This window comes from Mytilus galloprovincialis, chromosome 7, assembly GCF_965363235.1.
Source record: "Mytilus galloprovincialis chromosome 7, xbMytGall1.hap1.1, whole genome shotgun sequence".
Taxonomy (NCBI): domain Eukaryota; kingdom Metazoa; phylum Mollusca; class Bivalvia; order Mytilida; family Mytilidae; genus Mytilus; species Mytilus galloprovincialis.
Window position 1 is genome coordinate 60142648 of NC_134844.1, and position 144179 is coordinate 60286826.

The 144179-nt window shown below is 33.1% G+C and overlaps 4 protein-coding genes and 1 long non-coding RNA gene across 6 annotated transcripts; 2 read left to right on the top strand and 3 right to left on the bottom strand.

The window, feature by feature from the left end:
• The first annotated feature begins 7154 nt into the window (after positions 1 to 7154).
• On the top strand, positions 7155 to 10052 carry LOC143081837 (tyrosinase-like protein 2). The gene is made up of 3 exons (XM_076257517.1): positions 7155 to 7432; positions 7895 to 8007; positions 8767 to 10052. Exons 1-3 carry the CDS (start codon positions 7283 to 7285, stop codon positions 10019 to 10021), a joined length of 1518 nt encoding a protein of 505 aa, XP_076113632.1. The 5' UTR covers positions 7155 to 7282; the 3' UTR covers positions 10022 to 10052.
• Positions 10053 to 22615: 12563 nt separating this feature from the next.
• On the bottom strand, positions 22616 to 50759 carry LOC143083401 (uncharacterized). Its single transcript, XR_012980688.1, has 3 exons — positions 49928 to 50759; positions 24429 to 24575; positions 22616 to 23303 (listed from the first exon to the last, which is right to left on the bottom strand). It is a non-coding gene; the product is annotated as an uncharacterized LOC143083401 (long non-coding RNA).
• A 21627-nt stretch (positions 50760 to 72386) lies between these two features.
• Positions 72387 to 104760, bottom strand: LOC143083402 (DNA polymerase delta catalytic subunit-like). Of its 2 annotated transcripts, none has more exons than XM_076259654.1 (25): positions 104471 to 104491; positions 102876 to 102957; positions 100701 to 100795; positions 100083 to 100202; positions 99135 to 99307; positions 98577 to 98670; positions 97639 to 97807; positions 95658 to 95902; positions 94455 to 94621; positions 93042 to 93287; positions 91899 to 92009; positions 91220 to 91411; positions 90561 to 90649; positions 89499 to 89615; positions 88603 to 88716; positions 87718 to 87865; positions 86965 to 87060; positions 85821 to 85958; positions 84296 to 84468; positions 82811 to 82963; positions 81020 to 81122; positions 80400 to 80532; positions 79339 to 79452; positions 75687 to 75837; positions 72387 to 72601 (listed from the first exon to the last, which is right to left on the bottom strand). In XM_076259654.1, exons 2-25 carry the CDS (start codon positions 102926 to 102928, stop codon positions 72505 to 72507), a joined length of 3291 nt encoding a protein of 1096 aa, XP_076115769.1. In that variant the 5' UTR covers positions 102929 to 102957; positions 104471 to 104491; the 3' UTR covers positions 72387 to 72504. The 2 variants fall into 2 exon arrangements, with proteins under 2 accessions (XP_076115769.1, XP_076115768.1); XM_076259653.1 differs by lacking the exon at positions 104471 to 104491 and adding an exon at positions 104695 to 104760 and having other exon boundaries at positions 72388 to 72601.
• Positions 104761 to 116424: 11664 nt separating this feature from the next.
• LOC143083403 (ADP-ribosylation factor-like protein 1) lies at positions 116425 to 128251 on the bottom strand. The gene is made up of 6 exons (XM_076259655.1): positions 128174 to 128251; positions 125309 to 125443; positions 122676 to 122757; positions 122046 to 122157; positions 119863 to 120038; positions 116425 to 116704 (listed from the first exon to the last, which is right to left on the bottom strand). Exons 1-6 carry the CDS (start codon positions 128175 to 128177, stop codon positions 116674 to 116676), a joined length of 540 nt encoding a protein of 179 aa, XP_076115770.1. The 5' UTR covers positions 128178 to 128251; the 3' UTR covers positions 116425 to 116673.
• A 4452-nt stretch (positions 128252 to 132703) lies between these two features.
• On the top strand, positions 132704 to 134144 carry LOC143083404 (uncharacterized). The gene is made up of 2 exons (XM_076259656.1): positions 132704 to 133156; positions 133647 to 134144. The coding sequence occupies exons 1-2, from the start codon at positions 132748 to 132750 to the stop codon at positions 134099 to 134101; spliced, it is 864 nt and encodes a 287-aa protein (XP_076115771.1). The 5' UTR covers positions 132704 to 132747; the 3' UTR covers positions 134102 to 134144.
• Positions 134145 to 144179: the final 10035 nt, after the last annotated feature.

The window sequence follows — 144179 nt, forward strand, 5'->3', positions numbered from 1 at the left end:
TTAGGACAGGTGCAAACATTTGCAGCGGGATTAAACGTTTTAATGGATCCAAACCTTCTCCCTTTTTCTGAAACAATAGCATAACATCACAACAAAGAAAAACATACGATAAAATATCAATTGGCAGACTTAACTCAATCTCTTCTTCATATACACAGACACCTCAATGTTGATGTTGATGCGAGTATAACTGATTTTATTTAGCAGAAAAAAACGTCGACTTGACTTTGAGTAAATGTATCATTGTCTTTGTGTATGAAACTGGATCTGAAAGTTATCAGTCATAACAGTTCAGAAATATTAGAATTGTTTAACCAATTTTGCCCAAATTTGAGTTAAAAGATTCGTTAAAAAAAGTTGAAAATCTTTTCCTTTGACCCTCTGTGGGCCTTAATCTAAAACTAGTCTGATCTACACTGTATTGTTTTTTTCCCAGATTTTTGATTATACACTACTACGTTAATTCAGGTGTTAATGTAAAATTATTCATAATTCTTCGAACTTTTCTTCATGAATATTATCATGATAAAAACCAGTAAATATGATATTTTTGTACACAAAATTATGCAACTAAAATGCTGAAGACCCCCTGCCGATTTGTGCCTACAGTTGATTTGATACCTAGCTACGCCCCTGTAAGTGTTCTGTTTTCGACAGTACTTGGACTAAACCGCTGCTATAGACGTATTTACACTTGTATGCAAATTTGTCCGCCATTACGTAAAATCACACAGGTTCCCGTAAACTTTGACATCATAATTTAAATTATTTGACGTCACAATTTAAAAGTGATTGTTGCTTGACGTCAAAAGGTGATTCGGAGTAGATCTAAGGTCATTCGGAGGCAAGATTCAGCTAAATACCAAAAGTGTAAATACGTTTATTTGAATGTTATCCCCGAGGTTATCCTCAGCTTAGATAATCTAGTTGTCTTTAATCTTTTTTGTAATGGCATTGTCAGTTTGTTTTCGACTTCTGATCATGAGTTTGAATATTCATTTAAAATCATTCGCCTCACTTTAAATAATCACTCCTTAGGTACTGACATTATTTATAAAATATTTTCTCAAATCTTCGTTACAAATTAAGAATTGATTAACTAATGTCCCAACTTTCATTCATAGATAGAAAGAAACTATTTTTGGTCACATACCTAGCGCTCTTAAAGTGTTATAGTACTGTGACAAATCTGGACTGATAATTGTTATTATTTAACATATTATTTATTGTATATTACATATATTTATTTGACTATTGCCGGGTGGTCAACTTCTCGGGTGTGCTGAAATGCATTGACTTTCATACTTATGATTTAAACTATTTGTACTTTGCAAGCGATAAGGGTCAGTTTTATATGTATATCTTGGTAATGTTTACCTATGTAATACTTTGATTATCCCGTCATATAGTGATTTATTTTGACAAATATCGTCGTGAGATTCAACTTGTTTACATCTGCCATGACACCATTCTGTACTTTCACTTTGCGATCTCATATTATTATTTGTTTAGTTTATAACACTTTATCAATGCAGGTAAATTGCGTATTTATTATGTTTGTGCCTCCCTTTTCATTATCATTGTCTTTATCTATGATAGAATAGGGTTTTCATTGATCTCATTTAAGCATTATATCTAATGCGTAAGGTTTATATGTAAATTACACCCAAGGTCATACGCCGTATCGAGAAAGGAATTTACTGTCCGTTTAAAAATAGAATTATGTAGAAATGTCCTTTTAGTTTCATACGCTTTTAAACATAATTCGGACAAATAGGACAAAGTGAGGACAACTTAATGATGTTTCTTTATTTAAGAATAACGAAATATGTGTGTCTTTCTAAACGTTACTAGCCAAAAGACGTATGAGACGTTGCTTTTGATTGGACGATTAAATGTTTACTCTAACGTCATAGTAAGTGCCAAAAGACATAAATAGGAGCCTGTAGAACAACATGTCATTCTGAATCAATCTCTTGAACCGTCAACTACCTTTTATATTGACCACCCGATTTATTGTTTTATCTGTTGAATGATGAATGTGTATTTTGATGTTTATTATATTGAAAGAAGAAGTCAAAATACGACTGAAATAAATACTATTGTTATGTATTACAAATATGTTTCTTCATACTGCCGCCGAGTTAAATGATGATTCCACTCCTCCTGAATGAGTTATTAAACAGAATTATAGCAACCCTAGGTTTGTTACAGTTTGGTGTCAGAAGTGGGATGACAAATATAATTGTCATCCAGTGATCGAATACCTCGCCTGTGATTGTTAAGTTTGAATAGAAATCTTAATTTTTCAACGATATTTATAGTGAACTAGTAATAATTTTCAATATCTGACGAATTTGATTTAGAAATCGAGTTTAATATGGATAAACGTGAAACGTTCGAGAAAAATAATGAAGACTCTGCATTAAATACAAAAAAAACAGGGACAAGGTGATATTATTGACAGTGAATTTAATAACAACGTACGAGACAACATAGCTAGACAGAGAAATACAGCAGAGACGGAACGCAATTTTGAAGGTGAACCGGGTGTTTTGTATTTTGAAAATGAACGAAAATGGGGAAATGCACCACGATTTTGCCGTGAACAGTTACCAATTGCTGGACATCCTGCTACAATTCGCCCAGATGCTTATAGTGGATCAGATTGGGAAGAATATTTTTCGCATTTTCAAGATTGTGCAGAACTAGGCAGATGGAGCATGGAGGATAGAGTGTTGACACTTGCTGCAAGTTTAAAGGGCCCTGCGTGAACTTTTTATATGAGCCTTCCTTCCAATGAACGACGACCTTATGGTATACTTGTGCGACGCTTAGGAGAAAGATTCGGAAGTGCACGTCAACAAACCCGATGGTTATCACGGTTTGAAATGAGAACGCGAAATTCCGGTGAAACAGTTGCTGCTCTTGGTGATGACCTCCGCCAGATGGTACAAAAAGCTTATTGTAATTTAGATTCATTAGCACAAGAAGTGTTGGCGCTCAATCAGTTATATAAGTCGATTCCTATAGAATTGAAATGTCGTTGCGTAGATCGAGAATGTAAAACGGTCGCTGACGATATATATATAATTGAAAGATATGAGGCTCTTTTAGGGGAGTCAAGTCAAAAGAAAACTAGTGTCCGCTCAGTTTCTTATGAAAATTGTAGTGAAAATAAATTAGATATGGAATGGCAAAATAATGGTAACTCAAATGTCAGATTAATTTCCCAACAGCCAAATAATGACAGAACCATTCAAATGCTTTTAAGTAGAATGGATAAGTTAGAAAATCAGATTTGGAATACGAACAACCGATCCAACTTTAGATTTGGCCGCAACAATTACCAAAACGGGAGTCATACACAGAACCAAAGAACCTGCTTCATTTGTGACTCGCCTGATCATTTTTATAGACAATGTTCTATGTCTAATGGTCATGAATTTAGGGAGAATAAACCCCCGAATTCACAGAATTTTAGAAATTTCAGACCAAATACAACTATGGAAACGGTTCAGGGAGACAACCTTCCGTTTAATTAATAGGTCGGGAGCTGACGGTTACAGAAGTCGTATTTTATGTTAATTAAATGAATTTAAATATGTTGGAAATGAAATTCAGACTCAAATTATAAATAGCAGAATAAATCAAATAGGGGGTCAAGAAAAAATAACAGATAATGGATTTTATATGCATAGTTCCGTCTATGGACAAACATAAGAGAACTTTGGCAAAATATGTTTTATGAAAATAATGATATTATCCTGATAAAATTTTAGAACAATATTTATTATTTAAATTCGTGCAGTACCAGTAAATTATCGAATATTGAAGTGACAAAGAAACCAGGAAAAATATTTCACATATATAGACTCGCAGAATATAATGGAAACGATATCACAAAATGGTTTAAAGTGATAAAAGAAAGTGTCTCATAATATAGCAAGAAGTGAAGTTAAAACCAAAGAAGAGGACAAGACGCCATTCAAAATGTATTGTGCTTATGTGTTTAAATGTGTATCACTCGTTATTTTTATTTTTTTATGAATAAGATTATTCATGTGTTGAGATATAGTGTATATGAAGAAGTATTGGTGCAGTGTTGTGAATGCCTCCAGTTGTTATGTGATATTTCTAGAAACGTAGCCCAGATTTGCCTATAGGGACTGATCACCCCAGAGTTGGTTGAAAAGAGGGGGTTTTCTAGAAAATTTGGTGGAATATTGTGATATTTCCAAGGTAGTTAATAATTATAGTTGCAGCGTCAACAGAAATTATTATTTGATGTTAAAGTGATACTGTGTTTTTGTAGATAAGTGGAAGAAATTCGTGAATGGCTCTAGTGTTTCTCTATGGTTTTTAAATGTGTCCGATGTCATATCAGAAATTGCTGAGTTTAATAGTGAAAATTATCTGCAGATGACAGAAAGATGATTTCCCTGAAGACACAGAAGTGTGGATGATATAATTAAACAGTGTGAATATATTCCATTAAAGATTGAAGAGCACAGAACCTATCAGTAAAAAATAAAAGTACTGGTATACTGTTACTTCCAGAAAATACAGGAGTATTTTAAGACTTGGGTGGGGGAAATTGTGACAAATCTGAACTGATAATTGTTATTATTTAACCTATTATTTATTGTATATTACATATATTTATTTGAATATTGCCGGGTGGTCAACTTCTCGGGTGTGCTGAAATGCATTGACTTTCATACTTATGATTTAAACTATTTGTACTTTGCAAGCGATAAGGGTCAGTTTTATATGTATATCTTGGTAATGTTTACCTATGTAATACTTTGATTATCCCGTCATATAGTGATTTATTTTGACAAATATCGTCGTGAGATTCAACTTGTTTACATCTGCCATGACACCATTCTGTACTTTCACTTTGCGATCTCATATTATTATTTGTTTAGTTAACACTTTATCAATGCAGGTAAATTGCGTATTTATTATGTTTGTGCCTCCCTTTTCATTATCATTGTCTTTATCTATGATAGAATAGGGTTTTCATTGATCTCATTTAAGCATTATATCTAATGCGTAAGGTTTATATGTAAATTACACCCAAGGTCATACGCCGTATCGAGAAAGGAATTTACTGTCCGTTTAAAAATAGCATTATGTAGAAATGTCCTTTTAGTTTCATACGCTTTTAAACATAATTCGGACAAATAGGACAAAGTGAGGACAACTTAATGATGTTTCTTTATTTAAGAATAACGAAATCTGTGTGTCTTTCTAAACGTTACTAGCCAAAAGACGTATGAGACGTTGCTTTTGATTGGACGATTAAATGTTTACTCTAACGTCATAGTAAGTGCCAAAAGACATAAATAGGAGCCTGTAGAACAACATGTCATTCTGAATCAATCTCTTGAACCGTCAACTACCTTTTATATTGACCACCCGATTTATTGTTTTATCTGTTGAACGATGAATGTGTATTTTGATGTTTATTATATTTAAAGAAGAAGTCAAAATACGACTGAAATAAATACTATTGTTATGTATTACAAATCTGTTTCTTCATACTGCCGCTGAGTTAAATGATGATTCCCTCCTCCTGAATGAGTTATTAAACAGAATTATAGCAACCCTAGGTTTGTTACAATTCTATCAATCCCTTACTTTCGAATGTTTGGCTTTGGGTGTTCTTGCATGATGAGTTAAACTAAATAGACGCTCTGGATGCATGACATCTATAAAATGTATATTTTTCATACTTGGACGAATAAGTAAAGAACAGTAATTGAATATTCTGTATATTTTGCATTCAGAAATGTATCTTTTAGTAGTCAGCACTTCGGCGTTGACATGAATATCAATTATATGGTCACTTTTATAAATTTTCTGTTTGCCAAACTTTTGAATTTTTCGAAAAACTAAGGATTTTCTTACCCCAGGAGTAGATTACCTTAGCCGTATTTGGCACAACTTTTGGGAATTTTGGGTCCTCAATGCTCTTCAACTTTGCATTTGTTTGGCTTTTTAACTATTTTGATCTGAGCGTCACTGATGAGTCTTATGTAGACGAAACGCGCGTCTGGCGTATAAAATTATAATCCTGGTACTTTTGATAACTATTAGTGGTTCACTTCCATATATTTTCACAGTTTTATTTGCACCATCAAAGTCTAATTTAGATTGTATTACCATATAGAAACAACAGCTTGCCATGCTGAAACTGTGTTGGTGAAAAGGTGTTTTAACAGTGGAAAGTACATGTTTTGGTTGTCATTAAAACAAAATCCAAAATTTACTTTTTATTGTTCGCTTTGTCGAAGTGCTGCAATATAAGCCTTTCCAAAGTGTGGAGTGATTACGTGGATGTTGCGTGCTTCTGTATATCATGTTTGTTTGTCGTTTATTGTTTTGAACATAAATCAGACTGTTACTTTTCTTATTTAAACTTTTATAGCTTGCAATGGTGCATTGTTTTGCTTATTGTTGCAGGTCTAACAGTGGCCTATAGTTGATTAACTTCTATGTCACGCTTTTCACTCGAGGGGAGGTGTTTCATTGGCATTCATTGGAAATATTTTTGATTTTATATATTTTTAATTTAAAAAAAGAGATAATAATTTTTAGGTTTTTTTTTTAGCAGTAACAAATATTGATTAAATGTTCCCACCTTGTTTTCATTAATTGCATTTCAAGTTCTTGTCATCGGTAGTAATACGTGTGGCATCGAATTGTATTAACACATTTTATTGGGTTTTGAAGGAATCCTAAGTACCAAACCTTTTCATTCATTAACATAAGCTACAACACGTAACAATGAAAATGAACTACCATCTGAACTTTTTAAAAATTTGTTGGAACCAAAATGTCTGGATATTTGTTACCACATTGTCGATAATTATTTTTTTTGTTTGGTTGTTTGTTTATTTGTTACTTATATCCTAAGAATTTTAGTTGTAGTGTCCGCTCCACCATCTTTGAGTTAACAATTTTGACGTCGGATTTTGAAAAGGTCATTGATCAATCATAAGATTTTTTGATGAATAATTCATGACAGAAAGTGTACTTTACTATAGTATCAATCTCAGGACGTAAAAAAAGAGTAAGCTTATTTATAATTTTCTATTTTTAGAATATGCTGGTGTTTACTCTGATCACACTTCTTCTTTTCAACATTGGAGATCTTGTTTTGTCGAATATTATTAATGTGGATATACCATCGCAGTTTGCCGAATGTGCTAATAAGTCGTCTACGGCAAAACACAAATGCATTTTGGACGTGTTAGATAACAGTACAGACCGTATGCCTTTGGAGAAAGAAGATATGAAGCTGACAGTGCACCAAGATTGTTATTGGCATCCATTTAAACGAGTACGCCGTGAATGTAGGTCGCTGTCAAAAATGGAACGCAATGAGATTTGGGACGCTATAAATGCTCTTAAAAAAGACAAAGTAAGTTTTGATTAGTGATAAGATGACCGTTTAGAATTCAATGGTCGGGGTTGATGATATAAAACTCAGGCATTAATTCAATGTTTTGTAATTGGGACACCATTATTGGAGATATTTATCTAACTTGTATCGTAACGTTGTCAGTTTGTTTTCGACGTATGAGTTTTAATTACCCTTTTGGTATATTTTACTTCTTTTTGTGACGTACAATAAATATTGATAATGATAACTGTAAATTCAGAAATGTTTGTGACGTTTTAATTAATGCAACTAATCTGATTGGATGAGTTTCGCAATAATAATAACTCGTATTCTGATATCAGATACATGTAGATATAGCTGTATGCAGAATTGTTCTGACAACGGAATACTTAAAATCGCCTTTTTGTCCGTTATCAAAATATCCAAAAAATAAATGCACGAAATATTTTTTGAATTTACTTAACTTTTTTTCTTCCACAGAGTAAAGAACCGAATGTCTATGATTGGTTTGCCGACTTTCACACCAAACGAGCAGTTTACTCTGTTCACTATGGTCCAAATTTCTTTGGATGGCATAGATACTATACCTTAAGGTCAGTATTCATGTCTGTTTCCTTACATATATATGCTACATACCTGTTGTAAGTTTACTAATTATAGGATAGACAGCAGAAAAGAAAAGATATACCTTTTTAATCCATAACAATTACCAGAGATCGTGTCTAAATAGAGCAAATTGGCATATATGATGTATAGCTATTTCGACAAACAAACTGGCTTAAAGTAAGAAAATAATTTACTAAGGGTATTTATGTTGTACATAAAACGTAGCCTTGTCTGGTCGCATTGAAGACGTTAAATCCTATGTATAGTGTAGATTGATTCTCGCATTATTTGCTTTGAAAAAAAGAAGCCTTACAAAACTCTTTGATTAATCATACGTGAATTGTAACATTATGCAATTGTAGCATGTCATGTTTTATAGTGACGGTATAACTTTTTAATATTTTATCTCATTCGATCTTCTTTGCAAAATCTAAGAAAGTATTTATTATTGCTTTGTCCTTGTTATTACTTGTTTGAAACTTTTGCGGCTGGACGAGCAATCAGCAATCAATCAATAAAATTTCAGTACTCATCATATCACAGTGTCGTATAGCAAAGTTTCTTCAAATAAAATCTGAAAATGTATTTGTCTTTTATCTGCATTTCTTGTTATTTCTATTGTTAGTATTTCATAATTCAGAATAAATACAATGTTTTAAAAAATATTGTTTGGTAGGTTTATTTTCAAGTCCAATTGAAAAAAGAAAGATTGCATAGAAGTAATAAAAATTACGCTTTTTTTATAGATTTGAAGAGCTGTTAAGAAAAAAGAACCCTAATATAACCTTGTGTTACTGGGATTCTAGATTAGATGACGAAATGAAGTTACCTCCCCATACTGTAATGTTTTCCGACAAGTTTTTAGGAAATCCTTGGGGAATAGTCAAAAAGGGACCTTTTGCTTATTGGAAAACAATCCGGGGGGTACCGCTTGAAAGAGATCTTGGTGCTCAAGGAAGTTTTATCACGCATGATTGGATAAAGAAAATTCTTGCTCAAGAAAGTCACGAGGACATCAGTGAGCCGACTGCAGAAGAGGGTTTCATATTTGAAGCAATTCACAATTCTATACACGCAGCAATAGGTGGCCAAATGAACGATTTCAATACCAGTGCTCAAGAACCAGCATTTTGGATTCATCACTCGTTCATAGATTCAGTATGGGAGAAATTTTGTCATAAAATGAGAAGTAAAGGTAAAGACCCTCAAGATGATTACGTCACAAGATGGGTTAGCAGTATGCAAATGCCAGATAAGTATATGGATCGTTTGACTCCGATGAAAAATATTGATGGCTATAGTCATTACTTTACCAAGAATATTTACCGATATGAAGAGTATCCCACATGTGAGAATAATTGTTTAAATTCGGTATTTGCAAAGTGTCAAAAGAGTGTTTGCGTCAGTGTCACAAAGTTCGCAAACGTTAAGGAAAACGACGATCGCACACGGAAATACCCGAATCATCTAGCCGGACCACTAAGAGATTCTAAAATTTTGTCCAGAAAAGGAAATGTCGAAAAATGGGTATTTTCACCGATTAAAATAGTTTTCCATGACTCGATTAAAAGAAAATTGATAAATAATTCTATTAAAGGTTGCGAAACAAAATATGCAAATTCTAGTACATGTAAACAAGCTGTAGCGATTGTCAAGTCAAAGGGGGTAACATACAACGGCCTATATACGGACTATATCACGTGCGATATCACCATTCCTGTATGGACCTACGCCTTTGTTGCTATCAAAAATCCAGAGTTAGGGCCTAGCCAGACATACGTCAGCGTCACCAACAAACTTGGAAATGCATGTACTACATTATGCCTGAGCAAGGAGGGATATGTTTATGAAACTTGTACTGGTGTAATAGATGCCACCAAAACGGAGCCCAAAATATACGAAGATACGCTTGAGAAGGCAGAAAAGGGTGGTTACGCCTTTGATCCGTTAGCAGAAGATGTGATCGACAAACGTATTAAACTGAAGTTTGTTTGCTATTAAATATCTCATGGTTTATCCATGCTAATGTCAACGTTCTGTTAATATGCCACATTATAAATACTTTCTCATTTCTTAAGAAATTGATTTGCCAGTACTATCTTTGACACAATTTTTAAAAAGTTTGATGAAGGAAAACATTCGTTTCTTTTTTTATAGTTTTGACATGGAAACATTCGACTATCCCAGTTAGTTAATTTAACAAAAATTTGTTGACGAGTTGAAAAAAAACCTCATTCAAAACAATAAATGATTTATAAATGACTCATGTCGTTCAGTATCGGCTAAAATGCAAAGTACTAATATGTTTTAACGAACATTGCAATTAGTGAAGCAAAAAAATGATATATCCTTCTAACATAAAATAACGGAAACTAAGGACCTAAGAAAGTATGCTTCAATTTTTTTTATTTTTTTTCTTAAAACGGATGCCAATGAAAAATTTAATGCTGAGATCTATGAGGAATTCAATGATATTTCCGTGTTTAGGGTATCAGTTATAGCAGTCTACTTTTTGACTTTAAACTTCTCAAATGAGAAACGACGGCTAAAATTATATCTTCACAAGTAGTAGATCTTCTGTCGTCATCACTGATTTGGTAATCGTTACAATGTATGCGTTCTTACTTAAATAGACAACTTTCGAGTTCGATGCATTTCCGTCAAAAACTCTGGTTTTAGTGAACATCATTCGTGCGTTTAGGTGCGTCGTCACTTCCGTTCCAATGTTGAGCGAGTGGTTGAAAAACTATAGATCTAAATTGAACGAATTATGTGGCAAATTGAATTCTCATAATTGACAATCAGAACTGCTGTCATTAGGGAATTATGATTAAGTACCTACAAAACACCTATTATTTCTAGTTTATTCTGCACAGTGACGATCACTAAGACGCTTGATGAACGTTAATAGTGCAGGGATACAGGCGATCCTCTCTTTCCGCATAATTGAGTTTTTTCCGGTGACGGATGAACTCAAAAGGGGTCTATTATGACGTGTTGATTTTATGAATCTTATGCTGTTTCCAGTGTTGTACGTTTTTTTTATTGATATTCGATTTTATGACACAAACAAAACGTCACTCATATGCATGCACATAACGTCATTTATCAACAGTTAAGCTAAAGTCATTATCGAAACTCTCTCTTTCAATCGATCGATCTCGATATCGATTGCAAAATTAAAGTTTACCTCAAAAATATTCATAGGCAATCCTAGAAACGGGCATTTCTAAAATGTAACGGAAAGTTGTTTCATTCTTAATATATTTTGTTTAATTTAGGCGTTCTTTATTTAAAAATGGAAAACAACACGTTTCATCCGAAGCGCTTTTCTGGAAATACCTTCATCAGGAAAGCTCCAAGCCAAACATTTGAAATCCGAAGATGTATAAGTACCGAACCCGTTGAAGAGCTATATGACAAAAAAATACCTAAAATAAATATCCAAATTCATCTAAAGTTAACTTTGCCTGAGGGAGTTGAAACCTTAGTTTCTTAATAAATTCAAAATTTATATACGGGTAATTTTAGAAAAAGTTTATTAAATCAAGTCAGTACAGAACTATTGACTACTGAGTTGAAGGTACCCTCGGGGACTGATAGTCCACCAGCAGAGATATCGACCCAGTGATGTAAAAAATGGAAAACAACACGTTTAATGATTTCATTCATCCGAAGCGCTTTTAAAATATGAAAAGTTCAAAGTAAAAAAGAAACGATTCAAAGGAAATTTATTTGGTTAGCTTTATAACAAAAAATGAAAGCAAGTGTTTTAAATATTTATTGACAAAAACTAGTTTGAAATATTTTGTGTCCAATCCTTGAATGTCTGATACAAGTTGTATTTTTAAAGCGACCAATGCCTTTCAAACATGAATGATACTTTCACTTCATAGATTTAGTAATGAAAAGTTTCTTTAGAGCTATAAAGTAATTGGAACAAATAATTGAATAAATACAATATAAGCTTTTTATATCAAAGTTTTATTCATTACTATGATTTGTTCTCATTTTCTACTGAAAAAAAGCAATTTATATTCAAGTTCAAACTTAGTGTGATGTTTACCATTTCATTCCCGTCAGGAACAATATTTTAACAAGATATTGATTAATTTGCAAAATCATTATTTTCTAACAAATATATTATAAAGACTGAGATTATAACGTTAGAAAAGGTTTTGAATACAAAGTTTTACCTCCTCTAAGCAGTAACAGATTCATCTTTGAAAATTAGTTATCGTCTAGGGTTTAATCTGTAGAAAAATCTATGGTTCCCCGTTTTTTTTTTAATCATTTTCGAAAGCTAACAAAACATACATTGATAGCCCTTCATACCCGTCTTTGTATGGTGCTGCCAATTCAAATCATTCAGAATTTGGTGGTAATATATATGGAGATTTCATGACGTCATACATTATAGTCATGGATCACGATTGTGACCTACCGAATTACACTTGTTACCGGGTTTGCACTAGCTTGTGCAACACGACGGGTGCCACATATGCAGTAAGATCTGCATATCCATCCGGAGTACAAAATATCACCCCCAGTTTTTGTGAGGTTTGGTGTTGCTTAGTCTTTAGTTTTCTATGTTCATTGCAAAATAAAATTATTTGTATTTGTATTGTAGTGTATGTTGTGATTTGTGTACTTTCGTCTTTTGTTTTCTTTATAACCATGGCGTTGTCGGTTTATTATTGGTTTATGAGATTGATTGTCTCTATTTCGCCCCTCTTGTGTTACACATCCAATCTTTCCATCGAAATTCGTTTCGGAGAGATACTTAAATCAAATGGTTAAAGAAGAAACACATACACTACATCTTAGACAGGACAAATATATTTGTTCTGCCATTTGTAGAAAAATATATATACGAAAGGAACAGTAAGTAAGAGGATCCCACAAAAGATGATACAAATATCCGTCAGATAAAAATGTATGAGTTCTCAAGAATTCATTCTTTGCTTCTTATAAAGAACTCCGTTATCGCGGAATGCTGTTTTATTTGATTTCTTCGTTTTTGACGGGTTTTTGTGGGTATCTATTCCTATCCACAAGAACATGGCTTATTTATAAAAGTATCATTTACGAAAAAAACAAATATGACAGACAGGAACAAACGATAACCACTGAATTACAGGCTCATGGCTTGTTGCAGGCATATAAAGAAAATGCCCCCCCCCCCCCGCTCTACTTATCAAAGACAGGGGTTTGAAGGGGTTTGCAGTATATCAATATAGGGACAGCACAATGGCACATGAATGTACTTCGTAGTGTACAGCACTGCATATTATCTTACCACTTATACATCTCTAGGAATAGGATTGGTTTAAAGCACCGCGTAGAGACCGTGTATATATGCAATCGGCTGTAATCTTGACTTGTACTCAGGTCATATAGTTACTAGTTTCCATTCTGGCGAACTTCAATTCTCGGAGAATATCGATAACTTTGTACCCAGAACTTGTTAATACAGATACTGATTTATAGCATTTTTTCATTAATTTTTTTGGGGTGTTATTTTTTGTTTGCTGTCTCAGATGACTTGTAATAATATCTCCTTTTCTCTATGTCAATGTGTGGTTGTCGGTGATCTCAGAAGATGATTGGCTGAGTCAAAGGGTCATAACCTTTCTCAGCTCCCTGAAATGATCAAAATGTTCTAACAGGTGTAATGAAATTAACAACTTCGTGGAAAGTGGAAGGCACTCGAAGAGGATTTTGGTTTGGAAAAGAAGGAAATTTATCTTTTAATCATTAGAGAAACAGATTATTTAATGAATGGCTATTTTCTATTTTGAATTTATTGAACCATAAAACTAATTTTTGACTCTTTACATTGAATAATCCACGAAGCGGATTATGTTAAATGTGAAGAGTCAACAATTAGTTTTATGGTTCAATGAAATCAAAATAAATTATTGCCATTCATTATAAATAAATTTCTATAAAAGATAAGGCTCAAAAAACTTTTTATATTAACAACAACAACGTACACACATGTTGGCGTATGAATACACAACGTCAGAGTGGGCGTGTCGCCATCAAAATTGACAACATTGAAAATAAAACTAATAATTTTAACCAATCAGAAGACAGTAAAAACACCAAATTTATTTATTATATAGTAACGCGTGGATTATCAGATTTATCCAATCTCGATAGTTAAATTATAAATTTTAAAGTCCTCGCCGAGGCTCGGACTTTAAAACTGATAATTTAACTATCTCGATTGGTTAAATCCGATAATCCACTTGTATCAATGTAATAATCTATATTTATTTATATTAATCGATATAAAACAAATATTGGTTTATTAAGAAAAACACTATCGAAATCCCAAACACCTCCACAAAATTGTCATGGATAACTCGGTTAGTTTAGAAATTATCTGATTGCTCTTTTTTAATCATTTTTTTATATAAACAGTGCAAAAATTACAGTTTTTCATTTTTTCATATAAACACTCACTTTCTCCGAATTGATAAAAAAAATTGACTTTGACCTTAATCCCTGATCTGGTTTTGTCTTTTCTTATTTGTAAAAGAGGGACGAAAGATACCAAAGGGACAGTCAAACTCATAAATCTAAAACAAACTGATAACGCCATGGCTAAAAATGAAAAAGACAAACAGAAAAACGATAGTACACATGACACAACATAGAAAACTAAAGAATAAACAACACGAACCCCACCAAAAACTAGGGGTGATCTCAGGTGCTCCGGAAGGGTAAGCAGATCCTGCTCCACATGTGGCACCCGTCGTGTTGCTTATGTGATTACAAATCCAGTAAATAGTCTAATTCGGTAGGTCACATTCATGAAAGGGAAGGGGATTGTAGTTACGACGTAAGGAACATATCTGATATCATTTGTGAAACGGTTATTCCATAACGGTCAACCAACTCGTGATGGCGTCCGTAAAATTTACGAAGGGATGATTTCAACTTCACCATTTGGAACTCTTGGTTTAAAAGCTTCCTTGTGAGCAGTAACCCTCTATCAAGAAAATCATGATAGGAAATGCAAGCACGGGAATATCGTATCAATTGGGAGATATATACCCCGTATGCAGGTGCTGCTGGAATGTTGCTACTTAGAAATGGAAAGTTCACAATTGGAAAGCTGAAATCATCTCTTTTGTCGTAACAATCAAGAACACATTCCTTTTTTTCTTCAGTTCTTTATTCATTTACTATCTATTTGTAACAGGCTTTTCATCTTCATCTTATTGTTTTGAAACAGAGCAGCGAACATCCTAAAAACCAGTGGAAAGACGGATATACTAGTTCCTGTTTATAATTTCTCCAATGTTAATTGGGTTTAAGGCCGCCTACTAACTTTGTCATTCGATTGTAATGAAAAACAGTTAATTCTCTTTTAGGAACTCAATTGCATGATAACTTCTGTTAATTGGTTAAATTTCCTTTTTAGCTGGTACTAATTAATGTTCATAAATAACAGACACGCTTGTTAGTGCTTTTAAAATTATCTTAATTTTTATAAGGGCTTTTCAGGCTTCTTGCTACTTCCTGTCTTTTATATGCTTACTCCTTCAAAGTAAGCATAAATGGCTTTATTGACAAAAAAGAATTTAAAAAGAGGTAGAAGGTGTCTACGGAACATCAAAACTAATGAGTCGAGAGGAACTGACAGCGTGATATGGAAAGGTATGCAGATCCTGATCTACTAGTGGCACATGTCGTGTTAGTCATGCATGCATATAATATTCAGTAGTTGTAATTTGTATCGATGTGGTTCATACGTGTTTCTAGTTTCTTGTTTCTTGTTTTTTATTTAGATTATACCTAGCCGCATTTTTGCACCTGTTGCAAGCCAGAAGCCTCTGGCTTTTGTTAGTCCTTCGTGTTGTTCTTTTTTTTTTTATTCATTATATGTTTTGGAGTTTAGTATGACGTCCATTATCACTAAAATAGTACACATTTTTGTTTGAAGCACAACTCCGGGTTCTGCATTTTCTAGCCGTATTGAAGACCCAATGGTGGCCTTCGGCTGTTGTTTTCTCTTCGGCCGACTTGTTGTCTCTTTGATATATTCCCCATTTCTATTCTCAATTCATTTATGATAGATTTTGATTACGACCATTTAAGCATATTCGTGGTCATCTACATGTACGATATTTCATATCGGCCAACCACCCTATGGTGGCGCTCGTAATACTTGCAGGTATGGTTGACTTTACTACTAAGGAGGCCCCTCATGGGGGGTCCTAGTAATCACATAATCACCATTTTTTTGCCAATATAATCACATAATCATTAAATATTTGCTTATCTTTAGTAATCAAATAATCATAAACTAAAAATACAGTCCTAGGTAATCAAATAATCATGAAATATTTGGCTTAATAATCAAATAATCATTAAAAAAACGGCCAAGTAATCACATAATCAAAAACCCCATGAGGGCCCTCACTAAGAACCCTTGTATTCATTAGATATGTCATTGTGATTTTGCATATACATAAGAACATGATTGTGAACATATCTCATTTAGGTCGTAAATTAATGGAACGAACTGTCTAGGTTTTTTTTCACTCGGGGAATACATGTTAACAATACTGATTATATGTGAGCGTGTAGCTTAATTTTTGCTTTGAATACACAGATTTGATTAAGACTTGACCACGGTGGGTATGGTTGTCCTGCGAGAGAATGTTCTGTGCTGGTGATTCGGTCCTGACGGGTGCTGGTGATCAATGAAAAAATGTAAACAAAGACGAAAATGATGATTTTTGACGTTTTCACTCATAAAAAATAGAAGAAAACAGTTAGATTTTTCAATTTTGTTTCTTATGGGTTCATATGTAAACCATTAAAAAGTTGACCCTCTAAACTGTTTCAGTAAGCGTAACACAAAAATGCTCATTTTCAGAAAATCTCGAACTGAAAAAATAAAACAAAAATGCTCATAGAGTCCGCTTTCTATACCGCAATCCACACGACAAAACTATTTTGTGAAAAAACATTGCAATTTATTAAAATTTAGCATTTTTTCAATTTATTCATGTCCTGATACTGTGCTGGTGGGTCCTGTCATTGTGCTGGTGGGTCCTGATACGGTGCTGGTGATTTTGGATAAGAAGTTGCTCATATTTGAAACAAATGTTACAAAATCAATAAAATTGGGCAGATAATTATTGTCAATAGGATCTATGACTCCTATTTTAGCTCTTGTGCATCCATTTGACTGTTTAATATGTGTTTTCAAATGATCGTTACTTGTATTACACAATTACATAACAGGGCAACCTCTTTCCAGTGGCGGATCCAGAGGGGGGCGTAGAGGGCGTACGCCCCCCCCCCCCTTTTGCTCGGACTTTTTTTTTTTTTTTGTAAAATGATTAATCAGACTAGACTTCGTGAACTTTGCCATTTCCCGTGTACTAGTATTTAATTTTTATGCGACAATTCTTGACTTATAAAGATATTTTTCGCTGGAATTTACTGATTATCAAATTTATGTGATTCGCTATGGTGGAGTTGACCTGCAGTGCGTCGAATAAAACGTCTCTCAGTCATTTTGAAATTCAAATTACAGTAACACATTGCGTAGGACGAGGATGACAATGATGACACCTTCAAAGCAACACAGGATTTAGCAAGAACATAATGACTTCTATTTCACTCTTCCACCAAACAGAAAAAATGCTCTATAGACTATTACACTCTCATAAAAAAAAGTTCCACAGCAATATTATCTAACTACGGAAACATGTTTAACCCCAAACGCCCCAGTCTTTAAAAATAACATAGCTGAATAATGATCCCCAGTCAGTATAAGCTCTATATAGATTTAAAGTCGTAACTACGAACCATTTGATTTGAGGAGACAGTCTTAGATATTTGAGAGAAAAAAATTGACTCTGATTTTTGCCTTAAACAAAAATTCTGGACGCAAAAAAAAAACTTGTCCACTTTTTGCTATTAGAAAGGAAAATTCCCAACAGAATTATTTAGCATTAAATGAACATGATGAATAAAAGCGGGCATTTTTTTTGTGGCTGGGGTTTTCATGTTTGACCGGAATGTCTGTTGGTGAAACATATCAACCAAACATTGGAATAAAAATTGTTTGTTTGTCTTTTTTATCTCGTGTCGGTCGTATTTCAAATTCAATCGAATAGCCCAGCGTTTACTTGTTTACAACAAGAAATCTATGAGGTTATTCTAACTTAACTTACAACATACGTGCGAGAATTGTCCATGTCTATGTTTTACTGACAAATCCCACATTAAATGTATAAGTACATAGCTTTGGATCCATACTATCATTTTATGATAGACAATTATTAATAGCTATATAGGGAGAATACAGCATCGAAAATGTCCAGCCCTTACACCTTAACAGCAACTACAAAATATGCATGCCCCACGCCAGGAACCGTTTAAAAAGTCCATATTTCACTTATTTTATGTTTTTAGTCCTGAAAAGTGCCCAAAATTTTTATTCGCCTCGCTCCGCTCGGCGATCTTTTAAAACTACGCCCCCTCTTTCAAAAATCCTGGACCCGCCCCTGCTTTCGTCCAATATCAGATAACAATATATACTATCTGAAATAAAAATAGTTTTATTAAGATATTAAATGCCCCTTACATTGATGCTTCAACAATGATCAAAGCCCATGCTGCATAGACATGTTTGTTAGCGCTCCGCATACACCTCCCCACTTACTCAACCCCCCCCCCCCCCCCCCATTTCTCCTTCATTGTTACAGTGGTGTAGCAACACTACAATTTATCACAAAAATAATAACACAAAGACACACATTATTGAACAACAAATGCTCACAGGTACTGAAAGCTAGTTCAAAGCCGCATTTTCAACTAATAGATAAACCATGTTCTCATATGCAAAAATCCCAATCGTGTCGATTTAAAAAGTCTCAAAACTTAAGTTCACATTTTAATGTTTGATTAAGCAGAACTTTAATTAAAAGTGTGCAGTGAATCTTGTGCTCACAATAGTTATTGTCATAATTATGTTTACATAAGACTTATAAAGGAATTAAGAAGGTACCAAGAAATATTTTACAGTTCAATTTAATGATCATGAATGGAAGGAAATGGTACGGAAGTTTACATAGGACAAAAAGAAATTGATAGTATTTTTTGGCGAAAGACTTAAACGCTTCTTTGCATTATATAGTAAAACTCTTCTTTAAAAGCATGCAAAAAATATCTTTGATTGACTTGCTTGCTATGTTTGCTCCAAGGATATTTTCAAACAATAGGTAGGCGGAGATTCAATACATACTGGGATTTGATTGGACAAATACAAACTGACAGGAATTGAAGTTAATGTTTATTGTCCAAACAAATTCTAGTATATAGTAAACATACTACTTACCTGTCGTTTACAACCATCCAAACAATCATAGCAAGCGATATAATCAAGGTTTGCTTTGCATGTATTTATAGAAGAGCTGTAAATTCTAAAAAAAAATCTAGTTGTCGTAGATGGTTAAATCCTCAACAAAATATCATTAACTTTGTTGGAACGAATAGAGGTTTTAAATCAAATTTTCGTGGACTTTTTAGCTTCCACCCTGACAAGGCATGTTAGCTGTTCGTATGCTGTTGCACCTGACGCACTGAAACTTTCACATTTCCATCTTCTTTTCTGAAATATTTTACCCAGCTCATACTTGACAGGATTGTTATTCTAGTAAAAGGTGTAACCAATGAATTGAACACAAGTTAAAAATTCCACAATACAATATAATTCATTTTATGTGTCAATTTGTTCGAAAAAAATCGAAAAGAAGAGAGTTTTTTAATGTCATGGTTATCTGTCGCTATCTAGATATATGCTTAGCATTTATTTCAGATGACACGGACTCCTCACCCAGGTGACCCTGCTGCCTTTCATAACTTTATCCGTATACAATTATTTTAAAATAGATAACCAAAGGCTGCAACTCGTATTTTTGTATTTAAATGATTCGTTGTAACGAGAATATTTGTGGTGAATGGAAACTGTGAGGGTCAATCTTAAATTGCTTATAAATGTTGCTGGACCCAGTTTCGTTATCTGATCTGAATTTTCAAAAATGTGCAAGGTAGATAGACATTTTGATTTTTTTTACTCGGTAAGTTTGCCCCAATCGCTTGAACTTTTGCAATATTACAGCCAATTTCAATGAGTGTGTAGACAAAGGGAATACTTTCGTTATCTTGCTTGCTGAACAGAAAAGTCATTGTAAGTTATGTAAACTACCCTACTTTAAGAGTAGACTAGTCCGACAAATGACACATCTTTCTGTCTGTAGGACCAAGCTACTTCGAAAGGAGGGTACTTTACCTTACCTAACAATGACCTCACGGTTTAGCTAACAAGCTATTTTGGAATTTTGAAATGAAAAAGCTAAGAAATCTTAGTTTTGTTAGTGTGTACTAGGTTTTCGAAAAAAAATACCTGATAACCCTTCAGACAAAAAAAAATGTTGAAAATATCTTACAGATACAGCAAGTGATTCTTAAGGTAGATAGGGTGTCTTCCTCCATCTTGGATTTTGAAATACTAGAAAACAAGGTCTAGATCTTTGATGAAATGTGCAAATTTTTATAGTAGTAGGTAATTCATGTGTAAGAATTTTCATTATAATATAGAAAATGCCATGTTTGATCATATTTATAATTGTATTTTACAAAAATAAGAATCCTTTTGTTTGATTCATTTTTTTCCAACTTTGTCAAATAAGGGGAGGCAACTCAAATGCAAGGGCAGATAATCCTGATAGTGTTACTTTTACAATAGAAGGTCCGAGAACACAATTAATTCGTAGTGCATTTCTTTTAGAACATAAATGAAAATTAAAAAAATCCCACCTGCGCTTTCTCAATGAAATGTTTACAGTGTGTTGTACTACTTTTGGGACAAATTATATCAAAATTATAGAAAACTTCATCGCCTCAAACTCAAAATATGGACAATTTTGTGTTTAGGGTGTCTTGAAATCTTTTGACAGCTTCCGAAGTGCTAATTTTTAACCTTTTTCAGCTGGACCGAATCACTACTTTCCTGTAAAATTCTGGACCCAAATTTTTTTACAGTGTAATTTCACCCCCCTACTTACAATTTGAGGCATTAAACATGGAGAAATAAATTTGGAAGGGGTATAAAAATTATTGGCAAGTAACCCACTGTTAACACTAGGGACTATATTCGTGAACAACGAAAATCAAGGGACGACAATTGTGGTCTCGGACCAGAATGTGTTAGGAATTTACCCATTTTTACATGTAGCAAGAAAACGAGTCCGGTGACCCCATTTTTTCTTTTTCTTATCTGAAAGCATAATATTGAAGCTATCTTCTCATATTTTATCTCAAAATTCTATGGTGTGGTTTGCGTTTTATGGCGGAAAAATGGGTTTCCCATGCATAATCTATACAAAATCTTTACAATTTTGAACAACCTGTAGCGTGAAAATAAGTCCGGTGACCCATTCTTTTTATTAATGTTTTTAAACAAGCAGGATATGAACTACATTTTGGCAAATTATTAAAAGATTCTATGGATTATAATTTAGACACCCCATCTACCTTAATAGCTATAAGATACATTTTTCTTTTAAAATACAACTTTTAAATCTTACGGGAAACTATTCCAAGCTTAAAACTTTCACTGTAACCTCGCATTAACTTATCCCCCCCCCCCCCACCCCGAAAAAAAACCCAAAACAAGCAAACCCGCAATACTATTGTCATTCTTATAGTCAGCACTCAATTGTTCACAAACAAATGTGTTTAAAGCTGCTAAAGACATATGATTCAAACGCTCAGTAAGTCCTTTTTTCTATATTTTTGCTCTCCATTTTTATGCAAAACCTTTTACATTTTTATTTTATCGGTTATTGTTGAAGGTCGTACGATGACGTATGGTTGTTAACACATACTTTCTTTGGTTTCTTATGGAAATTTTTCCATTGACAACAAACATACCACATCATCTGCATTATATAAGTATTGTATAAATTACAACGTATTTTGGTAATCTTGCAAAATGATCGTAATCCCGAAAATCGTTAACATATTTTCTTATCTTAAAAGGGGCAAGAAGGGTTCCATCAACAGGCCAATAAATAAAATTACAGTTAATTTAAAAAAAAATAAATAAAAAAATAGGTGTATTTTTTCTCTCATAATAACAGTAAACAGATTCACAACAATGTCAATTTCAAGAAAGCAGACCACAGTTAATTAGTCAATAACAATGCAGCATCAATGATCTTGAATATATGCTTCTTTTAACTAAAATATAAAGGCACAGAACCAGGACATTGGAGCACAGTACCAGGACCGTTTTTCTTATCACCAGCACAGCGTCAGGACAATTCCGTTTAACGAACTTGTACGACTTTTGCAATATAATATTGTTGTAATATACTTTGCATAGTACTTATGACGCATCAGAGAAAAATTAAGCAACAAAACAGTCGTTTTATTGCCGTTCTGATACAATGTAAACAAACCCACCAGCACAGAATCAGGACCCACCAGCACCTGACAGGACCAAATCACCAGCACAGTACGTTCTCTCGCAGGACAACCATACCCACCGTGTTGACGGTGTTCTTTTATTCTCTTCACAATAAATCCTATAATTGTGTTAATGTGAAAATCCTGTTAACCAAAACTCTACAAAAATAATCTTATGAAGTAGATAAATAAACAAACTTGATGACCCATGTGTCACTTTAGCATACACGCGCATGTACATTGTAAATGTAGTACGTAACATATAATAGTCTATATCTATATGCTCAAGTTAATGCAGGTTTACTGTAACAATTTTGTTAAATATTGCATTCAAAGAAAAGCATACAGTACTTATTCAATATAAACTTTAATTTGTCTTTCTTATACACAGATGACGCCGTGATCTTCTCAAGTTGAGGTTGAACCTTATGATGCATTGTGGTCTATCAAATCCATTTTATTTGACCTTCATTTATCTAATAATTTTGACCTTCATTTATTTGTCTTATAACAGAGATGACGCCGTAATCTTCTTTGAGGTTGAACCTAATGATGAATTGTGGTCTATCAAATCTATTTTATTTGACCGTTTCGAGCACATGTTAGAAATTCTCCTTCTGACAGAATAAACTATAAAGGAACGATAGCGCTTATTACAAATAACGTAGACAACTGGATTCAATAATGGTGCTAGAAATAACAACGACATCGTGATCGAATGGTAAAAACCATCCTGCGTCTTTACATTTGTCACTATGACGTCATACAGCAATCGAGCCTTCAACAGAAAAATAATCATCTGAATAAAGTATTAGCAAAGATACACACTTATATCAAGACGGCGACTTCAAAAGAATGGGCGAAAGATACCAGAGGGACAGTCAAACTCATAAATCGTAAAACAAAACTGACAACGTCATGGCTAAAAAATGAAAAGAGCAACAGACAAATAATAGTACACATGACAAAACATAAAACACTAAAATGGGTTTGGATGGGGTTAAATAATTAAAGAATAATGCCCTTAAAAAAATGAAGATTAGAGAATAACGGGCAAAACAATTGAAAATTAGAGAAAAAAGTATTAGTTTTTTGAAGATTAGAGAAAAAAAGGGGTTAATTTTTTGAAGATTAGAGAAAAAAGGAGGTGAAAATTAAATGTTTACAGAATAGCAGAACCCCCCCCCCCCCCAATCCAGACCCTCACTAAAGAGTAAACAACACGGACCCTACCAAAAACTGGGGTGATCTCAGGTGCTCCGGAAGGGTAAGCAGATCTTTCTACACAAGGAAGTTGTACAATCGTTCATGTGTTTTGACAATCTTGAGTAGATACATTTACCAAGAAAGCCTTAAAAATCAGGAAAAAGTCTCGAAGACGGTGGCTTTTCGTGTGTGTTGTTTTTTTTTTTTTTTTTTTTTTTTTTGCAAAGGCTGTTAACTAATCTTGAAACCACTTACAGTTATTAGTTACCATTCAGGGACGTTAAAAGGGGAACACGGGTTGGTTTTCTCCCCCTACTTTATGGAAATTGTGTTCTCCTTTTTTTTTAAATTTTAGTACTCTTTTATGTATGCTCTTATTCCTCGTATTCTTGACATTTTTCGTAGCTGTGTTCATACACGCTACATGTTAACATACTTCCAATGAGATTCATATGTTCCTCTCTCCCTTTGGTTGCTTATTAAACGTGTTACCTTAAATCAGACACAACACTCAAAAGTTTTACGGTAATTTTATAAAAATAGCACATGAAGTTTGATTTTTCATACTTAATATTTAATCCGATTTACTGATACTGTATGAGTGCATGCCCTTTCCCTATCTATTTCCTGCTGTCTCGGACTTTTTCGACTGATGAATTTCCTTTCGAAACTCTTCTAGACTTTACTTAGTACTTACCAAAAAAGGAATATAGCAAATACAGAATACTGCAGATACAACCACTGTGACGTTGGCGAATGCAATTTTTGTTTCAGTAAGCGATCGTCCAGTCGAACTATCTGTATTTGTTGAATCGTTGTGTGAAATTGAATTTTTCTTTCTCATCTGTAAATACAATGAATAACAAATGAAATATAATTATGTTAGTATGTTTTGGGATATATCTGTAAATATATGGATATATACAATGTAATGGTGCTGTAATCGATATACACAGCGTGACATAGTAATGTTTTTCATAACAACAAATAAAAACCCAACAGTATTGCATCTTCCAGAGTGGTGGTATGTTAACCAAACAACTGGTCTAAACCCGTACTTTAAATAACAGTAAAACAAAACAACTAACATACATGTCGTAATTCTAACATGTAGTCGAATCATTATGCCTTAAGCTTTAAAAAAAGTTTTATCTGAGTTTATAATATTTATTACAAGATGATGCCTTTCACGAGAAGACACTTGATTCGTGTGACTTTATTTTATATTGACCATTGTTTCTTTTCTTTATGGTTGTTAACCTAATGTTGAGCAGTTAAAATACAGGTCTATGTATTTACAGACAAAAAACGCGATTCAAAAAATGCTTCAATTGAATATAAAAACAATGGGTAAAATGATGGTGTATGACATGTGTATAAATATAATGGAGACTTAAAAAACTAGAGATGTACACAACAGTTTTGTCGTGAAAAAAAGTCGCACTATTTATTTTATGAACTTAAAATAGAAACAGAATTAAATATTGGGTTAGAAAAACACTCTTGTTCGTGCATGTAATCTATTTTTTTTTTTTCAATGATACATGTTTGTAGTGTTTAATGTCTATCGTTTTGTAATTTTTGTAATTACTAAATGCCTGTCTGTCAGTTTGTTTGGTTTTGGTTTTTTTTTTTTTTTTTTTTTTTTTTTTTTTTTTGTATTTTAATAACAATTCTATTGTTTGGATTTTATTATTCTTATTCTTGTATCTAAACAATTAAAGTTTTTTTTTAAATTTAAGTCGACAAGGACACGAATGTTAATTGCATGAAAACAAATCAAATCAACCCCCCACCACCACCACCAAACCCTAAGATGCATGGCAATGCCTTACTAAAATTCGTGCACGTGACATAATTTCCGAGAGTGTTCTAGTCATGTGGTTGTTGTAGTAAAATGCTTTAAAAATCTTAATTACACAGGAAGTGTATTGTTCATCCGAAAATAAACCTAACAAAATCAAATGGCTTTAATGAATACGCAAATAAAAAATGATAATACTTGTAAATTACTGATACTTGAAACTATTTGTTATATTATTTTGAACATCAATTTTGTTTGTTTTTCCCACATTTGTCACATTTCCCTAGATGCAATCGCAAATAAATCACACTTCAGATCGTTTTGAAATAAATTCGATGCATTCTTTCAATTTCTAAATAAAAGCATCTGATAATTTACTAAGTACATATAACATGACCGATAAAAATAGTTAGACAGTGATGTGAAACAATATATTCATAGAAATAAAAATTGTGTTAATTCATTCTTAAAAGGTCATGTTCCCTTTTGAAATATAAAAAGGCAATTATAATGCTCTTAATAATTCAACAATTTAATGTAGGATTATCTTGGAATTTTAATGGAGTAATGCCATCAATGTTTTTTTCGTCGTTAAGTCTGTGTTAATAGATATAAGAATAGGTGGTATGAGTGCCAATGCATGAGACAACTCTCCGTCTAAGTCACAAAGGTCAAAGTGCGGTCTTCAACACGGAGCCTTGGCTCACACCGAACAGCAAGCTATAAAAGACCCAAAAATTAATAGTGAAAAAACATCCAAACTGGAAACCCAACGGTCTAATCTATATAAAAAAAACAATGACCAACAAATACTTATGAACCAAATCAACAAACGACAACTACCAAACATCAGATAAGTTCGACTTGTTCTTAAACATGTTAAAAAAAGTCCAGAATTTATCTTTGTTTTAAATAAGAATTACATGTACTTGACAAAAGTAAAGTTTTATCTTGTCCAATACTACCGTCAATATTTTACATAACATTTCATTGCATATAAGATCATAACAATCACTGGAAGTTACTCATACAAGATTCCCCCTTTTTTCCTGTCAACAAGTAAAGTAACCATGTCATTTCAAATTTAAGTTTCCGACGTATTTTAGATAAAACACAAAGTTGAAATAGGAATAATGCTTTAAATTACTCAAGATACTAGTTAATGTGCATGGATTTTTGTTCTACAATGAAATGCAGGATTTATTTCATTCAACTGTCCTATTGTATTTTCGTATGAAACCGGATGTGACGTACTATTTATGTGGTATTTCACATGAAAAGATTCGAAACTAGTATGATATACATAAAACTTAAAGTAATGATTAATATGTGTAGATTTAATCGACTTTTGATTTTTTTCTAAAGGAAAAATAACAATAATCATCTTTTCGGCCATTTAATTCTTCGGTACGCGTACGCAAATAATCCTTGTACAAAGATGATCAAATATATTTCCTACGCTAACCTCAAAATATTTGTTTATCTGGTCTAGTGGTATTTTGAGCTGTACACAGTACATGTGGTGTTGTCGGTTGAAATCTTAAGTTTGAATTCCCCTGTAGAGTCTTGACAAAAAGTGACATTGTTGATCTGAATTCAAGACAAAATGTATTTAAGCATATTGACTATATGTTTCAATAAATCAGTCACGACGAAACGCGCGTCTGGCGTACTAAATTATAATCCTGGTACTTTTGATAACTAATTAGAGTGTTTTTTCATGTAAAGCTTTCTGTGATCTAACAAACGAGATCATCAAAGTTATAATAAGGCAATCCAATTACATGTTGTAGTAGTCTTCAAAGCGATTTTCCTGATTAATGTTATAGAGTATCTTGTACATCAATGTCTTTTAGATTTTATTTGTTTAAGTTGAAAAAAAAACATCAGCGGTTTTTCATGAAAATGATCATATTGGATGAAAATATTCTGTTTCAATTAATCCAAAGTCTTTTTAGCGTTATCAGCAGTATAATAAATTTATATATCTTTAACATCATTTACAAGATATACAACGTATTCCTACGAGGTTTTCTTTCAGTATATTGAAGACACCAATCTTTTTTTTAATTTATCCTATGTGAAGGCATGCGATTTAATTTATTTAATACTAGATATAGGAAGATGTCGTATGAGTGCCAAGGAGACAAATCTCCATCCAAATACCAATTTATAAAAGTAAACCATTATAGGTCAATGTACGGCCTTCAACAAGGAGCATTGGCTCACATAGAACAAAAAGCTATAAAGGGCCCCAAAATTACTAGTGTGAAACCATAGAACATATTTTGATTTTAAATTTTGAGAAAGAAAAAAAACTTCAGAAAGGGAGTGAAAGGATGATTACAATAAAAATTTCGGGGGCATAAACACACGAGTTTCAGAAAAACCTACATTGTTTGATATTTTACTATATCTTACATACAAATTACCTTCTTTTAAGCTAACCCTCTTCCAATCATGATTTCGTCAAACATTAATTCACATTCTTATTTTACATCCTTCTTCTCCCGCTCATTCACAAGTCTGCTGTTCCTCACTCTCGCTCACGTTTCTCTCGCTCCCATATTCTCTCGCTCACTCTTGCTCTCTCGCTCTCACATTCTGTCGCTCACTCTTGCTCTCTCGCTCTCATATTCTATCGCTCACTCTTGCTCTCTCGCTCTCACATTCTCTCGCTCACTCTTGCTCTCTCGCTCTCACGTTATATCGCTCACTCTTGCTCTCTCGCTCTCACGTTCTATCGCTCACTCTTGCTCTCTCGCTCTCACATTCTATCGCTCACTCTTGCTCTCTCGCTCTCACATTCTATCGCTCACTCTTGCTCTCTCGCTCTCACATTCTATCGCTCACTCTTGCTCTCTCGCTCTCACATTCTATCGCTCACTGTTGCTCTCTCGCTCTCACATTCTCTCGCTCACTCTTGCTCTCTCGCTCTCACATTCTATCGCTCACTCTTGCTCTCTTGCTCTCACATTCTCTCGCCCACTCTTGCTCTCTCGCTCTCACATTCTATCGCTCACTCTTGCTCTCTCGCTCTCACATTCTATCGCTCACTCTTGCTCTCTCGCTCTCACATTCTATCGCTCACTCTTGCTCTCTCGCTCTCACATTCTATCGCTCACTCTTGCTCTCTCGCTCTCGCATTCTCTCGCTCACTCTTGCTCTCTCGCTCTCACATTCTCTCGCTCACTCTTGCTCTCTCGCTCTCACATTCTATCGCTCACTCTTGCTCTCTTTCTCTCACATTCTCTCGCCCATTCTTGCTCTCTCGCTCTCACATTCTCTCGCTCACTCTTGCTCTCTCGCTCTCACATTCTCTCGCTCACTCTTGCTCTCTCGCTCTCACATTCTCTCGCTCACTCTTGCTTTCTCGCTCTCACATTCTCTCGCTCACTCTTGCTCTCTCGCTCTCACATTCTATCGCTCACTCTTGCTCTCTTGCTCTCACATTCTCTCGCCCACTCTTGCTCTCTCGCTCTCACATTCTGTCGCTCACTCTTGCTCTCTCGCTCTCACATTCTCTCGCTCACTCTTGCTCTCTCGCTCTCACATTCTATCGCTCACTCTTGCTCTCTTGCTCTCACATTCTATCGCTCACTCTTGCTCTCTCGCTCTCACATTCTATCGCTCACTCTTGCTCTCTCGCTCTCACATTCTATCGCTCACTCTTGCTCTCTCGCTCTCACATTCTCTCGCTCACTCTTGCTCTCTCGCTCTCACATTCTATCGCTCACTCTTGCTCTCTCGCTCTCACATTCTCTCGCTCACTCTTGCTCTCTCGCTCTCACATTCTATCGCTCACTCTTGCTCTCTCGCTCTCACATTCTATCGCTCACTCTTGCTCTCTCGCTCTCACATTCTCTCGCTCACTCTTGCTCTCTCGCTCTCACATTCTCTCGCTCACTCTTGCTCTCTCGCTCTCACATTCTATCGCTCACTCTTGCTCTCTCGCTCTCACATTCTCTCGCTCACTCTTGCTCTCTCGCTCTCACATTCTATCGCACACTCTTGCTCTCTCGCTCTCACATTCTATCGCTCACTCTTGCTCTCTCGCTCTCACATTCTATCGCTCACTCTTGCTCTCTCGCACATTCATACTCTTACTCTCTCTTATGCCAATGTGAAATTTTAGAGTTTAAACATTGAACGACAAAAATAACACGATAATGACTACTGTACCTATATTTTGACTACTTTATTTATTATGTCTGTTTAGTTCACGCATCATTGTAAATATAACGGAATTTGAAGAGACTGTCGTACAAAGTGAGAGGTTTAAAACAAGGTTTTATCCAACATTTTCTACATTTGAAAATGCCTGTACCAAGTCAGGAATATGACAGTTGTTGTCCATTCGTTTATGATGTGTTTTGTCATTTGATTTTGCCATGTGATTAGGGACTTTTCGATTTGATTTTTCTTTTTCTCTTGCACACTCATACTCTTTCTCGCAAACTCACTCTTGCTCACTATCGCACACTTTTTGCTCTCTCTCTCTCTCTCTCTCTCTCTCTCTCTCTCACACACACACACTCTCGCACACTTTTGCTCTCTCTCTCTCTCTCTCTCTCTCTCTCTCTCTCTCTCTCTCTCTCTCTCTCTCTCTCTCTCTCTCTCTCTCTCTCTCTCTCTCTCTCACACACACTCTCGCACACTTTTGCTTTCTCTCTCTCTCACACTCTTGCTCTATAATACTAATAATAATATCTCTATTTAAAGAGAGTAACTCATTTGGATTAAACCAATTTTCAATAAGGCTCTCTACATACAATGTTAATTAACAATATGAATGAAACATAATTAATCTACTATTACACACATGTAAACTATATAAAGCAATATAACAACAACAAAAACACCTATGGTATACATTGTGGCTTAACTAATAAATTTAACACTTTTAAAAATATAATGACTTGTAAGGGTATTTGATTGCAAATATACATTTTGATTTTTTTAATTTCACTGGACAGTGAATTCCACACTTTTGGACCACTAAAAGAAAAACTTGGTGTATAATTCTGTTTTTGATTTAGGGACAATACAATTATCCGATGATGAAAGTCGAGTATTGTGCAATTGTTTACTATTTGTAGGCACTATAAGATTGGATAAATGTTTTGGTGCCAGTTTTGGTGTTTTATACATTAAAAACGATTTGTGGTAAAGTATTCTCTAAGTAAAATGAATAATTCCAGATTCCTCAAATAGTTCAATAGATGGTTCACGAATATCGCGTTCGTTTAGAATAAAAAATTTAAGTAAAATGTCAACTAAAAACTTGTTACAGTTTCTCCATATTGAACGAAGTAATCCAAATGTGGAAGAATATACGCATTGTAAAATAGAATTAGTGCATTGTGTTTCAAGTATTTCTTGATTCTTTTTAATAAAGCTAATGAATAATTAACTTTTTTGATTATATGATTAATTTGATCATACCAAGAAAGAGTGGTGTCAACAAAAATACCCAGGACTTTTCACAGTGACTTTCATTAACCTTTTGACCATTAATGGATACATTTAATGTGTCATTACACATGACAGACATTTTTTGTTTTGAACCTATACACATTGTCTTTGTTTTTGACACATTAACTTACATTGCCAGCAACCCAATGACAAATATTTTCTAATACAACATTGAGTGTCTGACTTATATACCTTTTGTCTTTTCCAATTACAGAAATAGTGCTATCATCAGCAAAAAGATCAAGATTAGGATTAGGATTACACAAAGGCAAATCATTAATAAATATTAAGAATAATATAGGACCTAAAACGGACCCTTGGGGTACACCTGCTTTTAATGTAGATACATCTGTCAAAGTATTTGAAATTGATACGACCTGATGTCTATCAGCTAAATACAAATCATTAATAAATATTAAGAATAATATAGGACCTAAAACGGACCCTAGAGGTACACTTGCTTTTAATGTAGATACACCTTTAAAAGTATTTGAAATTGATACGACCTGATGTCTATCAGCTAAATACGAAGTAAACCAATGAATTGAATTATAAGAACATTTATATTTTTGTAATTTTTGAAGGAGCAGTTTATGATTTAGAAGATCAAAAAGCTTTACACAGATATAAAAATACTGCCCCTACTAAATTTCCTTCATCAACGGCTTTTAATAATTTATCTAACAAAGAAGTCATAGCAGTTTGACAGGAATGGTTTGCACGAAAGCCTGATTGCATGCCATACAATAGATTATATTTGTTTAGATATTTCATCAAATGAGTTTTTACGTGTCGCTCAAGTAAATCTTCGATAGTAATGGTAAAATTGGAATAGGTCTGTAGTTAAAAATATATTCTTTTAACCTTTATTTTTAAATACTGGTAGAACTTTAGCCAGTTTGAATAACGATGGGTATACTGATTTTCTGATGCTTAAATTAAAAATGTGGAATAATGGAACTCAAATTAGGTGTGATGACATTTTTAAAAACTTTGCATTGATATTATCAAGACATGTTGCTTTTATCTCATCACGTGTGGTTAACTGATTGAGATCAAATTCATTATTTATTTGTGGTATGGTAAAAAAGACATTTTCTGGTATAGGACATGAAATATAATTATCAAGTTTTCAAGAACAACTGGTGATTGAGTCTGAATTAAGATTAACATTTTCGGTAATATTTGAAAAATGTTTTGATGTATAAACTAAAAGCTCATCCCTAGATTTATCAATTCTCTCTCTCTCGCACACTCTCATAATCTGAACTCTCACTCGCACACTCTCTCTCTCTCTCTCTCTCTCTCTCTCTCTCTCACACTCTGTATCTCGCTCGCTCACTCTATCTTTCTCGCTCGCTCACACAGTCTGTCTCTCTCTCTCACATTATCTCTTTCACATTCTCTCTCGCTCACACTATCTCTCTCACACTCGCGCAAACTCTCTCACACTCTCGCGCACTCTCTCTGGCGCACACTCTCTCACACTCTCGCACACTCTGTCTCTCTCGCGCACACTCTCTCTCTCGCACACTCGCACACTCTCGCACACTCGCACACTCTCTCTCTCTCGCACACTCTCTCTCTCTCGCATACTCTCACTCTCATTCTCCTTCTCCTTCTCACACCCTCGCTCGCTCTTGCACACTCTCTTTCTCGCAGTTGTGTATTACTCTACCAGAAAATCGTCTGTATAACATTTAATTTAGTAAAAACTGCATGTCATACCAACAATATGGCTATAGCAATAGATGGGTTCTACTCCTTCAGGGATTTGACAATCGCAATCCATCGGGGAGAACACTACAATCTATCGTACTCTTCCCTTCAGTTTACCTTCATTAGGTTGGAGTACAAATAATGTACAAAATTTAATACAGTAATTGTATTAGACAATTAATTACATAATTTGCGGTATTTTAACATCTTGTATGTGGCAATTATATTTATAAAAAAGACTCCGCTATGTTTTTTCTTTTCTTTTGCAGTTCATTTGTTTATTGCTCTACTGCTTTTCTTGTTTATTTAGTCTTTAATTTCTTTATTTGTGTATTATTGAAAAATATTAAAACGCGACGAAATCAAGGGTGCTAACTGTTATATTCATTAAGTTTTGTACTTCATTGTTAGTCAAAACAAATGATAATAAATAATATGGCTTTTACCACATCAATTTAGTTCACTTACAATCAGTGAAGTGGAAACATATCAACATTGATATACACTTTAATTGGTATACTAAAGAATTTTCAACGGGATTAAAAGATATAATTTCTAGAATAACATTCTTGCCTACAAGACATGATAAATAGATTAGTTAAAAAATAATGAAATGACTGCTTTCATAAAACACATATTTAAAAAAATTCTCATCAACCTACTTCTCCAAAAGAAAGCAACCATAATTGCAACAATGGATGTTTTAAAAGCAACAGCAAGACAAAAAAAAACATAACTGTCATTGTCGTATTGTAAAACATTTTCAGGGTTTATTAATAAAAGATTGCATTTCTACTTTGTCTAATGTTAGACATTCTCAAATTACTTGGTTTAATTTGGCGTCTTTTATAATTAACTATACTACATGTATAACACACCCGCCCATATGTCAACGAGAGGTAAATCACTACTACCGAATGTACAAGATCTGTTTCATATCCTGTTATTTTCCTGGATAATGACAGAAAGGGCGACTTCAATGGAGAATCTATGAAATAGTTATCAAAGGTACCAGGATTATAATTTAGTACGCCAGACGCGCGTTTCGTCTGCATAAGACTCATCAGTGACGCTCATATCAAAATATTTATAAAGCCAAACAGGTACAAAGTTGAAGAGCATTGAGGATCCAAATTTCCAAAAAGTTGTGCCAAATACGGCTAAGGACTACTAATCTATGCCTGGGATAATAAAATCCTTAGTTTTTCAAAAAAATCAAAGTTTTGTAAACAGAAAATTTATAAAAATGACCAAACGTGATAATTTCAACTTTGCAACTGTCAACTTCCTATTTCTAAGCAGTAACAAAGCACCTACCCTGTCAGATGATGTTTACATAATTATCTTAACTGATAACCTAAGCGTGTGCATGCTCACACTGTACGGATTACATTAGCTTACACAAAAAACTGCTCAAACAGAGTTATGAGAAGAACAACTAATTATGACACTGCATACGCTTTACGGTCACCATTATGAATAGGTTGACCAATACAATACGTCTCAAATTATTAGCGTCATTTTGTCACATTATTTTCCATCTCTATACACCAGCTACAATGGTCGTCTAAAGGAATGACCATTTAACTTCAAAGGGCGACTGGTTACGTTGCTGTTTTTAAAAAAAAACAGTATTCTGATCGCCATTTTAATGGGGGAAAATTCTGGTCAAGCAAATGACAAAAAAAAAATCTGAATGCAAATTTTCCCCATACCTTATTTAGTGTTATAAAATAAATTGATTGTAAGCGTGATATTTTTACTGACAGTGGATTCGTAGAGTCTGATAAACGGATGCTATAGAAAGGATTATCATCTCCATGGTAGGAGACGATAATCCTTTTAGATCAGATTTATGGAAAAATATAATTGCGTCATCGGGATTTAATTTTAGTGATTAAATATGTGTGACACATATAACGATTGAATTATCATACATTATCATATGTAAAGCCACTATCTCGTCATCTTTTCATCGATATCTATAGATTATCGTTGATCATCTCAACGAGATTAGTTTTCTCGCTTGAGTCGGTACGGCGAAAGCGAGAAAAGCAATCGAGTTGAGATGACCAATGATAATCTGTTTATCGCTATTTTACCTATGAACGACGTTGTCAATTTCATGTGAATTTCATTAGCAACGCCACGTGCCTCCTTAGTTTCTAGCGATAATTGTCCATCTCAAGCGAGTAACATGATACGGAAAATTATCACAAAAAAATATCAAAGGAAAAATGCATCAAATAGGGATAAATGTTATTCCTTAATACGAATTGGCCTTGCATGTTTGCCTATCATGAATCATACAAATTTTACAGGGTGGCACCCCATGACCCGGGTAACACTAACTATATACTCTTCCATTACACAGGTTAAATTCACTATTTCAAAAAATGCCTGTACCAAGTCATGAATATTACAGTTGCTATCCATTCGTTTGAAGTGTTTGAGCTTTTGATTTTGCTATTCGATTAGGGACTTTCCGTTTTAATTTTCCTCGAGATCAGTATTTTTGTTATTTCACTTTTTATACAACGGTTTTTCATTCAATTTGGGTTTAACTAGCGATTTTTGCTTAGAGTTAGTAGGTCTTTGGTCTTCGTCTTTAGTCTTTTATTTAACATTTCGATTTCGATAGCCTTTTTGGTATCATTACCTTTTTGAACCCTCATATACATATCTAAATTATCAATTCGATACCGTCTAACCAGAAAATGGATAGTAATTTGCCTAATTACTGTTTGTAAATAATATTTTAAAAACAAATTGAAAAGGCAGTTTGCATCTGAAAGGATCGTTAAAGGCAAACGGTTTGACGAACTATTATAAGATAAAACTGAGCCATGAAACCATTTATTTTAGTGTTTATTAACTATAGTAAAAATACCACTGTTATAGAAAAATATTTAAGAAGGAATACAACAAGCCTGGGAAATTTAATAACTGCAGCAGTTGTTAATAAAATGTATTGACTCTGCCCCTTAGAAGCATAAACGGAAGCAATTATATCATATTATAGATTTTTGTTTCGTATAAATAATTCTAGCCTCAAAACACTCGACTGTCTCTTATCCTAATAAAATTGGTTTATTGGTGTTCTATACTTTGCTTATAGAAGAAGCATGCTTCCTGTTTTAATTTGTACCGAATGTCTTTCGCAAAGACTAATAGTATCGCGTCATGCTATATTTACATCAAAATGACTTTAGCATTTTATTCTGGAAGTTGGCCAGTAGTCTGTCGTTTGTTGCTGTGTTACATATTTGTTTTTCGTACATTATTTTGTACATGAATTATGTAGTTAGCTTTTTCGTTTGAATTGTTTCACATTCGTCATTCCGGAGCATTTTGTGCCGTATGGGCTTTGCTCATTGTTGAAGTCCATACGGTGACCTATAGTTGTTCATTTCTGTGTCATTTTGGTCTCTTTTGAACAGTTGTCTCATTTCATTTCACCAGTCATACCACTTATTTTGTTTTATAATCATATATACAAATAAGAAGAATTGGTATGATTGCAAAGCCTATCCACAAAAGTTCAAAAGAAGTAGATGTAAGCAATTATGGGCAACCATGTTTTTATGGTGGAATAAATCAAAATGAAAACGATTATATGCATAAAGTATGTTATTGTGTTGCCAATTTCAGCATGATTTGAGATCAATTTAAGGTATTTATTTCTGTAATCGTCCATTGATTTTAACTTTACTTCAGCCATGATAGTTATATACCAGTAACATATTATAATTACATGGCCCGAGAACACATTTATTTCGTAGTGCATTTCTTTAAGACAATAAATTAAAATTAAAAAAATCGCACCGGCTCTATCTCAAAAAGATTTTTATAGTGTAGGGTGCTACTAGTGGGACAAATAATATCAAACTATAGAAACTTCTTCCAGCTCTAACTCAAAATATTGACAATTCTGTTAGACATGCAGCTTCAGACGTAATAAAATTGGACCTTTTTTAACTGGACCAAATTAGTGCTTAACATAAAGATTCAGCACCCAATTTTTTTTAACATCTAATTGCACCCCCTACTTAACATTTCATGCATTAGATAACAAGAAATAAATTGGGGAAGAGTATCATAACAAAAATGAAAGTTACACACTAGGGATTATATTCGTAGACAACGAAAACCAATTAAGGACGATAACTGTGTCCTTGGACCATATTTGTGAATAATTAAACCATTAATTGACAATTCCCAACCAGGTGTTAAATACTTACAACAAAACAAAATGTCTTCTAAAGTATTGTTGAAAAATTAACGCGATGAAAGAATATCATTTAAAATTTAACTTCAAAATAAACTTTAGGCACGGATAATACTAACAAAGCATTAAAGAAATAACACAACAGGAAGAATAATCAATAGATTGATTGTTGGTTGCTTAGTGTATAATGAAAAATATTTAACGCATGCCCAGGGCGAAGGATATCCAATTGAATAATTGTGCCTCCAAGGGCGTGGTTGTTCGATGCAGGGGGCTCCCTACCCAGAGTAAAGGGGGGTTCCAAGTATATGCTCCAATTCAAATGCTTGATCGTCCAAAAAAAGGGGGTTCCAACCCCCGGAACCCCCCCCCCCCCTTGGATCCGCCACTGCGGTGGTTGTCATCCAATATTCTCTAGTGAAAAACAGTTACTAGTACTCGGAATAAATACACGGTGAAATGAAACTGCACTTACACTTTGACTTATAATGGTTTACTTTTGCAAATTGTGACTTGCATGGATGGTGGGTTGTCTCATTAGCACGTATACCACATCTTCTTATATCTAATGATTTCATTCAATCAACAAATTCTTAGTCAATGATGTTATAGCAGTGAGTCAAGAAATATTACCAATTCGAATCCGTCCTCTTTTCCTCTAACTCCGAATTTGTATCTACATGCGCAACACGACAGATGCCACTTGTGTAACAGGGTCATCATCTACATACCATTAATATTTTAATATTATTGTATCTCCTCCGGGTTTGGTTTTTTTTTTTTTTTTTTTTTTTTTTTTTTGTGTTATAATGTAGTTTATGTTCTGTTTTGTTGTAGTGTTTTTTTTGCTTTTTTTTACTTTGTTTATGGGTAGGTGGGGGTTGGACTGTTGTTTTTCGTTTGGTTGTTTCGTGTTGTTTTTTTTTTTACCATGGTGTTATCACTTTGTCTGAGACTCATGAGTTTGAATATCTCCGACTCGTTCATATCCTCCATAAATGTGCTTAATTATAATACATAATCCCTTTGAGTAAATAATATTAAAAGACCTAGCAAAATTGAATGTTTATATTCAATTAACCCACAAAGATTAGTTTCACCGAGAATTAAAAAAGAAATACAATCATTACTTTTTTGCGAATGGTTTAAGAACGTAGAAACTATAGATCCGGATGTTTGAATAATCCACATCAAAGCCTTAATTACATACTGCTGATTCTAAAGCACGCAATTCTATAACACAGAAGCTTATTTTGAACCATTTAATTGCAAAAACGTTCTATAAGCTATGATTGCTTTAAAGGATTTAAAACTATTAACACATTAAAAATGTCATATTGAAACATCACCTCTAAATCAATTTTAACCATTCATGGATAAAGCATTCGTGTCATAATATTGATAATTCTTTTCATCAAATGTTTTAGTGTTTGTTCTTCAAACAAAATAGAAAAAATATCAAATTAAAAAAAAAGAAGTCAAGATAGTGCATGGGTGTCATTTCTTTATTCTGTAATAACACTTAATTATTTTTAGACATTTTCAATCTTAATTATTCTATATTCATTTTGCCCATTATTTTTAGACATTTTCAATCTTAATTATTCTATATTCATTTTGCCCATTATTCTTTATTCTATAAATTTGACACCTTATTATTCTTTATTCTATATATTTTGACACCTTATTTTTCTCTATTCTATATAGTTTACCACCTTTTAACTATATTTATCTATTTGTTTTTATTATTCTCCCTATTTATTTTATTCTGTATCCACCTGCCTAGCGTTTTAACCTTTTTTCCATTATTTCCTACAATTTAAAACCCATCCAGACTCGTATACATGAAATGAATTTGGAAGTTATAAGTCTATAAATAACTTAACAACTAGGGTTAATCAGTAACCTTCCGTTTCAATGAATGCTCTTTTAATCTTGATTTATTTCATTTTATTACAACTTGCACAAAAACGGCACTTCGATTTCTACAGATTTCGCGTTTTCCGATATTAAATTCATCATTTCCTATATGTCTGTATCTGTTAGATCAATTTAACTGATTTATAAATAATCGAAATGACCCCAGGCAATAAACCATATTAATAATTGCAATGTAACAATTGTCGTCATTTATCAGTTCAATATTAATAGATAATTCAAGTCAAATAAGGAAAGCCACTAACGAATAACAATTGAAGTAGAGAAGTGTTTCTGATGCTCTTGACAAAATTGACATTTCCTTAAATACATGATAATAGACATCACGGAATACCTGCATTAATTGTTATAAGGAATTTAATATAACTTTTCAGTGATAAACAGGCACTAAAATAGATTGGAACATGTAGTAAAGTCATGTTAATGTAAAAGTGCGTCCCAATTGAATCTAACCTAACATTATGGACAAAAAAACGGATTGTTCAAATATCAAGCATGAACAATTTGATAAAAATATTTGTTCTTGATGTTTGCTTAAAGTTCACTATCAAATATATCATGCATACTAGAAAGAATTTACAATAAATTCAATTACAGGTAGGTTTTACAAAGGTCGTCCGTATTGGTGCGGGAAATATAAGTGATATTACTGCAAAAACGGGCAAGACAGATAGGTTGACGACGTTTTGTCTTATATCTGGCAATCTCCATCTCAAGGAGTTGTTACAAGTGTTCCGTAACGTAGACAGATTTCCATTCACACTTCACAGAATATTAGATTCAACTTCCAAATTTCCACCGAAGCTGGTTGCGTATTATGCATACATTCTGCCCCGTCAAAGAGATGCCTCTCTTTAGCATGCTTTTTTTGGGGGGAGGGGGATGGGGGTTGATACCAGATTGCAGAAGATATGGTGACCCTATTTCTGTTCCATGGTAAAACCTGGGTTAGTATCACATGGAAATAAAGTAGTTTTATAATTGTGATTAACAAGCTGGATATAGATTACTCATACTATGTTTTCTATGTGATGTTATGCTATTGTTTCAGAAAAAGGGAGAAGGTTTGGATTCCCAACCCAGGATTAGGCGGGGGGGGGGGGGGGGGGTCAGCTATTTTCACGGAAACAATTCTGAAAGAGAAATAAAATGGAGCAGTAACAAAGTTTTCGACGAAGAAAAACGTTAAACATCATAATCTAAAGAAAACTTACCAATTGACAAAAAATTAACAATATAAAACAAAATTAAAAACTAACCAGTGAGCCACCAGCACCCAACCAAAATGTTTTTATTTTTTTACCAATTCATTTGTATTATATATATGTGCCATATCAAGATATACATAGGTTAAAATATATCCAAAGACAAGTGCCTTGTTTGTGTTCCGTTCCTGCTTAGCAAGCTTAGCTAGTGAACTTGATGGGTTTAAAAACTGAGAGAAAAATTTACGTGAAAAGGGTAACCATAGAAAACTTTCCTTTCATTTGCAGGGACATTCCAGCAGTAACGGCTTATGGAAAATACACATCTCTATGTAGTTAGGACATTTCAGAGTATGCATTTCATATGAAGGTTTCATTTCTACAGAAATATTGCTTAGAAGGAAGTTGATGAAGAAAAAGTTGTTATGTACATGTTGCAATCGTTAATTTGAAATTAAATGATGTTTTGGTCGTTATGAAAGTCGGTATTATTGCTGAGTTATCATGACAATAAACTGATTAAACAAGAAAGCTTCCTGATCCAGTTTGTCCGTGTTGTATATGGTTTCATTGCAGAAAAATACATCATTGTTATGATTTTAATCTCGATGAAATGTTTCATTATTTTGTTATATTTGTTTAATATAGATTAGGTTTAACTATTCATGTGATTATTCTTCGCATAGAAAAAAAAACGTGACAAAGTTGCGTGTGCGATAACAATTATACTAATAAGTATTTTAACACATTTTCTGGTCTTTTCATTTTTTAATTCAAAACTTCCACGGTTTAAGATCAAAACGAACTTCATTGATTCTGCTTTAATTTGTAAATAATTTTAATCGGCGTCCAATATGTTGCGCATATTCTTATTTTCAGCATACAACTGTTTGTCTATTTTTTTTAATTTTTATTTTTATTTTAAAGATATTTGATACTTTGTCCGTTGAAATGTATTATTCAATAGATTGCAATGAAAACTAATCACTAACTGTTGCTGAACCAAGAGTCTTTCATTATCACTTAATATATAGGTCTTTAGAATTTAATATGAATAAGATATAATTTAAAATTATGAGATTATTAAAAACTGATAAATCGCAGCATGTTTATTATTGAATAATCTTTGGCTTTACTTGCAAATGTAATAAAAGTCGAAAAAAATAATAATCTGTAACTGCAGCACAAATACAATGCTCTGATAATATTTGCTCTTAAATTCTGTTCAAACTCGACTTGTTCATTGTTTGAGTCTAAAAATCAGATCATTAAGATTGATGTATTTAATATAATATATCTACTATTTATCCTGCCATATTGTGGTCTACGCGATCATTCCGGATAGTGCAGGATTCTAAATTGACGAATTGTTATGTTTTATGACTTGCAGAATGCATAAATAGAATAGAAAATGGAAGTAAAAAGGCATAAAATAATAATAAAACACCATTTTGATCATTCAATACCAACTTTTGACATGTACTAGAAAAGGTCGTACCGGTACTAAATTTTAGTTATACACATGCATGTAATTCCTTTGTAAATCGAAATCTACAAAATATTACTATTTGTGAATTGATGTAAAAAGGTAAGATTAAAAATGTAAGCAGTAAAAAAAAAAATATGGAAGTACTTCATAAAGGGCCCATGTATTAATAAATGTAATCTACTTAATTTAAGATTTGTTCTGAACGGACGATTTTTTCTACATGCCCTACGGTATATCAGTAATACGATTTGATAACCAAACTTAAGTGGTTTTATGCATACCAGCCCAGTATTAATTTCTTGAGTTTTAGTGTTTCAATAAAATTGGGTAAAAGCTGTGTGTTACTTTTAAAGTAGATTCCAACACTTTTTTTTCAAATACTAATGTTCTAATTCTTTTCTAATACGGCATCTGTCTCCCAAACAATGAAGTTAGGTTAGCAACTAAATCTATTCACATTGAAGTACGAAGTTGGAAAGCATTGAGGATCCAATATTCCGAAAGTTTTCCCAAAAATTGGACCAGCTACGGTAATCTATTCCTTATGTATAATTGTACTCAGTTCATTCATTAATATGATCATGTCAATGATAATTCATGTCATTCAGCAGTGCTGACTCTTAGGTCGAAACCCTTTTAAAAGAAATAACAATGTTGAACAATCTAATTAAGATATAGACCTCTGATTTCGTTAACTTCACAAGATCTATATATATATATATATATATATATATATATATATATATATATATATATATATATATATATAAGTACGTCTGAGTCAGTGACAACTCTACAACAGATGTATCCATCGGATCGCCATCAATGATGGTGATACATGGCTGTGTACATAATGTATATACAACTCGTCTAAACATCAACCCAACAATGTTAGATCTGTAAATTTGCTTTCGCAAATTTTTGGTTCTTCCCTCGCCGGGATTCGAACCTATGCTACTGTGATATCGTGACACCAAATCGCCTGCACTGCAGCCGTCCCGCTAGACCACACGACCACCTGGGCATATATATACGAGCACGTGAGTTAAAATGGATCAGAATTTTAATCATATTGAACGAGGTCAAATGAGGTGAAAAAAATCCCAAGATGATTGATTGATTGATTTGTGATCACTTTGTGCCACCTCAGCTTAAAAAGGCTACATATCGGCGATATACCAAGTTGACACTTAATCTAATGACTGAGAAATTATAATCATACAGTTCTAATGGGATCCCAGAGATAAACAAACTTGTTTATGATAGATTGCTTTATACTCCCAGGAACAATAATACGTATACCTAGATTGAATATCGCCATTTATACTGAACTCGTTCTATTTGAGCAAACAAAATGCGTTGACTGTATATTTCTATGTCATATACAGTCACTAACCCGATATCATTTTTCCTCATGATTATTTAAATAGAAGTTGTCGAAATACTATTTTATTATTCATACGACCTCTTCAACCTGTTCTTGTTTCCAATGCATACAACGATGCGTGGAACGGCTCAACCTTGTTTCTTTTGCAATTATTAGAAAAACATATTTCATTTGTTAATATTTTTTGTTTACAACCTATAAATCATTATGTTTCATGCTTATGGTTGATATTTCAGTCCATTACTCGAACGATTTCGTTCACCATCGAGTGTGGGTTTCAACAGGTAAGTATTGTATATTTCTCTGCAAGCATGATATGAGGCCTTTTAAAGGGGATTTTCGCCAATATTTAAATCAAATAAATAACCTTAATGCATTAAACAACAATTGAAAATGTTTTTTAGAATGCAGTATAAAGACAATAATAGTGCATTGACTTGACATATCAACGATAAAAGGATTCGGCCCGAAACGGGGAAATAGCTCGACACAGCCTCGCATTTCCCAGTTTCTAAGCCTCATCCTTTTCTTGTTGATATGTCAAGTCAATGCACTATTATTGTCTATGTAGTATAAATGTACTGATTTGTCCTGTTTATTATTTATCATTATTAGAAAAACTGTCATTTCCCAGTATACTTGTGAATCGAGCGCAAGTAATAGGATAAATATTAGCCGGTAAAATCGTAAATCTTATAGAAAGATTTTCGTACAAACAAATATGTAATATATTGCACCGCTAATGCTGCAATGTATGATTTTAACCTCGGATATTCATTAAAAAAATATATCGTAGAGATGTTCGTAATATTAGTTTTATTTCTGTAATACTTTGGCAATTTAACCCTTTCTGGACCCATTATATACAAAATTTCAATCCACATTCAGTTTCCAATGATCTCAGAAGATGATTAGCTAAGTTAATGGACCATAACCATTATCAGTCCACTGGATGGGTCAAAATGTGCTAGCATGTGTTACAGAAATTGACAATGTTGAGGAATGTGGAAGGCAAATACGTAAGGACGCAAAAATGTTTTCAATAACAATGTAAATAACGTATGTTGTTTATGACAAAAAACATCAAAGTGCTTGACTTCATTCTGCAGACAACTTTTATGTCATTGAACACTGAACGATCATCGACCAATAGTACAGCCATAACAGCTATATATCCGAATCATCACTGTGCAATACTAACATTATGTAAATATACCCCTTTTTTCATATATAACTCATAAAATTGTAAGTGCATTTCATAACTGCTTACCCTTCTGGGGCATCTGAGATCACCCAAATTTTTTGGTGGGGTTCGTGTTGCTTAGTCTTTAGTTTTCTATGTTGTGTCTCCTGTACTATTGTTTGTCTGTTTGTCTTTTTATTTTTAGCCATGGCGTTGTCAGTAAATAACGTATGTTGTTTATGACAAAAAACATCAAAGTGCTTGACTTGATTCTGCAGACAATTTTTATGTCGTTGAACACTGAACGATCATCGACCAATAGTACAACCATAACAGCTATATATCCGAATCATCACTGTGCAAAACTAACATTATGTAAATATACCCCCTTTTTTCATAGCTATAGATAACTCGTAAAATTGTAAGTGCATTTCATAACTGCTTACCCAGTGGCGGATCCAGAGGGGGGCGTAGAGGGCGTACGCCACCCCCCCCCCCCTTTTGCTCGGACTTTTTTTTTTTTTGTAAAATGATTAATCAGACTAGACTTCGTGAACTTTGCCATTTCCCGTGTACTAGTATTGAATTTTTATGCGACAATTCTTGACTTATAAAGATATTTTTCGCTGGAATTTACTGATAATCAAAGTTATGTTATTCGTTATGGTGGAGTTGACCTGCAGTGCGTCGAATAAAACGTCTCTCAGTCATTTTGAAATTCAAATTACAGTAACACATTGCGTAGGATGAGGATGACAATGATGACACCTTCAAAGCAACACAGGATTTAGCAAGAACATAATGACTTCTATTTCACTCTTCCACCAAACAGAAAAAATGCTCTATAGACTATTACACTCTCATAAAAAAAAAGTTCCACAGCAATATTATCTAACTACGGAAACATGTTTAACCCCAAACGCCCCAGTCTTTAAAAATAACATAGCTGAATAATGATCCCCAGTCAGTATAAGCTCTATATAGATTTAAAGTCGTAAGTACGAACCATTTGATTTGAGGAGACAGTCTTAGATATTTGAGAGAAAAAAATTGACTCTGTTTTTTACCTTTAACAAAAATTCTGGACTCAAAAAAAAATCTTGTCCACTTTTTGCTATTAGAAAGGAAAATTCCCAACAGAATTATTTAGCATTAAATGAACATGATGAATAAAAGCGGGCATTTTTTTTTTTTTTTTTGTGGCTGGGGTTTTCATGTTTGACCGGAATGTCTGTTTTGCCGAAATGATATATATGGAATACTTTTTTCAAGACCAGACTGCAACCTGCCTGATGGGTGTGGCCTTTATGTCAGTCTCCATTTGTCGGCTGTCATTCATAAATTCGTTGTCATTTCAGACTCATTCTTAGCCTTTGATTCATTTGGAACCCTTTACTTCCCTTAATGTTGTTGGTGAAACATATCAACCAAACATTGGAATAAAAATTGTTTGTTTGTCTTTTTTATCTCGTGTCGGTCGTATTTCAAATTCAATCGAATAGCCCAGCGTTTACTTGTTTACAACAAGAAATCTATGAGGTTATTCTAACTTAACTTACAACATACGTGAGAGAATTGTCCATGTCTATGTTTTACTGACAAATCCCACATTAAATGTATAAGTACATAGCTTTGGATCCATACTATCATTTTATGATAGACAATTATTAATAGCTATATAGGGAGAATACAGCATCGAAAATGTCCAGCCCTTACACCTTAACAGCAACTACAAAATATGCATGCCCCACGCCAGGAACCGTTTAAAAAGTCCATATTTCACTTATTTTATGTTTTTAGTCCTGAAAAGGGCCCAAAATTTTTATTCGCCTCGCTCCGCTCGGCGATATTTTAAAACTACGCCCCCTCTTTCAAAAATCCTGGATCCGCCCCTGTTACCCTTCTGGGGCATCTGAGATCACCAAAAGTTTTTGGTGGGGTTCGTGTTGCTTAGTCTTTAGTTTTCTATGTTGTGTCTCCTGTACTATTGTTTGTCTGTTTGTCTTTTTATTTTTAGCCATGGCGTTGTCAGTTTATTTTCTGTCTATGAGTTTGACTCTCCCTCTTGTATCTTTCTTCCCTCTTTCATAAGTATGTCCTTCTTTTAAGCCAAATGTTAATCAACTGAACATAACCCGAAGGTCATGACCATTAGTTATATATTTTATAAGCCATTAACTATACTAGTCCATTTCAATTTTAAATTCCTTTTTAAACCGTAGAAAACCATGAAAAAACGTTGATGACGTCACGGTCACGTGACTAAATTATGTCTATGGGCTCATAACAAAATAACGTCGGCCAATCAGAAGACGCGTTACATCCAAAATTAAATTATTTCAATTTGATCAGAAAGACAGGTGCAGATAGAGTTAGCTGCAACCGTTTTGAGATAGATAAAAAGTTAACAGGAAACAATTGTAATATAACATACTTAGCCAAATTAGTCTAATCTTTCGCAATTATCTGATAAACTCCTAAGAAGTTTCCACGTGGTAAACTTATAGTACTTACTATTATTTATATAACATAGAAGAGGGACGGAAGATACAAGAGGGACAGTCAAACTCATAAATCAAAATTAAACTGACAACGCCATGGCTAAAAATGAAAAAGACAAACAGACAAACAATATAGTACAAATGACACAACATAGAAAACTAAAGAATAAGCAACACGAACCCCACCAAAAACTAGGGATGCTCTCAGGTGCTCCGGCAGGGCTAGCAGATCCTGATGGCAGGTGCACATTTTTTTGTTTCAAAAATAAAAATAATAAGATTTCAAAAATGGCTGAAATGTTATATATTTAAAATAATTATGAAAAGAAAAGTAAGGGCTAGCAGGTAAAAGTTATTTGACACAACATGGATAAAACCAGAGGATTACGAATATCTGTCAAAATTTCAAAAACAAAGCAGGGAACATACTTTTTTCACTAAGGGCTAGCAGGTAAAAGTTATTTGACACAACATGGATAAAACCAGAGGATTACGAATATCTGTCAAAATTTCAAAAACAAAGCAGGGAACATACTTTTTTCACTTAACTCTGGGAAACCTGTCGACATACCTGAATTATTTTATTTTTAAAATATGAGATCTTGTCATTACTGTAAATATAACCAACTTATCTGTATTCAAAATGTTCACAGGTCTTATATGACCGCTTACGTACAATATTTCATCTAGTATTATTAAATGGTTGTCACCCGAGACTGCGATTAAAGGCATGACTTTACAGTGTTATTAATAAATGATTCAGGAATCAAAAACTCTAATGTAATCGGTTAATGACCATTTGTGAGAGTTAAATGTTGAAAATAAAGTACCTGCAAAACAAACATTACATGCATCATTAGCCAAGAAACAAATACAAGTAAAATGACCAGAATACGGTAGTATCATGGCAAACATAAACCATCAACTATGATACGTACTTTATAATGATTTTGAATGTAATATACAGAGGCTGGGTTTTCAAATGTATCTTATGACTACGACATGTCTTGTGATACAGAGGCCTAGTTTTCGAATGTATCTTATGACTAAGACATGTCTTATGATGACTTAGGACTTGTCATAATCGTAAGATATGTTTTCGAAAGTGTTCCAAGTTACGATATATCATAGCTTCTGTCGCTCCCGACATGACTTATGATGGTCTTATGATTGTCAACTAAAATGTTTTAAAATTACTTTTCATGTAAAACTTTATGTTCATTAGAATTAAAATAATACTAGTAGTTGTGTTGCTCAGTCTGCTATGTATAGTAAATTGATTCTTCTCCATTTTGCAATTAAATTTGAATCTTCTGCTATGTAAGTTTTACCTCCTTTTCTCACTCATGATTTTATATGATAACTATACATATTGTTTCTTTCCTTATATCGTACGTTGTTAACGTTTTTGCAGGTGCATTTCAGGTACTCATTTTTAATCATTATATAAAATAAAAGAGAATATGTTAGAATGAAATTCAAAACAGTGTGGCTGTGGCCATTGATTGACACATTAAATTCATCCATTGACTGAGACAATTTACGTGAACGTTTGTCTGTAACGACCACTGTTCACGACGTACCTACGATAGACATTTAAACTGTGGGGTCACCAAGGTTTCTTAACTCCTTTAATTATAAAATAATTCGAAAAATTAATCAGAAATAACCTTTATGTTTTGATTTATATAATTGATATAAATCAAAACATCGTGTTATTTCTGATTAATTTTTTCGAATTACTTTATTAAGGTGTTGAGAACCTTTGGTGACCCCCATAGTTTAAGTGTCTTTAAAAAGTACACAGTGAGCAATGGTCGTTACATACAAACGTTCACCTAAATTGTCCCAGTCAATGTATGAATTTAATGTGTCAATCAATGGCCACAGCCACACTGTTTTGAATTTCATTCTAATTAATGACAGACATAAGAGCATCACATGTATGACTCTCTTCAGACAGCTTTGATATATATTCTATGACATATGCTATGATAGTCATAACATGGTCATAAGATTTGTCCTAAGATATTATATCTAAATATGACATGCCGTTAAAATACGATACAGCCGAAAACCAGGCGCCACCATAAGATAATTTTTGTTCATTTAAATATTCTTACATACAAAGTTATTATAAATCTACCAAATAATATTTTTTTAAAAGTCTAGCTGACGTGGTTAAGACTTGATAGATACCTTTTCATGTTGATTTTGTCTGGTTTTATACCTATCCACTACATGACTTCATTCTTTTGTTTTTAGTGATACGGAAATATGTCAAAATACCATTTTTAAACTTACAATAATATATAAACCACAGCTTTACGCAACGATTTTCTTTATAAGATGTCTTATCAATGCAAACTGTGCGACTGTTGCTAGAATAAAACGGAATTTGAGGACACTGTCGTACAAAGTGAGAGGTTTAGCGCTATAAAACCAGGTTAAATCCACCATTTCTACATTTGAAAATGCCTGTACCAAATCAGGAATATGACAGTTGTTGTCCATTCGTTTTTTATGTGTTTTGTCATTTGATTTTGCCATGTGATTAGGGACTATCCGATTTGATTTTCCCCCGAGTTCAGTATTTTTGTGATTTTACTTTTTTCATAATGGCATGAGGGTCTGAATAGGGTTTACTGAGAATAGAGATTATTGGGCCAAAAGGGCCAAAAGTAACATAATTGAGAAAAAAATGTAAAATAAAATAATAAAACCGTATAATTAGGAGCTGAAATATAAAGAATAGAGAAAGATGGTCTAGAAATTAAAAAAAATAAAGAAGTGACTATTTGTTATTTTCATAATATATCACCAACATAATTTTGAAAGGATTGAATATTTTTTATTCTATTGGTCATCCACTTTTTAAGTCAAAAATGCGTAAAACGCACGACGTTCACTGGCCTGATATCAGTAATACTTGATTATTTGTGGTGAGTTGGCTACATAGAAGGCTTTGATATACAGGAGCATTAGTGAGAGCTTAAATATAAAGAATAGATAACTTACTCAATGGCAGTTCCTCCTACATCTGTCGTTATTTTTGTGGAAACTGAGGTTCAAAGTAGTTCTGACTCAATTGATTTTGTCTTGACACAGTAACGTCAAATTGTTTGACCATGTTAAGACTGTTAAGTTTATGAATGTGTTTTATTTCATTTCTGTGTGTGCGTTTTTCGTCCTAATTGGGTTTTAAGGTTTATTGAAGATTAAAAAAAAAATCAAAACAAAGAAAAGAAAAAATAAACATGACCTTACCTCATATACAATGGAAATATTAAAATACATAGTGGCCAAAGATGCGAGTAATCCTTCCATACTGAGAATTCCAAGAAGAGCACGGTGACTGGCGCCATCTGAACCTGGCGAAAAGTCGTATGCACATATAAAATTGTCTTCGTAATATTTGTACGGTGCAGCAGCTGCTCCAAAAAACGGGAACATCAACTGGAGTAGCGTTAGCGCTAATGTTGCATATATTGCGGTTTGTACTTTGAATGTCGTAATATGAGATCTGTAGTATAACGGTTTTACGGTAGCTAAGTAGCGCGTGACGGACATGACGATCACAATCCATGCCGACCAAACGACAGCGGTTGTGCTAAGCCAGCCAAAAATAGAGCATAATGCTTGAGTCATCATGCATCCACATTTAATCCACCCTCCAATCCACATCACTGTAAAGACCAAAGTTGAAAACAAGTCATTGAGAGTTATCGTTGTTACTAAGTAATGGTTGATTTTCTCACTCTTTTTTCGTATTTTAAATAATACAAATATGGCTACACTATTAAAAAGTAAAGTAAGTATCAAAAGAACTGGAAGTTCTGCTTTTGTTAGATCGACATGACAGTAATCGCAAATCTCTGACACAGTTGAATTGTTCATTGCCGTATTCCGAAAAAAAAATCAAAACATTCTGGCTGAGTTTTACGATATCATCGAAATCGGTGAAAAGTTTTACATGAGGTTATTTTTGTATATCCTTCCAACTTTCTGATGGTCTTCTCCTTCTACTGCTTATTTCAAAATAATAAAACCAGTATTTAGTAAAAATTCTGCCAAGAATGAGCAGAGTGTCACGTATTGGCTTTTCTGACAATTAAGCAAATGTGTCCATATATATATATATAATGATAGATATATAGGTATGAAAGATCGATTTTTAGATTCGTGTAAAAAACATCTCTATTTTCAATAAATATATTTGCATCCTGATTGCCTGTTTCACTTCTTGATTATTCTACAAAGTATACTGATTGTCCAATATTATTTAGAACCTGTGAATTAATTGACAATAATAAATTATTGGCTTGACGTAATAACGATATAAGAATGGATATGGCTTGAAAACGGGGAAAGGCTTAGCTCTGGAAATGGTTTAATTGCGGATACAGATGAAAGGGTGTTTCTGGATCATTTACTTACAAACAACATAAAAAGAAAGGTCAGAGACAGTTTTTTTAACCAAAATTAGTGAACATTTATGTAGAGGAAAAAGACACAAGGGTAGCAAAATGAAGATATAAATACAATAAATAAAATTGAGAATGGAAATGGGGAATGTGTCAAAGAGACAACAACCCGACCAAATATAAAACAACAGCAGAGGGTCACCAACAGGTCTTCAATGTAGCGAGAAATTCCCGCACCCGGAGGTGTCCTTCAGCTGGCCCCTAAACAAATATATACTAGTCCAGTGATAATGAACGCCATACTAATTTCCAAATTGTACACAAGAAACTAAAATTAAAATAATACAAGACTAACAAAGGCCAGAGGCTCCTGACTTGGGACAGGCGCAAAAAAAGCATGTTTAAAAAAACAGAGATGAAGAAAACAGAATGTGAATATAAGAGGCAAATGAAAACTTTTATGAATAGACAAAGGAAAATTGACAAAAAAAGATGAATGTCTTAAAAAAGAGTAGTTCTAAAGAAATTTGGAAGATATTCAACTCGTATATTGAGAAAAAGGAAAATTTTCCACTTCAAATACTTTGTGAACTTTCCAAAAATTAAATTCGTCTGAATCCCGGTAGTTCTTTATTCTCTTGTCCGTATTTGTATATTATTTATTTGTTTTTCGCTATTCTGTAAATACCATCCACATCCTCATACAAGTAAGAACTCATAACAGTCTAGCTTGATTTCTTGAGGATCAAGATCGGGGGGGGGGGGGGGGGGTCCACTATTTTTTTTTTTTTAATTTTTGCTATTCTTTATATGTTTTTTATTGATCCCTATTAAATATATGATTTGACCATTATTATATCTATTACATACATTTTAGCACCCCTGTTACTCTTCATTTCGATTCTTTCTGGTTTCATCCATTAGTTTCTTTTCAGTAAACTCCCATCCAGATTCTAACACCTGAACAAGGAAATTTAAAAGACTGTTTCATTTGGAACAGCAGACGGTTCTCATAGTCGCAAAACAGATTATTAAATGACCGTGACAGTTTTTCAAATATTCAAATATTGAAATCTTTTGGTAAAAAGGGGAGAGTATGAACTACGACCCCAATAATTCAGTGCCTTGGTTAACAAAAGAAGTTAAACTGACAGTTGTCGTTGGTTCATGTCGATGACGTTTGTTTTTTGTAAATTGCTTTGTTATATCATGGAAGTATTATATTGACAATATAATACTTCCATGGTTATACATTAGGCCGTAATTTTTATCAAGTGGGTTTTTTTTTCAGATATTTCATGTCGGGGCCTTTATAGCCGACTTTACAGTATGGGGTTTTCTCATTGTTGAAGGACGTACAGTTGCATATAATTCCTTACATCCACACTGGCACTTCATTTGAACTTTGATGGATGATTATTTCGTTTGCCATCGTACCATATCTCCTTATTTTTGTATAGAACGGTCAATAAAATTGTAAATTAAAATTATAAAACCAATACCCCGCCCCTCCTCCCCAAACAAATAAAACAACAACAAAACACAAACACATAAATAAAAACATTAATAAGAACTGCAATATAGTGTTGATCCATATGTTTTATAAGTTCCAACTTGACTAACATTCAATCCTGGGCCGCAAAGGCCAAATTTCGTAACACTCTACAAAATATGACAATGAATTTGATTTCATTTTTTTTCAAATTATCTTATTTCCAGTTATTCTTTTTTATTAGTTGTTCGATGTAAACACATTTTATTCAGTATTTCAAAATTTCAGGTACCAAATTTTCGGCTCTCCCTTGACACCATTTGCGAGTATGTTCTTGAGGAAACGATGATAGTCCGTTGGAAGGGGACGATAAATGGCTGACCTGTGTTAAGAGAATGCAATACCTCTTGCACGTAAAAGACACCCTTGTAGATTTCAAGGCACCACAAGCACCCGAAAAGTGGACAGGGATTAATATAATTTACAATGATTTGTTTCCCAATCCACTATTGATAAAAAAAAAAATAGAATGTTGATGAAAAGACCAAAACGTTTTTAAGAATATGTTGCAGTTTTTTTCTACGGTTACACATTTTAACATTGTTTCATATCTCAATTTGTTTGGCTCGGTACTGATTATTTTAATACTACATAAAATGTTTAATCGTATTTTGCTCAAATTAGCTTCAATTTAGTAATAAATATTATTATTTTAACTGAAATCTGAAATATCATTTCAGGAATGGTTTTTTTTTTTCTCCATATTATCATAAATGAATTTAATGGTTGTAGGGCTTCATCACTTTAAGAACAAATATATAATTAACTTTCATTGAAAACAGAGTTGTTATTTCATGTATACATGTATAATAAACATTTACTTTGGTGAAACATTCTTCTTTTGTCTTTTCAGGTTGATTAATCATTAAATAATCAATGTTATGATTACTGTATACACACACGCGAATGTTGGGCTTCTTTGTTTACCTACGAATTTCTCAAACTTTTCGCTTTTTTAACATCAAACAAGAACAATCTATATATAACGAAACCTTAATAGAAACGCTAAATGCTTCAATTTTTTTCTACGACAAACCATAGTGAAATCGGAGTGTTAACGAAGATAATAAACCAAAGAACCTACAGAATACAAAAAGACAAGCAAAACTTAGGTATGTCTTCAGAATCAATTTAAGTACAACTGTATTTAAACATAATGTTAAAAGGAAATAAATCATGTCGAATGGATAGTTGATTAATTAATATGTCCCCCCCCCCCCCCGGTCCGTTGTGTTATGGATTTTTTTCCATATGGAATGCATGATTTTGTGAGCTATATATATATACTTAAGATATATAAAAAAAATACTGCATTGCAATAAAGATAAAGGTGTAACGTAAAGTACAGGTAAAAATACTAGTATAAAAATATTCACAGTCAGAATGATAAAATAATCACATATTGATAATTAAACTATAAACTGTGTATGGTTCTGTTCAGCTTCCTACAAGAAAGGATGATTTTTATTATATATAAAGTCTCATAAACAGTATATGTATAGTAAAAGAGAAGATAGTATGACAAGGATTAAAAAATAAATATCGGAGAAGGCGTGAAAAAAACAAATGAATAAAATACAATAACATAGTAAATATTGTACAAAAGTTTAATATATTAGGGATTTGTTTTTGTGCGTCCAATTTACAAATTCAAATTTGTAAATTTTGAAATTTTAAAATTGTCACGTAAGAATAAAATAGAAAACGGCTTATTCAATTTTAAAATGAAGGGAAAATATGCTACATCTCATCAATTAATAAGGGTATAAAAAACAATCCAATAAAGTACAGAATAAAAGCCGGGGAAAAATGAACGGGTGGTAAAATATAAACATAATACTTCCGATAAAGCTAAACCAAAGCCAAAATTCCTACGTCATAGTTCACAGCTCTAATCAGTTTACATTTAAGGGACATAAGTTGACAAATCATGATCACCGATTTGACTCAAATTCTCATACTTGATTAAAACATACTAAAACGTATGTCCAATTTAAAGAAAGTCTGAAATAAACAATTTACAATGCATGGGCTCGCTAATATGTGTCAGCATTTCGTGTGTATTTTAGCCTAGATTATCGACGGTCATATGTATATAACTTGAAAACATATAAAAACATAAATATATGGATAGCGAAGAAACCCTGCAATTAGATTTTTCTATGTCAGTTTGATTTTATGATATATGTTAAAAATACACGTAAATAATCGTTTTGTCCTGTATTAGAATGAAATTTTGTTGATCATTCGAATCAGTCAATCAAATACTTTTTATGTCTCGTAGCTAATGCCCCTTTAAATAAATGTACATAAATCTGTCATGTTTATACACTGTATTTTTAGCCGTTTTTCATGTATTTAACTATTTTGTTCCGAAGTGTAATTTTTAAATTCAAATTTGTATTTACATTACGGTCAGAATTTATAATTTCTAAAAAAAACATTTCCAATAGGTTTAAATAAGTTATTTTTAAAGTGATTAAAAACACATTTTTGATTTTATTATGTACCTGGATATATTGATTGTTTCGTCAAGCTCTTGTTTGAGTCACAGACTTTAATTCTGGACAAAAACGGACGAATATTCCAAATAACATTGCAGTTATTTCTGGTTATTCAAGTTTTATATCGATTACAAATGTTTAGTTTTTCATGGCTATTTTTTTTAAATCTTAACGAAAAGAATAAAATTGTAAAGGGCATCTTCAATTCAAAGACAAGACAAGACAAGACCATTTATTTCAACTTAGGCACATGTATGGTGCTACAAGAGGATACCAATTATACATTTACAATTAAATGTACATAATATACTTACACAACTACAAGCAAGACACACAATAAATAAATACATCATACAATAAAATTGAAATAAACCATATTTGGTTGATTTGTTTCCAAAATTCTTAATTGCAACGTGGATATGAAGTTATTGTAACATGCTTTGTATTTTGATTTTTTTTCAATATGTCTTAGAAACATTCACACTTTATTTAGCACCGGCACGTAACAGTGTGATAATAGACCAGTAAATTTCAATTGGAAAGGATTTTTTGTGTAACATGTAGGTATATACCTTTCTCGTAAAGATATAATTTGTTCATTGGAACAGACAAAAAATAATGATATTCGTCACCAATTGTATTTGAATCGAAATGACAGCATACAAGATTTTCTCTTGGTGTATTTTCCCACCGACCAACTTTGATATTTGAACATCTAAATTTACTGTAGATGTATCGATCTGCCACTTTAAGATTGAGTAAATATGGCTCTAAACATATTAACATTGTTTTGTATGAAGCATAAAATACACCTCTAGACGAGTTTGTCATATCAGCAGATAGACTCTGTCCGAACTGGTCAATCAATCTCTGTTTTATTTCTTTTTTAATATCCGAACTTTTGATAGCACCCTGTGCATTCCAGACAAAAGAAAATCCTGTATCATCTAAAATGTGTTTCAGCGAAGATAAGCATTCAAATGAGTATTGGCCTGAGTTATGTAAGTTATACATTAACTGATACAAAATCCCAGATAATTTGTTACTACTGCTTTGCACTAGCCTTGACAAAATATATAGTTTTGATATTATCTGCCAGTTTCCCCATAGACCATACAATTTGGTGTTGCTGATCTTACATTTTTAGGAAACTTAAGTGCACCTTTTCAATCATGTCAACATTTTCATGACCCCAACTTTCAAGCCCATAAAGTAAAATTGGAGCGACCATACATTCAAATAGTCGATCTGCAGGGATGTTTACATTTCTTAACTTATAGTATAATGCAAACATTGCGTTTAGTGATTGTTCAACAAGTTTTTTCTTTGATAAATTAAAATTACAATTGTATCTTATTAGTAATCCCAGGTAATTATAACTGTCGGTTAGCTGTAACTCCTCGCAGCTTATATGAATCTATACTAAAAGTATTTATTGTACGCTTCGCCTTCTCAAACACCATCAATGTTTACATTTAGTTTCCAATCAGCACAGTATTCATCAAACTTTAACATTAATTGTTCATTGTTAGCTGATTCGGCAAATTATATTGTATCATCAGCATATAATAACTAGAAAATTCGAATATAAATGCCTAGTTCATTTAAACAGTATTCATTTACCCTTTCTAAACATGTTATATCATGCTGAATAAAATAGCTTTCAAGATCATTAAGGAAAAGAGAAAAAAGAAAGGGTGATAAGAAGAATGAAATATATGCTCCAATCCAATAATAAATAAAGGTCTTGATGGGTTTTAAGAATATAGAAAACAATAGACAAAAAGTACAGAATAAATGACAAATATAAAGAAAGAAAAAAAAAGGGTGGTAAAATATAAAGAATAGAGGATTATGGGTGAACAGAGAAAATAGGCAAAAAATAATAATTATATAAAAATTGACTTTAAAAATTATCCCAAATATGCGTTTTGACTACATAAAATAATTAGTTTTACATGGTTATTTTTATATCATGAAAAGAATAAATATAATTATATGGCTTCTTCAATCAAAAAAAAAAAAACATTTGTTTTTACATTTAACACGCTACCATGCAAATTATTACTCCTTCGTTAATGTATTTCAATCTTAATAATAATTATGGGACTATTGTATTAACGTTAGTATGTAAGTACCAGAATATATAACCTCTTGTGAAAACTTCCTTCATTTGCCTTTTCGGTTCGATTAATCATTCAAATGATACATGTTTTGTTAACTATGTATACACAAGCGGAAATATGGCTTCCGTGTGTTCTAAACAATTTCTCAAACTTTTTTAACAACAAAAGCGAAAATTTTCGTTCTTCATTCAAACGCTGCTACGACAAACCAAAGAATTTACCCAATCCAGAAAGACCAGGTATGTTTATTAACGACTCATTCTGAGTACACTTCAAAATAAATTTTGAATAGAAATGATTTCAAACGGATTATTGTCGAATTACTGTCGAATTACCATGTTGCTTCATGATATATAAAATTAGAAAGAAATGAGGTGTTCATATATTAAAATAGATCGGTGACCGTATTTATACAAATTGTCATTGTACGACTTTGCCCCCCGCAGAGCTATAGAAAAACAGTACATTAACGGGTGTTACACGGACTCTTTTTAGACGATACACGGACTCTTTTTACTTGTTACACGGACACTTTTTATGAATAGAATCACTCGTGCATAATCAGTGAGTTCATGGGCACTTTAACTTTCAATTAAATTTGAACTTTTTGGTTCACCGACTTATTTCCTGTCTTTTTATTGAACAAAATATTTACGTTAGCATCAATATCTTTTTTCAAACATTTCCAGTTAAATACTATTCACATCAGTACACTTTAACTTCAATAGTGTGTGTGTGTGGGGGGGGGGGGGGGGGGGGGGTATGGTTTTCTCCTAAAATAGCTATTTTGATCCCAAATTTTATGAGAAAAAAATTATTATGGTCAAGCAGATGACAAATTAATGTTTTGAATGATTCCTGATTTTTCAAATACCGTTAATAGTGCTCATTGGCGGATCCAAGGGGGGGGGGGGGGGGGGGGGGGGGTTGGAACCCCACTTTTTGTTGGCCGATCATTGCATTTGAATGGGGACATATAGTTGGAACCTCCCTTTTTAAATGTGATGGCGTTGAAAAGTAAAAAGTTAATATACTAAAAAAAGAACATACCGCCCCCTTTATGAAGCAAAATATTCGGTCAATAAATGTTTTCTTCAATATATGGACATGAATAGTATTTTGGACAATGCTGAAAGTAAAGAAAGGATGATACTGACGTGAACATTTCAATAAAAATAAGACAGGAAATAAGTAAATAAAAATCAAATCTAATATCAAAAGATAAAATCCCTATCAACTCACCAATGCACGATTGATCCTATAAACAAAAAGTGTTCATGTAATACACGTCCAAATAAGAAGCAAATCTAGAAGAAAATCATTCAACTTATGTCATCAATTTTGGGCGGTAAGCTGCGTTTGGATCATATAGTAACACGTGTTTAATCCCGATCAACACTTGCAGATCTAGAGACGAGCATGAATTTAAAAAAAAATCAAAGTATATTGCTGAATATATATAATATTAAGACAAAATCCATTTTTTTCATAAATATTTCATTCACTAATGAAGTAGGAAATTCATTCTTTTGATAACTTTATATTGTTATCGAATTTATATCAGTGGCGGATCCATGTCTAAATCCAGAACAAAACAGGAGGGGGGGTTCCAACTTTATGTCCCCATTTAAATGCATTGATCTTTAAAAAAAGGGTTGTTCCAACCCCCGGGACCCCCACCACTGCATATTAAATTCATGTATTTGGCAACAAACGCGCGATTTTTACGATTTTTTTTTTAAGGGGGAATGGGGAGATTGAATGGCTCATCCTGCATTTTTCATCAAAAATAAAGATCACAGCCTGTGTATTTTAAAATGAATTAGCATCCCCCCGTCCACCTCCCCGCTTTCCGTTGTATTCATAAAAATCAAACGTTATCTTACTTACCACTAAAATATTCCTTAATATATTACTTTTTTACAAAGTTGCATTTTAAAAAGACTTAAATGTGTACAACATTTATCTTTTACTTGAAATGGTTCTTTTTTTTTTATCAAATTATTAGATTCCTGATTTTTTTCTTGAAAAAAAATCTCGGTTGAAGGGAAATGAAAAAAAAAATGTGTTTAAACCATAACTTACATTTACTGCTTTATGGCTATCCAAGTTTCTCAAATGTTTAGTCTTGCTTAAAGTATTATTACTTGAAACGTCGTACAAGTCAGATAAAAAACAAAAGTAACAAAAGAAACAGGCCGAATAGTTTTTCTACACTTGTAGTCAGGTCAAGGTCCTCGGCTATCGCCTCGGACCTTGACCTGACTACTCGTGCAGAAAAACTATCCGGCAACGGTTGTTACCGGCCTGTTTCTTTGTTACCTTTGTATTTTATCTAATACTTATTGGTTATCAAACAAGAATTAATATATCCTAGCCACAAAAAAAGTTATGCTGATTATGAGCTTTTGCTACTTATCAGAAATCCGGCTAAGCATATAATCATGCGAAAAAGACATATGCATAGCTCAGACAAATTTAGGTGGGATAACAACAAATGCCAAAAATCAGCGGTGAAGACATTTGCAAACACATTAATAAAATAACTTGTTGGCGTAACTATCCACCCTGATCTGTGTCCACACTTATAAAAACAAATATTATACACAGTACATCATATTGTCACATATCATCGCCATTACTTGACGTTTTAACATCATCTCGTGTATCGTCGATTTCTAATATATCTGTCAGTACATATAGAAAAATTTAACGAAAATAAACTTTAAAAATGCTCATTCTTTTTCTTCCTCTTTAATAATTTACGTAATCGAGCAGTATTATTTTTCATTTTTATGATGTAACATGCCCTTTCTGTACAATCCGTTTTAGTGAAATCTTTATAATATATTTTTAATCGCAGAAAGTGTGCCGTGATATAAAAAAGATGTGGTATGATTGCCAATGAGACAACTCTCAACAAGAGACCAACATGACACAAAAATTAACAACTTTATATATACAGGTCAACGTATGACTTCAACTATGAACAAATCTCATACCACATAGTCAGCTATAAAGGGATCGACATGACAAAAGTAAAACAATTCAAACGAGAATATTAACGGTCTAATTTCTGTACAAAAATGCACGAAAAACAAATATGTAACACATCAATAAACGACAACCACTAAATTACAGGCTCCTGACTTGGAACAGGCACATACACATCCCTTCCCCTGATAAGTCAGTTTAGTCCTATAACATATGACTTCGCATTCTTATTCAATTTTTAACGTTTTTATACTGATATTTTCATTTTTTATTTTTTTTGAATGCGCTCGGGTGGCACATTGATAGTAAAAAGAAAATATCAGAACAGCAAATATAAATAGTGAATAATGCCCCCGAGGTCATATGTTATAGGACTAAAGTCAGTTGTGGGCTGAATAAGGATATTAAAACGTAGATTAAAACTATTTAATATTGCAAAACTATCGTTTTGATTATTGATTGCTAATATGTAATAGTTTATACCATCAAACTCACAAGTTCTTATATTTTGTGCGTTGCATGATGTTTTTTTTTTTTTTTTTCAACTAGACCATATGCAAACAGTTTTTTTTTTTTTTATTGCGACACTTCCCTCAAAGTTTACCAGTAGTGTAGCTGTCTTTATATTTGAACAACATTACTGTAACACTTTTAAATACTACTCAAATTATTAATATGCAAATCCACTGAAATTTCAATGACAAAATTGCTAAGTGCCTTAGCTTTGTGTAAAGACACTGAAGAGGTATTTTTGTTTCATCATACCCGGATGTCTAACTGCTCCGAAATAACGAGACATTAGAACATAACACAATTAACCAAAGACATGTAAAATCTGATGAAATTTTAATGACAAAAATGTTAGCACAGTTGGAACGAAACTTAAACTTGATCTGTAACTCATCGTGGTTAACTCACCTAACAAAACTCAGCCCAATATCTGAAAGCAATTTTCAACAATTTATCAAAGTCCAAAGCTCGTAATTTCGGCAAATATTAGCGGAGCGGAATAAAACTTAATTTAATAATCTGTAACTCATAATGGTTAGCTCACATACCAAAAAATTAGCCCAATATCTGAAGGCGTTTAGAAAAAAACTATGTATAATGTTTTAAAGTCCATATAATAGTTATCAAAGGTACCAGTATTATAATTTAGTACGCCAGATGCACGTTTCGTCTACATAAGACTCATCAGTGATGCTCATATCAAAACTGTGATTTTCAACAATTTATTAAAGTCCAAAGCTCGTAATTTTGGCAAAAATTAGCCGAGAGGAACGAAACTTAAACTTGATCTGTAACTCATCATGGGTAACACCTGTACAAAAAGATCAGTTCAATTTCGGAAAGCGTTTAGATGAAAAGTCCGTATAACTGTGCTTTTCAACAATTTATCAAAGTTCAAAGCCGTAATTTCGGCAAAAATTAGCCGAGCGGAACGAAACTTAAACTTGATCTGTAACTCAGCATGGTTAACTCACATACAAAAATTCAGCCCAATATCTGAAGGTGTTTAGAAAAAAGTCCGTATAACTGTGATTTTCAACAATTTATCAAAGTCCAAAGCCCGCAATTTCGACAAAAATTAGCTGAGCGGAGCGGAACAAAACTTAAACGGAATGACGGAATGACTGAATGACGGAATGACTGATTGACGGACAAGGGTCAAACTATATGGCACCGACATCTTCGTTGCGGATAAAAGCGTGAAACTATATAAAACCTTGCAGACCACTCAGTAGTTAGTGGGGAAAAAATCGTAACTGGAGCAATTTTAGCGATATTTATCTTTAATGTTTGACAAATGTAAACGAGACGACAATTTATGCATTCAAGACAATTCAATTTTGTAGTACATTTTCATAATGTAATTTCCTTTGTTTTCTAGGATCCATGGATTTTTCGAACAGCGATATCACTATGTGTAATCACTTCTTAGTTGATGACTTTAATCCATTGTACAACAAAGAATGGTCGCCGACGTTTCAAAACAACAGTCAATCTAAGAACAACATCCCGTCTTCTGCAGGACCAGTCATTCTTCAAATACCACGGAGCAATGGCTTCAAGGACAATGACTTCTTACTGTCGCCAATGGACACGTCGCCTGATTCTGACAAGAAACGTAATAGTGCTTTCCAAAATATTCTAAAAGACTCGTTTGTTTCTATGGAAACGGAGACCAGCGATCATAAAGTACTCACAACACAACACCAATACCAAAAAGACATCAAAGAATTGAATCGTTGTTTCAACTCTAAAGAGGTAACCGGGTCTAACACAATCGGTGACCTCACCAAAGATCTGCTCTTCATTGACCCGCCTATTTTATCTACTGAACAGTTCTCCTACTTCATTGTTGTACAGCAATCCTCTGTTTCGAATTGTGAGCACGTGTTCGAAAACAAACGATCATCCAGAAAGTGTTTGTTCCAACCACAAACATTATGCAAAGACAAGGAATCCGACTTCTTCGAAGGTTTTAGACCAGTTTAGTAGACTCTTTTCTGACTTATGATATTGCATGTACATGTTTATCATTTCTTAATGTTCTTTGTTTTGGTGTACCCTTTTGACATTAATATATTGGCTCATATCATTATGAATTTTTAATATACTATAAAAAAGAACTAAACACATTTAGTATTAATAAACCAGTTGTTGGCATGACACGGGTTATGTTCTTCTCATATATGTTATGATGGTATGATTCTTTCTTGTGTACAATTTGGAGTTGAGTATGGCGTTCTTTATCACTGAACTAGTATATATATTTGTTTAGGGACCAACTGAAGGACGCCTCCGGGTGCGGGAATTTCTCGTTGCATTGAAGACCTGTTTGTGACCTTCTGCTGTTGTCTGCTCTAAGGTCGGGTTGTTGTCTCTTTGGCACATTCCCCATTTCCATTCTCAATTTTATAGTAGGCTAAAAAGGTTTAACTGGCAAAATGGCTGTAGTTGGCGGATCATATTTGTTATTGGTCTATTGCTTTTTTAAAACAATAATAATGCTAATAATTTTCTCGTTTTGATTATTTTGCATTGTTCATAGCTGTGGCCTTTCAATGTTTCATATGATAGCTTGCTAACTTACAAACAACAAGAGTGCAGCAGCACACACTGAAATGTCTCGCCTTTTTTTTCTTTCTTACCATTGATATTATGGATAGTTCTCAAATAAAAAGGTTTGCTGCAACCATCAGTTAAACTTAACATGATTCAAGAAAATGAGATTAAGGTCATATAAACCAAACGAGAATTACATGGACACTTTACAATCATCCAGTACAATAAATAAAGTTGACCTATTGCTTATTGTCTAAGAAACAGACTTAACCAAGAAAACAAAACATTTGCCAATGAACCATAAAAATAAGTTCAAGGTCAGATGAACGATGCAACACAGACATGTACAGCTTACAGTCCATACAACAAATATAGTTGACCTATTGCTCCTTGTTTAAGAAAAACAGATAAAAAAAAAATACTGATCAATTAACCGTGAAAATGAGGTCAAGGTAAAATAAAACCTCTTGGACTGACATGTACATCATAAAATATTTCCATACACCAATAAAATTGACCTTGTGCATAAACTGAAACTACTATAACAAAGAGATTGGTCACTACCGATTTATCGTGTAGAATGTGAGTCTCCACATATTTAGCTACGTTATTTTAACGTAGTTTCGTATTTAACAGTAGCAGACAACATATATCACCACCAAATCACTGAGACTATTATAACAGTATCGGATGTAATTAAAAATAAATTAAAAACAAAATTGAAATAGTGGAAAAAGGAAAATAATTTATTTATATCTTTGTTAGAACTATTCATATCTAGATTTTATTTTTAATCAGTTTATAGTTCGTTAATAAATTGTATTTATGTGGCGACTCTTGAAAATGCAAATGTGATTACTCTTATCCATCTTTTAGGTACATTGTACAGGTACAGGTCCGTTAATTGTATCTAATATACAAATATTTTACCTGTAAAGACAGGTAGTCTCAATAGCATGGGAGATGAATTTGTTTCACAACTTGGTGCCCACAAGATACACGCGGCTCCGTTTATTGCAATAAACTTGTATACTGTTAGGTATTATTACAGCTGAGTACCCAAGTAACATGTTTATTGCAGTAAACCTTGTTGATAACCGTCATTGCACTTGAGGTAGGATTCAGGAGGGTATAATTGGGGTTTTACAAGGGCAAAAAAATGTAGAGAATGGAGAAAAATTGACAGACAAATAAAGAATAGAGAATAGAAACTAATTCGGTGATGAAATTTAAAGAATAGAGAACACAGTAATAATCAAATCAAATATTTTATTATAGTAAATAAAGAAACCCAACCTAGAACCTCATTCAGATTATCCACCGTAAATTTTATTTTTGAACCCATATTTTTTTCGGTTTCAACACCTTTCTCTTTTGTCTTTTTTTTTTTAATTTCCAGTTTGATAATTAGGTATGCGGTTTATTCCTGATCACATATAGTCATTGATTTCTAAAGATTCAGCTAATAAGGATGCCTTTAAAGCCAGTAATAAATGATAATTAAAAGATTTCCTTTTTCAATCAATTTAGATCAAGGTTTTGCAAACAATGTAATTAGCGGCAATTACAGTAGAGACACAAAATTTCCTTATAAAAGTCAAAGGAATAATTTCCTTAGGTAATAGATCAGAAAAGAGGTATTAACTTCACATAAGCTAAACTGGACCCCTGCTGTTGTTTCAATCTTCAATCATAATCGAAGTATCGATCAGCCAGTTGACACATAAGCCATACAACTTGAAATTATGAATAAATGTTCCCAAAAAATCGTCGTCATTTTTAAATTCACAATGATTTTTTATCTTGAGATGATAGTGATCTCAATTCTTGATCTTTAACTGGGTGATTATGCTGCACCATATATTGAATCTGACGATGACTACGTCTCTGCTGCAAAAAACTACAAAAGAAGCAGAGACCACAAGTGCTTGTCAATTGAAACGTCAAGCTATATATCAGTGGCCCGAGTGTGACAATACATATTCTTCCATTTCTGGTTTCCTTAGCCATTTAGGAAAAAGTACAGTCTAATCAAGATAAAAGGTAAGTAATAAGACTCTACTCAGAGACCAAACAACACAGAAGTCCGAAATCGAAATGCCTTGAACAATGACTAAAACCCATACCATAGTGAGCTATATAAATAAGATAAAGATAGTATATTGTTGTTTCCAAATCTTGTGTTTAATGGCAACATTTACAACGAAATGCTTTATATTAACAGGAATTGTCTAGAACAAAAACAACAATTTTGAATAATAAAAATGAAAATCCCTTTTTCAATTTGATCAATGAAATGTATGGTGAAGAATTGTCAAATTTCAATTTCTAAGCTAAATGAGAGCGTCAGTGGCAAATATTTCTCGAATATGGGGCTCATCGCGTTTTTACAAAATCTTTATGACGTACATTATATTTTTTTGTACCCTAGTGATTGAAGTTGTATAAAGTATCTAAAACTCAATTTAATTTGTAATATCACCTTGTTTTGTTGACAATTTCCAAATATTACCACACCTCAACTGAAGAAGTATTTTTGGTGAAGTGTATTTCTTGGTGTACCAAATCTAGTTATATACCGTTAAATGTATAGTGCGCTTCCAGGTTTAATGACACAAGATGTTCTATATGAAGAAAGCTTCCAAGTTGCGTGACTAAAAATCAAATTATCTAACAAATCATATCTGTTTACATGTGTGTAAACAACGAGATTTTAACACGAGAAATATGGACCCTCTTCAAGTTCGTAAACCCAAACAAGGAGCAATCTGCTGACAGTTTTCCATGTGAAAAGTCCGAGAAGCAAAAACATTGCCAATTTAATTAAAAACCGATCTCTCATCGCTCCCGTTTTCTGATATGTCGAGTCCCACGCGACATATCAGAAAACGGGAGCGATGAGAGATTGGTTTTTAATTAGATTGAAACATTGCAGAATGTATAAAGATGTAGCAAGGTCAGATCTAAACAAGAAAATTAAATATGATAGCATATGATGATGTCACCCTTTCTGTCAATTTAAATTTGATTCACAACTGCTGTCGATGATGAATATTTCATGTACAGTCAATCTGATGATCCCGAAATGAACATTTTACAACTTGTTTAAAGTTAGTTCTTATTAAGTTGTTACACCTATATCTCAAGTCAGGATACTGCATTTCAGTGGTTGGTGTGGTTCATGTCTGTCATATCTGATTTTTTGTAAATTGCATTGAAATATATCAACATCTCCTCTTTTAATAGTATTGCGTATCCCTTTAATATATCAAGATGTGTGGTTACTTGTGTGTTTTTTAATTGAACTGTCATTCAGACTGAGCATGTTTGTAAATTTCTGCAATCCAGTCATAGAAATCATCGGCATATAAAAATAAACATGTATAACAAAATACATAAATATTTATTTCTCCATATACTGAGACAAGCATAACAACATGACCATGAAATTCTAAAATAATAATTATTTTTGAGTTATAGTAGTCTCAGGCATAAAGTATTAGAAAAAAACCCGTTCAAAAACTTCACTTTGACCACAAAACAATGAAAATGGGGTCAAGGTTAAATGACACCTGATAGTTGGACATGTACACCTTACAATCATTACATACACCAGATATAGTAGACCTTTTGCTTAAAGTACTAGTATAAGATAAGACAAAAAAAAAAAAACACAAAAAAACTATAACCACTGAACCATAAAGATGAGGTCAAAGTCAGATGACATCTGATAGTTTGACATGTACAACTAACAATCCTTCCATACACCACATATACTAGACCTATTACTTATAGTATTGGAGATATGGACTTGACCACCAAAACTTAACCTTGTTCACTGATATATAAGGTTTAGGTCAAGTGAAAACTGTCTGATGGGCTCGAGAACCAAGCAAGGTACGCACATACCAAATATAGTTATCATATTACATATAATATAGAGAAATTAACATTATAAAAAAAGATTAACCTTATTCAAGCAGTCACTGAACCATGAAAATGAGGTCAAGGACAATGAACATGTGACAGACGGAAACTTTGTAACATACGGCATCTATATCGAACGTATCAATCATCCAGGTCTTACATTTCTTATGTTTCGAAAAACTAAGAATTTTTTTTATCCCAGGCATAGATAACCATAGCCGTATTTGGCACAACTATTTGGAATTTTGGATCCTCATTCAATGCTCTTCAACTTTGTACTTGTTTGGCTTTATAATATTTTGATATGAGCGTCACAGATGAGTGTTATGTAGACGAAACGCGCGTCTGGCGTACTAAATTACAATCCTGGTACCTTTGATAACTATTTACACCTTTTAAAATATGCAGTTAGTTAACGCAGCTGCCGGATCACTATCCCCATTTCAAGCTTTCTGCAACTAGTCGCTGACTGGAGAAAAACTACAAAGCAAAAGCAAGGCAAACTCTGTAAACAGCAAAAATATGATGAGCAATACAACATACTCAAAACTATCAGTGTGACTGAAGCACTAACTGAGTAAAATTAGATAAATTCTTCCCAAAAAAATTATAATTTTAAGACCCCAGAAAAAACATTTGATAGAGACAGTAATCTGATGGAAAACATGGATGGAAGGTATTTAATGTTAAATGGCAAATTAAATCTTTAGCTATGTCAGAAAATATTAATGTGATATGAATATGAATTCGTCATTTTCTTTGTACCAGACAAACACACTGAGTTTGATTTCTAACTTGATAGTTCACAAGGTAACAGTAAAGAGACAAGTCACCCATTATATTGACCTTGTGCCCGACTAGTAGTTGCTCTAGCTTCTATATACTATTTGCTCAGTTCTAAGTTGTCTGTTTATTTGTTTACTTTGAAATTTTGAATTGACACAGATGAACTGTCGAGGTGTATACCCCCTTCTGTGGCCTCTGTATTACGAAATTTTCAAACTACAATAGTATCAAAACAGGAAGGATAATAAATAGTATATATAGGTCATTTTGTACATATACCAAAGGGGAAAGCTTGTGTAAAGCATAATTATATATTAATTTCATTTAGTAGAAAAAGAGAATTTGGTGAAAATAAAACCAAGAATTTTGTACAAAATCAACAGACTTTTTAATACAGAGATTTTCGTTATGAGATTTTTGTTATAAAATTTGAAACATAATTGAATACTTGTTTTTATATGATCAGCTAGCTTTTATTGTTTTCAAAAAGTCCTAAGAAACCTTTTAATTCCAAAATACCTTGTGCTGATTCCCTTAAGTCGAGTACACCTTCTAAGTGCACCTTAGAAGGTGTACTGGAATTGGCCCATATTTATATTTGTTTTAACCAAATTCATAAACATGTTCATAGGAAATCATTGATAGCACTGCATGCAATAATCCTCCATCTATCAAACATTGAATTTCCAAATATGAGAGTACAAGGAGAAATGCTGAGGATTTTCTATAAAATTTCCATATGTTTAGCATTGAATCAACACAAAGGTGCATAATCTTTTAGTTCAAGCTAATCAAGGAAATAAAGAATTAATCACTGTAAATTCAGAAATTATTGCGAAAAATTCCACAGGGTTATAATTGCAATAATTTTAACTTGCAATTTGCAATTGTTTACATCAATTAAACAGGATTTTTCTCAATATCGCATAAATCTAAATCTCGTTTTAGTCTAAAATGACAAAATTGCAATAAATAACGCACATAATAATTTACAGTATTGCGATTTCAGTAAAAACTGCAAACAAATATATGCATATAATATTGGTATGCAAATCATTATTGGGATATTCATCCTGTGGTATAATTTTCATTAATAAAAACCTCATAATGATTTCTGTATTTATATAACCATTAATGTGATTCTATTATATGCATATGTGATCTGTTTCGTTAATTGGACAATTATTACATGCTAGGCTCTAAGTTGTACCTTGACCTAGAATGGTTTGCTTTAACAAATTATGACTTGGATGTAGAGTTGTCTCATTGGCAATCATACCACATCTTCTTATATCTAGGACTATCATTTAAGTGATTGTGCGTACAAGACGTTAGAAAACAAATGATATGAAATGAACATGGGTCAAGATGGTCAAAAGTTCTAGTGGTATTAATACAAGAAATTTTGAACTAAGGAGAACAAGAATGTGTCCCCAGTACACAGATGCTCCACTCCCACTATCATGTTATATGTTCAGTGGAACGTTAATATAGTATTAATGAATGGGTGTTTTTATAATGGCCCTGTTATATGTCCAAGGTCTGTTATAATGGTTGAGGAACTCTGTTATGGCCCGAGGCAACACAGAGGGCCATTACAGACATTTGAGGCCATTATTACTGCCCAAGGACATATAACAGGGCCATTATAAAAACACCCATTTCCTAATACATTTATTAACCAACTGAAAAAAAGTATGTGATGCTGCCAACTTGATGAACTCTCTTACTCTTTTAATGACAGTTTAGTTTGAAAAAAAATAATTTGTACTTCACCATGATCAAGCTTTAAATATACCAAATATCCAAGATATTAGGTTGAAAGATGTTATGTGTTGAAAAACAGGATGAACAGTGATCCCTTTATATGGTTCTTTATTGTTTGTTGCTGGTTACTAAATTAAATAAAATACAAAAAGGTATTATACTCTTTACAGCTTAATTTTATTAACTTTATTAAAAACCCTTACTAGACTTAATACAGACAAGCTGGGCATTAATACAGGGCTATTACAGAAAAACAGGGCCATTACAGAAATAACAGGGCCAATACAGAAAAACAGGGCCATTACAGAAAAACAGGGCCATTACAGAAAAAAAAATAGGACCATTACAGAATATATGTTATTTTTAATAACCAGTCATTTTTGGCAATTTAGGGTAATAACTCTAATTTGGCATTAAAATTAGAAAGGTCATATTACAGGGAACCTGTGTACTAAGTTTCAAGTTGATTGGACTTCAACTTCATCAAAAACTACCTTGACCAAAAACTTTAACCTGTAGCAGGACAGACAGACCAATGAACGGATGGATGTACAGACCAGAAAACATAATGCTCTATTATCGTAGGTGGGGCATAAAAAGGATACGAAATGGACATGGGTCAACATGGTCAAAAGTTTAAGTGGTATTATTTCAAGAAATTTTGAACTAATGAGAAAAACAGTATTCATATCTCATCAACAAACAAAGATATAAATTAAATTTTTATTGTTGCTATATATACATTCTACCACTGCTTCGAGGGTAATACGATATTTATCCACTCGAGACAGTTAAATGTTTAAATTTAAAAAAAAACTGTCGAAAGTGGATAAATATCGTATTACACGAGATTTGGTGGTGGAATCTGTTTCTCTAATGATTTCCTAACATTATGCATTCTTTCTATGTGATGTCATCAGGCTTTTTTCATGCCGTCACAATAGGAATTTCAGAGGAAAGCAAGAAAATTCGATGTCATTATATTAAATCAGATTTTAACCTATGAATTACTGAGATCAAACAAGCCACACGTTGATTACATTTTATTATACAATGGGTGCAGAAAGGGATAAATTGATGAAAAATTAGAGAAATACATTTTATAACATTATTTATTCAAAATCGCAATGTATATTTTCATTTACTTTAATAGCACTTATAACATTAATCAAAATCAGAATGTTCATAATTGTATATTTTCATTTATTTAGCACTATTTTTTATACCACACCTGGTTCAAATATGTACAGCTGTTGCATATTCACAATTTATTGATGATTTTATAAACACCTGTAAATCATATAATGTTAATCAATAAATTTTCTTCTTAAGGTGGTACCCAACACTTTCACTAAAATTAATTTGGCTAATTTAATTTTCATTAAATTTTGACAAAGTATTTACTTTGACCCTTTGACAAAAATGTAAAAATTTCAAAAAATTTAAACCAACCATTTTTTAAGAAATATTATACTGGTTATATAGCAGTTTGACAAACACCAATATTGATCATTGAGAAGCTTAATATTCCCTTAGCAATGCAACGTAATTAAAAGGTTTAGCTGATTTTACAGAGTTATCTCCCTGTAGTGTTAGGTACCACCTTAAGATCCAATGATTTTTGTTTACAGCTAAATCCACTGTTCTAACATATATAAATACCTTTCTGTAATGCTCCATCATCAACTCACATACTGTAGATTTATTTATTTGGTGAATTGAGGAAAACTTGCATTTCCTGGATATTTAATTTCATTGTTTTAACAATATTTGCGTACATTCGAATTCCTTTATACAATTTGTACTTTGTTGTAAATTTAAATTTGTGGTTCACCTGTACATATCAATTCCACAAAATCGGTATCAAACTATTATTATAAATGAATCCACATGATTATATCTTTTAAGGTATAAAAACAATAATTGACATTTTTTTTTAAAGAACTGACAATATTTACAAAGAAAATGTCAAGGATTTCTGCTTTCATAATATCACTTCGGAAATACTTTCATTCTGATGGTAAACCCCTTGGAGGGTTTCAATATGTTTTTAATGTTTTTTTCTCTACCCAACATATAACATTTGTACAAAATAACTTATAATTGATTAATTTTTTCCAAACATTATATTTTACCACTATTCTTTTCATTTTGTAAATACCATAATATAGATCATGATTGATACATTTTTATGAAAAAATATTTACAAATCTTAGATATTAACAATCTATTAGGAAATTTGAATAAGAATTGATAGCTCATAAGGCCAAAAAAAAAAATAGGTGTGTTTCCGGTCGCCCGACCGACCCTAACTTTTTTTTCCCGGAAAAAAAAAAAAAAAAAAAATCCGGATTTTTTTCGTTTTTTTCCGGAAACGGTTTTTGTTTAGTATAGCCTTTCAATGGCATCTTTTAAACGTTTGATTTCAAATAAAATTTTAATACAGTAAGCATACCTACCTACCGACCCTAATTTTTTTGGGGCATGCAACAGGAAACACACCTATTTTTTTTTTTGGCCTAATTGGAAAATTCAAATTCAGTCATCACTTTCACATTTTTAATAGAATCAATGATAAACATTTCGTTCACTGAATGTAAAATTGTAAAGCTGCCTCATTCATAGGATGTAGAATTAGAGATGAGCATTAATATTGTAGAACTGCAAAATTTATTTTTTTAATAGTATTGTCTTGTCACCATTCTGGATCACCAAATCTAGCTATTAATTTGCCATGATCCTCCAAGTCTTTCTGAACTTTCTTCCTCATGTAGAAAATTGGACAATCTCGACTACAATAATAAAAAAAAAAAAAATAGCTATCAGACTTTATATCTATTTATCAATGTGGTTTGTGCACTATTGTGGCTGTAGCAGTGCTGGTCTTTTTCATTTTTAGACATGGAACTGTCAGTTTGTTTTTACTTATGACTTTGAATGTCCCTTTGGTATTTTCATCTCTCTTTTACATGTGAAACGTTTCCAATGTAAATTTCACTAAACAAGTGGATTCAATGTAATCTTAATATACAGCTGTATATATGTTTGAGTAAATGAACATAGCATTTAAACAAGAGCTGTCAAAATGACAGTAAACCGGATTCTTTAACATTTATTTGTGTTCTGGCATTTATCAATATTACAAGGACCAAAACTCCTAATAGGTAAAATTTATGATTATCAATATCAAACTTGACTTCCATGTTGTCAACAATAACAACATATAAACTAGATAGAAAATGACCCTCTAGCAGGACAAACTGTGTGCCCTTAATGCATAAAGTAAGAAAAAATTACTAAGTCCACCTACCTAGGATTTTGAAAATATCTAAAAAAATGAATGAATTGTATGGTTTTTAAACTTTCAAGAACTGTATGGTTTTTAAACTTTCAAGAACTGTAACTCCTGAACGGTAAAAGTCAAAATCGTCATTATTGAACTTGACCTCCATTTTGTTGTCAGTAACAACATATTAAAATTTTAAAAGGTTTGGTTGACTGGTTCATGAGTAAATGCACGGACACGACATTTTTTAAACTTTCAAGAACCGTAACTCCTGAACGGTAAAAGTAAAAATCGTTCATTATTCAACTTGACCTCTGTTATGTTGTCAGTAACAACATATTAAAATTTTAAAAGGTTTGGTTGAACGGTTCATGAGTAAATGCACAGACACAACATTTTTTAAACTTTCAAGAACCATAACTCCTGACTGGTAAAAGTCAAAATCGTCATTATTGAATTTGATCTCCATTTTGTTGTCAGTAACAACATATTAAAATTTTAAAAGGTTTGGTTGAACGCTTCATGAGTAAATGCACGGACAACATTTGGTTGCCACCCGACCGCCAGCCGTACATCCCCAAATCAATAACCGAAATTTTTGACACAAAAATCCGGTTAAAAATTCATAAGGGTTTTCCGCAGAACCCAGTTTCTCGCCTACTTTTGCTGTTAATCACAGGCTCAACAAATATGAGGAGTCTCAATAAATACAAACATATGATTTCCTACCTTGTACAAAGCTCATGCAGATTCCCCTGACATCTTTGACACTGTGTCCAGAGACGAGAAAACTTCTTGGGTGTGACCTTGATACATTCTCAATAAATACAAACATATCTTTTCCTACCTTGTACAAAGCACATCTTCATGCAAACTCCCCTGACATCCTTGACACTGTGTTCAGAGACGAGAAAACTTCTCGAGGGTGACCTAGATACATTCTCAATAAATACAAACACATCTTTTCCTACCTTGTACAAAGCACATCTTTGACAAAGTGTCCAGAGACTAAAAAACTTCTCAGGGTGACCTTGATACATTCTCAACAAGAAATAATTGTAACAGGATGCTGTTACGAAGTCTCCCAAACAAAGCTCCCAGAATTCGTATTTCCCATGGTTGCCTGACATTGATCAAGGCCCAGTACAAATTGGTTTAGTCTAGTAAAGTGATATATATATATATATATGCACAAGTGATGCCTAGGATTCTTCATGGTTAGACTCAAAACAAACTTAGCACGTTTGTCAACCAAACTAAACATGTTTGTACAAAGCATGTTTGCCAACAAATAAAATAAAATTCCCAATAATATTTTAAAAGAACATTTTCACTTTTTATTTCATTAGATTTGTTTTATTGTCCCATACAAGAATATATATGGTTTAGGGGTGGTGATCTCGACCGTTTACGAGTTTGCAAACAGAAGGGGGTGGGGGTGACCCCCAGGGACTCCCCAAATAGTTCATTAGATTTGTTTTATTGTCCCATACAAGAATATATATGGTTTAGGGGTGGGGATCTCGACCGTTTACGAGTTTGCAAACAGAAGGGGGTGGGATGACCCCAAGGGACTCCCCAAATAGTTCATTAGATTTGTTTTATTGTCCCATACAAGAATATATATGGTTTAGGGGTGGGGATCTCGACCGTTTACAAGTTTGTAAACAGAAGGGGGTGTGGGGGACCTCCAGGGACTCCCCAAATAGTTCATTAGATTTGTTTGATTGTCCCATACGAGAATATATGTGGTTTAGGGGGTGGGGATTTCGACCGTTTACGAGTTTGCAAACAGAAGGGGGTGGGGGTGACCCCAAGGGACTCCCCAAATAGTTCATTAGATTTGTTTTATTGTCCCATACAAGCATATATATGGTTTAGGGGTGGGGATCTCGACCGTTTACAAGTTTGCAAACAGAAGGGGGTGGGGTAGACCCCCAGGGACTTCCCTTTAATTTCAATAGATTTGTTTTATTGTCCCATTCAGGAATATATATGGTTTAGGGGTGGGAATCTGGACTGTTAACAAGATAATAGCACATTCTGAATTTGAGGGGTGGGGGTGACCCCCAGGGACTTCCTTTTAATTTCATTTGATTTGTTTTATCGTCCAATTCAAGAATATATATGGTTTAGGGGTGGGGATCTGGACCGTTTACAAGATAATAGCATTTTCTCAAATTGAAGTGGCGGAAAAAGAAAAAGAAAAAGAAGAAAAAGAAAAAGAAGAAGAATAATAAAAATAATAAGAACTGAGCAAAAACAATAAGTCTCCAAACTTTGTTTGGGAGACTTAAAAACTTTGTTTGGGAGACTGAATAAATACAAACACATCTTTTCCTACCTTGTACAAAGCACATCTTCATGCAGATTCCCCTGACATCTTTGACACTGTGTCCAGAGACGAGAAAACTTCTCGGGTGTGACCTTGATACATTCTCAATAAATACAAACATATCTTTTCCTACCTTGTACAAAGCACATCTTCATGCAGACCCCCCTGACATCTTTGACACTGTGTCCAAAGAAGACAAAACTTCTCGGGGTGACCTTGATACATTCTCAATAAATACAAAAATATCGTTTCCTACCTTGTACAAAGCACATCTTCATGCAGACTCCCTTGACATCTTTGACACTGTGTCCAGAGACGAGAAAACTTCTCTTCCAAAACATTTAAATGGGAGATCTCTTTCTGATATATCTGGGACTCTCTTGATTTACAATAATTACAAACAGCACCTGTTTAATGAAAAATTAAAAAAATATAAAGCTAAGAAAAATATCCTGCTAAATCCTTATTAATTTTAAATTTCAAAAATTTCTCTTCTTGGGCAACAATCTAATGGGCTGGACTTTGCAACGCTAATGTCAATAAAAACATGAAATAAAAGGGAAAGAAGCCTGCCATATTTCAATGCATTATTGCTCCTTCTAACTTGTGCTACCCTATGTATTAAGAAAATACCAGAACATCCAAACAATCCTCAAATATTTTTAAAAGGTAATTTTTCATCAAGGTCAATTAATTCATCACATGAATTATATGCAAGTATGACTCAGTTTTGCCCTGTCAATGTACTAATTGATTGAAGAAGACAGAGTACCCAGGAGAAACTACAATAAGGAAAGAAACTAGAAATCCTAGTCCTTTTAAAATCAGAGTCTAATGTACTTGCCAGAAGCTGAGTCCAAACTCACAACCTCTGTGAAGACACTCTGGTGATCACTGTGGATGATCATGAATTACTGAGACTAGACCATCAAGGCCTCTATAGCTATTAGCATAAAGTTTTATGAGCTTGTTTGATCTGCTAATTTGCCATAAAGATTCATGTGAAACTTGTAGTTGATATCTTGTGATATAGAAACTGTGGATTCATTATTATACAATTATGGCCGTTGAAGAGGTGAATATCCAAAATTGTCAACACGAGAAGGTTATTTCATTGAGGGCGCAGCCCGAAGTGAAATAACTTTTAAGGGTTGACAATTTTGGATATTCATCAATTCCAAGGGGCCACAATTGTTTTATTATACCGAACTTACAGTGGAAGGGCATTTCAAACACTTTAACACTAGTCTATATGTTTTAACATAACACACAGACTGACGTTTGAAAATACATTTGTGTTAGTTTTTCTCAAATTTACAACAAAAGTAGAATCATTTTGTAAAATATTGATGGCCCTGAAAAGGACCGTTTATAAGACATATCATCGGCTGCTGGCACTCTCAGCTCTATTAATGTCCAATGCCATATTTCTTCGTCTCTCGATGGGCTTCTAGTGTAATGTAAACGCTGCCATTTTGTTTATTTACGTCTGTGACGTCGTTTTCATGGGAGGTAACTCAAGAACAAAATAAAAAACTCAAAAGGTTATTCACCCGTGAATACATAGGGTTATTCACCATTGGTGTAAATTTTAAGGGTTATTCGTCCTTCCTTGCAATTGAATGAAAATTAACTGAATTATTCCATGTCACGTGATTACGTTTCACCCAATAGAATTGTTTGAAATATATGTAAGGTATAATTATATACAACTATGGCCCGCTGAAGAGGTGAATATCCAAATTTGTCAACACGACAAGGTTATTTCATTGAGGGCACAGCCCGAAGTGAAATAACTTTTGAGTGTTGACAATTTTGGATATTCATCGATTCTAAGGGGCCACAATTGTTTTATTATACCGAACTAACAGTGGAAGTGCATTTCGAACACTTACTAGTCTATATTTTTAACATAATACACAGACTGACGTTTGAAAATACATTTGTGTTCGATTTTCTCGAATATACAACAAAAGTAGAATCTTTTTGTAAAATATTGATGGCCCTGAAAAGGACCCTTTATAAGAGACATCATCGGCTGCTGCCACTCTCAGCTCTATTTATGTCCAATGCCGCATTTCCTCGTCTCTCGATGGGCTTCCAGTGTAACGTGAACGCTGCCATTTTGTTTATTTACGTTTGTGACATCATTTTTATGGGAGGTAACTCAAGTACAAATAAACAAACTCAAAAGGTTATTCACCGGTGAATAATAGGGTTATTCACCGCTGGTGTAAATTCTTTAGGGTTATTCGTCCTTCCTTGCAACTGAATGAAAATTAACTGAATTATTCCATGTCACGTGATTACGTTTCATCCAGTAGAATTGTTTGAAATATACGTAAGGTATAATAATATTCAATGGATACCAATTTTAATGGTTTTCATGGGCACAGGTGAACCACAAATTTATATGTTCAACTCAAAACAAACTTCTATCGTGGTGTATGCAGACTTTAGCAAAGCTACAAAATCACATATTCACGAAAAGGCAAGTTTTCCACAATCAACAAAAATAAGTACAGTAGACTCCGGCCAATCGGATACCCAAAATGTCAGCTAAAAATATCCGATTGTCCGATATATTCAATTAGCCGATGAACGTATATTCCTCCAATTTTTTTTCAAAATTGACAGACACAACCTTAAGATACCAATAGCTATTATAGCTGCTTTATTAATGGAAATTTGTAACTAATCTCATTGTTTTTTCAGGTACAAGTTCGGATAATTCGGTTGATTGGGTAACAGATCGATCAGTTGATCATAATGTATTTTGTTTATCTGTCAGTCTATTGATTATTAATTATTAATTATGTGTTGATTATCTGAATAAAATATGTACCATTTAAATAATGTGACTTGTTGTTTTTGCGTGATTTGTTTCATTTGTGTGTTAAAACAGGTTAAAGCTAAAAATAGCTATGAATTCTCGGAAGTAGGCCACAGGTAAATTCTATTAATAGCAAATTCATGCCGACTATAAACTTCTAACTGTAATCGTACTCGGATCTAATTTTCAACAGTTTTTTATTTATGAAACCCATTTCCAATTTCAAGTAATACAACTATGTTTATGATTATAAAATTGGGCATCAAGATGAGTAAAATTAATTTTGCTTTTCTATCTTATCTGTCGTGGTTCAAAATAAAAGGCTGAATATTATGTAAATTAGGAAAATGGCGCACGTGTGTACAAGTTACATAATTCTATTTCACCTGGGACATGCTATTGACATACGATTCCTTGTTTTTACACGGGACTTCTATAAATATTTTAATAAATTGTTGAGAAAGAGGTACATTTCATTCATATTTAATAAACATTGATGAACATCACGCACAGTTTATCATTTCTGTCGTGTCATTGTTTGCAAGGATTTGTATAGTGATAACGATCACATTTGGATAAACACATAACAAACACATCTTGGGCAGAATATAATATCAAATTCATAAAATAAACAAGACAATAAGAAAAAATATGTTTTATTTGACTATGAAAGATCGTTTTTATTAATAAAATGAAACATTTCTGTACTAAAGTTTTCTTAAACTTCGTAATGGCGTAACTTCCGGCTTCATTTCCTGTCAAAAAAAATATGAAATTATTTCAAAATATTCGATTGTACATGGTTTTCACACATTTTCCATGAATATTCCTATCCAATTAGCCGATATATTCTAATAACCGATATTCGATTATCCGATGTATTTTGACTGAAATGTATCGGGAATGGTTCAGTGTTTTGAAATAATATTACAATAGCCGATATATTCGATTAACCGATATCCGATTAGGTGGAGTCTACTGTACCCAAAAAAATAAAATTAATCCACAGAATGCAGAAAACCTGTTATTTGACATATCCATGCACTGCAAGCAACCATATGTTATCCAATTTTACCTTCTCTGTCCAAAACAGCTCTACAACCGACACAGGTCTCTCTTTTCTTAGTGAACGCTGAAAGTCCACCGACTTTAGATGTCACAAATGTTTTTGTTCTTGTATGGTCACCCTCTAAAATAAAAGTAAATCCTTCACTGATGTTTACAACTTGCTGATATCAACTGGTAAATTAAGTTTTTAAACAAAATTCTTTTTATGACAAACTTTTGCAAAATGACTTGGAATGAGACTTAAAATATGCAAAGAAGTGTGTGATAACCCGTATTGTATCTAGCTAGCTCAAATAAGCTGTTGAATACGCAAGGTACATCACTTGCAATATGGCTTGGAATGCGACTTTTAAGGTGGAACCCAACACCTTCACTAAAATTAATTTGGCTTGTTTAATTTTCATAAAATTTTGGCAAAATATTTACTTTGAACCCTTGACAAAAATATAAAAATTTCAAAAAATTTGAACCAACCAATTTATCAGAAAAAATACACTGGTTATATAGCAGTTTGACAAATGCTGATTTTGATCATTGAGAAGCCTACTATTCCCTAAACAACGCAACGTAAATAAAACGTTTAGCTGATTTTACAGAGTTATCTCCCTGTAGTGTTAGGTACCACCTTAAGCAAATGTAAAGTGGTGCGTGATTACAAATACAACAACAAAAGTTATCATCGTGTTGTGCTATAACATGAAGTATTGTTTTTACCATGTCATATATGACCCGGCGTGTTTTTTCTGTTTTTCCTATAAGTTTGTTAATCAACCAAATGATACTGTATGACACAAATTATTCTTATGGTATGAGCTATGGAACAGGAAACTGTCACATTTGTATATGTTAGGTAGTTTTTGCCTATTTATAATCTCAAATATACCAGTGTTCTCCCCAGGGCCTTTTAGCATCGTGGTAATGTGATGCTATCTGAATTAATTTTCCTTTAGTTTCCTTTTAGATGCTACAATTGTAAGAAACAAGATGGTATTTCAAATTTCATTTTTTACCAGGATGGTATATGAAATGTCTTGGGAGAATACTGATATACATATTAGCTCAACTTACTAAGAAGTACTGATTCTGCTTTCTTCTCTCCTAAGATTGGTTCAAATATCCTGAGTAAAGGTTTAGATAACTGATTATCTAGGTAATATGATGTGTCTATAGGAATGTTGTTCTCTAACACATATATAGGATCCTAAATAAAAAAAATAAATATATAAATATATATATACAAAGGTTAATCTCAGATTTTTCTTGATATAATGTAAATAAATACAGTTCAGCCACAATTAAAAATATTTTAATTTGCCCAAACCCTACCCAAGGTTGAGACAGTGGGTAGATAGGTAGGCATTTTCTTTTTTTAAAGAAATTGAAGTATCAGATGTTCATTAGTCTTCATGCCTATCTGATTAAAAAAAAAACTTCTTCAAATAAGGACAATAAAAGAATTTGAGTAGGCAGTTTTTTTCTGTGTAAGTAGGGTTTGGGAAAACAAACCTATTCTTTTTTCTGGCCTTCCAACTTTGGAAGTAGTTAAAATTGCACTTCCTCACATTTTCTTTTCTAAAAACAGATATTTTTGTTTGCTACCGTGTGAAAGATTAACGAAGAGACATATTATCAAACTTATCCTACTAATTGAAGAAAATGGTACCAAAACTATAAACAAATGGTGATACCTCTGATTTCATGAAGGCAGGAGTTTTCTTGCTAGCAGCTATTATTACATATGGTACTCTGTCTCCTAACTGTGGAGCACTACCTGGATCTCTTTTCTTTATCCTACAATAGTGCTGAATGTTATTAACAACTACCCTCCACAAATATATATAATTATATACCAGATCAGAAATGAATAAAAAATAAAAAGTAATGAGAATGGAGATTTTTATAAAACATTATTCTCTTTTTGTTTTCTTATGTAAACACTCCAAAGCCTGGTAAAGGTGATAAAATCCCAATATTAATAAGAAACAGCACTGATAGTTGTGCAAAGTACATGTATAGCCCATTAAAACAAGAATGTGTCCATAGTACATGGATGCCTCACTCACACTATCATTTTCTATGTTTAGTGGACCGTGAAATTGGGGTAAAAACTCTAATTTGGCATTAAAATTAGAAATCTCATATCATAGGGAACATGCATAGTAGGTTTCAAGTTGATTAGACTTCATCTTCATCAAAAACTACCTTGACCGAAAATTTTAACCTGAAACTTGCACTATCAATTTCTGTGTTCAATGGACCGTGAAATTGAAGACAAAACTCTAATTTGGCATTAAATTTAGAAAAATCATATCATAGGAAACATGTGTACTAAGTTTGAAGTTGATTTGACTTTAACTTCATCCAAAACTACCTTTACCAAAAACTTTAACTTGAAGCAGGACAAACGGACGGACGGACGCACAGACCAGAAAACATAATGCCCCTCTACAATCGTTAATATTAATTCAATGTATCATAAAACACAAAACGCATTTCCTTGCAAATCTCACAATTACTTACATAATTTAACTCAACAATTTTTTAGTTCTAGACCAATTATCAAATAACTCCTCAATACAAAACCTAATGACAATTTAAAAAATTTATAAAGGGTAAAACAGATTGAAAGGTTTTTACAGCATACCCTCATTCCATGAACAGGGACGTCATTATAAATCGCTCTTAGTAAAAATATTCGACTCTAGATCACCAAAGGTGACAATATCCAAATGGAAATCAAAGTTTTAGCAAGAGATTGATCCATCATTGAACCTGTTTCATAATTTTAAAAACATTTATTCTCTCCCATATAATTATTCATGTACAAAACATTTTCTTATTTAATCAAATATCAGAAAGCTTGAGTATTCTTACTAATGTTAATTAATAAACAAATATTGGACAACTATATATTGTTTTTTTTGCATGAAAAACAAGTGAAACTGCGAGCTACTGCTCACTGATGATACCCCCGCCGCAAGTGGATAATATTAATAGTGTTCGGTAAACAGGAAGTTGTCGAGTGATGAATCTGAAAACGCATCACACGGTATAGCTGACTTATATAAATCCTGAAACCAAATTTCAGAAATCCTCGTATTGTAGTTCCTGAGAAAAATGTGACGAAAATTTTCAACTTGGCTATCATGTGTAAAATCATACAAGTGTTCGGTAAACAGGAAGTTGTCAAGTGATGAATCTGAAAATGCATCACACGGTATGGCTGACATATATAAATGTTGATACCAAATTACAGAAAGGGTGGATGTGTAGTTCCTGAGAAAAATGTGACGAAAGTTTCATGGGACGGACTGACTGAAGGACGGACTGACGGACTGACGGACGGACTGACGGACAGACAGAGGTAAAACAGTATACCCCCCCTTTTTTAAAGCGGGGGTATAATAACAACCATTCATAATTAAATATAAATGGTGAGAATTTAAGACTATAACCAGATGTTGGGTCAAATATTGTACCTGTTTGCTAATTCTACATGGGCCTGTTTTCCTACATATTCATCATCAGTTTTAGACAATTCTTTGGTTATGACAAGCTGTGATATGTCTATACGGTTACACAGTAAATCTGATATGGTCTGCTTGGCATATTCAGTAGCTCCATCAGGGTCCCTTAAAAATACAAATTAATAAATAGTTAAACTTTATCATGTAGACCACATAGAAAGATTTAAAACAGTACTGTGACATAAAGTTAAATGTTTATATATGCAAGTATAAAGTTTTTTTTAACAAAACTGGTTTATATGATACATTATTCTATATTATTGTATAGCAATATAATATTTCCCACAGAAAGTAACCAAAAGTGAGCATGAAATAAATTCTAATATTGCACTAGTGCAACAAGTGAAACTGCAAGCTACTGCTCACTGATGATACCCCCGCCGCAAGTGGATAATATTAATAGTGTAAAAATATGCAAGTGTTCGGTAAACAGGAAGATGTCGAGTGATGAATCTGAAAACGCATCACACGGTATAGCTGACTTATATAAATCCTGAAACCAAATTTCAGAAATCCTTGTATTGTAGTTCCTGAGAAAAATGTGACGAAAATTTTCAACTTGGCTATCATGTGTAAAATCAGAAAAGTGTTCGGTAAACAGGAAGTTGTCAAGTGATGAATTTGAAAACGCATCACACGGTGTGGCTGACATTTATAAATGTTGATACCAAATTACAGAAAGGGTGGATGTGTAGTTCCTGAGAAAAATGTGACGAAAGTTTCATGGGACGGACTGACTGACGGACGGACTGATGGACGGACTGATGGACGGACGGACTGATGGACGGACTGATGGACGGACGGACTGATGGACGGACGGACTGACAGACAGAGGTAAAACAGTATACCCCCCCTTTTTTAAAGCGTGGGTATAATAATAAATCTTCAAAATTCATGACGTCATCAACGTTTAAATCTTAGCTTAAACCAATTTTTACTTTCAACTATTATATTGCTATACAATAAAAGGGTTATTGCATGAATATTGGGGAATATTGTCCCTCGTAGAACATATATTGCACTCGCAAGCTCGTGCAATATAAAATTCTACTCTGGACAATATTATTGTTATTGTTATTGTTCTTCCTTAATCAACTTCATTACACAATAAAATATATCATTCATGATGACATGAGGTCCCACATTAAAGTGCACAGGTAAATTAAATAAAAACTTGATAAAAATCGTGTTTTCATGATCCTAGCTAAAAAAATGTAATTATAAGTATTGAATGCTTCTTTTTGTAAGTTCATAGGGTTGTAAAAGCGTTGACCGTGTCAACATTTTTAGAATGAAGAATGGAAGTATTCTTGCGCTTCATACAAAATGTACTTCGGTCAATGCTTTACACCCTAATGAAGTTACAAAAAGAAGCGTTCAATTCTTAAATAATAAGCCTACCTGTCTATTAAGATAATCTGTAAATAATAAACCTACCTATCGATTAAGATCATCTGTAAACACATGTTGATCAGATTAGCTACGAGTGGACTGTTGTCTCGCCTGACTGTTTCTATCCCTTTACAATCCATCTTGTCATACTTGACTGGATTCGTCCAGTACAAACCGGCATATCTTTTCTTATTGATTAATAAGTATGGGAAATATACCTGAAAATACAATTCACTATTTACAGTAAGGGTGGTCAGAAAAACAAGAAAAAAACAGGCATTGAAAATGGAGCAGCAGGTGCATTGCTGTTCCTTGATTTTCCAATTTTTGGAAATAATCAATTGTGACATTTATTACATGCAACCCATGTTCTATTAGAAATTGAACATGGGTTTGTTTTCAAAGCAAAAGAAGGTCATATTAGAATGTTCCTTTGAAGAAACACTCCACATTTTACTGTATTTCAGAAATTTCCTTGATGGTTTAATGCGGATTATTGGTAATTTCCTCAGACAGAATTTTCTGATACTTTGCTAAGCTATAAAGACGTGAAAAATTGCCAAAATTTGCATAGATAGTTCATGAAAACACACTTTTTAGTGAATAAAAAGAAATCAATGAGATAGAATATTGAAATAAAATATGAGAAGATAGGTTTTAAAATATGCTTTAAGAACAACATAACAAGAAAAATCGGTGTCACCGTCCTTGACTTCTGGCTACAAGTAAAAATTGAAAATGTCTCGATCATTCTTTTATATATATAAAAAATACTGTTTGAGGTATCTCCCATTAAATAGCTTAGTTGACAATTTTATTCAAACAAACATGAATATTTGGTATTTGATCATAAATTAGTCTGAACACTTTTTTTTTTTATTCTGATAAACAACCCATTAATTGCCAATCTGTCTCAAATTTTGCAGATTTAGGCATAGCACTAGACCTATTGGGAACTGCTATATTTCAGTTTAAGATTATATACTGTTTACAGTTAATCTATCAAATTATTGCAATGTGATAGGTTTTCAAACATGCATAAAACTTGGACCCACATATAATTTTAAGAAACTGTTCACTATATAAGTATCTTCATACAACATGAGGTGAAAAAAGATATGGAGCAGGAGATCCAAAGATATTAAAGTCATCAAGCAGAATGAAACTTAATTATTTTTCCTTATCAGGACAGCTACTGAAAGGCCACTATTTACTAGCCGAAGAACACACACTTTATAAGAAGATTAAGATATCCCCAACATTGACTTCAATAGTACTTTATGACATTTATCAAACCCTACTGGAAATTCTATTAAAGGAAAGAGAAATGAGCTGTATAATTGGCAGCAAACTGTGTTTTTGTATTTTAAAGTAATTCAATGTTGAATATAAAAGGGCAGCTAGTACGAATGAAATTGATGTATTCGTTAGTATAGCACTTCAGGTTAGTGATTCTATAGGTGAATCATTGATCACAGCTGATTAACAACTTTTACCTCTATATAAGATCGAAAAATTATTTTTTACCTTATATGCTAGCTATGTTTAATCATTTAGAAATTCAACTCACTTTTTCAAATTCCAATTTGATTGGTTTGACGAACTTTTCAGAAATAAATTCTGCAGCTTCCTGACCGAGTTTCATGGCATCTTCCACTGATTCCACGCCAAACTTACACATCACAGAATCCGTGTCACCATAAATAACCTACAATATTATACATGTACATCAATAAACGTATCTACACTTTTGGTATTCAGCTAAATTTTGTCTCGAATGACCTTTGACCTGCTCATAATAACCCTCGGACGTCAAGCAACAATCACTTTTTAATTATGATTATAAATTGTGATGTCAAAGTTCACGGGAACGGTAATGACGGACAAATTTGCATACAAGTGTAAATATGTCTATTATGCAGAACTGAGAAGTTATTTTTGATTATTTTACTAGCTTAAAAAAGAGCAGGATTTCAAAGAATTTTTAGATCTGAATTACATATTTAGGCTCAGGTCTATCATTGAAGGTTGTTCTAACCACATATTTTTTGCATTGTAGCCTAATGAAAACTTTCCAAGTCAGCATTTAGATCCTATGGGGCTGAGTGATCTCAGTAGTATGTCATGAAAAAATTATTTTGTGGTATGCGAAAAATTTGCACAAGGCATGACACTGAAATTTTCATCAAAGACTCTCATGTACACAGAAGGCAACCTGGTTAAATTTTCCCCAAGCAAAATGCGCTAACAGGTATCATAAAGGTCCCAAAAACTGTTTCCTAACCTTTTGATTAAGAGCATTTTAGATTTAAGGTATGGGTTTACTCTCATTAAAATTTCTAAATTACTAAATTATTAAAAAATACATCCAGGTACTACATTTTTTTGCTCCAATTATACGATCAATCATGTAACAGATTTGTCAAGTGTATTCATAAGAAATTATTTCAGCATCATGATTGTAACCACTAGAAATGTTGTGGAAATCTCAGTGGTATAAATATGACCATTTGTGACTGTTATTACTTGAGAATCTAGACTGCTACCACAGTTGTTTGTGTATTTACTGAAGCATTACTACAGATGTGTGTCTATTTACCTTAGCATCATAACTGTAATCATAAGTGACGGGGTGTTAACTTATGCATCATGCATATATGTTTGTGTATTTACCTACGCATCATGTTTGTAACCATTGGCGATTGTGTATTTACCTTAGCATCATGTTTGTAACCATTGGCGATTGTGTATGTCTCTTCTACATAACATTTAGTCTGTTCTATCATCATCCTTCCAAAAGCTGTGACACTCTGTGAAACATAAGTTACATAATTCAACTGGTATGTGTTTAAAAATCTGACTAAACATTCAATATCTTAATAATCAGTATACAAAGCAAAAGACTGGTGTTGAGATAGTGCCATAAATGTTCATTGCACTGTAAAAGAACAGCAAATGTTGGGTACTGTGGATTCATTTATTTTCGTGGGTATTAATTTTCATGGATTGAGGTAAACTTGCAGATTCGTGGATATCTGATTTCGTGGTTTTGCCAACTCTGAATACAAAACCTATAGAAAATTTGTATTCGTTGAATATTTGAATTCGTGGTTCAACTGTTTCCACGAAACCCACGAAAATTGGTATCCAACGAATAATAATGAATCCACAATATATGTCAATGAGACAACAACACAACACAACATAACAAAGATGGATGGCTGTTCAATGTCCAGTAGTAAATTAAATACATATTCAAGATGTGAACATAATCCAATATGAATATAGACCCTGCTTTGTACTAGACTAACATGCTGATTTAAATTTTAAACAGGCTGGTCCATAAGGCAATTGGCAAAGGAAAACATGTCACCATACCTGGACACTTAATGTCTGAGCGGACCAGTCTTTGCTCTTCTTTTTTAATGATGCAGATTTTGAAATTTAGAAAATGCATAAAAACATACCTGTGAAATTTCCAGACAAGGTAGTTTTCCTACTTGAGCTCCTGTAAACCCATACACAGAGTTAGCACTGATCTTCAGAGCCAGCTGTCTTCCATCTAACACCTGCTTTTTAAATGGGTCAGTTTCTTTCTTGAGATCTGATTTTGCTCTATATGTATAAATATGAGTTGTACAGAGGAGGTTCTGTTTTAATACTTAATGAACTTAGTCTGCAATTTTTGTTAAAGATAGTAAACTTTGGCAAAAGAAATAATATGAAAAAGAATACACAGAAAATCTTGTCAGATCAAAATCGTATATTTACCAGTTTACTTTATAATGAAAATATATAACTACCCTTATCAAAAATTTTATCCTTTACCTATAACACCCTGCCTAGCATAATTAAAAAACATTATGTTTCTTTTGTTTAATGATTTTTTTCAGGGCCTTTTATAGCATTATGGGCTTTGCTCATTGTTGAAGGCCTTTTATAGCTGACTATAAGGTACAGGTTTAGCTCATTTTTGAAGGGTGTACGGTTACCTATAGTTGTTAATTCTGAGTCTTTTGGTCTCTTGTGGAGAGTTGTCTCATTGGCTATCATACTACATCTTCTCTTTCATATTTACAAATAGACTCTATCTATACAATACGATAGTCATTCCGGTTGAAAAACAATTATGAATAATACTAAAATATTACTATTTATGTGGTCTACTCAAGTGTGATGAATAGTTCACTCAAAAAATTTAGATGTGAGTATAATACACAAGAATATCATCAAAAAGTTAAATTAACTTCCCTCAATGGAAAAAGACCAACACAATAATCTACTGGCTTTAAATTGTTAATAATTCCAATTTTCCAGTCTTTACTAATAAAAATTCTATTGTAAAATCTTACTGTTTTCTTGCACCAAGCAAATGTTCTAGGATTTCTGGCAATAAACCTTTTCTCATTGTAGATTTTATAAATAAATTTCCTGAGGGCGTCTTGATGAACTGATCTGGGGTTAATCTGAAATATACCAAAACAAAACAATGATATAAGGAATTTGCTATTTTTGAGTAAGAAACTGTAAAATGTTGTACTTTAGTGGGATTTGTATTCAACAAATTCTATGTCCAATCCTTTTCAATTTTCAATTTTGCATATTTTTGTCCAGGATCTTGGCCTATTTTTAAAGAACAATATTATGAGAGGATGTTTCTGCAATTTTATCATGTTTATCTCTACTGTAAAACTAGTTCAATCTTTCTATCTGCAGAAAACTAGAAGTCTCAGCATCTATAGTGAATGAAAGGGGAATTGATTGATTTTGTTGGATTTTTTGTGTTTTATTGCCACTTTTTAGCACCACTTTTGGCCTATTTTACGGCAGCCAGTTTTTATTGGTGGAGGAAGCCAGAGTGCCCGGAGAAAACCACAGACAGCGATAGGAAAACTGACAATCCTAGTGAATTAAGATTGGAGTTGAGTGTACCCACACAAGTGTAATATCTGAACACACCATTCTTAATTATTAGACAATGTAAAATTGTCACCCGTGTCAAACTTGAAACTTCTCTAATATGATAAATTTTGTAAAAATTAAAACTGGCAATTTCAAACTTTGATAGCATAATTTATATGCAGCAATTCCAGAAATAGATATAATAAATCTTGAATTTTTTTCCAATAGTTCCCAATAATAAATATAAACAGAATTGTCTGAATTTATAGTATCTGATAGAAACATTTTAAATAACTTCAGTTATACATTTTATAACATTTCTTCATATACATGCATATCTATTTACCCTTCTTTCTGTATGGTATTCTGGGTGAGGAGTGTAGTGTAGCATAGATTGTGAGCCATCATAATGGAGGGATACAGCGATGAGAAATCTAAAGTGGCTATTGGCATATTATAATACCTGAAAACAAAAGGTTACAAGTATTTCTAAAACATGTAATAGAGACAAAGATCTTTTTTTTTCTGTTGTATTGTATAAAATTGAGAATGGAAATGGGGAATGTGCCAAAGAGACAACAACCCGACCATAGAGAAAAAACAACAGCAGAAGGTCACCAACAGGTCTTCAATGTAGCGAGAAATTCCCGCACCCGGAGGCGTCCTTCAACTGGCCCCTAAACAAATATATACTAGTTCAGTGATAATGAACGCCATACTAATTTCCAAATTGTACACAAGAAACTAAAATTAAAATAATACAAGACTAACAAAGGCCAGAGGCTCCTGACTTGGGACAGGCGCAAAAATACGACGGGGTTAAACATGTTTGTGAGATCTCAACCCTCCCCTATACCTCTAGCCAATGTAGAAAAGTAAACGCATAACAATACGCACATTAAAATTCAGTTCAAGAGAAGTCCGAGTATATATGTGTTGTCGTCACATTGATCTTTTACTCAGCACTGATTCATTATTCTTTTTTTTGTTGCATCAATACTCAGTGCTGATTTAAAATCATTTAATTATTTTAAACGAGTCACAGTTGACCAACAGTTTTGTCCATTCAATTAAGGACATCTTGTTTTGATGCTCTCTCAAATTTTGATCCCAGTGCATACTTAATGTAGGTTATTCTAGAATTGCGTGTTGCAACTATTAAAGTTCATATATAACTTAAATCCAGAGGGTATTATAAGCTTATAAGTAGTCAGTGCTTAGGTGCCAATATGATTAATAACATACTTTCCACTATTTCTCTGTTGAAAAAAATGATGTTTTTTGCAAACTAGAGTTCTACCTCCCTCAGGCATCATATTAACATGTTATTGTCCTACATATATATGCATTTAACTTGAATCTAGACTTAAACGGCCACCAATCATCCTTGAAAATAATTTCCCCTTACCCTTTATTTGGTTCTATCACTGTTGCTCCTTCATACTCGTCACCAGGATCAACCCTTTGGGTTGGTAACACTAAATCTTGTTCCTTTGCCTGAAAAAATAAAAGTTAACATTTCAATTATTGTTGCCAATAAAATTACCTCTGACTTATGATGACCTCTTTAAATTTACATTTTTGAATTGCTTTTGGACACAAAATGTTTAATTTCTTGCCTTATCTTTTCATGGATATTACTCTATGACTTTGTTCTTCAATTTATAGTTATGGCATGGTTGTGATTGACAGTTTACAAAGAACTGAGCTCAAACCAGTGCTAGGGTTCATCTTCGACTTGGAGAGCGGTAAGAGTGTTCTGCTCCATAAACATGATAAAGTCCTATCTTTGATTTTTGGGATGAAGAGCAGCAATAAAAGTCTTGTTCCTTTACTTTTTGAATTTTTTTTTGTTCATGAAGGGATTTGGAGTCATGGATGGATTCCCCTCTTCCTTTCTCTTCTACTATACATTCAAAATCTCATAAATATGTCAGAGCAAATAATGTAAGTTTTCTTTGAACTGTTGACTTAAAATAGATAGTATTAAAGAGGCACAACTGTTACCTTTGATATTTTTTCTTTTATATAGAATGTATAAAGGATACCCATACCAGTCACAATTACCTTTCTTAGTAACTGTGAAATAACCTTAATCTGTTGACCTCGAGACAGCAGGTATGGAAGAGGCACACCAGTTACCCTTGCCATTTCCATATAGTTTATGACACACATTAGTTTACCCAGCAAACGTAATGGTAAAATGGCATCTTTTAAACAATAAACTGCTAGACGTCTTCTGGTCTGGTCTGTACCATTCTGTAGTATAAAATCATATTGATTAAAAGAAGATTATTCTTAAATTAAAGAAATATCAATATTTTTTCTAAATACTTAATTTTACCAATTTTTCTTGTCAATTATTTTTAACAATATGAACTATCATTTGCATTAAAAAGAAGATATAAAATAAATTAACCCATTGTCTCTGGATTTCTTCAATTTTTACCTTCATGTATTCTACTTGTGGTAAAGGGTTCTCCATCTCAAGATGCTTACCACTGTTATTCGTTCAAATGATACATGATTTCGTATGTAAATTTTTAGTTCGTAAAATTAGGTAATTGTGCTATTATAAAACCTATCTCCGTCAAAAATGATTGTTCTTTGACAATTTGGTTGCTAGCTTTGCATGTTGTTGGTGCAATATTTTTGATGATTGTTGATAAAGTTTATCATTGTGTGTGTGTGTGTGCAATCATTTTATTGTGTGTGTGCAATCATTTTATTCAGATATGTTTGATACCTGTAAATCTGTAATGATAGAATGCTGTACATCTTCTTTTTGTTCTTGTAAGAAATGGAATGACACTGCATTTAATGTGTAAGATCTCAACTTGTAATCTCTTAATAAAATCTGCAAAAAAAACAAACTTTTAAAATATGATCTTTAGGTAAAAAACTCAATTCTAATTTCTAAAGAAGGCACTGTTTATTTGACCCCACCATGCATACATCCACCATAAATACATTTTAAATTGGATATTTCATTTAAATGTTGAAGCAATATTTCTTAAATAACCACAAATAAGCACTGCCAAGACCCCCCCCCCCCCCCCCCCGTCCCGGACAATTAATTCTGGAAAAGCCCAAATGTAATTTTATTGCATTCTGAGGCATACAAGATGCTTTAAAACGCTTGGGCAGTGTTTACATTTGATTTTTTGTTTACGGAAACATACTTGTGATGTCACCTTCTTTTGGTGCCATGCCAAGACGACAACATCATTTAGCGGAATTTTTTGTTTTATGAAATTTTACCACGAAATATGTATTGAAATGGACTGATTGGTTTATTTTGCTTTAGAATAGAGATAATTATATTGTATCTGAATCTTGCCCTATGTAAACTGTGGGTTTTGATGTCGAAAATTGAGAATACATGAAATATAATTAAGTTAGGCGTAACGGGGAACAGCCGGTTTTGTGTATTTATGCACTTGTGCTAAAAGAAGATATACTGTAATTATACTGGTTGACGATAATAGATCGTCATTTTAGAATCTTTTTTAAGACCCTGTCCGGATATAATATAGGTTTTTTTTACTTATTATTCTTACAAAATTCACAGGAAAATGAAGTCTCAGATGTCTAATTAGTTAAAATGAGAGCCTCCCATCACACATCAAACAATAAACGTTTGAACAGCCCTTAATCACAGTGTCAAAAGTATTTATCTTTGTGGGGACCAAAACCAAAGTAAGGGGTTTCAAAAAAAAATGTTTTGTTATTAATATTTGATGTTGTGGTTTTGTCTTTCGTCTGCATACAAGCCTACATAAAATCTGTACTTCAATTAACTTTTAAATTTGTGGTTCACCTATATGTAAGCCTACTAAAATTGGTATATCACAAACAATTATAAATCCACAGTACTTTAATATTTTACCTGTAACAAGTCAAACTGCACTCTTCCCTCTATATTTATAATTTTATTTTCCCTTCTGCCCATTTGTTTGCTCTGTATCATTGCCTCTTTGATGACGGACTGGATACCACTGATTCTACCCAGATATGGGAATTCCTTCACTTTTAATGTTAAAGCTCTGTTTATAAGGTACGGGAAATCAAAGTTCTGTATATTATATCCTGTTATTAAGTCTGGATCTACTGCTCGAACAAACTCTGACCATTTCTGAAAAAGATAACCATATCCTGTTATTAAGTCTGGATCTACTGCTCGAACAAACTCTGACCATTTCTGAAAAAGATAACCATATCCTGTTATTAAGTCTGGATCTACTGCTCGAACAAACTCTGACCATTTCTGAAAAAGATAACCATATCCTGTTATTAAGTCTGGATCTACTGCTCGAACAAACTCTGACCATTTCTGAAATAGATCACCAAGTTTCATTATTATATCCTGTTATTAAGTCTGGATCTACTGCTCGAACAAACTCTGACCATTTCTGAAATAGATCACCAAGTTTCATTATTATATCCTGTTATTAAGTCTGGATCTACTGCTCGAACAAACTCTGACCATTTCTGAAATAGATCACCAAGTTTCATTATTATATCCTGTTATTAAGTCTGGATCTACTGCTCGAACAAACTCTGACCATTTCTGAAATAGATCACCAAGTTTCATTATTATATCCTGTTATTAAGTCTGGATCTACTGCTCGAACAAACTCTGACCATTTCTGAAATAGATCACCAAGTTTCATTATTATTGAAAATGCAGATCCTAAATGCATCACTTATACTCACACTCTGTTCTAGTAATAACTACATCAGGCAATGAAATTTCAGCCTTCAAATATTTGAAGGTGTGTATTATTACCAGGAAACCATAAGTTCACCAAAAGGTCTTTGAAACAGAAAGTAGAACTAAGCTTGGTCAGATCCTTGTAAGCAAAGTGCTTTGCTTGATGATGGGAGTAAGGCCACACTTAAAAATATTCTGACTTGCCCAAACCTTTATACCCAGAGTCAGGTAGGTAGCCATTTGCTTGCCCAAACCTTTATACCCAGAGGTTGGTAGGCAATTTCTTTTTTAAGTCTTAGTGAAATTAAAGTATCAGATATTTTTGAATCTTCATGCTTATCTATTTAAAAAACTTCACATCAAGACAATTAAGGATTTTGAGTAGTCAGCTATTTTCTTGGTAGGTAGGGTGAGGGCAAACAAACATGTCCTTTTTAATGGCCTAATTGAAATAGCTCAAGTGAAACAAAAACTGAAATCTAAAATTTCACCTAATCTACCACAAATTTCAAAATGAATGTTCTTGATAATTTCGTGTGTTTGTGTGATTTTACTGTAAGTACATAGTAAATACTGTGAAACCTTTACCTTCAACAAATCAGACTCCTTTTTATGTGAAAACACTTGTGAGCCCACTACAGAAGCACATGTGTTGAGTGTGAAGATATTTCTGATGAATGGTTCAGATTCCCCTTGTTTCTGTACCATGTTAGCTATCTGAATAACTGGATCTTTTTCTGCCTCAGGAAATATACCTAGAAAATAAAAAATTATCTTGCACATGAATTACTGTTTAACATGTTTATTTTATGCAATTTTTCGCCATAATTCAGTTGTTTATTTAAAAATGCAAGATGTAAATTGGTATGATGAAACTTCTGTTTCATGTATAAATTACAAATCTATGTCAATATTAGAAATTATACGAAGCTGTCAATTCTATCAATCCACAGTTACATCATTTTGTACATTGTCACTGACTAAAAACTGTTATTAATCTCAATTCTTTTTATCAGTAAAAGGCTTCACTGTAAACAGAGGCGGATTTAGGAGGGCCCCCCCTTTTTGGGAAAAAAATTGGTTGCTTATATAGGGAATCACTGAAGCGTGACTGGAGCGGGCCCCCTCTTAGGTCAGTCAGTGGGCCCCCACTTATGAAAATTTCTAGATCCGCCACTGATAAAGATATCATTACTGTACTTAGTTTTGTTCTGATAGTAGGTGTCAAGTTACAGTTTGCCTTGTATCATTTTTACAAATATATCATCAATCCATTTCTCGAAAAAGTTAAAGAAAAAAATGTAAGACAGACCTGTAATTCAGTGGTTGTCATTTGTTGATGTGTAAAATATTTGTTTTTCATTCATTATTTTTTACATAAATTAGGCCATTAGTTTTCACTATTGAATTGTCTGATATTTGTCATTTCAGGGCCTTTTATATCTGACTATGCAGTATGAGATTTTCTCATTGTTAAAGGCTGTACAGTAACCTTAGTTTGTTAATTTCTGTGTCATTTAGTCTCTTGTTGAAAATTGTCTCATTAGTAATCATTGTGCATCTTCTTTTTTAAGACATTTAAACTCAAATTTTTTCCTTGCCCATACATATATATATGAGATATACGAATTGAAATTTACAACAATAAAAAGAAGAAAAAAGAAAGTTACTGTTAAATGAAGATGCTGTCCTTGAGCCGAGACGTAAAGGAAGATTGTAGGAAGGGAAATAACTTTGAACACATTTGTAGTATAGTAGGAAGGATAATCATATCAGAATTTACAGAAATACCTTTCCTTCCTGCACATTCAATATCAAAACTAAGTATCCTGAAGGGAGCAACTTTTGACCACTCCCCTTCTGGCTGGTGAGCAATAAACTCCTCCCACGATACATCTAATTCTATTTGAGATCGTGATATGGGTGGAGGATTTTTAGCATCATCTTTGCTGGTATGGCTTTTATCACGGAGATGGTATTTTCCTGCAGGAATTTCTATCCAACTGCAGCCAACAACATTACTGTCAACCATAAACCTAGAACGTTTGATAGAGGGTTTAATGCCACATATAAGAATGCATAAGGTATGTCTGGAATTGAATAGGGCAAAATATACAATAGGATTTAAAATACTCTAGATTTATTATTATTTGTAGGACACCAATTTTAAACTATTTCGTGGGTTTACTTCACACAAATTTAAATTTCCAACAAAGCCAAAAATTTATATAGGCTTGTATGCAGACTTAAGAAAAAGCATGAAATCAAATAAACTAAAATATTTTGTTCCTCAAGTCCATGAAAATTGGTATTCTTGAAACCAAATGAATTCACATATATGTGCAATTCATTAAAACACTGTTTTTGTCAACTGTGTCAGTATATACAGATTTTGGTACCTTCATATAATATATTTTCTTCATATCAATTGTAATATTTCTGATCGAGATAATGACCAAAGGTTCATTTCCTTCTAATAGTTTATCACAACCACTACACATATTTGTACAAAGATGAAAGCATATTGCTGTCAAAGTTCTTTCATTTGTTAATATGTCAAGAAAAAATGTATTTATTCAAATTAACTAAAATTCATTGCCTTGCATACGATGTGTAACACCATAAAAGAGTTATCTTTTTTTCATTCAATTTCTAATCAGGGTTTATACTGCATGAATACGAATCAATATCTTCCATACATCAAAGTGCTTGTAAGCACTGAGGGTAAAGAAAGCTTCAATTTATCAGAGGGAAGTAAAATTAAATATTGCATTGGTTGAAGTTGATTTAACAGCAATTCTAGACAAAGGAAGATAACTCCAATTGTTAAAGATGAGTTCAACAAGAATGTGTCCATAGTACATGAATGCCCCACTCGCACTATTATTTTCTATGTTCAGTGGACCGTGAAATTGGGGTCAAAACTTTAATTTGGAATTAAAATTAGAAAGATCATATGATAGGGAACATGTGTACTAAGTTTCAAGATGTAACTTTAACTTCATCAAAAACTACCTTGACCAAAAACTTTAACCTGAACTTCGCACTATCATTTTCTATATTCAGTGGACCATGAAATTGGGGTCAAAACTATAATTTGGCAGTAAAATTAGAAAGATAATATCATGGGGAACATGTGTACTAAGTTTCAAGTTGATTGGACTTCAACTTCTTCAAAAACTACCTTGACCAAAAACTTTAACCTGAACTTCACACTATCATTTTCTATATTCAGTGGACCATGAAATTGGGGTCAAAACTATAATTTGGCAGTAAAATTAGAAAGATAATATCATGGGGAACATGTGTACTAAGTTTCAAGTTGATTGGACTTCAACTTCTTCAAAAACTACCTTGACCAAAAACTTTAACCTGAAGCGGACGGACGAACGGAGGCACAGACCAGAAAACATAATGCCCCTCTACTATCGTAGGTGGGGCATAAAAATGACATCATTTATATTGTAGATCAGATATTAGATTCCTGCACCTATCAAAAGTTATGTAAATTTTTTGACAAGTGCTACATCATTTTGTGCCTTGAATATCTGAGCATAAATTACATAAATTCATGGATAGGATGTCTAGAATGTTATGATCAATGCACTATATTTTGTGTATCAAACAGGTAGTGATCAGCCTTGGAAGATTTATATATCAAGTCAGTCTCATAAGGTTTTGATTGCATTTCATGCAATCTTTACGTACATAAAAACTACCTCAATCAATATGGTGCAAGATGATATCATTAGTTGTTTTTCATAAACATTACCTGATTTCAAAATCTATATTACTTTCATAAGACTGGTACCCATGATTGGTGTAACCAGGACATGTAAACCCTTGCTCCAACAGTCGCTTAGAAGGAGCAATCAGTCGCTGAATGGCAACAGTGATCTTCAGAAAAGGCAATTTTCTGTTTCCATGGTATCCATATATACCTAAAAATAAAAATATGTGATAAATATAAAGGGGATGTTGTATGATTATGAATGAAACAACAATTCAGTTAAGACAAAATTTCAATGATAAGTGGTCACCTTACAGCCTTTAACAATAGAGAAAAATTACTATTTAATGTTTAAAAATCATTGTTTAAGAGGCCTGTTGAAGGCCTCATATTAAAAAAAAATCACAAGAAGTAATTAAGAAAACAAAAGAGAATGACAAATCTCAAAGCTGGTCCTTTTGAAATACACAATTTCAAGAAGCAACCTTTAGCTATTTTAATTAATATTTTAAGAGCACATTAGTTTAATATTTGGACTTATTCAATTGAGAGTCTGACTAGAAAGAATACAACAAAATCATGATGCTGTTAGTGTTAAAATTTTAGATGGTGTGAACCCTCACTTTTTAAGAATTTTAAAATAGTTCTGCAAGTGAAACCTAAATAATCTCCAATTTTCATCAACACCAAACAACTAATATACCAAAATACGTCTTTTAAGTCTGGTTAAATGATGTTATTGATGTCAAACTGGTTGCATACTGTAAATTCACTGTGTGTATTTGTTAATGCCATTTTTCATGAATGGACGAAAATGCCACATTAATTATTATGATTTCAAGCAAAATTTATACAAAAGATATGTTCAAATAAGAAAATGCAAGATTTTATTATTGTGATACATTTGTAGTAATATTATTCTCATTAATATAAACCTCCGAATAATTTTTGAAATTCTGACATCAGACATTTCTACTTACTTTCCCTGGTGACAAGCTCTACACCTAACACAGCATGCTGTATCCCTTCTCTGTTTGATCTCATGTCTTTCTTTACTGCATCATCTAAAGCAGTCTGTAATAAGAATACAACACTTTTTTTCAGTTTAGTGCTGTGGGTTGCTGTTTTGTTGACCTAAACCCATATCTTCTGTTTATACTTTATGCCTCCTTCATGATTGGAAAAGTGTGCTTGTGCAAAAAAATGCAAATTAAGTAAGATTTTTTCAAGAGCAAGTTGAGCATACCGGTAGTTTGATAGTTTCCAGGTCAATGCAGGTGTATACTGGTATATATATGTGGACATTTATATACTGTGGATTAATCTATGTTTTGTGGATACCAATATTTGGGGTTGAAGGTAACTTCTATCTTTTGTGGATATTTTGATTTCTTTGTTTTGCCAATTGCAAAGTCTGCATAGAATTCAATAAAAAAATATGAACTTCATTAAACATTTAAATGTGTGGTTCACTTGGTTAAACATTTTGATTTGGTGACTTAATCTATATTTATAGCTATACAAAAATTATTAAATACCCTGAATGCATTACAACTCTCTGCTTTAAAGCCAGTTTGTGCTGGAACAAAGAAATATGGAGCGAAGCCATGAATGTGCGCTAACACACTGTTTCCATCCTCTGTGACCCCAAACATTCTGACTATAGGCACCGGTCCACTGGATGCTCCTGGCATCTTAGGCATGTGTTTCCCTGAAAAACATAAAACGTCAAACATCTAAATAAAAATGAATCACTAATTTAATTTACAGAGAATTTTTATGTAAATATAAAGAGTGCGTCAAGATTGCATTTCAATTTGTCATTCCAAAAGGATTTCCAAGATTTTTAACATAAAGTTTCAGCACCAATATTTTAAAAGCATGTAATTTCCCCTTAATATATATTTCATGAGTAAAGTATCAAAAAATAAACAGGGAAAGTGTATGAAATTTTTTACACTGTTCACACTACTAGGGACTAAATATTCATAGAAAACTAAAACCAAAGGAGGTTAACTGTGTCCTTGAAAATAAGGTTTAAGTCCAGACTTTCTTATCTTTTAAATTCATGTTACTATGCATTTATTAAGTAATTATGTGAAATGATGAGGACTATGACAAGTTTTGTAAAACTTCTGAATGCATTTTCATGTAATAAATGTTTTTTTTGCAAAGCTTGTGATGCAAAAGAAGTAATTGATCATCTGTTTCCCAGGGGAACAAATATACCAAAATATCTTACTATCTCTTGACATATATGGTAAATGCAGAACTTATTGCGTGCATTTATTATTGCGTTTTTTTCATTTGAGACTAAAATGCAAATTTAATTTTGCAATATTGAGAAAAATCTTGTTTAATTCATATAAAAAATTTCTGACACAATTTTGAGGTTAAATTATTGCAATTATAATCCTGTCACATTTTTCACAATAATAAAATCAGAGCAATAATTTCTGAATTTACAGTGTGTAATTGTATATTACCTATATAATGATCCACATCAATCTGCTGAAAGACCACCTTATCCTTATGAATATTCAGATCAGGGGGTGGTGGGCGTTTCCATTTAGCACATGCTTCTGCATCTTGCGGTCCCATTCCACCTTTAATAAACAAAATATAAGCAAATTGTATTAAGACCTCAAAAAAATTTACAAGTGTTTCCGCTTACTCTACCTACTATAATGATTTTTTTGTCATATTTGAACAAGCACTTTTAAAGTCAGTACGTTTTCCCCTATTCAAACTAATGTAATGCTTTAAGAAAATAAAATTATGTTCATAACAACTGAACCTTTTTGTCTTCTCTAGTATGTTTGCAGAAGCACATGTATTTCTTTTCGGTTATGAAATTTCTATAGTATCTGTCAGTTATCATGGTTATGAAATTTCTATAGTATCTGTCAGTTATCATGGTTATGAAATTTCTATAGTATCTGTCAGTTATCATGGTTATGAAATTTCTACATGTATTTGTTACACAATCTACGTGTATTTGTCAGTTATGGAATTTTTAAGTCTACATGTATTTGTTAAACATTTTTGACATATAAATATTGTAGTACACATGACATGTACACTAAAATTTCAAATTTGAATACCATCTGTATCCTGATGTGTTTCACTTTCCATTTCATCCAGCATGGCCAGTTCTTCTTCAAATGCTGATGGATCTTCTTCATCATCAAAATTATATCTGTAATTTACAGTAAATATACACATTTTCTTTTAACTGAGATGTGGTATGACTGTCAATAAGGCCAAACAAAATAATATATGTGTTTCCTATTACATCTTTGAAAAAAAGGGTACATGTAGGTAAATAGGGATTTTTTTTTATTTTACCATGAGTCTATTGGAGGGACATTCTGACTTTCAACAGCGCTTATTGAAAATTGTCCAAACAAACTTTAGGATGGGCTATTTTTTAGCTTAAAAAAATAGGGAGGATAGGGTAATAGGAAACACTCATTTTTTATTTTATTTTAGAAAGTAACAAATATAGGCCACTGTACGGCCTCCAACAATGAGCAAAACCCACACCATATAGTCATCTGTAAATGGACCCAAAATGACAAATATAAAACAATTCAAACAAGAAAACTAACAGCCTTATTTAGGTACAAACTTTTTAGTCTATGCTAGCTTTCACCATGTTCACATACTGTGGCATTTTTTAATACCCCCAAAAATACTGTTGTTTATTTATACTGCTTTGTTATGATCGAGGAAATTAACAGTGTTCTAGCAAGAATGTAAGGTCAGAGGGGCACAGTTAAAAAAATGAATTATCTAATTTCTGAGAAGGGACAGCTTGATCATGTATAATGAAAACAAATTAAATAATTGAATAGTTTTATGCATTTGTGTTGAATTAATAGTATTTTTTGGTAGTAATTTTCTTTGCACTGAAAAGTAATTATTTTCCTCAAGAATCAAAAACGCATTGGGAGAACTTTAGAACAAATGTGTGCACAGAACAGGCAGAGGAATACTTCTCCCTCTGTTTTAGGCTAGCTAGGACACTGGTATGTACGTGCGGTTTATGTGTAAATGTGTAAAAGTTAAATTTGTACATTTAAAAAAGATGTGGTATGATTGCCAACGAGACAACTCTCCACAATAGACCAAATGACACAGAAATTAACAACTATAGGTCATCGTACGGCATTAAACAATGAGCATAATCTTTTTGTTCGCTTAATATGAAATTTAGAGTTGATTGCAGATCTTTGTTAGACATTGTTTAATGTAGTTTAAACATATTTTATTGTCCAAAATGACAAATGGTTAAGACACATTATTTACAACTTAGTAATGTCTTCTCCAAAAAAAATGTATGTTTAATATGTTCACAATATGTCTGTACTTGATGCAGTATTAATAAAATTGAGAATGGAAATGGGGAATGTGTCAAAGAGACAACAACCCGACCAAATAAAAAACAACAGCAGAGGGTCACCAACAGGTCTTCAATGTAGCGAGAAATTCCCGCACCCGGAGGCGTCCCTCAGCTGGCCCCTTAACAAATATATACTAGTCCAGTGATAATGAACGCCATACTAATTTCCAAATTGTACACAAGAAACTAAAATTAAAATAATACAAGACTAACAAAGGCCAGAGGCTCCCGACTTGGGACAGGCGCAAAAATGCGGCGGGGTTAAACATGTTTGTGAGATCTCAACCCTCCCCCTATACCTCTAACCAATGTAGAAAAGTAAACGCATAACAATACGTACATTAAAATTCAGTTCAAGAGAAGTCCGAGTCTGACGTCAGAAGATGTAACGAAAGAAAATAAACAAAATGACAATAATACATAAATAACAACAGACTACTAGCAGTTAACTGACATGCCAGCTCCAGACTTCAATTAAACTGACTGAAAGATTATGATTTCATCATATGAACATCAGGCACAATCCTTCCCGTTAGGGGTTTAGTATCATACCATCATAACATATATGAGAAGAACATAACCCGTGTCATGCCAACAACTGTTTTTAGAATAAATGTGTTTAGTTCCGATGCAAACACCTTATCAGTGACTCAATATTAACGCCAAAATATGCAATCTTTAATGACTTGACAACAGTATCGTAATTATATCCCTTCTTAATAAGTCTATTCAAAGGTTTTGTAAGTTTCTGAGGTGAATACTGACACCTTTGTGCTTTATAAAGAATATTTCCATAAAAAATTGGATGTGAAATACCTGAAGAATTAGTCAACAGATGTACTGTTTGCTTGCCATAAAAAAATCTTTAAAATACCTTGCTTTCTTAGATGGTGGGACTCCATTTTGACTTGAAGGTTTCTTGTTCATTTTATTCTGTTCTTAGTTGCACTGTGGGCCTGGAAATTAAAAAAAAACATTGTAAATAATCTTATATTGTTTAAAATCTTAAACATGTTAAAAGTCTGACACCTCCAAATGAGAAATTCAATGTACATGTAGAAATGTCACCTGGATTCTTCCTTTTACTATATTATCATAAAGTTTAATATATTGCCCTCATTACCATGATTACTTGTACATGTGTTCTCTAACACTCTTCACTTTAAGCTACAAATAATATAGATGTAAAATGTAGTTTTAATTAGATATAGGAAGATGTGGTATGAGTGCCAATGAGACAACTCTCCATCCAAGTTCCAATTTATGAAAGCTTAAGTAAACCATTATAGGTCAAGGTACGGTCTTCAACACGGAGCCTAGGCTCACACTGAACGTAATGAACATTATTTGTCTTGAAGTATTCAGTGTCTCCTTCATTTATAATTTTTTCTTTAAAAATAATGAAATTTGTTAAACAGTAACACTACTTTATACTATTGAGACTTTATACTATCGATTTATTTATTTTTGTGTGTACCAATTTTTATTGATTGCGGGAACCTTGCATTTTCATGGATATGTTATTTTTTGGTTCTGCCAATGTCTGGATACAATTTTGAAAAAGAATTTGATATTTTGTTGCACATTTAAATTCTTGGTTCACCTAGCCGGCCTGTACCCATGAATCCAATGAACAGTAGGTCTTTTCACCACCGAACACCCCAAAAGCTTATTGTTTCGTCTTTTATTGTTATAAATGTGACTTAAATATAATATTTAAGATATTAATTCAACAAATCAGAAGATTTAGAGTCCAAACATCTACAGAAAACAGCAAGAAAGAGTCTATAACACCCCACTTTTTGAACTCGCAGGCCCACATGGACACCACAAATATTTTTTTTTCCCATTTTTTTTTCTTCTTCTACCTGTTCTATAAAATCGAGGATACTTGAACTGATTACTTATTATGAATGTTATCCAGAAAGTGATGAATCCAAAGACGTTTTTCCTTATATTGATTATCGATTTTAACCAGAGACATGTATCTATATGTCTCTGTTTTAACATAAATACATGTATGATGCCAATAAAAATCTAAAAATTGATTAAAATATACGTAATTTAATTTACAGATCGTTTAATTGTATATTACAGTTTTTCTTAGTGGTTGGTGGTTTTTGGAGTGTTCAGCAGTGTTCGGTGGTGTTCAGTGGTGAAAGGACCCACCCTCCAATGAATAATATTGTAATGAATCCACAGACTGGCACAGTACATCTGCTTACCCATCCTGAGCACCTTAGATTCTCTGTTTTTCTGGAGTTTGTGTTGCTAAGTAGTTTTAAATGTTGTGTTTTGTTTTTTGTGTTTGTTTATAACTGTGGATTTGGATAACAAAATAAATAAAAGTCATAGATCTGTGAATCACTGGCTGACTTCAATATCAAATACAGATCGGGACGAACTAATTTTAATCTTTTCTTGTTACACGTATTATTTGGTGCATCCAGTGATTACGACTACTCGTACTCAGTCGTTCTCGTAACTGTCTGTTGCTAAACTGAAAGTTACCACAAATCAAGTCATTTTATCAGTTGAGAGATCTATGTCAGTGTCTAGATATCCCAGTGCATCGTCTGGTCTTTTAAACTGAACATTTGATAACTGAAATGACATATTCCATTTGCAAAAATATCATCACAAATAAGATTCACCAAAATATTATTAATCTAATAAAATTAAATAGAAGTTACCCGTCGTCATCAAAAAACAAAAATAAAGCGGGAAATCATAACCGGAAGTAAATAAGACTGCGATACAAATTAAGACCAAACAAAACTTTAAAATAAAACAGACAGAAAGGGTCAAGTTATATCTAACCAAACATTTTTTATAATTAAGGGCAAACGCAAGTTCGCTTACCAATTAAAATTTCTGCTATACCTGATGGTAATACTATTCCGAGGGATTTGAGTTTTTTTTTCCATTTTAACCTTGCGTCTGAAAGAGGAGGTCGTAAAACTGGGAATGGTGCTTGGTGAAAGAATCATGGCATATTATATCTTATTTTTAGTACAATTTTTGTGATTTTTATTTTGGTTAATATAACTTCATATTACTTAAAAATGTTCACTTAATTTATGATTGTATGTGTTCTTGTTTTTATCAATAATATTTTACCGTCAATTGAATCAGTAGTTTTTATTCATAAAATTGTATAATGTCCCTAACGTGACGGTACCCTAATTGCACCTATTTTGACAGTTTTTTCATCTACGTTTTTTTATGATAAAGACAAAAATGTCCATTTTGTGTTTATTTTGTAGCCGTATCCTTTTTTATTATAAAGGTACACCAATTTGATTTTAATTCCATATGGAAACATAGAAAAATTGGTCTAAACTGACCTCCAAACCATCAATGATTCTGAAATGAGGAGTACCCAAGTTGCATCCATGCTTAAATTCACATCGTCAAAAGTCTAATAACAGAGCTTTTGTTTAATTTCTTCAAATATTTTGAACAATTGGATATTAGTCCATGCTTACTCTTCATTATTTTTTAAATGGATACTTGTAACATATTGTATTTGCTCATTTTAAAAAGATGACGTTTTGATGACGTCGCATGGCGACGTTTCAGTACATTTTGCTTTTTCAGTAAATACTTCATCTGTTGATAAATACTGTGAACGTTTTGTGCATATCTAAATAGTTTTACCTATGTTGAAAGATGTGCTTAGTATCAAATCATAAAAATACAAATTGTTTAGTCTCTATGAAATCTTGTAAGATTTTCGCTGCTAGTTTTGCTAAATAGGTGCAATTTGGGTACTCGGTGCACAGGGCTTTCCATTGAAATTGAAGTAGAAGGCTGAATTAAAATTATAGGCGGCTGTAACATGCGTTCGGCGAAGCCGGACGCCCACCAAGCTGTAAGCTTGGTGCCTTACGGCAGGGGGTCTGGGGGCCGCTCAAGGCCCCCTGAAGCTCTGGCATAAATAGAGCAAAATCCTGCATTCTCGCAATCTCCTGGCACCTAATTTCATCTTTCAAATGACCATTTTTTATATATGAAATTAAAGAAAAAAAAATCTCAAAGAAATTTAATTTTTTTTTATGTTATAGTTTTTTATTTTCATTACCTTATGCTTAAAATTCATTTACTTTTAAAGGAGATTTATTTATATAGTAATCCGGTTTGTTAAAAATCTTGATCGATTTATTTTGCAAAACTACGTGCATTTGTAAACAAATGACCCCCCTTTTCTCTCTAAAGACTGTTATGCGTAACTAAAATCATACAATTATTTCTCAAGCATTGACAGAAAATTGATATATCCTCTGATTTTCTCTTTTTTTTTGTAAACTGTTCAATAAGTCGGATACATAAATCATTTGGAAATGTTATTTATTTGAGGTCGAGTCGACAATATTCTACTTTCGTTTTTGACCTTGATTCTCTGAACACCACGTGGGCTTTGAAAAATGAACTTCAAAAGATACTGTTTTCCAGATTCTGAACAATATGATCTACTACACTTTCTTTAATTTGACTGATATTATTCCATAACATAAGATTGTCATCCTATCTGATTGTCTTCACGTTTTAAAAGTCAAAAAAGCCAACGAGTTAATGACCATCGAAACGTCTCTATTGTTATCATTCAATGACCACCGGAACGTCTCTGTTGTTATCTTTGAAAAGAAACGATGCATTCTGACTTTAAATAGACAACCAATCAGTGACCTGAATTCATGTGAACTATATTTAGCCCAAGGTAAACACTGACTTTTCATCCTTGTTTATCGTGACCGCGACTTTGCGAAAATACGTCTCTCGGCTGCCTGTAAACATTTGAAAAAGATATTATTTCTATTTGGATTTATATTTTTGTCAGTGAAGTAGCCGGCACTTGAAGTCACCGTAAACGGCGGATTTCCGCCGGCTACCGGCTTCAATGGAAAGCCCTGGGTGCAATTTGGGTACCGTTACGTTATATACTTTTCAGTATCATGTTTCCATCAATATTAAGCCTGTGGTACATTCCCAAGACAAGTGCATGTAAGCTGAGATGTATACATCAACCCATCTTTAGATCCTAGATTGTATTTACTTTATATTCTGAATTAGTGAACTCATTAGTCATCGGTCATTCATCAAATATAGGGCGAAGAATATAATTGTGTTTTGCTCAGGGCAGGCTACTATTTTCCATTCGTTTTTATAAAAACATGTTTTATCAGTAAAGTAAATTCAAAATTTTTTGTTTTTGTTTTCAATTTTAACAGAAACATTATTTTATTTTTACATCTTTTTCATCTCAAAGGAACACGTTGTGTTTCCCCCCGAAATTAAGAATCTAGAAACAAGTCTATGTTTAAGCTATAGTACGTGGTTCGCTGCCAATTCAAAATAATAAGTTACATCTTGCCTAAAAGTTGTATACGCTGCTGAATCAATAATATTGCGTGAATAAAATGAAAACATATGTTATGACTCAGTCTGTCACTTGCGTTTTATATGCGATCAATCCTAAATGTCACGGTTATGGATTTTGCAGATGGAAAAACCAACGGCAAATTGAGTAAGAGAAGGCAATAATTCCACACTAGTACAATTCTGATTTCTAAAACAGCGTAAAAAAAGATTGTTTTATTAGAAAGTCGTTCGGCATATGTTATATAGCAAAATTTATCGACTCTATAACATATTCCCCCTTTTTTTGCCGATATACTTTTTGAATTAAGATCGCATCTGTGAAAATAAGCGAAACCTTTAAATATCAGCAACATTAACTTCATTAACCTATCTAATATTTCATCTTACACCTAACTAAAAATTTCAACAGCAAGAGATCCTTTTAAATTAGTAGACAGACATATTAAGTGCGACGGATCAATTTCTGACTGTATCAAATAGGTGTACTGTAAACGTTATCAATAAGTAATGTAGATTAACATCTTTTGAATCTAATCCAGTCTGATCACACACATGTGGATAATTCTGTGAGTTTGATTTCTAACCTTTTAACACAAATCTGAACGCGGATAATTTTAACAGTGGCGTGGCCAGGGTTTAAATGATGTGGATGCCAAACTGTTACCGAGCGTAGCGAGGCGAAAAAAAATTGGAGATCTTTTTATGCAGAAAATTATATATTTTTTTCGGACATTTCCTATTTGCAAGTGTACTCCCCCAGAATCCGACACTTGTTAGATTTTTTATGTAATTTCAAAATACCCACCGCCATTCATATATTTCCAACATAATTTTATTGTTTTCTCAAAACTACCATCATTCAATTCATAAACATGATAAATATTTGATGTAAAAGTTTCCACCAAATCTTATATTTGACACCTCAAAAACGGACCCATTACAGCGGCACATCTGTATATGCCGGAACTTCGGAATATAGTGATTAATCTTTCGCTTAACGCGTTGCAGGGGACATGGAAATATCGGGCGTCCGTCCCTCCGTCTGTTCGGTCTTGTTGGCACTAGCATGTGTATAATTCTTGCCAGATTTTTATGAAACTTAAATCATCAGCAATGTCTTTGACACTATCAAAAATAAGTCTTGATCAAATATTTTTAACCGGTTATGCCCCTTTGAAATAAAAATTATAATGGAAATCCCATTGCATTTGCTCTGAAGCTTTTATTTCTCTTTAGATATTATTTTTAGTTATTGTCCTTGCTTCTTGGATAGATAAAAAAAAATGCAATATGGGGGGCATTGGCTCTTCTTTTATTGAAAAATTATTATTTGTATCTAGATGGAAACGCGGGGTATATATAAGCCCATGAATGATCACACTCTATTACAAATTCACGTTTTTATTACGTCGTCTTTCATGTCAGAGGAAACGATATCAGGATATAAATGGCGGTTTAGTTGTTAGTAACGTTGCTACGTCAGATGTAGAAGCCATCTCTCCGCTTGGCCCAATTTCAGATGAGACATCTCCGCGGGTCTGCCTGTCATCATCCTCTGTCTGGGCTTGCCGTAGCTGACGACATAGACTTTTCACGAAAAAAGTCAGAAAGTCAGAACACTTTTTTGCGATTGATACATCTTGTTAACATAAACTAATTGATCATACATAAAAGACCGCGCATACTGCTTTAGAAATGATTGGACGTTATCCTCATATTTCCATTCTTGTTACATTTGGATACATACGAGTTTAACTCCTACGAACACATTTTTTTTTTAATTTTAATTTTTTTTTTATCAAAATGATGTGGATGCTTGAGCATCTGAGTATTTATAACCAGGAAGATTTGGACTATTTGCGATTAGATATAAATCAAATTCAGACAATATATTTTAAGTGCTATAGTGACAATATATTAATCCGTTTATCAAACCTTTTACATTTCTTTGTGTCTAATTAATTCTATTGTTAAATATATGTTTGTCGTGATGTAAATCACTCTGACCATGACAAGTTAATCCGTTGGACACTAATCCTTTTCTATAGTAACTGTTTTTTTATATATGCTTTTGTATGTTATTTTGTGGTCAGTTTAGGTCTTAGGTCTGGTACTGTCCGGACCTTGCTAATAAAGTTTAAAGTATTGGTATTCCGTCTTTGAATTACTATAACACGGAAAACTCCCGGTTATATATTCATGCAAGCTACGCCACTGGGATTCTTAACTGAAAAAGTCGATGCGAGACAAACTCATGAAACTGTTATGGTCTACTTATGCATGGAATATCTGTTCCACAAATGACGACGGATATGTTCCAATAATTGTAACCTCAATCATGATTCTCTATTCCAAAAAATGTGGCCTACCAAATCAAATTTATCAACAGACTTGGCCATGGATATGTGAGCAACACGACGAGTGTCACTTGTGGAGCAGGATCATCTTACTCTTCCGGAGCACCTGAACACTCCCGGTTTTTGGTGGTGTATTTCTCAGTTTTAGATTTCTGTTTTGTGGACTGTTCTCCGGGGCGGATCCAGGATTTTAGAAAGGGTTGCGAAATTTTTAAAGAAATTTTGGGACCTTTTTGGGGCTAAAAAACATAAAATAAGTGTAAAATGCACATATTAAACGGTTCTTATTTGGGCATGTATATTTTATAGTTGCTGTTAAGTGTAAGGGTTAGACATTTTTGATGCTGTATTCTCCCTATTAATTGTTTATCATAAAATGACAGTATGGATCCCAAAATATGTACTGCTATATTACATGTGGGACTTGTCAGTAAAAAATAGACATGGAAAATTCTCGTTTGTTGTATTTTAAGTTAGAACAACCTCACAGATTTCTTGTTGTAAACCAGAAATACACCGGGCTGTTCGATGAAATTTACAATACGACCGACACGATTTAAGAAAGCCAAAAAAGCAATTTTTATCCAAATGTTTGGTTGATATGTTTTACACAACAAAATTAAGGGAAGTGAGGGGTTCCAAATTAACCAAAGGCTACGAATGAGTCTAAAATGACAACGAGTTGATGAATGACGGTCGACAAATGGATACATAAAGGCCACACCCAGTAGTCGGTTGCAGTTTGGTCTTGAAAAAAGTAATTAATATATAAGTTCGGCGAAACAGACATTCCAGTCACACTTGCAAACCCCCGCCCCCAAAAAATATGCCCGTTTTTTTATTCATCATTTTTAATCAATGCTACATAATTCTGTTGGAAATTTTCGTTTCTAATACTAGTAGCAAAAAAGTGGACAAGATTATTGTTTGGGGATCATCATTCAACTATGTTATTTCTAGTTAAAATAGGCTGGGGCGTTTGGGGTTGCACATGTTTTCGTAGGTAAAAAATATTGCTGTTGAACTTTTTATCATGGAAGTGTAATAGAGTATAACTTTCTGTCTCCTGGAATTGTGATATAGAAGATGAAATCTTGCACCTCTCTTTTAAGTGTAATGTATAAGTTTGACTTTTATATGAAATCTTGCACCTTTCTTTTAAATGTAATGTAGTCAAACGTTTGTGAAACGTATTAGAAATCATTTAAGTATTGATATTCAAAAAGGGACTCGGATACTGAGGTGTTTCGTGCAGTCAGTATGGTGTTGTTAGAACCTTCGAGTACCCAAATGAGTTAAGTTTCTTGGAGTCAGTTTTTTTTTACTGTAGACTCAATCTTTTTCTAATCTACTTTTTTCTCTTTCGTGCACTGTACTATCTGCACATGTATTTCTTTGTTTGGGAGCTACCATTTGATTTTTATGGGGGGGGGGGGGGGGGGGGGGGCTAGGATGAAAAATTTTGTCCTGCATTTTTTTTAGCTGTAATCTCTGTCCTGCCTTTTTATTTTTCACTCTGTTCGGTCCTGCCTTTTTTTTTTTTAGTTTATCCAGACTTTTTTTTACCTAAATTGTCGTCCTGACTTTTTTTTTTTTGCAAGTGTCTCATCCTGCCTTTTTTTTTTTTACTCAAAACTCCTGTCCTGCCTTTTTTTTCAAATTTCATCCTAGCCCCCCCATAAAAATCAAATGGTAGCTCCCTTTGTATGCTTGACGATTCACATCTCCTTGGGGTCAATCCTCAAATTTGAAAAATAAATAAATTGAGAAAGATCACATCATTAAGAACATGTGTACTAACTTTCAAGTGTTAAAGTTATACTTCAACTCCATCAAAAAGTGCCTTGACCTAGCACTTAACCAAAAACTTTAACCTGAAGCGGGACAGACAGACGGATGAACAAATAGACGCACAAACCGAAAAAACATACTGCCCCTTGGTGTGGCATAAAAAAAGTCTCCCACAATTAATTTTTCATAACATTTTAACAATCACCTCAGTGAAGGTAGCAGGCTAGGGAGAACAGTCAATTCGTCCCCCAAACATTAGTTTTTAGATACAGCTAATAATGTTAAATTTGAGCATCTGCATATCATATAAATGTAGATTGATAATAAATGTTGCTAGATTAACATCCAGTGGCAAATATTTCAGGCATATTCAGGACATTACATGAATGATCTTGTTAGTTGATACACCATTCGAAGTGAAGAAGAAACACAATATAGTTAGGTTACCTTGGCCTACATTTTAAACAAAACTAAGTACAGTGAAAGCACACAACTTCGTTAATTTGTGGTCAGCGTAACTGTCTATGAGGGGTATTTTGAAGATTTCAAAAATAAATGATGTTACTGATGGCAACTTGGAATTTTTTTTTCATTTGCTCTATCTTACACATAGTAATTTTATTATGTACTATAACATGTAGATTTTTTTCCCATGACAAAAACTGTGTGTCTTTTCTAGAGGTGGCATGAATCAGATGTAGATACTAAAAAAACCAAAGATCTTTTCGAGTACATACAATCTAAGACTCTTTCATCTTGCATTAGTATTAAAACATATAACTTTTTTACACTTTACACAAGTATCCCTCATTCCAAACTAAAAGACAAATTGAAAGAGTTTGTATTGGTTTGTTTTGTAAAAAATATAATTACCAATGTAGATACAAGTATCTTGTCGTAGGGAGGGATAAATCCTACTGTGTAAAAAAATAACTCTGCATGTATCAAATAAAAAATTATCTAAAACTGATATATCATCAAGATGCTTGATTTCTTGATTGACATCATATTTGTTACATATTGAGGACGTGTTTTTCAACAAACTATCAGCATTTCTATGGGAACCAATTGTGTCCCATTTCCTGCCGACTTGTTCCTTTATTCTTATGAAGCGGTCTTCATACAGGAACTTTTTTTAATTTACTTTCCACTAACTAGATTATGTTCTCTCAATAAATAATTCAAAATTTGGTGACTATGTTGAACTATCCCATAGAACTAGAGATAAAGGATAAAACAGATAAAGTTTAGTCTGTCTCAAAAATGGACACACATCTAGAAATTGACAATGAGAGTCAGTAGAAAACAAAACTTTACGACAAAAGAGATGATTTCAGCGTCCCCATTGTCAACTTTCTATTTTTATGTAGCAACAATCCAGCAAAGCCTGCATACAGAGTACATATCTCCTAATTGATACAATATTCCTGTGCTTGTATTTCCTATCATGATTTTCTTAGAGTGTTGCTTTTAAACCAAGAGTTCCATATTGTGAAGTTGAAATCATTCCTTAGAAAATTTGGATGAAGCCATCACAAGTTGGTTGACCCTTATGAATATCCATTGCACAGATGATATTGGATATGATCCTTATGTGGTTACTACAATCTGTTCCTTTTTTACAAATGTGACCTACTGAATTAAGACTATTTACCAGGTTTGTAATAACCTTAGCAACATGATGGGTGTCCACATGTTGAGCAGGATCTGATTACTGGTCCGGAGCATCTGACATCCTCCTCAGTTTTTGGTGATGTTCATGTTGCTTAGACGTTAATTTCCAATGTTGTGTCTGGTGTACTATTATTTGTCTGTTTGTCTTTTATCTTTTTTAGCCATGTCGTTGTCCCTCTGGTATATTTTGCCCCTCTTTTATATACTCTTTGATTCAAATACAATTAGGTTCTAATTTTTTTTTAAAATTGATTGGTTGTTTGTTTTACATCCAGTGGCAAATACTTCTTGTATGTTTGGGAGGAAACCAAATTAACTATCAATACTGTATATGTAGCTTCTGCAATATTGGGTCATATTATATTAGGTGGCCTGCTGGATGGCATAATTTCTGTTCCTTTCTAAAACAATAATTCATACATCCCCCACAGTCAAACTAACACCTCAATCGGCAAAGGTTTGGCTGAAGACCAAGGACTGGCCATATTTCTATACCCCTTACAACTCTTAGGGTTATAAGATTTGGATCATTTGAGTCATAACCATTTATGGATAATTTTCCAATACCCCTTTCTGAATATAAGGCATTCTCTTTAACATTTTCAAAAGCATACACCAAAATGCTGTGATTGGCTAACAAAGTACCAAACAATTGAAATTCAACCAATGACATAACATTGTTTTTAATTGAGGTATGACCAATGAAATTACCCATAGTCCTTTAGATTATGAAACAGCAAATTTGCTGGATACATTTTTAAATACTGTAAATTCAGAAATTATTGCGATGTTATTATTATTGTGAAAAATGCGACAGGGTTATAATCGCAACAATTTCATTTCCCATTTAGCAATTTTTTATGAGAATCAAACAGGATTTTTCTCAATGATGCAAAATTTAAATTCGCATTATAGTCTTAAATGACAAAATCGCAATAATAAATGTACGCAATAATTTATGAATTCACAGTACCAAATTTAAGAAAATTTTGAATTCAGATGATGCTTTTGACTATAAATTTGATAGGGTAAATATACTGGGTTATAGCCTTATAATCTGACATAAAATTCACACAATCAATACCTCTGAGAGTGAATGAAAATAATAAGCATTAGACTTGTAATATTTTTATATTTTCTTTTCTCAATGTATAATTATAAAATAAAACTTTTTTTCTCAATAAACAATAATAAATAACCTCACAAAAACAAGCAAAAGACATACATGAATAAACTCCACTTGGTCACATGTGTGTGCATGACAATAGATTGAAAATCGTTATATGAACAACATCAATAATCTATGAAAAATTAATTGTAAACACTCATCCCCCTTAGTTGGAAATCATTAAATGAAACACATATTGTTATCTCTATGTTAAACAATTTTAAACATACAACCCTCCCCTCAATCAAAATTCATTAAATGAAACAATTAATCAATCAAGAAAAACAGTTTCTTGACGGAAACGCTTCCACTACAAAAATTAGCATAGGAGGAGAAATTAATTTAATTTTACCTAACTGGAGATGGTACAAAATATAATACTGTATATAACTTTTGTTAAATAATTATTATCCCTATTTTATGATATTTTCCTTTGATCTTGCTAACTGATAATTTCTTTTCTCAGCAGAGTCGAGTGATATGAAAATTATCGCTAAAAACTAAGAAGGCATGTGGCATTGTCAAGGAAATTGACACCGTTGTCATAGGTTAATAGCCATAAACAGATTATCATTGGTCATCTCAACTCGATTGCCATTCTCACTTTCGCCGTACCGGCTCAAGCGAGAAAAGATGATCAACGATAATCTATAAACATGCACTTCTGGTCAGGCATTATAATTCTGAAAATAAATTTTGATGACTTAATAAATAAACTGAATGATTTAAAATTAAAAACCATTAAATAATTTTTTTATAAAGTAAAGATTTTCATTTACTCTGTTGCTTAAAAAAAAATTAACAAAATTTTTATGTTCAATCAATGAACATAAAAACTTTAAAGTAATGTGACTATATAAAAGATGTGGTTAAATAAATGAATGGGATGAATTTAAGTACACCACAATATGAATCCCCTCTTTTTCATAGATACAACAAATTTTTATATACAAAAATAAATGGATTTGTAATTTGATCATGTTGATATTCTAAATCAAATTATAATGCCTCTGAATGTGGATTATTTTCTGGTAGTCTGTAAAATGTAGAGTGAAAACTTTTTTTAGACAACTTTTAAACATCTTTACATTTTTTTTTTCTCTCTCTTCAGAAAATGTTAGGAAAATGTTATATTGTATGCATAAGATTTTAGAAGAAATTAATATAATTCGATACTAGTGACAATACTAACAAAAGTCAAATGTATATGAGAAAGAAAAAAAAAACACCAAATACATTGTGCACATAGAATTTCTGTTAATTCCAAAGAAACTTTTTACAAGAAAAAAACTTTATAATTAGTATCATGTTTCACCTCAAGCTATAAATGAATGTACAAATCCCCCATATGTACACATTTGTTTATTATGCCTCATAAAAGTTAGAACCAACCCAACTTTTTACATCTGATTTAAATCTATGAAAAGTAATATAAGACTGCAGAAGAAAATTGTAGTAGAGTTTAAAGATTTAGAGACTATTTTTTTGTATGAGTATTAAATAGATATACATTTATTTACACCCAGTTAAAATTCAGATGGTATCTTTAAGACAATTTCTACCTTTTATTATCTTTAATTTTTGCATTTCATTTTAAGCAATACATTTTTTTGTAATTTACTCATATGTATATATATATTTCAAATGGAGAAAACCTTTACAATATGTGAAATATGTCAATCATACATTATTAGTGTATTCGGAAATGGGATAGAACATTATGTATACATCAGCAATGACTGGTATTCAATACACAGAAATATCATTGAAAATACAAGACAACCATCTACAAATCTTAATTAAAAAATACCTACAACTTTAAATTTAAAGTCATTACGTGTCAATTTCACCAAAAAACTTGCCACAAAAAAATATTCTAATCATGAACATTTCATTATGAGTTATGATCAATTTTTGTCTTAAGAATTTTTGTGAAAAGTGATCAAGAAACATAAATATATACAAATTACTCAACACTAGATTATTTTTTCTTGAGACAATGACATTTTATAGACAACCTTATCCTCATGGTTTATGGGTGACAATACCATGGAAATTTTAAGTCCCTTTTAATAGTTGAATATTTATGTCAAGCTGATGTTTCTGTAATGTTTGTAGAGCCATCAAAGTCAATTATGGTTGGCGAATACAATATCGATTTATAATAATATTTCAATTTTACAATGTACTGGTTTTTATATCTGTTAGCACTACTACTTGACCTCCATCAGTATTTTATCTCATAACACTTGTTGGTTTCATTATAACTCCAATAAATATAGTCTTTGTTCTTATGTTCTTCATTTTTGTTGTGTTAATGTATTTGCAGTCCTGAAATAAAAAAACAATTTACATATAATTTATTGATTGATATTTTGGTGTTTAATGCCACTTTCTGAATTAATGGCTATATAGTCGTGGAAGACAGAAAGGTCGACGAGAACCACAACTTTTGGCATGAAAACTGACCATGCTAGTTAATAAAGATTGGAGTCACAAGTACCTACCATGTGCAATGTTTAAACCCACCACAGTGTTGACAGACTAGTGATAGATATATAGATTCCAACACTGCAACAAGTGTATTACGATATTTCTCCACTTGAGATAGTTAAATTTTATTATTTAAAGCGCGAGGCTTGCCGAGCTCTTTAAATAACTAAAATTTAACTTCGAGAGTGGAGAAATATCATAATACACGAGTTATAGTGTCGGAATCTGTTTCTCTAATGATTTTTATCCTTCTTTTTCAAAGATTTTCAGAAACTTGTGTCTTTTATATGCGACGTCATCAGGCATTGTCGCCTTTTTTCATGACGTCACAATAGAACCAGATGCTCCGCAGGGCGCAGCTTTATACAACCGCAGAGGTTGAACCCTGAACGGTTGGGGCAAGTATGGACACAACATTCAAGCTGGATTCAGCTCTAAATTTGGATTGTGATTAAATAGTTGACACAGCATAGGTTTCTGACACAGAATGAATGTGGTCTAATGAACTTAAAAATTTTTTTTTGAGCAATTCACTATGCTGTTGAATATCAATCCTCTCAAAAAAATGTTTAAAGAAATTTTCTTTTTATTTATGAAATCTGAAATGAAAAAAATTGACCCCCCAATTTTTTTTTCACATCCCCCTTTCCCTTATTTCAAAACTGATCTCAATTCAAATTTCTAATGAAGTTTGCAACAATAACTACTCATTTAAATACATCATAAAATATTAAAATGTAAAAAAAGTGCTTGTTATCACTGAATGGTAAAGATTGTTTTAATCTATCAGTTGGTAGTAAAAGTGAATATACATTGTATATTGTATAAAACAATGATTTAAGTTGATTCAACTACTATTCTGGACAAAGAAAGATAACTCCAATTGAAATCCAATTGGAATTTCTTGCTATTGCACAATATTGTGCAATTAGATATTTCTTGCTATTGTGCAATACTGTGCAATTGAAAATATTTGCTATTGCACAATACTGTGCAATTGAAGATTTCTTGCTATTGCACAACACTGTGCAATTGAAGATTTCTTGCTATTGCTGAATACTGTGCAATTGAAAATTTCTTGCTATTGCACAATACTTAATATAATAATTTTGGATCCTGCTTTGGACCAACTTGAAAACTGGGCCCATAATCAAAAATCTAAGTACATGTTTAGATTCAGCATATCAAAGAGGCCCAAGAATTCAATTTTTGTTAAAATCAAACTTAGTTTAATTTTGGACCCTTTGGACTTTAATGTAGACCAATTTTAAAACGGGACCAAAAATTAAGAATCTACATACACAGTTAGATTTGGCATATCAAAGAACCCCAATTATTAAATTTTTGATGAAATCAAACAAGGTTTAATTTTGGACCCCGATTTGGACCAACTTGAAAACTGGGCCAATAATAAAAAATCTAAGTACATTTTTAGATTCAGCATATCAAAGAACCCCAAGGATTCAATTTTTGTTAAAATCAAACTAAGTTTAATTTTGGACCCTTTGGACCTTAATGTAGACCAATTTGAAAACGGGACCAAAAATTAAGAATCTACATACACAGTTAGATTCGGCATATCAAAGAACCCCAATTATTCAATTTTTGATGAAATCAAACAAAGTTTAATTTTGGACCCTTTGGGCCCTTTATTCCTAAACTGTTGGGACCAAAACTCCCAAAATCAATACCAACCTTCCTTTTATGGTCATTAACCTTGTGTTTAAATTTCATAGATTTCTATTTACTTATACTAAAGTTATGGTGCGAAAACCAAGAAAAATGCTTATTTGGGTCCCTTTTTGGCCCCTAATTCCGAAACTGTTGGGACCTAAACTCCCAAAATCAATACCAACCTTCCTTTTGTGGTCATAAACATTGTGTTTAAATTTCATTGATTTCTATTTACTTAAACTAAAGTTATTGTGCGAAAACCAAGAATAATGCTTATTTGGGCCCTTTTTTGGCCCCTAATTCCTAAACTGTTGGAACCAAAACTCCCAAAATCAATCCCAACCTTTCTTTTGTGGTCATAAACCTTGTGTCAAAATTTCATAGATTTCTATTAACTTAAACTAAAGTTATAGTGCGAAAACCAAGAAAATGCTTATTTGGGCCCTTTTTGGCCCCTAATTCCTAAAATGTTGGGACCAAAACTCCCAAAATCAATCCCAACCTTCCTTTTGTGGTCATAAACCTTGTGTTAAAATTTCATAGATTTCTATTCATTTTTACTAAAGTTAGAGTGCGAAAACTAAAAGTATTCGGACGACGACGCAGACGACGACGCCAACGTGATAGCAATATACGACGAAAAATTTTTCAAATTTTGCGGTCGTATAAAAATTCAGAAGAAAACAAAACATTTAGACATCATAATCAAATTTCGACTTATCATTTGCCGAGAACAGATTTTTCACTAGTGAGGAGAAATATTTTTCTCACACCGGTCAGGAAATGTGAAAATAGCACAAAAATTAGAGAAAGATAGATATAGATGTCAATAATGTATGATGAAGTACAACAGTATGATGAACCACTGAAGACCTTAGAACTTGCGGTGTCTTTTTCAATGTGTTAAAGAAATATAAAGTAAAGCTACTTAGTTCTTCTAGACTACATTTGAGTAATCTTTGTATAGGGTTGATTCATAATTACCTTTCAGGTATTAATTTTTTTGTCATTTCATTGCATTGGTAAACATGGTTAAGGAAAATCATATGGAACTTTGTGAATAATTAGTACAACAGATTTTAATATAATCAAATTACAACTTTTAAGTTGTTATATGCAAACTATGAAACCACTAATACTGTAACCAATAAATGGAAGGTTTTTTGTGGACAAAACACCAGCATTTTTTCTGTTTTAGTATGCAGACAATGAAACCGCTAACTAATTCTAAAGCCAACAAATCAACATTTCTGATTTTTTTTACAAATTACAAAATTTTGATCCATGAATAAATGTATTTTACAGTAACCATGGTAACCTACCATTCCATTGCTTCATTTAGTCCTTCCCCTTTGATTGCTGATGTTTTAAATATCTGATATTTATGTTTAATTGCTGTAAGTCCTAATGCATTAGCTACTTCACTTGGTGTCATAGCTCCCTCTATATCCTGTTTATTGGCAAATATTACGAGAACAGCTTTTCTTAATTCATCTTCCTATAGAAATATAATAAACAGAATATGAAAAACATTTTATCGTGAATATAAGTTCAATTTTTTTTACATAAAAAAGGTCGTTAGTTTTCTCGTTTGAATTGTTTTACATTGTCTTATCGGGGCCTTTTATAGCTGACTATGCGGTATGGGCTTTGCTCATTGTTGAAGGCCGTACGGTGACCTATAGTTGTTAATGTTTGTGTCATTTTGGTCTTTTGTGGATAGTTGTCTCATTGGCAATCATACCACATCTTCTTTTTTTATATATAGTAAATGATGATGGTTTTGTTATTACTAACCTTTTTTTAACAATCAACAAGCTGCAATAATACTGTAAATTCAGAAATTATTGCGTGCATTTATTATTGCCATTTTGTCATTTTAGACTTAAATGCAATTTTAATTTCTACGATTTTGGGAAAAATCCTGCTTAATTCATTTAAATATTTTTAAATTATTGTGTTTATAACTCTTTCGCAATTTTCGCAATAATAACCAGGTGCTCCGCAGGGCGCAGCTATATACGACCCCAGTGGTCGAACCCTGAACAGTTGGGGCAAATTTGGTCACAATATTCAAGCTTGATACTGTCTGAATTTGGATTGTGATCAAATTTTTTACATAATATGGCAGTCTGCACAATTAGCCACTAGTCCAATGCCCCAGACTAGTAAAATTTCATTCGGACTAGTAAGTTTTTGCAAAACTTTGTTTGGCCCAATCAGAAAAATGTCAGAATATTGGTCTTCGGACTAGAAGCTGAAAAAGTTTTTGGTGCAGACTGATATGGGTTTTTGTCACAAAATTAATGTGGTCAAAGATCTAACAAATCTATTGCACAATACTGTGCAATTGAATATTTCTTCTTGAAACTTTTCAAAATTTGAAATTTGAAAAATTTTGAAAAAAAAGGAATCCCTTAAAAAAATGGTAAACAAAAAATCCCCACCCCCACTTTTTGAAACCCCCATTGGAGCAATAACTCTTAAACTCAATCCCATGCTTTCTTTTGCAGTACAATTTCAGAGAGATCCATACACTTAAACACAAGTTATCGTCATGATTGTTTGGAAACTAGAAACATGCTTATTTTTGGCCCTTTTTATGCCCCTAAATCCTACATATTTCCGGCAATTAACCCAAAACTTAATTCCAGCCTCCCCTTTGTTATATGGTACGTTGTGGTACAATTTCAGAGAGATCAGTACAATTACACACAAGTTATTGTCTGGAAACTAGAAAAATGCTTGTTTTGGCCCCTTTTTGGCCCTTAATTCCTAAACTTTTGCCCCATAACCCTGAAAATGAATCCAAACCTTCTACTTGTGGTTTTAAACATTGTGATATAATTTCAGAGCAATTGAAATATTTGTACACAAGTTATTATCCTGAAACTAAAAAAATGCTTGTTTTGGGCCCCTTTTGGGCCCCTAATTCCTAAACGGTTGGGACCATCATCCCCAAATTTATCCCAACCTTCATTTTGTGGTATTGAACCTTCTGAAAAAATTTCATAAAGATTTATTCACTTAAACTAAAGTTATTATCCGGAAACCAATGTGTCTTCGGACGACGACGCAGACGACAACATCATACCATTATACGATCCCAAAATTTCTTTGGGGTCGTATAAAAATCTGGCAATAATTACTGAGTCAACAGTATAATTATATGATGATCTGGCCATTACTTTTCTCGTTTAAATATTTGTCATTTAATGGCCTTTAATTGGCTTGCTATGCAGTGAGTTTTGCTCGTTGTTGAAGGTCTAAAGGTGACCTTCTACACTATTTGGTCTCTGGTGGACAGTCTCTTTGGCAATCATACCACCTCTTTTTATTTTGATATGTATCATTATACATTCTAAAATCTACTTTGTTGAACATAATTGGTTCAAGATTGAGCTTATCTACTAACAATCAAAATGCATCAGCTGTCTAATACTTCCTGTTTAATAATTTTCTTACCTTTAACATAGAGAACATTTCCTGTTTTATAATTTCCTACCTCTAACATAGAGAACAATTCCTGTTTTGAGATGCCCATTCTTTCTCTATCCATACTATCTACTACATATATAATGGCATCTGTGTTACTATAGTAGCATCTCCAATAGGGTCTGAAATTTTAAAGTTAATGTAACTATATATTTATGAATAGTAAAACAACTATTGTTAATAGGATAACTGAAAACTCATTGTATAGGTAGTCAAAAGAAATTAAAAAAAAAAGAAAACACAACTTTTCTTCTTTTATCATGTTTATAATATGAAATTTGAAACGTCTGAGCGATATCTTAAACTGCACCTCCTAAATAATTCATCTGTCATGTAAATTTTAGCATTGAAATACATGTATATAAATTGTAATTTTTTTGGAGAATAAGCAATGCAATGCATTGTGACGTTTTTCTATTTCATTAAATACATCTGATCATACACTGTACTTGTGTGTCAAGATTTAGAGTCAGCAATACATTGTATTGCATGTCATGCATGTATATCATTGTATTCATTATTACAAATGTCACATTTTTCTATAACATTAATCACATCTTATTAAAGACTGTATGTATGTAGCAAATCTAACTCTTTGTAACAACTATCTAGCAAACCTTACCCTATACTTATTACATACCTTATACTTGTTTGTCCACCAAGATCCCATACTTGAAATTTTAAATTTTTAAACTGAACTGTTTCAACATTAAAACCAATTGCTGAAAAAGACAGAAATATGTTAAATACATGTAGAGTGGGGTGCTCATTTTCACCATATCTTTCCATGTTTTCTACAGTTTATGTTCAGGTCTATATGTTTTTGAAGTATACTGATATTTCTATATGAAGATAACTTCAAATGCAAAACATTCCTAAGCTTGAAAACATGTTTGTTTGAAAATAATCATCTGTAAAGTTAGATTAAAAGGTGTTTGAAATTTCCTGAAGTTTTGTCAATGGGGGACACATATTCGCCGTTTTTACACATCTATTTAAAACCAAATAACTGCAGCTTTATATAATATTTATCAAATAAATTTCATTATAGATGAACAGCAGACATTTCAAAGGTGTAAAAAACAGAAATTTAGGCCAATCAGTCAAAACAATGCTAAGAAAAAAATCTATGAAAATCCTGTTTTTCATTCAGGAAATTGACCGAAAATTGTTGTCCGTTTTTCGATCTTTTGCAGTAAGTGCCGTAATTTTGTTTAAGTTTAAAAAATAATCATATTTGTTATAAAATTATAATTTATTGGCATATTTCTTCCATTTCAGCCATCCTTTGAAGTGTTTACACCTCAAAATCATAAAACGGCGAAATTGTGTCCCTGGCGAATATGGGCCCCCCCACTCTACAGGAAAATGATCAGTAAAACACAACAATGAATTGTAATTTAAACATACATTGATATAGTACCTTCATTGCATTGGGGGTCATAAATTCCATCCCTTTAACTTGTTGCATTTATATATTATTACCCTTTTTTTAACACACACAAATTTAAAGTATCTACTAATATACATGTACCATGATAGAGTATTGTTAACCCATTTTTATCATTCATAATTGAAGTAAATCCTGACGCCACCAAATTCGAAAAAAAAACATATATGTATTTTGTTGTATAAATAAGCATTACGTATATTATATGCATCCCAGGGACTCATGGGTTTCAAAAATTATGCACCCAGCCCGATTTTCATGCATCCAGGACGTGTATACACGTCTTAACCAGAACCCTGTATAAGTTTTATGATAATAATGATGTTCAGTGGTTGTTGTTTGTTATATATTAATGTGGTTCATAAGTGTATATAGATTATAAAGATTAGACCATTTAAATGGTTTTACACTAGTCATTATAGGGTCCCTTCACAACTTGCTGATTGGTGTGAGCCAAGGCTCCTTGTTAAAGACCATACTTTGACCTATAATGGTTTTCTTTTACAATTTTTTAACTTGGATGGAGAACTGTCCCATTGCCATTGGCAATCATACCACATTTTCTTGTATCTATACATGTAGTTATTTCAAAAAGAAACAAGAATGTGTCCAAAGTACACGGATGCCCCACTCGCACTATCATTTTTCATGTTCAATGGACCGTGAAATTGGGTAAAAAATCTAATTTGGCATTAAAATTATAAAGATCATATCATATGGAACATGTGTACTAAGTTTCAAGTTGATTGGACTTCAACTTCATCAAAAACTACCTTGACCAAAAACTTTAACCTGAAACTCCCACTTTCATTTATTATGTTCAGTGGACCATGAAATTGGGGTCAAAAGACTAATTTGGCTTTAAAATTAAAAAGATCATATCATAAGCAACAAGTGTACTAAGTTTCAAGTTGATTGGACTTCAGCTTCATCAAAAACTACCTTGACCAAAAACTTTAACCTGAAACTCCCACTTTCATTTTCTATGTTCAGTGGACCGTGAAATTGGGGTCAAAAGTCTAATTTGGCTTTAAAATTAGAAAGATCATATCATAAGCAACTAGTGTACTAAGTTTCAAGTTGATTGGACTTCAGCTTCATCAAAAACTACCTTGACCAAAAACTTTAACCTGAAACTCCCACTTTCATTTTCTATGTTCAGTGGACCGTGAAATTGGGGTCAAAAGTCTAATTTGGCTTTAAAATTAGAAAGATCATATCATAAGCAACTAGTGTACTAAGTTTCAAGTTGATTGGACTTCAGCTTCATCAAAAACTACCTTGACCAAAAACTTTAACCTGAAACTCCCACTTTCATTTATTATGTTCAATGGACCATGAAATTGGGGTCAAAAGACTAATTTGGATTTAAAATTAAAAAGATCATATCATAAGCAACAAGTGTACTAAGTTTCAAGTTGATTGGACTTCAGCTTCATCAAAAACTACCTTGACCAAAAACTTTAACCTGAAACTCCCACTTTCATTTTCTATGTTCAGTGGACTGTGAAATTGGGGTCAAAAGTCTAATTTGGCTTTAAAATTAGAAAGATCATATCATAAGCAACTAGTATACTAAGTTTCAAGTTGATTGGACTTCAGCTTCATCAAAAACTACCTTGACCAAAAACTTTAACCTGAACGGACGGACGCACAGACGAACGGAGGAACAGACCAGAAAACATAATGCCCCTCTACTATCGTAGGTGGGGCATAAAAAAGGACATTGTAAAATGAACAGTTTATTTTGTCTGTCTGTTTAATTGTAGGTCTTAAAGAAATTTTTGTCATGTAAAATATTGTCGGTATGACATATGGCATACTTGGAATAGTTGTCACAACTTCGCCAACTTGTAGTCTGTATAATATTGTGGTTTTTCCTGCACCATCTAAACCTAAAATCAAAATTCTCCTTTCTTTTGTTCCAAATAAACCAGAAAAATAACTCCAAATTCCACCTGAAAAAGAAAAAAAGTTTATACATGTATTATTGTATATATATTTAGCATAGCACTGAACAATGTTGGTAGCTATTAAAAAGATATTCAACTGACCATATATATCTCCCCCTTCATGTACATGTATGCTGTTACTAAAACAAATGTTGGTTTTACACTAGTTATTTTTAAGGCTCTTTAATAATAGCTTGCTGTTTGGTGTGAGCCAAGGTTCTGTGTTGAAGACCGTACTTTGACCTACATGTATAATGGTTTACTTTTACAAATTGTGACTTGGATGGAGAGTTGTCTCATTGGCACTCATACCACATCTTATTATATCTATTGTTTTTTTTTTCCTCACACATTTGTGATATTCATGATTGCAACATGACTATACGTTTTCAATAGTCATTAACATTTCAAAGTGACAATTGTTTGTTTAAAACAGTGCTGTTGTGTGGTTGTTGTTTTCAACTTATGTACATGTATGAAGTCAGGTCAGTAGGACTGGAAGGGCCATAAAAAAAATTAGTTGTTTGCCCTAACCCTACTGTACATTGTACCTTCCAGTACATGTACACAAAAATAGATAGCTACCTACAAAAAGTCTTTTATTGTCCTATGTGAAAAAGTGTTTTTTAATCAGATAGGAATTATAGTTATCCCGTACCATTGTAAACTCATACCAATGTCAACTCGTACCACTAAAAAAAACCTCGTACCAATGCAAACTCGTACCACTGCTAACTCGTACCAACTTATTTAAATGCATTTAAATGGTGTTTAATGATGAATATATACTTTACTTTCACTCAATACCTCTCAAGTCTGTAAAATGTATATAATTTGAAAGTACAATGACCAATTTGTAGCTAATGTTCCTTGTCTATTGGATAGAAAATACTGTGGCAGATGTAGATTATTAAAGTATATATATCAGTTTCACCCCAAGAAAATATTTAATTTTTCATGAATAAATCTTATCATGTTAATGTCATTATACTTGTATTGATTTTTCTGATTTAATAAAAACTTGAAAACAGTTAATCAAAATGATTTCCAATATGAAATTCTTATTGTCTATAAATAACAATGAAATGTAACTGTTTCCTGTGAAGGGGTTTCCCGAATTTTCCCGCCAAAAAGCACATGGCTTTCAACAATTGTAAACATAGCATTAAATTTTTGATCTTGGATTACAGCTTTAATAATTTAATTTTGGATATAGATATTCAACTTAAGGTACAGTTAAAGCAATGTTTTTACTTTCTTCTGGATTAAACCTAGTTTGAAAGATCAGTTTAAAAAAGAAAACTAAAAAAAATCGCTATTTTTGTCTTAGTTTTCATTCCAATCCAGTATAAAATTCAAGTAATTCAACTTTATTTTTATTAAGTTTACAAAAAAAAAAAAAACAGTGCCCAGTGGTACGACTTCTGAATGATACGACTTCCCAGTGGAACGAGTGAACTTTTTTGGTACGAGTTACCGTGGTACGAGTTTTTGGTGGTACGAGTTAACTTGCTTCCGGGGATAGGACAAATCCGGGTTCATTCGCCCTGATTCATGTTCGCCCTGGTACCTGTTCGTCCAGGGTCCATTCGCCCTTATTCTTATTTTTTTCTAATTGTTGTCTAGTCGCATTATTTTAAGTATTTGAACAAAATATGTTCGTTTGTTGAAAAATTGACAGAATATTTATATTGGCGCAAAAATTTATCATGTTCCCTTTGATTTGCAGAGTAGAATACTGGAATACAATGTATTTATCTTTATTGATATTTGTTAACAAAATAATTGTATTCAGTCAATCACGAATGTATGCAGTATGACTAGTCTTAGAGTATAAATAAATGAATTTGTAAATTAGTTTCATAATTTACAGTTTGTACAACATTGTTTGTAATGATTTCAAGCTGAAAATTTTATCAAAACAAAACGTTTGTTTTTATTATCAATCCATCATTATTCAAAAGACAAGTATCACAATAATCAGTGATCTGAATTATTTTGTCATTGAACAATTAATGATCCTAAACAAGCCGTAAACTTTTAAATATTTCAATGTTTTCATAAATTTCAAGAATATAAATGATATATATATATACCATAGAAATATCTGAATATTAATATTTTTATAGTAGGAGGAACGGACTCTATGGGTGAACGAACTCAGAGCGAACGGACCTAGGGCGAACATGTTATTAAGGCGAACAGTCCCGATACCGGATAGGACCTTTATCGGGACTCCGGGATCAGGTGTCTAAGCTCGGGATTTCGGGATTGACCCTTTCGGGATCCGGGAATTTTTTTTTTCGAATTTCGGGACCTCAGGATTTCGTATTTTTAAGACCGGGATTTCGGGATTTCGTGTTTTTAAACCCGGGATTTCGGGATCAGGACCCCTCCTACGCTCCCTCAGGCATGGAGACTAAAAAACATTGTCACTAAATGCAGGCGATTGTTTAGGCAGGCTTTATGTAACAAGGCTACAATTGCACTACAGCCTTTAGTATCGTCTGACCCTAGAGATGTCTTTCCAATTGAATCACAAAGTCAAAGGCATACCATCACCAGGAGTGACTGTAACTTGATTCACCGAGTCGGTGAGGGTGTACGAGAAACTCACGATGACACTGACAGTCTACTGTAGACTCTCATGCAAGCATAAGTACAGCAGATATCTTATTGCCATGAGTAGGTAACTAAAGAAAAGTTTGCCTAAATTAATTTTGCTGAATGACGTACCCATTCTTTTTGTATTTGGACAAAGTTATTGCAGAGTCTTTGGCGATAACCGGAAGTTTACACGTGTATTTGTAGTACGCATGCGCAACCACTATTCATTACAACAAGTTCGGTGTAACAAAACCCGGGATTTTAAAAATGACGTTCCTGATGTTGGGGGTGGGGGTCAAATATAACTTCAGACAACACGTCCATGTTATGATTTCGATAAAACAAGGAGTGCACGTGATAAATGGCATTATCAAATCGAACAACGACGGAGTCTGAGATGCGCTTGGGGAACGGACCCCCTTTTCCTATTTTTTTTATGAACTTTTTTGTGTTTAATAGTGTTTTTTTTTATATATGAAATTACAAAAGAGACATATATACATAGACATGGCAAGTCTCTGGTTAAAATGACAAGCGTTTGACTTTTGAAGCCAAATGCTATCCCACGCGCGATGATGGAAACTATGTGCTTTATAAATAATATATATGATCTACCTAATAGTATATGAATTTTCTCTGCAAAAATCTGCAATTTCGTTATACTGTATTGCGAAAAGAACTTGTTTTATAATACTGATTAATCTATATACTATTATAGATAAAGTAAACTTTGATGTACAGATTTTAAATTAATAATATCTTCTATTTTTGTAGTGGCTCTTTAAAAATTGCAAGTCCTTGCAAGTCTTATGTTTTTTTTATTACAATAACTTTAATTGTATGTTTCATAAAACATAAAACTTGATGAAGTATTGTCTCAAAGTCATTGTCTTATATATAATAATGTATTTATTACAAGTAAAGTATTAAGTCAGGAATTTCGTTATCACAAATTCAGATGTCGATATCTATATTTTGACATTGCATCCCGGAGGGGTGGGGGTTGGGGATACTGACTATCCTTTCGGGTATAGCTGTGCCGCCATCACTTGCCCAATTATACCCTGTTCAAACCAGAGATTATTGAAAAACATATGCCCTTTTAAACAGAAATATTGAAAAACATTCTGTGACGAATGGCTTTGGGACGACTATGCATTAAAAGGGCGTTGTCAGTAGTTACTGTCCCCTTTCGTATTTGAAACTGAAAACAGATAAACAATTTGAATTAAAAGTTACAGTAACAATTTCCTTATCTGATTTAATACATATCTTAAACTTCATGGTATTTATTAGTTACAATTTATTAAAGTTACAGTGAGGTTAATCATTTGATATTATAAAGTTCAATCACATCCCTTGTTTCTATGATATATGCTCTATATAGCACAGTCCAATAAAGATGGACTCACCTAGGGTTAAAACACACTCATTTAATACTAGACAATACAGGGTAATGGTATTGTCTAATAATGGTATATCCCAATCATCCAGGGGTATATAAACAGCCGTCAGCAGGGGCGGATGCAGGAATTTTCGAAAAGGGGGGGGGGGGGTGCTAACCCAGGGCAAAAGGGGGGGGGGGGGGGTGCAAAGGGGTGCAAACCATATGTCCCGATACAAATGCATTGACCGACAAAAATAAAGGGGGGGTGCGCACCCCCGGAACCCCCCCCCCCCTGGATCCGCCACTGCGTCAGCAGTCAGTCAGATTCGCGTTTGAAGTATTCGTACTGATCACAGCTTATTAACACAACTCACTCACTTTTTGGACAATCATAATGGAAATTCCAGATGAATTGAATGCTTTGCTAGCAGCCATGAAGTTGACTGGAAAAGATCCTGCCTGGAAGTTCTCGGCAAGTTCTGACCAGGTGTCAGTACAGTTGACGTGGAGCAAGACCAAGGCTAAGGAACCAGAGGCATCCTCTAGTAAAATCAAGCCGGCCCTGAAGAGTAAGCCACCATCTACCAGGAGAAGAGACGCAAAGCGTTTTGACCAGTGGATGGCAACAAAAACAGCCGTGGTACCTGCTGACCAAGTCCAACAAACCACCATCACACAAACAGAGGCAAGAGACAGCGTAGTTGGACATGTACTAACACCGACTAAGTACAAAGGGGAACCAGTTGGGGTTGTAGTCAATAGGGATATTGTCACCAGTCCCTACAACCCCAACAAGGCCTGCTGGTATTTTACACCTCCACCAATGATAGAGGCAAGCGCAGTAGGATCGACTTTGAAGACGGGTTCGACATCGACCACCCAGACCTACTGCGCACACCACCACACACATCGCCCGTCATCACTGAAGAATCCAAAGAGGCAATACAATCAGCCATACAAGCAGCACGACCTGATACTCCGTACCAGCAACACCAACGCAGTCGGAGTAAAATGAAGGCCAAAAGACAGACAGACTCCAGTCTATAGAATAGGTTGCTACAGTCCGCGATATCCAGACAGGATAGTCGGACTCTAAACAGCCACATATCATCATTATCAGTCAGGGTCGGTATTACAATCAGATCACACATATAACTTAAGTGATAAGATAAATACCTGCTTATTGTTCCAAACATTGGATTCACTGCTCAAGTCTTTCCAATAACTGAAACGTAGCAGAAGAATTACCTTAAGCTATAAGTGAGCTGTACCGAGAGAAACGGAAGAGCTAGAGAGGTAAGAGAGCTTCGTTAATTAAGATAGACATAGCGGAAAGAGCAACAATGTTGCGATCCGGTTGAGCTATCTATTTGAGATAAAAATATTGTGAGCCGGTGGAGCTACAGCACTAGTGAGTCTGTTGAGCTAGGAGCTACATACCTAGTGAGCAAGTGGATCTTGCTATTTAGTTGCCCCATAGAGTCAGTAATCCAGTTGGGCTGAATAATAATTGAGCTGGAAAAGCTTTAATGAGCCGAGAGAGGTAAACAGAAGAAAATATATACACAAGTCTCAGATCTCGAGAATCAACTCGGTTACGGACCCCAGACACGTTACAATACCCTGTTCTAGAAACGCTCAGAAAATGTATACCCTGTTATAAAGTAACCGTTTAAAAAGATGCTGTTCTGGACCCGGATTCTAGACTGTATCTTAAACAGTTAAATAAGCGATCCTGTTCTATGCAAATACATGAACCTAGTTTTATAAAAGACCCTGTGCTCAAAGCAAAGCATGAAAAAGCGACCCTGTTCTAACCAGCAGGGCATGAAAAAGGGACTCTGTTCTAACCACCAGGGCATGAAAAAGCGACTCTGTTTTGCGGCACACTCATACCACTAAAAATTTAGGAAGTAACCCCCCAGGCATTGCATACAATCATGTTTTTCTCTGACTGTTAGTGGCGTCTTTATAATAAATCCAATTGCAATGGAGGTTGGATGGGTATACCTTGATAATCTAAGTCTTATAAACATGATTTATTTACGTAATAGTTTTTGAAAAACTGGTCATTATCGTGATATATGGACTGCCCACAGGACAGTGGTATTGGCTAAGATAGTAAAATGGCTGAGCCTAAGGCGAGTTCATTATATCGTTATCACAGTCAATACCACTGTCTTACGGGCAGTCCATATATCACGATAATGACCAGTTCATCAATAACTATTATGTTTATTTCATTGAGGAACAATTTTTTTGAAAATCCTCATAAATTCAAAATGTCTAAAGCAAACTCGAGTAGTTGTGCGATTTCTATGGCAAAAAGTGAACACCAGTCGTGGTAATACTGCCATTCATTTTAGAGCAATTACCAAAACATATGGTAAACAGTTCAATAACTATAATTATTATAAAGGGACATCTCTCTAAACAGAGAAATGAAGCCCCACCGGTCATTAACAGAGAAACCACGCCCCAACGGTCATCAACAGACGGAAACCACGCCCACCGGTCATTATCATGTAAAAATCCGTTACGACCGGTTTTCTGGTCCGTTTCGTTCTGTTAATGACCGATGAAATTTATTAATTTACTGAAGAAAAATGAATGTCATGTGGCCCCTTTTTATTCAATAAGAGAAGCTTATTCTCAACCGATATGAAATAATTTTCATTAGTTGTTATCTATTTATGGCTTTGACTGACTAGCTGTCAGTAACTGAGAATACTCTCAGATCTCTACTTAGTTTGCAGTGTTTTTTACAGGTTCACGTTTCAAGGACCATAATAAATAATAAAATCATTTATTATGCAGTTCAGGGATTTCGTACAAAATCACTAAAATAATTAATATCTTTTATACAGATTCCCTGATTAAATTCAGTTAATTTATAAATCTCTTTGATTTGAACATTCTTATGAAAAAGTCTACAGCAATTACAATAAACGTTTAATTTGTAAACTTCCTAGTCTAAGGCCATGTTCACATGATACATATTTTTTAAAACTTATGCATCATTGTGTCTCTGGTGAAGACGTGTGTCATGGGCAATCAGCCCACATGTATCATGCATAAACCATAACCAGTATCATTCGGCCAAACACTAGCTTGCCAGCCCATCTTTTTTAAATACACGATCTGCACGCACCGCGGAAAATGCGTTAAACATGACAAATAGTTGCGTAAATTGACTGATTGTATGCAAGTATAGTTGTCTCATAAAGTTTTAAAATATGTTCGTTTTGACTCTTATCTTTAATTGTCACAAAAGCAGTGCAGTTTGTTATCTCTTAAGTTAAATTCTGTCGACAAAATGGAGACTTTCTACTGTGTAGTGCTTTTACTGCCTGGCCTTATGGCAGCAGTTGACATGCAAAAAGAAATCTCAGAAATACGTAACATACTTAAACAACAGGAATCGCAAATAATAAGTCTCCGTGATGAAAACCAGGCTATTCGGAAAGACGTTAGTCGACTAGATATGGAAAAACAGTCACTGAAAATGGAGGTCCGTTCCCTTCGGAAGCACGTCGATCGACTAGATCTTGAGAACCTGGAACTTCAGAAGGAAATTGATTATCTTGGACTCATAGTTTCGATTAAACGTGACGACGAAACAAAAATAACAGACGATAAAATGGAACAAACCAACGAGGTTTCTAGAGTTGGGGTTATAAAGGACAAAAAAGGGATAAGAAATCGTAACCCAAAAACAAGAAGAGGTTAGTTTGCTATATGCCACTTTAATTTTCATGATTTCACAAAAAACGAGGAAATCGATGCCCCTTCCGGTACATATTGCCTGTGTAAAGTAAGGAATCTCCAAAGTGGCTGTTTTTTTGTCAAAACATGGCGTATTTATAATATTGGTGGAAATAGATGTTTGCAGCTCGTTTCTGTTTTTATGTTTGAATATGCATCGTCCCGATTTACAGGTAGAAATATTGGCACCTTTCTTATTTTGAAAACTGATGGTTGTCTTTTTGATTATGATTTTTAGTATAACATAAGCATTGGGTTTGCGTTTCATTGTCTCACATTTTACCTAATATACCACGCAATGCATAAACTGGCTGTATTTAAAAAAAAAGTTCTGAGGAGCAATTTGATTGTTTACCCCTCCCACCAGAATGAATATTCCACAGAAAAAAGTACATCTGTTTATATATTGATAATACAAATATTTAGTAAGTTTTCTTTATTTATTTTCAGAGCAATTAAAAGCGAAACGTTTGATTGGCACAGGCCAGGTAAATACACAGACCATCACGGCATTTTATGCTTATTTGAGTAAGAATGAACCACACCCAAGCAATCATCATCAATTGATATTCGATGAAGTAAAAACGAACCTTGGTAATGGTTATAGTAAATTTACTGGTACATTCACCGTACCGACTGCAGGAGTGTATGTCTTTACGTACAAGTTATACACCGGAAATCATGGTGCTATTCATTTTGACTTGCTTGTAAATGATGCTATATACGATAGCACATATGGTGAAACTGACGATGTCAGTGGTGATTACGACTCTGATTCTGGGACTATTGTGGTTGCGGTCAACCAAGGTGATAATGTATACCTGCGGTCATACGAAGACTGTACTGGGACTGTGCTTGGTTATAGAAGTGCGAAATCCACATTTGCAGGATGGAAATTGAACTAAGTCTTAGTTACTTAATAAATCATATAACAATTTCTACCTCGTACAGGACTTTTTTCAATTTTCCTGATGCCTGGTTTCAAATTCAAGAGAATGGAGCAATGTGGTTCTAGTTATGACCATATATGATTTGTACTTTATTCGATTCTGAAATATATGCGGGTAGAATTTTTAAAATCTTATATGTTTTTATTGAAACTTACCTACTATGAACCCTACCTGGTTACTAACAACAGTTCGAAAAGGTGTTAAGCTTTCTGGTTGCCATTTTGTTAAAGGTTCTACTTCTATTTTTTTTTTTAATTGAACGTTTATCGTATGTCGGTATAAATTGCATTGCTTATCAATTGGTGTGTTTTTATTGTTGCATGGGGACGAAAGCGGCAAACTCAGTGGTATACTAGATAGAGTAGCATGTCCGAAATCGTCTGTCGACTGCTTTTCAATTTTTCTTGGGCTGTAATCTTTAAACCATAATATGAAAAATAGGAGAAAAAAATCACTATTGATAGCAAAAGATGATCTGCAGATTCAAATCTAGAAATAGATTAGCATGACTGAAACTCAAGTTAACTCCTCATTGTAGTTGTTACTCTTTGCTAAGAATTAAAAATCATTTGTGTTTTTGACAGTTATTAACAATTGTAAAAGATGGATGCACACTTCAATACTATTTATTTATAAATGATCAGCAAGACTAGATCAACAAACAAATCAAATATTGCCGAAATAATTATTCAAAAATTGAAAAAATAAAGTTCCAAACCAAATGGCAAAATAAAAAGCTCAAACACATCAAACGAATGAAAAACATTTCTAACTTGGTACAGGCATTTTCTTATGCAGAAAATGCTGGATTTAAACTAGTTTTAAACCTTGCTAAACCTCTCACTGGTATAACAGTCGCTTCAAATTCCATTATATCGAAAACGATGTGTGAACAAAAACAAACAGACATAATAGGTAGAAAAAGAGAAAAGTTTTATAAACAGAAATTTACAAATCTAACAGAGGTTATATTGACGAATTCTATTCTGGTCCACATTGCTGGAGATTGTCCATTGTTGAAGATGCACATAGACATAGGTGCGACACACTCTCTTTAGACATTTTGTGGTTTCTTTTCTGAAACTATAGAAGATCAAGCCAAATTGTAATACACCTAATGATCGACAGGACCGTTTTTACAAATGAGTGAACATTATTAAAAAAAACTCATCATAGATACAAGGATTGACATTTTCTATTTGCACCAGACGCGTGCTTCGTCTACATAAGACTCATCAATGACTCTCGCATTAAAAAAGTTATCAATGCCAAATAAAGTATAAAGTTAAAGAGCATTAGAATCGTCAGTTGAATCCTCCATATAAGTCTAGATCTGGAGTAATTGCCTTTGATTAACGATGCTTACCCATTTTTGTGTGTATTTGTTTTAACTGAGAGAAACAGAATATAGTTAAAATGATCAACAGAATGTGATCTACAAATAAAGGTAATGACCGAAATATTAATTGTTTGCATTGAAAGACGATTTTGTTTTGTTTATTTTTGTGAATAGAAGATAATGAAAGAAAAACCAGGCTGTTTATAGCAAAATTAGCTATGTAAAAATCGGGCACCATGGTCGAAATAATGAGTTATTTGCATGATTTGATTGATATTTAGTGTTTTAACGTCACTTTTAAGCACTGCATTTAGACTTTTTCGAGGCGGTCAGTTTTTATTGGTGGAAGAAGCCCAGAGAAAACACCGACCCTCGATAGGAAAAGTAATACTCCTAGTCAATTATAGTTGGACTCGCAACCTCAATGTTGACCGTCTAGCGATTACAATAGAAATTAGTAAGACCACTAAATATAAGGCCACCGTAATTTGCATGGAAAAAAATGCCCAAATTTTAATTCTTTATTTTACTAAATGAAGTGCCCTTTTGGATTAAAAAAGTTTGAAACACCCATGTACACTTCTTTTTGACTTGTCTCACTCAGATTAGGTAAATCACATTCAGCACAAGTAAAAAAATATATCATGACATCATTGATGTAAAGGAGGTTCATAGAAAAATAACTCGTATTTTGTAATAATTGACTCTTTCACAAAATGAATGGGGTTAAAAAAATAAAAACATGTGAAACCTTTCTCCGCACATCATTCAATATTCTGTGCATCTGTTAAAAATCTTGACTAACTAGTCAGCCAAACAAAGGCTTTTTTGACTTGCATATTTCATACATGTAGAGAACACAGGATTGACAAGACAAATTTTCGTTTTAATCTTAGTTTATAATAGGGACCACTCAAATCGTATGCTAAAAACAATTACTCCTTACATTGTAATCAGTATTTTCAGATTTAAGATTTGATTAAAAATATCTTGAAATCTAACTCAGACGCGATCCTAATGTAGCAAATGCTGTTTCTTACTATACTTACTTATGCATAACATAATTGATACCATTTGATAACCGTTATTCTTAAAGTTTGCACATATGTTTTTGTTATTTACATGACCAAGACACTGATACGAAAGAAACTGACTCTAGTGGTGAGATATTCGTCAAAATAAATACTTTTAGAAAGTAGTGCACAGTAAAGTTATATTTTTAGTTATTAATCATTTTTTTACAAAAATGTGACTGCCAATGACTGCGAACCGTGTGCTGCACGCGGTTGTACTCCAACATCATCCCAATGGTGTACCGAATGCAAAGAAGCCCTAAGTTCCGATTGTACGGAGACGCATATAATTCCAAAAATGTCCAGAAATCACCATTTAGATGAGATAGGTAAAATACCAGATAAAGATACCAGATTAACTTATCGTATAACTGTGCACAGCATCAGCATTTATTTTTTGTTAAACATCGATTTTTTATTTTTTTTTTTGGTGTCGGAGCTGATAAATTAGGGTTGAAAGGGCAATCATCTTTTTTTTTTGTCATCCCTATTGAAAACTATTGTAAAGAGATCGAGGGAAACTTTGAATAGTAAAAATGCTCAACACCATAAGATCTACTTATAAGTCACATGACCAAATCATCAGGTGAGTTATTGCCTGTCAGTAATGTTTTTAAGAGAAGAAGATATTTTTGTATTGATCATGGTGTTATTTGTTGTAAGGAATGTTAGTCAAAAATCCCCAAGCATGCAAGAACGTCACATCAATAGACATTGTTTCAAAGAACTGTTAACAATCGCAGTCTTTCCTTGATTCTGAAAAACTTTTATGGAGGCATTGGAAAATTGAGCAAGAAACATAAGGATTATGGAAATCGAATTAAGCAAGAAGAAACACTAATTTTGAAACAAATAAAAACAATGAAGGAAAATATCATCAAACAGTTGGAAGCTTTAGAAGAGTCACTTTCAAAACAGCTAACTGAAAAGAAAGACAAATATGTAACGGCAAGAGAAACGTATAAGGGAATTAGTCAAATCAACAGAAGCCCAAAGGAATCATTTGAATTTGTTGTGGTTCTGAGAAACAAACGTTTGTTTCTATTCATTCATCTTAACTAATGTTAGATGAAATTAAAAATAAAGTTAAGCAGCTTATCGAATCGTTTGCAGACACCAGTCTCACGATCGTAGAAAGCAGATTGAAGTAAAAATTAGCAGATCTCTGGTCAATAGGAATAAAGTAGACACCTTGTTCCTTCCAATTTGTAGCATACAAGCAACACCAGTTACAGGTTCCAGTAGTTTTTGAGCGCCAGATAACATCCTTCACCTATATTTACGATATCGAATTGAGAGGCGAATAATTAAGAGTAGTAACTAGCATGACAGTATCAGATAATAACACATTGATTTTCTGTGATGTCAATACTAGCAAGGTGTATTTTTGCGATGAAAAAGATACCTTTTGATCATGTATCGGCTGTCCCTATTCTCCAAGGGACTATACCTGGAACAACTAATGCTGTTGTGTCAACAGATTTAAGCCCTAATTCAGTTCCTTGATATAGAAAGGCGTAATATTTTTACAGCAGGTAGAAGTTGAACATAGCGAAAATTGTGGTATTTATGCGACAAGAGATAGCATATTCATAGCAATTAATTGAAGGATAGAAGTCTTAGACTTAAATGGAAATTTTAAAAGAACAATTAGTCTTAATTACGAACGGAGAAGTATTATGTTCATTTCCGTTTGCGAAAATGGCAATATTTGTTATTCAACCGGTGATGACGTCCATTGCATTACATCAGATTGTTGTCCTGTTTTTTCGTATGTTTCATTCGATCTCCGTAATCCAAGAAATATATTTATAGATGATGCTGCAAATATTTACATCCTGGATTTCAGTTCACAAATCATTCATCAACTTTCATCAACGGGTAAATTAGTCATGTTAGTGGATATGTTATTGAAAGATGATCTGTCCAAACCCCTTGCATTTTGTTTCAATAAGCACTTATCTAAATGTTACATTGCAAACAGACATGGAACAACCATATCAGTATTCAAGACATATTAGAATTATTTGAGTGATTTGTTGTACATCATTCTTTTAAGTTTGTAAATACATTGCATGGCCAATGTTGTTTTTAGTAATTCTTTTTAAATGCTTTTACTACACTAGGTAATGCATTTTGATTATATGTGCTGTCCATTCTTATTCGAGTAGATCGAGGGACACCGCGTGTAGACGACAATTACTAAAAGATTGAATAAAAAAAGCAAAAACATATATACAGAAGGGATCAATTAGTTGCAATATTCAGGAAAATTCAAACTAGAGGCTCTAAAGAGCCTGTGTCGCTCACCTTGGTCTTTGTGAATATTAAACAAAGAAAGAGGATGGATTCATGACAAAATTGTGTTTTGGTGATGGTGATGTGTTTGTACATCTTACTTTACTGAACATTCTCGCTGCTTAAAATTGTCTCTATCTATACTGAACTTGGCCCAGTAGTTTCAGTGGAAAATGTTAGTAAAAATTTACAAAAATTGTTAAAAATTGACTATAAAGGACAATAACTCCTTAGGGGGTCAATTGACCATTTCAGTCATGTTGACTTATTTGTAAATCTTACTTTGCTGAACATTATTGCTGTTTACAGTTTATCTCTACCTATAATAATATTCAAAATAATAACCAAAAACAGCAAAATTTCCTTAAAACTAACAAATCAGAGTCATCAACCCAACAACGGGTTGTCCGATTCATCCGAAAATTTCAGAGCAGATAAATCTTGACCTGATAAACAATTTTACCCCATGTCAGATTTGATCTAAATGCTTTGGTTTTTATGTTTTAAGCCAAAAACTGCATTTTACCCCTATGTTCTATTTTTAACCATGGCGGCCATTTTGGTTGGATGGCTGGGTCACTGGACACATTTTTCAAACTACATACCCCAAAGATGATTGTGGCCAAGTTTGGATTAATTTAGCCCAGCAGTTTCAGAGGAGAAGATTTTTGTAAAAGATTACTAAGATTTACGAGAAATGGTTAAAAATTGACTATAAAGGGCAATAACTCCTAAAGGGGTCAACTGACCATTTCGGTCATGTTGACTTATTTGTAAATCTTACTTTGCTGAACATTATTGCTTTTTACAGTTTATCTCTATCTATAATAATATTCAAGATAATAACCAAAAACAGCAAAATTTCCTTAAAATTACTAATTCAGGGGCAGCAACCCAACAACCGGTTGTCTGATTCATCTGAAAATTTCAGGGCAGGTAGATCTTGACCTGATAAACAATTTTATCCCTGTCTGATTTGCTCTAAATGCTTAAGTTTTTGAGTTATAAGCCAAAAACTGCATTTTACCCCTATGTTCTATTTTTAGCCATGGCGGCCATCTTGATTGGTTGGCCGGGTCACCGGACACATTGTTCAAACTACATACCCCAAAGATGATTGTGGCCAAGGTTGGTTTGATTTGGCCAAGTAGTTTCAGAGGAGAAGATTTTTGTAAAAGATTGCTAAGATTTACGAAAATGGTTAAACATTGACTATCAAGGGCAATAACTCCTAAAGGGGTCAACTGACCATTTCGGTCATTTGACTTATTTGTAAATCTTACTTTGCTGAACATTATTGCTGTTTACAGTTCATCTCTATCTATAATAATATTCAAGATAATAACCAAAAACAGCAAAATTTCCTTAAAATTACTAATTCAGGGGCAGCAACCCAACAACTGGTTATCCGATTTATCTGAAAATTTCAGGGCAGATAGATCTTGACCTGATAAACAATTTTATCCCTTGTCAGATTTGCTCTAAATCCTTTGGTTTTTGAGTTATAAGCCAAAAACTGCATTTTACCCCTATGTTCTATTTTTAGCCATGGCGGCCATCTTGGATGGTTGGCCGGGTCACCGGACACATTTTTAAAACTAGATACCCCAATGATGATTGTGGCCAAGGTTGGTTTAATTTGGTCCAGTAGTTTCAGAGGAGAAAATTTTTGTAAAAGTTAACGCCGGACGACGGACGACGGACGCCAAGTGATGAGAAAAGCTCACTTGGCCCTTTGGGCCAGGTGAGCTAAAAATAGTTTAACTCACAAAAACAAAAATTAAACTACGGATGAGTGTTTCATACTCTAAGTGTTGAGTAAGTATTCATATGAAGTATTAGGAGCAACAAAACTGAATTAAACATAATATATATACACATGGAAAAAAGTATTGCAACACCAATTGAAATTGAAATTCAAATAGTATGTTGAAATAGAATTAGTTAAACATTATTTAAATATCACCTTGAGTTTAATCAATAAATATCGACTCTATCAGTTCTTATATGCACATGCAGCTACTGTACTCGTTAACACTAAAACAGATGTTTTTATCCTCATTGTTTTCAACACTTGAAATAACCAAGTTTATAAATTTATGTGATAGACACCTTGTAATTGGTCATCTACAACTCATGACTGCAGCAAGATGGCAGATAATTAGCATGAGGGAAGCAGGTATGTCGCTGTGACAATTGCACGTATTGTTGGTCATCACCATTCCACTATAAGTCGTTTTGAGAATAAAAATCAGGCAAGAAACGATGTTAAAGACCTTCCGAGGTCAAGAAGACCCCCTATAACATCTGCTAGGGAAAATCAAGCATAATGAAGGTTGGGCAGGCAGAAGGAAACCCATTGCAAACAATACAATCTTAAAAAGAGAGTGATGACCATACAGGAGCCTTTAAACAAGAACTGTTCGAGATCGGCTCATCGCTACTGGTTATCGTGCGATAATACCATTTCGGAGACCTTTGCCTACGAAAAGACAAACAGATGCCCGTATCCAATATAGTGCAGACCTCGCCAAAGTTGGAAATTAGCGTCGTGGAGGAAGATCCATTGTTCCAATGAAATTCGGTTTATCTTCCTTGGCCCAATCGAAGCCCGAATTTGAACCATATCGAGCATATATGGGACACTATTGGGCGTAAAGTGCACGAAAGGAAACCCCAGTTCAACAACGTCATGAAATAAACAATACCCTTCGTCAAGAATGGTTGCTGCTACCTTAGCAACAAATTAGTCGACTTATGGCAGGAATCAGAAGACGTTAAGATGCGGTTATCCGTTTGAATGCAGGCTACTCACAAAGTACTAATTCTATGGCGTATAACGATCAACCATGATGTGAACAATCATCTAAAGATAAATTTTGAAATGTCTGACATTGTAAAGTTCGACTACAGAAAAAGTTGTAAAATGCATTTTTTTGTACAAAAAAACACTTCATTTTGTTTCGGTTAGATAAAACTTTTTTTTCATACATTTTTTGTTCGTTTTAATGCCAATGTTATCATTAACTACGTTTCAATATTATTTTACAAATATTTTTTCATATTTCATCCAAAATAAGAAACTGATTTTTCAAGTTTTAAAAAATCAAGGTGTTGCAATACTTTTTTCCATGTGTATATATACCATTCATATATCAGATAAGTTGATAACAACACGAATGGTACAGTGATCCTGCTCCACATGTTGCCGTCGTATTGCAAATATAAGTACAAACCTGGTGTTAAGTCTGATTCAACAGGTCAAATAAAAACAATGTTTTTCGAAGAATCGACCCTGACGATACCAAGTTCAATTAAACATGCTTCAAGTCATGAATTAATGCATTATTTTCCTTGATAAAAATGCATGTTATAATTTATAAAAAAAACATTTAATTCGTTTTAGATAGTTTGTTGTTGCCAATTGAAGTAAGTTACATAAGAACAATTTTAGAGAAAAACTAGTGTCAAATCGTACACTTTGGCCTAACCGGTTACTCGTATAATCGTTCGACCGATTAACCGGTTAACCGGTAGTTTAAGTTGATGTTTGAAAGCCATATCAATAGTACCCTACATATCGGTATAAGAAGATGTGATATGAGTTTCAATGTAGCTACCTTCCATATAAGTCATTCATTTTCCTTTTTATAATACGATGAATTGAAGTTTGTCCTTTGGTATTATAAGGATTGTCTGTGAAGATTCCTAGCGAAGTTTGACTTTCAATAATCAAATACACGATACCAACAATGGCGTTTGTACGAACTTCAGAGTGAAAAATAAAACATGTCATGATCTCGTAGAATTTAATATGTCTGAAACCGATGATTCTTTCATTTTGTCTTGTCTCCAAAAATAATGTGAGGTGTTTCAATTTAAATTGATTAATCCTGATATTTGTACCATCAAGTATACATTGATTACATTCACGTTGGTTTGCTTTTTACAGTTTTTGAGTTATAATTTAGTTTAAAGTATGACAAAGACTTGCACGACGGAGATTGCACATTCAGATGTAGGTCTACATAATATAAGATAAAAAATGAAATAATGAAGTAAATTGTTAAATTTAATCGTATTACTGATTAAAAATTACTGTTAAAAAAAACATGTAACTAATGATGTTTCCTTAAGATTTTGCCTTGAGCTGAAAGACAACTTCTAATTAATTTTATATTTTTGGATTAACAATAGCCATTAATATACTGGACCTTTGATCCGTCAAATTAATTACCACGACGACAATTTTTCAAGAAAGAACTATTTAATGATTCTAATACAAATTTATATCAAATCTATTATGATTGAAAAAAAGTCCGGTTATCCGGTTTACTTAGCGTTTTTGGTATTCGGTCGTTCAAACGGTTAACCGGTTAACCGTTGACAACACTAAAAAAAACCCATATCTACCGTGTTTTCTTTAAAGTTACAGTAACATCAGAATCGACACAAAACAACAAAATGAAAATTAATGTTTGTCGAATGCCATTTATACAACATACTGCAATAAGTACGCAAGATGTAACTTAAAGTACATTCTATATATAGCAGGATCGCTAAGTTATCTAAACAGAACAAGACCACCGACACATCAAAATAAATCAGCAAACAAGAAAAAAAAGAAGTACGAGACATTTTCTATTTTCCTGAAGTCTGCTTTGAAATTGAAGAGATTGGAAAAACGGTTTTTGTTATATTGTGTAATTATAGGTTCTGAAATTTGTATGGAAAAGTATTTTAAAGCTAATACTTTTTTAAAGTAATGTTTATATTTAAACATTACGTATATGACCTTACCTTATTATAATCAATAGTTCACAAAAGGTGTTAAGCTTCCTGATCGCCATTTTGTAAGAGGTATTATTTCGTGAAGGTATTTTTTTCTTTCTAAGTAAGCGTCATTTAAAGTCTTAAAAACAATTAGTTATACACTTATAACTCATGGTTATTTCAAATAATTGCTTACATCGACATAATATGCAAAGTTTATCCATTGCTGTATGTTACAGCATGGGATCAAAGGAGCCCGGGTTATTCGTGGTGGTTTTAAATTATATAGGTCTAGTCTAAAACACGAACGAAATGCTGATACATTGAACCGACTCCATGAATTGTTCAGACAGCAAATGCCCCTTTAATGTGTTGTATTATAAAAACTATTTCCCCTTTTGTCTCACTTCTTCGTTCCGCTTCTATTCTTCTATTCTCAAATACGGGTATCTCACTACCCCTCTGTTATGTTCGGTTTCCACTCAAAATCGTTATTATTGTTATAGCGGTCAGCGTCGATGATTATTTTCCAAATGTTTTCTTTATACCT

Bases quoted from the DNA above. Each gene is read 5' to 3' on its own strand.
- LOC143081837 (XM_076257517.1), top strand. From the start codon at position 7,283: ATGCCTTTGGAGAAAGAAGATATGAAGCTGACAGTGCACCAAGATTGT. The intron at 7,433-7,894 runs GTAAGTTTTGAT...TTTCTTCCACAG, and splicing joins ATGCTCTTAAAAAAGACAAA to AGTAAAGAACCGAATGTCTA. The intron at 8,008-8,766 runs GTCAGTATTCAT...CTTTTTTTATAG, and splicing joins CATAGATACTATACCTTAAG to ATTTGAAGAGCTGTTAAGAA.
- LOC143083402 (XM_076259654.1), bottom strand. From the start codon at position 102,928: ATGAACAAGAAACCTTCAAGTCAAAATGGAGTCCCACCATCTAAGAAA. The intron at 100,796-102,875 runs GTATTTTAAAGA...TGTAAATTACAG, and splicing joins CCACCATCTAAGAAAGCAAG to ATATAATTTTGATGATGAAG. The intron at 81,123-82,810 runs GTACAATATTTG...GCACTATTGTAG, and splicing joins CATGTAGAATTAGCAAACAG to GATAAAGAAAAGAGATCCAG.
- LOC143083403 (XM_076259655.1), bottom strand. The intron at 120,039-122,045 runs GTAGGAAATTAT...ATATTTCTATAG, and splicing joins AATTGTTCTCTATGTTAGAG to GAAGATGAATTAAGAAAAGC. The intron at 116,705-119,862 runs GTAGGTTACCAT...TTTTTATTTCAG, and splicing joins CTAAATGAAGCAATGGAATG to GACTGCAAATACATTAACAC.
- LOC143083404 (XM_076259656.1), top strand. From the start codon at position 132,748: ATGGAGACTTTCTACTGTGTAGTGCTTTTACTGCCTGGCCTTATGGCA. The intron at 133,157-133,646 runs GTTAGTTTGCTA...ATTTATTTTCAG, and splicing joins TAACCCAAAAACAAGAAGAG to AGCAATTAAAAGCGAAACGT.